General features: G+C 39.7%; 1 protein-coding gene across 1 annotated transcript; it reads right to left on the bottom strand.

Moving 5' to 3' along the window:
* Nucleotides 1-37,925: 37,925 nt before the first annotated feature.
* On the bottom strand, nucleotides 37,926-123,117 carry NR5A2 (nuclear receptor subfamily 5 group A member 2). The gene is made up of 8 exons (XM_062497457.1): nucleotides 123,054-123,117; nucleotides 113,185-113,322; nucleotides 110,690-110,808; nucleotides 109,331-109,472; nucleotides 105,979-106,625; nucleotides 73,249-73,368; nucleotides 62,582-62,729; nucleotides 37,926-38,173 (listed from the first exon to the last, which is right to left on the bottom strand). The coding sequence occupies exons 1-8, from the start codon at nucleotides 123,115-123,117 to the stop codon at nucleotides 37,926-37,928; spliced, it is 1,626 nt and encodes a 541-aa protein (XP_062353441.1).
* Nucleotides 123,118-144,179: the final 21,062 nt, after the last annotated feature.

The raw sequence follows: 144,179 nt of genomic DNA, 5'->3' as shown, positions 1-144,179 counted from the left end.
TTTTGCCCTTAATTGTGCAATATTCTGATGAACTGGGAGTTATAATAGGAACATCTCTTGTATCCTGTGCTGTTTTCCTCCCCTCCTCCCCTTGCAAATTAAAGAACCTGAGGCCTACTGTTTCCATTTAGCAGAAATTGTTTTAAATTAGCCTGAAGGTGTGGTTACTCCTGTAATCCAGTGCTTGTAAACATCTGATCCTGCCAATAGAACTGCATAAGGTATTTTAAGCTGATACAAAGTGGACCTATGCCAAGAATTTTTTTTGTAGGAATAATTAAGTCTATTTTTCAATGTCATGGTTTGCTCTATTCAGCCTCAGTTATAAAATAGTCCTGAAAACAATCCCGAACCTTCTGTGGCAAGATAAGTTGAAAGTGTTGAAAATTACGCTACAGCAAACACATCAAGCCTCTTTTCCCTGTTACTGGAAATTTCCTTTAATTTACATATACGAAATCTGAAATTACTGGAAATTAATTGGTGCAAGGCTAATATTGCCACCACTTCCCTTTTGCATTTTATTACACCTTGTATCTTTTCAGGAACAGTTTGCACTTATCAGTGGAGCTTTAAATACTGCCCTAGTGAATAAACATTTCATTTCAGTAAACAATCCCCAGAAATAGATTTTTTTACCGCAAGTAGTTTGTTTTTAATAACACATGCACCCTCTTGGAGTTACATTCCTAAAGGAACTGTAAAATGAATTTCTATCAGAGCATCTGACTTCCCTTCTTTGTCAACCTCCTCACAGATGTGTTGGTTCCCTGTAGTTACAGGTCAGGTTCTGTTTATTAAAAACTAAATAAAAACAAACCAAAAGAAAGAAAAAACAAAAAACCCAGTGGAGTGGGGAGATAGAAAAGAAGTGCACATATACTGAGATAAGTATTTAGATCCAAAATCAAAAACTTTGGGTCCAAAGCAATTTTTTTCAAGTTAAAAGGACTGATTCTTAGAATACCAAATTCAAATTCTTGAGTGTGGTATGAAGATTGCTATTAGGAAGTCAGCTTTATGATTTTTTGTGGTCCCTGTTTTAGTCAGAGTTTTCACTGTTGTTTTGAGGTTGCCAGCATTTTACAAAGTAAATCTAATTTCTGAGGAGCTGATTTTGAGGTTTTTGAATCTCTTTTAAAGTAGTGTAAGCAAAGCAAGATTTGCTTGTGCAAAGCACTGTAGAAGCAATGACCAAATATTCAAATCAGGTTCTGCAGCAGAAAGCTCTCCTACAACTTGTACTTTTTACATATGGTGTTTGGAAAACACCTTGGTCTGTCATCAATTTCCAGGAAAAAAAATCAACTGTGAGATTTTTGTGGACCAGAGAAAAAAAAATCAATCCCTTGTGGATTCATAGTGCTTGTATATGAGGATTAGGCTAATGCAGATTCACAGGCAAAAATCAATATAGATTTCAGAAATCCCTTCTGCTAACGATGGAACTGATCATGCAGTTCACAGGCTTAATTATGTATCTTCTTTATGAGACAACAGTAATATCTCTCCACGTGGGCATACAAGTTGAATTTAACCTTCACCTACACTAATATTTTTCTTAGTGGAAAAGTATAAGCAAAGTGCTAAATATTACTTGCTTGATCAAAGAGTAATAAAAAAATGATAGACCATTGTATAATTTGTTCAGAATAACCATACTCTAAGGAATAGATTAACTTCTCCCATCTGTCCAGCAAAACATCAAATATAGAGACTATTTACAAAGTAATATTGTCTACAGAAGTTGCAGCATTAGGCAGAGGTTTATGATAATTAATGTAGCTATCACACAGATTTTATGATTTTATGGAGTAATACTGCAGAGACCTTGTAATCTGAGGGTAACAACATTTCTCAAGGGGAATAAAGGACCCATTCCTTTTAAAGGGATGCATGTTTCATGTGAAATCTCCCAGCTTGTTCTGAGAGCTATTGAAGAGCTGAAACACAGTGAAACTACTCGCGATTTTTTTTTTTTTTTTTGCCTAGGGATTGCAGAACAGTGTTCCAGGATGGAGTTGTGTGAAGGCATGGAGGATGCAGGGATGGTTCACAGCCCAGGAAAATTTACATTCACCATAAGCACCTTGGTGGCTGTAACAGGAGGGGCAGGTCCTGGGATTTCTTGCACCGCCTGCCATGCTACATTTTGAGACATGCCAGCCTTGCTGGTGTTAGGCAGAATGCTTTCCCCAAAAAGGGTTTGCCTTCCTTCTCTCCTTTTCTCAGAGTCATCTATCCTGGCTTTCACTGCACTGTTAAATATCAAATAACATATTAAGCCACATCTTCTGCCTTCTGACCCCTTTGATCTGCCTCACTTCTCTCTGCCATCCACCCATCACAGGTACAATTACTTCAGTTGGTTCTGCAGTGCTATGGGATTCAGCATTAAGGTGAAACTCTTCCTGTGGTCTTGAACAAGGAGGATATATTTGAAACCACTGTGTCTTGTGATGTTTACAGAATAAGCTGAGAGTTTATGTTACCATCCTTTGTGCTTTGATGTATGTGGAAAGCATAGAAATAATTTTATTTGGTGCTCCCTAAGGTACAAGTAAAGTTCCCAACAAGCATACATAAAGGAAAAATATTTGCCATCTATTAATTACATTTTTGGGTATATTTTGGATTTAAAAAAGTGAAAACAAATTAACTTGGGTTAATATGATGTGTTGCTGAGCTTGAGATGCATCCATTGTTTGTTGCTTCTAGAATAATGCAGCATATGGTGGTTATTGCTGGATTAAAGAAGAGGCCCAACTTTAATTCCAGTGATAATCACGTGCTTTTTTTGTGACTTACAAAGGCTGATGAGAAATGGATTTAGAATATGGGATTTGAATTTTATTACCTTGATATTCTCTTAAAAGGGAGCTTTAAATTGTCAGTTCTTTATAGATGTGGGTGTGCTGGAGCTGTAATGTTAATGGCAGCTGGGCACAGCTGGGGTTGGTTAGGATCATCTTCTTGAGGAGACTCCACCATGTGACTGCAGAACAGAGAGCAGTGTAATTTGTTAGATGTTTAGAATAGTTGAAATTAATCAATTAGGCCTGAGAGGTAACTTTGAGATGTAATGTATTTCTAACATAAAATGTATAAAAGATGTTGTAGTTTATCATTAAGAACTAAAATGAGGAGGGAAACCCCAGAGGTGGTGATAATTAAGCTCAAATTGAAGAAATTTGTCTAGATGGGAGAAATAGAGACCTCTACAACATTTTCAGAAGTGTAGTTTGAGTTTGCCTTGTATCCTGCCATAAAGTGGCTGAAGACTCAGTGTTCAGGGGAGATTTTGGTGTTTTCTAAGATTTTGTTATTTCCAGTGTTATGCTAAAGTAATTTAGGAGGGGATTTACAAGGAGAATAAAATTCATGGATGGGAATTTCCATGCTCTTTCAAGTATAATTGGGGTTTTCCAAAAGAATTAAATCTCTTGACCTCATGAATGCTTACAGATACTTTTCCTCTTTCCTTCTGACACCATTTCAAACATAAACAAGCCTCTTCTGTACTTGACTTTGCTTCTCCTCTTGGTAATTTTTCCATGGTTAATAGTCAGATTCTCTCTTCACCACCATCACCGTTTTCTTGAATAAAGTCAATAACAGGTTCCTCAAAGCAAAATCTGCTTGGTCTGTTGAGTTTTTTGTTTGTTTGTTTGTTTTGTTTTTTGTTTGTTGTGGTTTTTGTTTTTGTTTTTTAATTTACTTTTTGGTTTTTTCTTAAATACAAGAAATAGTCTCTCTTTTTAAACTTTCATCCTTGGGCTTCCAGGTTTCAGTCAATATTTTTCTATTGTTCTTTGCAAATTTTTACTGTTATGTGTTCTGTTCAGTCTTCTCTGCAATAATTCTTCCAAGTTCTCACCCTTTCTTCCTGTGCTTTCTCTGTGACTGCTTTCTGCGTTTGAAGATTTGAATTGTATTTTCACGTTGATGACATCTAAATTTCCTTTGAAATCTTTTCCTATTTCTCTTGCCTTTTCTTTCCTTGTTCTGGTTACCTCTAGCTCAGTTCCAGTCATTGTTATCTTCCCCAGCTATGTTGCCATTCTCTGGACACGTTCCAGCCCCTCAGTATCTTTCTTGTCAGGAGCGGCCCAAAGCAGGATTTGAGGTGTCACTCACCAGTGCTGAATACAGAGGTGCAATCACTGCCCTGGTCCTGCTGGCCACACATTGCTGATACAGGCCAGGGTGTTGTTGGTCTTCATGGACAATGTCCACTAGCTCACACCCCAAGCCACCTACAGTCACTGCCTTGACTGCAATCTCTTATCTGCTCTAGTAATAGCTCACTTGCTGCTACTTCTCATGGAGTACAGGGGAGAGAAAGAAAGTGAAAACAGCAGCATCTTCCCTGTTCAGCCTCTTTGCTTATGGTGAAATATGGAAGGTAGGAGGTTGTGCTCTAAAAAATGTAAAGGGGAAGCAAATCTGTTCTTTCCATGGCCTTGTTGAAAGAAGAAAGGAAAAGAGAGTGGAAAAATGCAGGTACTTGAGAAGCTCTGCCCTGAAGAGCTTGGTGAGAAGGGCATGATGGCACCTGTCTGCCCAAAGAGACATTGAGTGGTGCTATAGCAGGACTTCCACTTTCCAGCATTGCCTGTATCACTGATGCTGATAGTGTGAGCAATAGCTGTGTCTATCAGGATCATGCACCACCTCTTGCTTGACAGTCATGCCAAGCACAATGTTTTTGGCTGTAGCCTAATGAGAGAATTGTCTGACCTGAGAAGGTAGTGCAGATCAGAGCCAAGCCCTCCACTACTGGACAGCTGTCGAGGCCGAGAGAGATCAGTTCGTATTACTGAGCATATGAACTGTAAGAGGAAAACTAAAGCAGCCACCTATACAGTCATCTTATAGATAGCTTGCAATTAAAAGTTAATTTACTCTTGGAGTCCTGTAAAATGATGCATGCAAAATGCTGATGTATAGATTTGTGTTGTGGGATGACAGGCAGCACACAAAGTGAGTCACAGCCATCTCATGCTGCCTCTCCCCTGCTCATTTTATGTAGCAGTCATGAGAATGTGGATTAAAAGGGAGCAGTAAAAAAATTATGCAGTAGTTTGTTAAAACAGTATTGAAGGAGCTGTTAAACTTGCTTAAATCCATCTCACTAACTGTTCTGTATCCTTTGGGTCTATCTGGTGCCACCTAGTTTATACAATATTTCTATTGCAGTCATAAATAATTTCAGACACTGCTTTAGCTGTTTCTAAGCTCAGATTCAAAGTGTACATGGCACATAGTGCCTTCCTGAAATCCTGCATACTCTGCAGTAGATATTTCTTTCCTATATTTACTCAAATAGAAGCAAATAGAGTGCTTTCTTCTCAAATTTTTGGTCTGACTCCTGTGACTCTGACTCCAGTAAGTAATGCCAGTAGCATGGGTAGACAGATCTGACAGGGCTGAAAACTAACAGCATGTCAGACGCTTTTCTCCAATGAAGGCTATAGATCAGAGCTAGGAATCTGCTGCAGCCGGAGAGGGTGACAGGGGAATAACATCCCTTTCTCTTCCATCGACAGGGGTAATAACTCCTGGCTCCCTAGGGACAGATTGTAAAAGCCAATAGCCAGAAGCTGTGAAGCAGGGAGGGTAGAAGAATTGAAAATTAAAGAGGGAGTGAAAATTTTGTGTAAGGCTGTAGTGAGATGTTGGAATAAACCATCAAGTGTCATTCTTTTAATTGCCTTATTGTTGACAGGGTTTTTGCAATGTTGGGTTTTATTAGTTTATGAAGTTAAAATACTAGTAAAATACTAGTTAAAATTATTGAGATATACCATTCTTGCATTTATATGCAGCTAGGCATTGTGTATTCTATGCCGTTGTTATTGGAAGTATGTGGAAAAAATGTTTTGCAAATATCACTTTAAAATTAATAAAACAATTTTGTTAATATCACTACTATACATAAGCATATTTTGAGCATGGTGATGCTGTACACTGTATAGAAATCTGATCATTAATTTAAATGACTGTGTGATTTATGGGTGTTATCTCCATGTATAAAATTTCATGTTGTTGAATCTTTCATAGTTCATAAGTGTTTAAACTTCGGCTGCCTTTGTGTCCAGGAGGAGTGTTCCAGTCCTGATAGATTTTATTAATGTTATGATACTTTCATTATGCCGTGGGTCTTTAATTCATTTCTTTGTGAAGAAGTAGCTTTTAACAGGTTAATGACAAACACTTGAAGAAGCAGGACCATAGTAAAAAGGCACAGCTCCTGCACTTTTAAGAAATAGAAGTGCTTAAAAGTGTTATTTTTTATGAGTTGTTCTTGCTTAGTTTTTAAAGTGTGACTGGTGTTTAGTTAAATCTTTTACAGACTCAGTTCACTGAAGGTGACAGAAGTACTCACTTGAGCTCAATGAAAAGTAGACATGACAGTAAATTTTTCAGTCAGAGACAGGAGATCTTGTTATAGGAGTCAGTATGGGGGTCAGGGCAGAGCCTGTTGATGATTGAGGAAAAGAGAAGTAAATTCATTCTGCTTCATGCACTTTGTCAAGTGCCAGTAGCTTACCATTGAGAACTAGTCACCCGTTCTAGTCTTACGGCCCTAGAGGTCACTCATTTGATATAAATCATAGCACTGCATAGGCTCAGCAACCTATTGCCATTCCAGATGAAATAAAAAGAGAGGAATGCTTCATTCTGAATTAAAATGGCTGTGAATATCCCACCACATGTTGCTGTTCAATGCAATATGTGGTTAGATATTGATCTTCAAAATCAAGTCATTAAAATGTGCAGTTTTTGTTTATTGGAATGAAGCAATTAAATGGTTCAGTTATGCCAGACCTTACCTTTTCTGATGAAAACTATTGATTTCTTGCCACAGCTTTATAAGCGACAATGTTTTTGATTACTCTTGACAAACCTCCTTGGAGTGTTAATTAAAATTGTACCAGATGAGCAGGTGTGGGAGATCATTAGATCGCCCGGATCACACACTGTACTTCATATTCTGCAGCCTTGCATAATGAATAGGGCACAAGAGGGGAAAAACAATATCTTCATCAGCAGAATTAGCATCTTCTCTCTCTTTTCTTTTTTAACTAGGTGACATTACATTTTACAGTACATCCATTTATCATTTATTGAATAACTTCTTCTGAATCTGATTAAATTAAATTTCTTTTGAAATATTACATTGCTACAAAAATACAAAAAATTAAATACTCAAGTAGTTTGTGTGTGAATGCTGATAAAATTGCAATACCCACTGCATTCTTTCAAAAACAAAGCAGAAACTTTGACATTTTCTGAGATAAGACATTTTAATAATGTCTGTATTTTTCTTTTGCTTAACTGCATGATTGTATAAAGCAGCATGAGAATTATTGATTATATTAGTTTTCAAAGAGCATATTATTTAATGATTTATTAGTTTACCATAGATTTCTTGTCTGATATAGTAATAATTGGCTGATAATTTTTTTAGACCTTAATATTATGCTAAGAAAAAAATAAGTGGGTTGTGTTGTACAGTACAAGGATGGCCTGTGATACTGATTATGAAGCCTGTGCAGAGCTGTTCCATTGACAAGCCAGTGTAAGGGAAAAAAATAGGAGTAAAAAGAACTAAGAAAAGGATGTAATGTAAATAAGGATGGGATGTATGTTTGGAACAATAGAGGGAAATGGGCAGAATATGTGATCATAAACTTCTTGGCCTGTAAATAATTAACTGCCATTAACATCACAGGTGAGTTGCAGTTGTCACTAGCTGGAAGCTTGTGTGATGTGTTTGTAGCTCAGGCCAGGTCTTAGTGAACTGTCAGTTTGGGCCTTAGGGGCTTTGAACTAAAAAAAACCAGGGATATGGAAGAAAAGAAACACTTGACATAATACTTGGGAAAAGGTAGTGCATGGGCAGTGTCTGGGATAGGTGTTCTCTGGAAGGGAGCCAGGTAGACATCATACACCCTTTGACTAAATTGCCTTCTCTGTGCCTTTCTGGAAATTAGTTAAAACTTACTGTTTTGCAGTTGCAGTTCTTAGTATTTCAGCACTTATTTAATGTTAACAAAATTATCTGAAGTTTTAGCATAACTGCAAATTTAAATCACAAAGAGATAGGCATTTCTTAATGATTAATTAGCTGTTCATTATGCTTTTGAAAATCTGTCCAAAACGGAAATAATACTGAAAACAGGCAATCCTGTGTTAACTGGTCCTATTGTAGTATTATAAAATCTAGCACATTGCAACAATGGAAGAGAAGGTTCAGAAGTTACCTACACATTGCAAATGTGGGTGTACTGTTGTCTTCTAGGGGAAATCCAGCTGGATGAGTTGAGTTGTCCCATTGATTTAGGTGAGCAATATAAATGAGCTGGATATTATTAACTCCAGCTGTAGTGACTCCTTTGCAGTAGTAGTGGCCTATATTTGAATGTTGTCATTTGATCATATTTTTGAACTTGAATGCAGAATGTGTTGATCATGTATATTTTTGACCTGATTCTGGAAGGTGTGGATATTTTTGAAGTTCTGTAAAGCATTCTTTAAATAATGAATCTGTTACTTACTGACTTCATTCACAGACATTGCTTCTTTTTGTTACATGTGAAAAGGCTGACATTAATGCTAACGCATATAATTTGCATGACAATTTTCTGTAGATTTCAAATATAATTTGGAGGGTTTCTCAGTAATCTTTATAGAAGAATGTATTTCTGTTCCTACTACTATGATTTCTTTTGGGTTAGACTGAAGGAAAGGGAAGAGGATGTTATTTGCAAAGCGACAGAAATTGCCATGCACACAGCATTTGCTTGGTAGCTTCAAAGTGGCTGAAACAAGATTCATCCTTGCAGGATGGTTTGACATGGATACCTCTAACAGCCAGTGTTGCTTGGTACCCTTTGGAATAGCCTTCAGAAGGCTGTTAAAGCAGAATGGAAACTAATCTGTGCTTTCAGCCCCTGTCAGAGCTGAGGTGTAATGTGGAAACCTTGCAGTGTTGCTGCTTGTGTGTTGCCTTTCTGGTGGATGAATAGCATACTGCAGCAGCTTGTAAGATTCAAACGTGGAACAGCTAAACTTTGCAGGAATAAGCCAGGGATGAAAAAGATGACATAATGTAACAGCATAAGTGAAAGAGAAAGAAGATCAAATCCTATGAGCATTTAGGGTGGGTTTTTTCTCATCTTTTTCAATATGTTTGTGCCTGTTGATTGAGATTTAAAAATCAAATTATATTTTAACTGGTATTCCAAATGTCTTATGTGATTTAGTAAATAATACTTCTACAGGTGGAAGACCAGTACTGCACTATATGATCAGCACTGTAAGAAAAGCCTGAGTGCAACAATTTCAGTTTTTTACCCAAGATTTAAAAATACTTTTTTGGCATGTGAATGTATCCAAATAAGCTTTCAGATTCCTGCCTTTTCTGCTTTCCAAAAGTATTAGTTGTGTAAAACTGAACTGGAGGAGTGTTTAGGTAAAGATGCAGAACAGTAGTAAAAATAATATCAACAATAATAAAAATAATTTCTACTTTACATAGTTCCTTTAATTTCAGGAGTCAAAGTATTTCACAATCACAATTTCATCACAATCAGTGATTAAATGTGAAATGGCCAGAGTACCAGAAATACATCTTTGATTGACAGCTATCCAAAATGTAGGCAGCATACAATGTAGTATATGACTGGATAGGCATGGGAAAATCTCCACACTTCTAACTGTTGATTTCCTATCATTTTTTCAGAAAAACTACATCAGTGCCTTTATAAGTATTTTTTTTGTTTTTTTTTGTGGCATTCCCATGGCTGTTAGCCACATTGCATGTAAAATGAGTGAAACCTGGAATCTCTCAGGATTAGTGGTTCTCTTTATTCTTTGCTCCATATTGAAAATCATTCCTGCCAGCTGGTGCTCTCCAAGCTGCCTGGAAGAACTTTGGCATAGTTTTCCTAACCTTTCAAACAGTAAAAGCAAAACCTTGCTTTGATTAAAAAAAAAAAAAAAAGGAGAAAAAAGAAAAGGGGGGAAAAAAAAGCCAGAGGACATTGGCCCCGAGCCATTAAGGATGCAGGCAACTGCGCTGGGGGCTGACAGTGTATTCCACAAACCCTACAAAGTTCTCCTCGGGGTCCCTGGAGTGGCTGAGGCACTTTGCTTGCACTTAACATACATCAACTGTCACCCCACGGCAGTCGGTGCTGCACTGAACACAATGGAACATCCAGATGGTCTAAACAAAGCCAACAAATGTTCACTGCTATTAAAAGCTGTTTACATCAACTTCCAGTATTTCATGTGCTGAAGTTTATATTGTGTCACTACTGGGGTGCTTAGCTCCATCCTCAGTTCAGAGCAGGGATTTCTAAACTATTGTTGCTTATGTGTTAAAATAACATTCTGAATATGCCTTAAATACATGCCACTGAACTTTTTTTTCCCCTTTTAAATAGGAAATTGGTCATTGTATGCTAATCGCACACTTTCAAATATTGTAACTGATTGTCCCATCTAATTTCCCCTTGCTTTTCCCCCAGTAGCCTCCTTCCAGCGCCTCCCCCTGCACATGCCTGTCCCAGCCGTGCTGCCCTAGCTGGTGGCACACAGCTGGTGGCTGCCAGGCTGGGCTGTGTCCCTGCCTCAGCACAGCGTGTCCCCGCTGCTCCCTGGCCAGCTGATGGAGGTGCTGGTGCGGGCTGTGCTTTGCTTTCATCCCTGAAAGATCTCCTGCTGTCCTATTAGTAATTAACACGTGGAGGTGACAAACGGACATTTTACACCTCCTTCCTCTGACCCTTGTTCCTGGTGTCCGCTTTACTGGAAGTCCGCATCCCTCCCTGCCTTCCACTTGCTGAAATAAATTAATTGGTGGGACACAAGCTTAGCTCAGTCTATTGTTTTTCATGAGGCTGCAATAAAATTCTTAGGGAGACTGCGAAGGAGGAGATCATTCCAAAACAGTGCTATATTTTGCAAGTGTGATTTCTGATTCCTAAGATACTGTTCTTGAAAAAATGACCAAAAAATGCTTAAAGCACTAAAAATATCCCTTAACTGTAGTGATTCAAAGAATTGAGAGATACAATATTCTTCCAAATATACGAGTGAAAGATCACATGCAAGCTGTTATCCATCTGTGGAGTGTTTGTTTGCAAAATTAAAAACTGTTTTTTCAATTAATTTTAATTTAATGAAACCTGAGTAGCCTTCCCTCCTCCCCACAAGAACCAGATTAAGGCTCTAATTAGAGAAGAACAAATTCAATCCCTAGCCTTTCCAGGTAAGAACTTTTTCTTTGGTTTGCACCTTGTACATCTAACTGTTACTGGTCATCATGCTAAAAATAATAAAATAGAAAAAAAAAGAAACCTGAACAACATTTTTAGACCACAAGACTCTAATATTGGCATTCACTACCTGCTTATAATATCTATGGAGTTTATCCCATCATGCATCATTCACCTGCATGTTAGTTGTAACACTAACCTTCACTAAATGGACAAAAGCATGCTTACTTCTGAGAGATAAATCCCATCACACTTCATGGGTTTTAAATAAATAGAGCTCTGCAGCACCATAACAGGGCAACTGCCAGCATGTTCTGAAAGTCTGTATGGGATATGCTAGCAATATTCTTTCTAAGATGTTTATAGTTTGGAGAAGATTTTTGAAGATGTAAATGTATGAATGAACAACTGAAACTGTCAAATCTTGTATTTTTTTTTTAAATCTTACAAAACAGGTAATTCTAATAGCATGTAATGTATTACAGAAGTATTTTCCTTTCTGACAACAGTATGTGGCCGTAGTGTAAGTAAAAATCTTTAAATTTTACTATCTGTTTTCATTATTATTTGCAAAGGGGATATGGTAAATAGTGCATTTTCCTGGTGTTCTAGCTGATACCTTACTAATTCATGTTTTCAGAAGCTTTGAATGTGAGATTCCCAGATTCAAATTTTGCAGAACTTTTTCAAGTTAGGTCCATTTCATTCTGAGCTTTATTGAATATTTAACTTAAGGCTATTTATTTGAAAATCTTGTTTGTAGGATTTTCCCCCACACTCTTCTAAGTGTTGCAGAGATCCAGAACAAACTCCCCTGTTTTTCACATTCCTCTCATTATTCTTTTGCTGCAAAGCTAGATCTTTCTGTACCCTGTTGCACAAAGACCAAATCCTTGTCTTGGCTATCCTTAGGAATAAAGTTACTGCTGTTACTGAATTTCCTTTAAGTTCCACAATGCTCGTGTTTCCAGAGATGAAGTGACTCCTTGCAGACGTCACCATCTGGAATGTAATGGAAGGGGCCCGATACATCTCTGTCATGAAAAGTTTGTGATTCACCTTATTGTTCTGGGTGTTTTTTTGGTTGTTTTGCTCTTCTGGTAGGTGAACAGCGCTCTCTGCATGGAGATCAGCTTCTGGCATTATGGTGGGCTTTGTGTGCTCTGGAAACACCAGGGTAAAGGTTTTGCATAATGAGGTTGCACAGTGTTCAATTCCTATGGGGTCAGTGCATCAGAAATGTGAAATACACAGAAGTAGGGTTAAGTCCTAGTGAAACTGAAGGCATAGCATTTGAGATTTCTTTTCTGGAAAGTCAGGCTAGTTCCTATGTTGTGTTGGAATATGACAATAAAAGAACTGAATATTCTTCTGCATTACAAAATGATTAATCTCTGATGTTTCCATCCCAGGGAGTTTATTGCCAAAACTGTAGGAAGTGGATGCATAAGGAAATGTTTTACAATAAAGATGATGTCATTAATCTTCAGTATTTCTCTAAGCAAGACCTTTCCTGAACATGCAGAATGAGAAAGAAATATTTTACTTTCTATAAGGGAACCCTGAGAGGTACTGGGACAGAAAACTCTTCCAAAGCCATGGGTTTTCATGTTTGACAGGGGTCAAGCTTTGTGCCCGGTGTAGATGAGCCGTTTGGAGCCAGATTGTCAATCCAAATGCAAGCTGCTCCGTTTCCTGTTTATGCCTGTGCAGAGTTACACATCCTGACTCGCTTGCCTTCAGCTGCAGGTTTTTCCGCACTCCCTAGGAGATTTCTTCCTTAAAATGGTTTGTTATTTATCATTTAAGTAAGCCATTGGAATTTTGTTAATTCCTGTTTTATTTAACACATGCAGGACGGTATCATTAGCTAAAGGAAGATAATGTTGAGGTAGTAAGAGTAACTGATACTACTAACTAAATGACCTTTGCAAAACAAAATCTGATCAACCTATGCCTAAATGTAGAGAACTCATGCCAAGTTTACTGCTTCACAGAGGCCTGGCCTATTGTATATCTGACCTGAGGTTATCAGCAATTGAAACCTGGTCTAGTAATTTAAAAATAAGCTTTTTGTATAGTACACATTTCCATTTTTCCATCTGTCATAAGATTAAACGTGCTTCAGCATAAAGGGACATTCTTATAAAAGCAGTTTGCTTGTTATGTTTATGAAGCTTCTCCACTGACAGAGACTGTAAGAATTTTTTATTGTTCAGCAGTATAGGTCCTAAATAGTATTTTTTTTCTTTTTTAATTCCCCAATCCTAGAAAGTGGACTGAAAACCAAAGAGATCTAACAGTTCATGATGCTTTGTCCTTACTCTTTAAATTGGAGTACAACGAGAAAAAATTTTGATTATAGCAAGGTAAGGGCTGTCAGAGTTGTTTCGCATTGGCTAAATCATGCTTTTCTTTAAAGGCAAAGTTTTACTAAATTTAATGAGCTTTCTAATAGGTACCAAAGATCTTTTGTTAATGGCCTCACTAACATTTTGGTAATGTATGCCTTGCTTAAAAGCTAAAGAAGGGCTAGTTACTGAGGAACAAGATTGCTGATTAGGCCTTACCTCCAAGCAAATGTGGATGCTATTTGATAAAATGACTGACAGTGAACTACGCATTCTTCCCTCCACCTTTTTTGTTGCTTTACTGTAGCTAGAAGTTAGATCTTTAACACATGCTACACTGATTGATGTAAAAGGACCATATTGAAGTTGGAAAGGATTTTATTAGTTTAACAGTGGACTTTGCCATAAAATAATTAATATATGGCATTTGCAGAGTGAGTGTGCAATAAAAAGTCATAGTATGTTAAACCAGCATAATTGCAAGGAAAAGAGAGCATTTTGCAGCTTTTCTGAAAATTTGACAGAATTAGGAGGAGCCATATTTTCACTGTACTCAGTAGGAGCAGAATTGTTCATGATCTTCAGCTGGAGTCAGTTGGCCTAATTTCAAAGTTGATGGTCCTTTTGGCCTTTTTACTATCAAATAATATAACTTGTGATATACTGATAAAGACTGGCAAAAATAGCAGCTGTGATGAAAATGAAGAATTTCTTTCTTTGATCACTTTTCCCTAATTTGTGCATAACTCAGTTTAACTTGGTAGGGCTACCTATGCTTATTAAGATGGTTTCTATTGGTATAGTATCTAAATACTTCCCAAGGATTAATGGGTTTTAATTTAGTGATACCACTATGAGGCACAAAAATCTCATTGTTCCTATTTTAGGAGACTAAAACTAAGCAACTTTATGCACTGGTTTGTGTAATTAAGATGTCTTAGAGGCATCTTAATTCCTTGGTGTTACCACTCCCCGCTCTGAGATGGGCTCAACTACTCCTCCTAGAAACCTAAGTACCAAAGATTCACACCTGAAATCTTCATTCTAAACTTTGTGCCCATTCATATGCACAACTGGATGAATTCCTTTTCTCTCAAAGCTTGATTATATTGAATGATAAAGTAGAGCTGAGGTTTAGAAATTCGGTTTTAATAGATGTTGAACTAATCATTAAATGCAATCAGGTTTGTTTCCTATTGTTGTTTGAAGTCAAAAAGGTAGTCAGAGGCTCTTCCAGACATTCTCTGTTGTCTTGATAAATTTTCTTAAATAACAGCTGATGAGAATACTTATATCTTGAGTAATGTCAGTATTGTTTGACTATCTTTTTCTATTTTTATCATCATTTATTGTTTGCTACTTACATTATAGATGTACCTGATGTAAATTGCAGAAAGTAGCATTTAAAATGCTTTTCCTCAATTGTCTTCTAAGTACCTGTAAGATCATGAAAACACCCTACAGTTCCCAAGTTAACTTTAGAAGGGTTAAGCAGCAATTCCCTTGGTGACCATGTTCACATTGTGAGATGCATCAGCACACATGTTTTGTCTATCAAGCCAAAAGAATATCCCATTTAGGGCTTTTCCCCACAGTAATCAAGGGTGAAGGCAGCAAAACAGCATCCCCTTCAGAGGATGCAGCAACAACGTGAACTGAACCTTTGTTAAAGACTAAGCTCTGCTACCAGTTCCTTTTACAAGATATTGTAGTGTGACTTAGTTTCCTACAATGAAGGCAGCCAAGGTAAAAAATGCATGACTACAAAATAATGTAACAAAAACGTGCTGCTCTGCATAAAACTCCTGAGTTTCAGACTTGCTGCTGGTCAAAGCTGGCCTATTGACCCCTGTCCACTAGCTGAGTGAACCTGCAGGTCTTTGCTAAGGTATGTTTGCAGCAGGAAAGGTCTTGGGCTCTAATTAAATGCAGAAGGCATGCAAACAGGGTTTCCAGATGTTTTAGTTAATCAATTAATATAAATCTGACCCTAATTCCTTCTTTTATTTTGGAGGTGAAAGCAGTGTTGAGAAATACTTTAATCTTTGAAAATTGTATTGAAACATGGTATTTGTTTTTCTCTATTGTTTTGCACTATTTTTTTTCCTTTTACTTAAAACACAATAAATTTTTGCCTACAGGAAGCATTTTGGCTGCCTCTTTCTGGGAAAAAAATTGGCTGGCATAAAGAGCCTGTGGATTTGGCAAGGCGATAAACACAAAGATTTCTCTTCCATTTTCAGTAGAATATTGCATTATGAGAAACATGAATAGTAATCTCACTTTTATGCACTTTGGGATGGCTTGCTGGAGACCACTCAATTTTACTTCAAAAACCAACCAAATAAAACTAAGGCAAACAAAACAAAGTATGTTCACAGCTTTATCTTAAAATGTCTTAGGCATATTTTTACTAAGGACACAGTTTTGACAGCCTCTTCTTTGTAGAATTCTCATCTGCTCTGATCATTTGATAAAGGCTAATTTTTCCAGGTTGCTTTGCTTTTGTTTAGTTTATTTCTTTTTCTTCGGAATTCTTAACCTTTTCATACTTTCAGTGTATTTTTAAATTATTGCAAAAATTCCCCTTCCTTCTCCTGTGGCTAAGCAGGAAGCCAGCAGGATACCAATACTGCTTACTCACGGAAATTAAAAACAAAACAATAGGTAAGAAAAATAAAGAAATAGAACAAACAAGAGACACTATCTTTTCTGGTAAAGCTTTTTGTGTTGTGCACTGGGTATTCAACATACTGGAGTTTAAAGTATGGGAACTTCTGCAGGAGAGTTTCTGCAGAATTTGGCTCTTAGTTGTTTATTTCAGTGTCTGCATCTGAAACATGGAGTTGAACTACTAGTCTGTCTGTGTGCCCGAACCCCAGGGAGAAAAAGCAGTAAGGCAGCAATGGTAGCCTTGCAGTCCAGAGTCCAAGTTAAGGGGTGACAAGTTTTGGAGAGGCATTCTGTTTATTGGTTAACTTTTGTCATAGCCCTGCAGATGCTGGTGTTTATGGGACTCGCTGGGCAGGGACAGGTGATGTCAGGATGTCTGGATATGTGTGTTACTCCTACCCTCAATGTGTGAGGTGTCTCACTCTTGAAGAGTCTTTCCTGAGGTGCCTGGACTCCTCTTCCCAAGCAGAACTGCAGTGTGTGCCAGGAGAGCTCTGTCCTATGACCGAGCCAGCCCAGACAAGAGCACAAACATGTCCCCTGCTTGTGCAGTTTAGGATTACCTTAGGGAGAAAGAAAAGGGGAAAGAATGCTTCCATCTTCTTTCCCCTTTCTTCCAGTGATCTGGTGATGTCACCAAGTTGCCTATTTCCTCTTGAATCAAAATACATCTCATTAGGGCGGCTATTTGAAACATCTTCTAATGCAATTATTTTATTTCATTTAGGTAACTTGTAACTCCTTCAAAAACACTGATTCCAAATTTTCAGTCTCCTGTTTTTCTCCAATGTTGTCTATCTTTTATTCTCTTAAATTTTCTTTTGTAAGTTTGTATGAATGGAAACTTGTATCTAATTCAACATCTTCTCTCTAGACTTTGGGATATATAGACTACTCTATTTGCCACTGATATTTGTGTGGAGAACAGCTCATAACATGATTGAACTCCATTGATTTTTCATAAAAGCTTAATAAGCTGATACAGGTCAAAAGCATTGCAAAGTTTGTTATAAATTCCTGTGGTGATCTGAACAAGACAGTGGGGAGAGCTGGCACCAGATACACATTGAATTACATGGAGGATAAATACATGCATAAATACATTTTGAATTAAGTGGAGGATTACAAGGACTTGAAACTTTTTGGTTAATTATTTTGACTATTGTGTTTCAGATTATGAGATTTATAACATTGCATGGCTCTTCTTGTTTATGTTTTATATTTGTTTTCAGGTGATTTGCTCATAACTGCTTTAGTAGGAAATGGATCTTGGAAAAAATACTTTAATTGCTTCCCAAAAAGAAAACCTTAGATTTACATGTGAGCTCACTGAAATAGTTGACTAACATTGGATGAATCCATTCAAATCAGGGGAGGTTCCAATTGTGCTACAATTTTTAATCAAGTCTGGGCAGAATTGTCTGATAAGTTCCCTGAGCTGGTTGCAGTATGAGTTAGGTCATGTTTGAAAATTGCCTGCACAAAACACAGAGCCAGTGGTACACCAGTTACAGATGTCCTTCGGGCTTACAATACAGAAAATACCTATGCAGAAAACCTCATTAGCTTCTCTAGGAGCTTGGAGATTTCCCGCAGCCCCCTCCCCTTCTCTGTGCTGGTCTGGGCCTGTGACCATGGTGGGGGAAGCCTTGCATGACCCACTGCTGCTGCTGAGCTTGTGGCCACAGGCCAGAGTTGTGATCTGACCACTGGCCACGTCAGTCTGGTGTGTCATCCCTCAGGACATGAATCTTTCATGAGCAGCAAACCCTTTTTATGGCTTAACTTTGTTCCTTGAGTGTGCAGACTGCAGAGGAACAGGATGTTTATTGTATGTACAATGGCTATTCCCTCTGAAGAGGGGCTGCCTTTAGGGTGGGCACTGCTGCTCTGCGGGAAGCACCTCCTGTACCTTGGCACAGTGGTGTAGGTGTGGGTCCTGAGGACCTCTAGTGTGTGCTGTGTTCCTCCCAAATGCACCAAGAATAGAATTTATTACAAATAAGGCACCATGTTTAACGTAGTCTTCAGGTCAGCATGGTCAGATGAGGTCTCACAGGATATGGCAAAATTCTTATCACTAGGTAATGTTTTTGTGTCATATGTGCCATATAGATGGTTTCATGAAAAGGTGTAGAATTTTCTTTGAGATTCAAAATCACAAAATACAGCTTGTTAAGAACATTAGGAAGTTTTGGCCACAGGTTTTGAGGCATGGTGCAAGCATCCTTTTAAAATAACCAAGAATGCCAACTTTCATATGGATCTAACAGACTGGAAAGTGAGTCTTGTGCTCCCTTGCTAGCTGGCCAGTGTAAGAGGGGATAATTTAGTGCATGAATCCAAAAGCTTCTGGAAAGCATTTTTTTATAGCTCCAATGAAGTCCTCTAGCTAGTTCAGTGTTTGCTATTGACACCAAAGACACCTGAATATTCCTTAATGTACTGGAAGTCCCAGAGGGTCACTAGTAAGAATTGTGCATTTTCTGGTATGGCATACAGTTTCTAAAGGTTCCTCTCTATTATCATCTTCATTGCTGTCCTACAGATGAGAAAACAGGCAATTTCCTCTTTGCTTTATGCGCTGCCTCCATGCTATGGCCATGTTCCAGCGTGATGCACTCAAAGTGTCAACTATGAACCCAAAACTGGGGGGAGGATTCTGCAAGAGCTATAAATCCCCTCTTTTCCAGAGGTTATTTCTGCACTCACCCTTGATGTACAGAACTTATTTCTGTGCTTGGGTTAATGTTTAGGTTTTCTTTATAGGTCATCTTTTATTCTAAAGACTAAAGAAATCCTTCTGTTCATCTATTAAATTTGTGGGTTCTGTGTACTATACAATATGTTTAAGGGAGGGGGATATTCTTTTTTGAATTATAGTTCTTCAAGTGAATTGGTTATTTTCTCTATAACCTTTCCTGTCAGCGCTTTCAGAAAGGCAGTCCAGCAATCACTTAGGTGTTTATATTTTCTGGTTAGTATCTTATAACTGAAGTATCTTACAGTTAAAATATGTTTTCATATAATTTTAATTTTTCCAGTGTATATGTCAGGCTCAAGATCTTTGCACAGTGTCTGTTGCTCCTAAGACACAGTAATTTGTTAGTAGCTCAGCATCTGTCTGTTCCATGTTTCCTTCACACAAATGGGTCTTGAGTATGTTGCCATTAGTATTTATGCTGATAGAAAGTGCTTATAGCACGACTGGGACCTGCAGATGGTTAGCAGGTTTCAAAAGTCAGTGGAGAAGTGATCTTTTAGCCAAGGTGGCTCACCAAGGATAAACCATCTTCTGAGCTGAGGACGGACCCAGGAAAAAGGTCTAGGGGACAGGACTTGGTTGCCCACTGCTGGGTGGATGGCACAGGTCTTGACTGCAGCCTCCTGCCTTTGCTCCAGCTCTGCTCTCAGGTGTAGCTGGAAGGGTGGGGTCCTATGGATCACCTAGTCTTGTGATTTATAAATCACTTGAATGTCCAGCTGAATGCTGGACAAGGTAGGATACAGAAGCAGTTTGTTTTCCATTTCTGTTCTGCAATGCCCAAATTACTCTGAAATGTTCCTGAAAGTAAGTCAAGTTGGACAAGTTTTGTATGTTGTATGTCCCCCTGCCTTAGCTGTAAACAGGATTCACCCAGGTGAAATATGTTTTGGACCTACTGGGAAAAGAGACTGTATTTATGTGAAACTGTTTTGTTGTTTTTCTTTTCTTTCTTTTTTTTTCTGTTATGTGGTCATTTATTTTAGACATGAGAAAAGTTATTTTTATGAATCCTTTCCTGCCCCTTGAATATTGAGCACCTTTTTACTGTTGTCTTGATTATATTTTCTTATGAATCTCTTCTTAATCTGCTAATGTGTGTTCTTTTTTTCCTTCTCTGCAAAAACTTGTGACTTTTCAAATGCATGTGAGTAGCATTTATTCCCCTCCCTTCCAGTAATGTTTTGACTACTTATGTTTTATGCCTCTGAAGGATTCAGCACTGTGGGAAAACATAGAATGCTGTGTAGAAAAGAAATCAAAGAATATTAATGGATTCAAATGAAAGAAAATGAAAATTGAATCCAGACTCACATTTGCCTGTAAATTATTAGAATGAGCACAAGTATAATTTAATAGTAAGTAACTTAACTGTAGCTTAGTAATGCTGTACTTTATCCTGCATGTGAATAATAAAAAATGTGGTGTGCTAGGCAGGGAAGAGAGCGTTTCTTGCAGTTTGCATAAGACCATTGGAAAACAGTAATGTAAGGAATCTTAGTGATAAATCCATAAAATCCAAGTTGACATTCATAAAATTGGCTTAATTATGTATAAATGATACCAGAGCTGCAGTTAACTCCAAATGCCCAGGAAACTTTAAACACGGATTTCTGTCTGAGGCCTCTGAATTTTCTTCTTGTCTCCTTCTTGTCTTCTCTGCCCTCTCTGCCATGTTCCCCTTGTTTTCACCTCCCTACTTGGCAGTTCCTGCTCCCCTGGGAGCAGTTTCTACTGGGCAGTTCCTGCTCAGCTGCCCAGGGAGGTGGTCGCTAATGCCAGCATATGGTATCTGAAGGCAGGGACATTCCAGGAGCTTCTAAGTTGAGGACTGCCAACACATGCTGGGCTCTTGCCATTCTCACAGTGCCTTTGTGGCTATGTGTAACCTTCACTGCTCTAAGCAGGGATGAAGGACACCCAGAGGGGCTGCAAGAGATCCCAGCACATGAGCATACACCACATGGGCTGTGGCAATAACCATAGAGAGCTGTGGTAGAGCAGCGACCTGTGTGCCACACGCAGCCACCTCTCACAGCAGGAGCTGCAGGAGCACGGAGAGCCTGGAGCTTATGGAAAGCAGGGGCTATGGAGGAACGGGCTGTGTCTTCTCTAGTGGGACAAATGTGCTGCCTCGGACATGCTACAGTGCTGAGCGGGTGGGGGGAAGCTCCCTGAGGATGGCCTTGCCTCAGCTGTGGGGATGCTCATGGGAACTTGAGCCAAGTGCTTTAAAATTAAATGTATGCTCGTTTCCTGTATGGGAAGAGCTGTGCCGTGAGGAAATGGGCAGTGCTTTGAAAGCAGAGGGCTGGTGTCTAAGTTAACTTTTCTGGTGCCAGAAAAGGAGCAGCGTGGGACTGAGGAAGGGGAATGAAGCTGAAGGATTTGTGTATCTTACTATTGGTTTTGGCAATAATTGTCTTTGAAGTACTTTAAGTTAAATAATTGAAAAAATGTATGAATAAATAATAGGAGAGAAGATTTACATTTTTGGCCATAAAAATATTTTTGGACTAAGCTTTTAAGCTTTCACCTTAGTCTGTTAGGCTCTGTAATCCCGAACAACAACTAAGTAGCTGCCATTAATTTTTATTTCCCTTTTACCATGTAATTTTCATGGTTTGTTGGGGTTTGGGGCAGTAGTCTGTGAAGCGATGGGCACCTTTTCTCATGCAACCCGTGTGCAGAATTCGCTTCTGCCCCCAGGCTCTGAGCCTGGGTGACAAGAGCTCTTGGTCTTCTGCTCTGCTGCCTCCTGTGACAGTCTCGATGTCTTGCAAGGTCTGTTAAGAGAGAGGGAGAAAAACTTTGTCCCTCAAAACAGAGGCAAGCAAATACCAAAATGCTTGAAAGCTTATAAGACTTTATGTGAAAAAGGGAGTGCAACATTCAGTGTTCCTGATGTGTCTGAGAGCCACTATCCACACTCTGGTTTCTGCTTTTGTTTATGCTAGAATAGTGACAACAACAGAATCACAGGGGCTGATGTTTTCCTTTGTGGATCTTGCTTGGGTTCAGTTTCACTGAAAGGTTTTTGAAGAAGGCACTTAGTTCTTGTTTTTCTTCAGTTTATTTGTCAGGTGTTTTTTCTTTTCTCTCTCTCTTTTCCTTCCACCCCCCTCCCCACCCCTTTTAAAAAAAAACTTTCTGTTTTCTTCTCAGGTTATAATTCTGTTTTCTCCTTTCTGTCTTGATTTTACTGCAGACACTTTGTTTTAAATTTTTATACTTTCTCTTCCATTATGTTCCAGTGTGTAGGCTGGTTTTGACCTTGAACTTTTGCAAAATATCCCTTCCCAAAACACACATGCCTTCATAACCTGCTTTATTTTGTAGATATATAAATTCATTGATCATACTGGTTTTGGTGTGGTTTTGACAATCATGCCGGTAAATAGCAAGAGCAGAATTACCTATTCTATGTGAACAGTGAAATGCAACTGTACTATACCAGAGATTATTAGAGAGTGGTTTATCTGTACCCATATTACCTGTATTGCCAGGTGATTGGTGTTGCTGTCTGTGCTGACTAAAGCCTCTAAATCTCATAGAAATACACAATACAGATGATCAGTTTTAAGTTTTTTTTTTTAAAGGGATTTGAAATGGGGTGGAAGTCCTCTCTTTTTAAGAGGTTCCCCCCATCTTTCTGTCAATAGTCTCTATTAGTAATATAACATGTACATCACTAGTATGGTCAATGTTCTATGTCATGAAATGAGTAACAAAAAAAGATGAAATTTTCATTTTGTGAAGTTTCTCCAGGTTCCAGGCAGAGGAGGGAGATTGGTGGGTAGTTCTGGGTGTGTCAGTGATGAGTGCACACCTCACTGTTTTGGTGGACTTTTGATACAACACTAAAAACATGAGCACAGATTGAAATTAGTGGATTCCTTTAAAATTAATTCCACCCCTTTTCTGACAATACTTATTTGAGTAAGATTCTCTGTAAGAAACCCTTCATTTTTCAGAGCTATTGCTGGTGGCTTTAAGGAGGAGCTGGTTGTTGGCAGCATTTGGATGTGACTGCAGAAGGGTGATGCCCCAGTACTGTGTGCAAGGGCTCAGGGCAGCACTCCCCTCCTCCCCAGCTATGTGTACCCTGGCACAATGATCCACACTGTGGGTTAGGCTGTATTAGGTAGTGGACTGTGAAATAGGTTCTTAGCTATATCAATATTTACATTATGACCTTCTGTCCCTAGTGAATCCTTATAGCTGAGAAATAATAAAAAAAAAAGAAACAAACAACTCCCCTCCCCCCCAAACAACAAAAACCCCACCCAAACTCATACAATGTAAATAAGCTGAAAACCCCCCAAAACTTCCATTGGGAGCTTTCTGGCTGTTGCTATGTTTTGGAGTAATGCCTTGTCTGAGATACAGCACTGTTATGATGTATTAGACTAATATATCATAAGAGTGTCATGGCTTTGATGATGTATTAATGGAATACATCATTAAGGTGCCATAGCTCTTATGGTGCATGACTCCAAACATGACCAGGTGGGTGGGTTAGCATACAGGTATGTGTGTGTATGAAAGTAGTGTTTCTCTACCTAAAAGTTCATGTGCAAGAAAAGTTAGGAAGACCTGAAAGTCAGGAGCTTCTGAAGAGAGGGGTTGAGCTGGGTGGGACCAAACTGAGGCTGGAGCTGTGTGCTTGCAAAATCTTTGAATGTACAGAAAACATGGGGAGGGAAGAAGAGTTTGCCTTTACTGAAGCGATGATGAATTTTCATTCCCTTTTAAAGAGTACAGTGCTGTATTACATGAACAAGTTCAGCATTTTTCAAAAATGTTGAAATGTCTTGACAAGTTTTTTTCTGGGTATTTTTTTCAATTTGCTATCATATTTTCTGGGAAAATTAGATTTAATAGGTTTTATGCAGCTATAAACACTTCTGTCATAGCTGTTATTCATAATTTTTTTATTGTATATGCCAGCTACTTCTGGTTTTAGAAAAGAAAGTAAGGTAAATTCTGGTAAGCAGTCTTTTAACAAAGTTTTTTTTTTTACCACATTTCCAGACATAGCTGGCTTTGGACAAGCTTTAGATAACTGATAAACTGATAAATCTCCCTCACCCTGAAAGTGATATCAAACTTGAACAAAAGGCATTATAAAGCACATTAGATACTGATGATGATACTTACCTTCTCATTCCCTAGCTAAAAGACTTCATGTGTTGTGTCTGTTTATACATACATAATGTCAATCTCTTGCCTTTTTTAAATGCCCTGTATTGTGACATTATGGATGTTATTGACTGCATGTATGTCCTTGAATAGAGTCTATTTATTGTCTGGTTTTGTTAAAAATCCAGCTCACAGTTGCTTTGGTCTTGCAATGATACACATTTACTAAATTTGAATATTGCTCTTTAATCTAATTCATCTCTCTGAGGTTTTTTTGCCATTTATAGAGCTGGGTGCAATATTTGCCCGTTACTGATTTTTTCCCCCCCTGCCATGCTTGGAAAGAGAAGGATGCAGAGGCAGATGTAAAATACCACTTTCTGCTGAATCAATAGAGAGGAAAGTGTGGGAACATTTCCAGATACTGAAAATCAACCTTTCCAGTATAAATTGCTCTTTTGCTCTTTATGATGAGAGGCATAAAGTATCCAGTGAAAAAAACTTGACTTTTCAGTTTTCATGGCATGCAATATTTGCATAACTTTGCCCACTTTTTCCATCACAGTACACTAGAATGGCATTGGCATTGTTAATCTAAGTGGGGAGGAGATGGAGGATACTCAAACCTCCTCCCTTCAGTGGTCCCCATCTTTCTTCCTGCCTTTCAAGAAGTCAAATCAGACAAGAAAATTCTCAAGTTCCCAGAGTTAGGACTATACCAAGTGCTTAATTTTCAGGTAACCTTCACTGACTGCTGCATGGTCAGTGCAGAAATGACCCAACCTACATACCAGATTCCTGCTACTGTGTGCCTTTGCACTGACTGTGCAGAGCTGAGGTGGCACCTGCAGCAACCCCAGACATAACCAGTGGAAGACAACCTGCATGGTGGACTTTCCAGCTACTGTGTTATGATGCATTCAATTCACAGTGATTAGCAGACTGCAGTTTGTCTTGGCTGGGGTATTGATTTTTATTTTTTATTTTTTTTTTTTTTTTTTGTATTCTGGTACACTCTGCAATATTTACTGCAGTGGTTAATTTCTTCTGATCCTGTCACCACTCTTGCCCATAAGTACAGGAAATTATTATGTTAGTGAGTATTCTAGATATCTCTCATTAGAAGCAATTAACTAGGGATGTTAAAAGCAAGCTGCATATATAGATTTGTATCTTTTTCAGGCCAGCAGAACAGTATTTTGCAGCATGAAAGCTGATACTATAAAGTCATGTTGTTGTCCTTTAATAGTGCTGGTATGACATTGTCTTTGTGTTCCATTTTGTTATAGTCTTATTTATGAAATCCTAGATGCAGAGCTTGAAGAAAATCTTGGGAAGTTGGTTGTGAGAAGTAATTTCTCTGTGTTGTTTCTGATTCTAAGCATGGTATGAACTGGTATTAAGTGACTAAGTCTGAGATTAGATGGCATCCCTGCATGATATGGGAATTTGGCATCCCCTCAGTGATGCCCTATACCTTTTTTAAAGGTCTGTTCTGACCCAAACCATTCTATGATGATAGAAGTTTAATTCTATTGACAGAACCTGTTTCTTCAGGCATGGCTGTGTAAAAAAGGGCTGTGAATGCCATTTGTGCTTGGTGATATCACTGGATAAGATCAGTAGTAGATCCATAATTCCCTTCCTTAAGAAATGTGCTGTTTAAAACTCTCTGGGTGCGTTCCATCCCTTAAATTTGCATTATTTGTGGACTTTATATATCATAAGTAGCAAAGGAATTGTTTGAGAAGCAATGCTTTGTTCCTACAATATAGCAGTGTCTTTTATACAAGTTGCTGCAATCTTTGACTGGGGAGTCATGTATAACCTAGTATTAGAAGCAATTATTTTAATGACAGTTTACTGACATGTTGCCAGACTTGGAGCAGATGGGTAAATGGATTCCCAGAAAACTGTGCTTTTTGTTCTATAATTGTTATCTAGTTTTTGCTGATTAAAATTACGACAGGAGGTAGGAAAATAATGATAGTAGTAGAGCCTGAAAAACTGAGTCAAGGAAGCGACTGAACTGTTTCATAAGGGTAGTAGTGAAGTATGAAAGCGGTGCTGTCTCTTGCCTGCTATTCCTTTATTAAGCATAAAACCTTTTCAAATGCCTGTTGTGGTAGTAGCTAGGGACTCAGCCCCAGGTCAGGGCTTTGTCATGCTCATGGTTAACACAACTTCTTGCAATGGATGAAAATAGGTTTTTGTTTTCTTTAATTAGGGTTAGGGTTTTTTTTATACTATCATGGAGGTAATATCAGTGATATTATTAGAGAGAAGTACCTTTCAGTGGTAGAAATGCTGTATTTCAACGTCTCTCAACACAAAAAATACTCACTACTAAGGCAAGCTGATAGAAAAACTCGCTCATTCTTAACATGCTTCCTACGTGTTGCATCAGCCAGAGCAGGAGTGTGAACACACTGTTCTGTATTTGGAATGCACTTTTTGGAAGAGCTGTAATAGCTGTGCTCTGTGGCTTTACCTTTTACAAATCATATGCCACCAGTCACATGGTCCTGTGGTCAATCTAGTCCTTATGGTGTGTTTGAAATATTAAATGTCCTTCTGGAACAGAGGTTCCTCTCTGAGGAAGCTGTGAACCTGCAGCACGTGGGCACCCTCCCCAGCAGTTCTGTAAGTTGAAACCTTGGCAGGGACAAAGAAGAATTTATTTGGGAGATTTATTCTTACCTGTTTTTGAACTAGGAGCTCCAAAGCAGAATTTTCTGAGGGATGTATTTCCTGATTTGTCTCTTTTCTTCAAGGAAACTTGAAATTTGTGTTCCAGGACCCTGTCTCCTCTTTTGCAGGTGAATTTAGTTACTACATTGTTGACACATTTGCTTTAATACTGTAAAATAATCCATTACTTTTTACTCTGTTTTCACAGGCTTAATGCTTCTAAAATGGTAACTTCCTCCCATGGGGAAGGCCAGCTGGGCTCAGTCCTGCTCTGCTTGCTGTCCTGACCAGCTCTGGCAAGGACAACCAGGCAGTCTCCTGAGGGGACATTTCAAAGCAGAGGAGGTGGGGCAGGGAGAAGAGTCTGATGGCCTCTGTGGCTACTGCTTTGGAGATGTACCTTAGCAATGAAGGACAAACTTTTAGGAACTTTTAAGGGATATTGTCTTGCTTTTGGAAATGGAACCTTTCAATGCCTGGCTGTACTGCAAGGTTGCAATGGATTGCAGAGTAAATTCTTAACAATGAGTGGAACTCTTGGAACTTTCATCATAACAGTATGATGTGGGATCCCAGCAAGTGTTATAGCATAATTTATTAATATCAGAGCTGGCTATGCATGCAAATGTGATCTTCCTGAAAATGTACATTTCTAGAAACTGCCATGTGTATCTCTTTGACAAGAGAGGCTGGTTTGGGAAATCAAAACAGAGTTCTATCTGTTGGCTTCGCAAGAAGTTCCTTGTAACTGTAACCACTGGCCCAATGAGCCAAGTCCCCTCATCAACTCTTGCACTTAATGATGTCTTTTATTACAGTTCAGCAGCCCAGTTGAGTGAGTAGCTGTATGGTGAACTAAGTGCCTCTCAAAGCTCAGCAGTAAAATTTTTGCACATCAAGTGCTGTGAAAGTGTTCTTCCATGGCTTGAGTAGGCATTTTTTAGTTTAGGAGAAATGTGGTTTAGAAGAAATTACACAGTAGCAAAACAAATCAGGAGAATCAGTAGCCATCAACCTACAACTAATGATCAAAGATCAGTGTGGTTGGAAGAGATTTTACAGTGTGTTGATATCACCAAAGAGATCTCTGTGGTCAGAACTTCAACAGCAAATACAGAATGAGACCCAGTCCTATCCCATTTATTTTTTTATTTATTTAAACAACCTCATGCAATCCTGCTTCCTGACTTTCTGCAGAAAAGTGCACTCCTGTGTGGATTAGCTTGTGAAGCTTCCAGTTTGCCGTGTGTCAAGGAACAGAAAGCAAATAAACTCTGTTATGTGAATGGGCTGTGGAAATAAACTTTGGTATAATAAAGTGAATTGTCTGCCCTGACTCATTCTCAGCTTCTTGATCGGCTCTAATTGGTTTGCTTTAATTAATTACATTGTTTGCATTTCTGTTGTGATTTTTCACAGCTTGGTTTCTCATTAAGCCTTGTCTTTTATCTTTTTCAGTCTTACAACAGGTGTGCTAACTACCTTTTAGCATCCTGGCTGTAAAACAGGAAAGATTTCCATCAGCAATGTCGTGGTGGTTGTACCCATTCTCCACATGCCATGTAAGTGCTGCTTGTAAACAGCCTGGGCTGGGGCACAGAGATCCTTTTGGAGTTCCACAGGTAGATGGTGCCTAGGGAATGAGGCATGGCAAGGGTCTGAAACTCAAGGGTTTTGTTTCTGGGGAAGTTCACATCCTTAATATCAGTTCTGTAATGCAAGCTCAGTTTCTTGGAAAAGGCCCTGCTTAGTTTTACGTTAATAAAAGATGTGTATTTGGCTTCATGTCAGAAACAGGAATTCAGAGACTTTGAAAAACCTTTGAAGACTGTTACAGCTGTAATTGGTGTGTTTTGTCTTGGGTGGAGAATTTGAAAGGTTTATTTCGAGAATGTACACTCTTATGGGCAGGAACTGTTACTCATCTGTGTTTGGAAAGCAGCTCCAACACAGTCTGGATAACAATGATACTACAGAAGGTTGAAAGAACAATTAAAGAGTGGAAATAATGACCTAAGGGAGGAACACTTAACTTAGCATGCCGACGACTGCACATCATGTGTTTGGAGAAATCTGAGGTGGGGGTGGGGGGGGGAGAGAGAGAGAGGGAGAGACTTGTCAGAGAGACTAATACTCTCAGAAGAAATATGTTGAAATCTCTGCTTACATTTCATAGAAATGATATCAAATAACTTGAAGAAAAATCCTTTGAAACGGAAAGAGGGAATTTCTCCTCATTTGTGTTTTCTCCCAGGAGAGCTTGCCTTGTTTTCTGGTTCTTTCTCTTTTCTTTCTGAGTACCTTGGGACAGGGGGAGTCTGTCAATAAAGCAGCATCTCCAAAGCCACGCTTTATTGTGTGCAGGGAGATGCACAGAAAAACTGCCAGGTAAATCCAGTTTTGCAAGGCTGGTATTCCAGAGCCAGCCAGCGTCCCTCCAGGTGGATACACCAGAGGTGTCACATCCTGACACCACTTAGCAGCTATTTTTTGTGTTTCTTGCAGGTTTGAAATGTTACTGAGACAGTGTTTCTGGAGCAATGCAGGACGTAGGTCAGCCTTGCCTGTGTCCTACAGGTGAGAGGATCAAGGCAACGCGTGCTGGGCATTTTCAGGGATTACAGACAAGTTTGTGACTGAAGAGAATGAAGAATTCCTGGTTTGTGTGCTCTGGATCTCCATAAAACAACTCTTATACAGGCTGAACTACATTCCTGTGCTTTGAATACCTCATGATTGACAAACCTATTGAAACAGGTTGAGTTTTGAAATAGAATTGAATTATATATATATATATATATATGTACAATAATTTTATATATACAGAATCATAATAATGATAATAAATAAAAATAAGAATAAGAATTTTTTAAAGGGAGAGGATTTTTGCTCCATTATCCATCTTCTGGAACACATCAATTATGTCTGTATATACACTTTTTTTCTAAAATAGTTTGTTAAACTACAAAGAAATTATCCTTTTCTTCCTGGCTATATTGGTTTATATTGTATTACTCACAGCTTTCATGAGAAGGTGTTAAAACAAAGCAGAACAACAATAAAGTAACTACCAGGAAGAAAACGGGGCCTTTCTTGTATTCTTGGCCTTGATTTTATCATCTTGAAGTGATCACTTCCTTTCTGGAGCTTTTTTCTCATTTCATGTATATTATTTCTGTGTGTAGTTGGCCGCATGAAGTCAACCTCCTAACACAGCCAAAATGTTAATTTAAAAAAATTTGGTGAGAAGCGAAGCTCACAGCATCAATAAAGTGATCCTTTAACAAATCAATTATAGTCTAAATATCTGAAAATACCTGTTATTAAAATTCTGTTGTTTTCTTCACAGCTCCCATGGGCAATAAATAAACAGTGATTCTGTGTTCTTAATTACTTCCAAGTATATAAATGGGGAAACCCAGTTCTAGAGCTGCAGATAATGTCTCTAAATCTCCCTCCTGTCTGTGTTTCCAGGCTGGCAGCTGCTGACACCAGTGCGTTGTGCTGTTGCACAGGCTCTGCAGTGTTTGCTTCCAGTGAGTGCCCCATTGTCTCCTTGGAGTTGCTGCTCCATCCTGAACAAAACATTACAGAGACACCGTTGATGCTGCTCTGCAGATTGTTCTCAGCACTCTGGCACACCAGGTGAGGTACCAGCCAGCTTTTCTGACAGCAAGGAAAAGTGTCTTCAATGTTTCACTACAGAAAGTACAGTGGGCTTTCTTTTTTAATTTTTTTTTTCTCTGCCAGATGCCCAAGGGGCAAAGTTGGGTCAAAGTTTGATAAATAATAATTAAAAAACCCCCAAAACAAAAAACCCAAACAAAAGCAGAAAAAAACACAACAACAACAAAAAATATTTATTCCCTTTCCTCTGTTTGCCAATGGCTATTTTCTTGGTTATGTTGAATATTGCTAAGCATATTATTAACGGGAAAAAGGCTGTCTTCAAATAATTCAATCCCAACCCAGATGCCACTGCTCTGTTTAGATTCATCTATTAATATTTCTGTGAAGTTCTTTAACTAAAATTCTGGGATGTTTCCTCTTTCCTCTCTCAAAACAATGTTTGGTAAGGACTGGAGATTGTTTAGGTCTGTGGAGCTGGTCATTGTAAACCAAGACACAGAGGGCTGATTGGTGACCTTGTCTTGCTTTTGGCTGGAGCTTCTTCAGCTTGGTGTGACCAGACCCAGCAGTCGCTTTCCTGTTTTGACACTGGTGGTCACTCTGCTGCTTCAGACATGTAGAAAATATTATGTCCTTGACTTTCCCTGCTGCTCCACGTATAAAAAACTCTCCTGAAAATCCTGGTATGTTGGTAAAGTTTACTTATGGGTTTTGGTTTTGATACAAAGAAAAGGAAAATTAAAGTAGAAATGGGGCAGAGGGAGCCTGAGTGGTACAGAAGGAGTGGGAATGCAACAGGAGGGTCCCGTGAAGAACGAGGGGTTTCACTGGGAGGCAGTGGGGAACATCAGCTGGGTTTTCAGTAACAGTGAGCAAGGGAGGGACACTGACACAAAGAAACAAAAATTGTGAGATGGGTCCCTGCCCCACCTTCTCAGGTTCAGCACCACGGAGCTTCAGTATCTGAGGTTCTGTATGCAAAAGCATGCAGGACTTGGGGGGAGGTTGCAACTGCAAATCCAGGTATTGTGGGACTCATAGGAAAGTGGTCTTAGGAAGAGTAGAACATTGTTGTGGAATACTTAATTAAATTTGTGAATTTAAAAAACAATTTGACACAGTTTGTTAAGCAGCTGTAATGTTTGATTCTAAATAAATGCATACTCCAATAAGAAGCTTTTGTTTTCACAGCATGAGTTGAAAGAATTGTTTAAATAAATTCAGTCAATTATTCCATGTCATGTTTTTTTATCTGAAATTTCCATACAATAAAAAATAAAACACAGTTTATTAAATTAAAATTAAAACCAATATGGCTTACTGTGGCAGGTCCCTAAAATACATACATGATAATTTCTTCATTGTTCATACTTCAAAGCAATTATAATAATCTATCATAATTTAATTAATTTTTTCTTTTAGATTAAAAGTGAATCAAAGTTAAATATTTATGAAACATAAATATCCTCGTGTCTCCTCCATGTCCGTATGCTTCCTTTTTTTTATTTTACTTTTGGAGCTTTTCCTCCCCCATTATCTCTTTTGCTTTCTACTGTAGTTTATGGACTGATCATAATAGACATTTACAATACTCTGTATTTTTTACTGTTGAGTTCAAACACAGGCAGTCCTAAAGACCTTCTCTTAATGTACAGTTGTAGTGTGCTGCCTTGGTATAGGAAGCAGAGCTCTTTGCAGAACTTCCCTTCTTTGATACATGTTGATCAAGATCAAGTTGTAAGGAGCAGGACAGCTGTCCTGATGTAGTGCAAGGTATAAACACCAGGGGATTGATTGAAATGCCTGTCTCACTTCTCTGCTGTTCTGCACCAGCACTCTTCTGCTTATATGAGTGGCAGGACACCAGTGCAAAGCAGGAATGGAGCTGTGGGTATGGCTGACACTCGGTGTCCCTCAGGGAGCTGTGCCTCATAAAATATTCTGTACAGGAGCAGAAGTACTGGATGTCTGAGAGTGCTTCAGGAATTCCCAGAGGTGGCATTGTGGGGTGTGTGCACACGTCTGTGGGCATGCCAGCAGCTACTGAATGGCCGTCAGCATTTCCTGTTGTACAAACAGGAGCTGGTTTGGGGTCCTTCCCACAAACACACTTTATTCCCTCTGCTGCAGAATCCCTGTTTTGTCTGATAATTGCAACTGACAGGCTGGATTGGTGCTATCCAGCAAATGTTCAGCAGCATCAGTGACAGGGTGATTGACGTGAACACTGCACAGGGAGGCTCTTGCTCTGTGAAAGTTCTGGTCTGCAGCAGCATGATAAGCAATCGGTGCTCCTGGAAGCATCTGACATGCTGCACCTCAGCCTGAGAGGCATTTCACCTATTTACACCCTGATCCTGAAGACAGGGAGGGCAAGATGTCAATAGACACAACTGTGACTCCAGTGCTGTTTGTTCTGGCTTCTGATTTATTAGCAGCTAATGGTAAGCCCTGCAGTCCTTGCTGAGGCAGGGCAGTAGTGGTCTAGGCCCCTATGAATACCGACAGCATCAGGAGGTTGTGCTTCAGCACCTTGCTTTACCTCAAGTCTGAATTATCCCCTGGGGCACGCACAGGACAGTTCACAGCAGTTATTGTAGGACTTCGAGAAGTTACAGTGAAATGGAAATCGGTAAGAACCTTCCTGGGGCTATGGTGAAAACTCACCTAGTATTGCAAGTCCAAGTTGGTGTGCCAGACTTCGAAAGTGTCAGTAAAATAGAGAGCATTTTGTTATGTATTGGAGCAAACCCAAAGGTTTGCAAAGTGTGTTTGATGCAGAGAATCTACATCTTGTCCCACCAACGTGTGCCAGACCAGACTGTAACTATCAAGTAGCTTCTAGTGCTGCTGCCTTCTGCTGAGATCCACTGGCATGAGCGGAGACATCAGCTCCATACTCCATCTGAGGGTCAGGTCCCCTTTTGCCTTTATTATTTAGGAAAAGTTTTTCTGTTGACAAGTTGCCCTTAGAAAATGAATCTTTTTTTTTCTGCTCAAGGGCAACTGAATCTGCTTGACTGTCACAGAAATATTTGGGCTCATGCCAGTATCATAGTGTAATATGTCTCTAGGTTCTGCCCCTAGGAGTTTATCTGCAACTTTCTTGGTTTGCTGTTAGCTTAATGCTGTTTGCCATTCCAAATTCTGACAGATGTAACTATATAGAATTTCCCTGGAAAAACAGTAACTCTGTCAGAGAAGGTAAAAATATTGTTAAAGCTCTCATGATGTATTTAGACTATGGGCTTCAATGTAGGGGTTAATAGAGTGTTATTCAGTATTCCAGGAAATTGTCAAGATCACCAAGTATTGTACTGACTTGACCTGTGTTACATTGAACTCACTCTTTCCATGCTTCCAATAAAAACATACAGCAGATTGTTCCAGAAGCAGTGTCAAACTCAGTTAAAAATAAATCCCCTCATACTTTAAACATGTAGTGTGTATACTAAATATATCGTACCAAAATATATCTCTTGTAAGGAAAACTATCTAAAATATCAACCTGAAATCTCCCCTGGGTCTTCTGCAAAACTGTGAGTTTCAGTTATCATTCCTAGAAGTTAAAATAATTCTTCCTCATTTGTGAGCCACCAAATCCTCTGTGTTTTACTCTGCTTTTATTGCAACACTAAACCAGCTTTGTTTCATTCAAGTGCAGGATTTGTAAATAACTAATTATAGCCCTGTTTTTTTTTCCCTTGAAGCATTAACATTTGGCTCCTGAGAGAACAGCCCTGTTTCAACTACCAGACAGTTCAGGGGAAGCACTGGACTCGATCTCAAAACAGTAGGGTACAGCTGACAAGCTCTCTTGGACCACTTCACCTCCTGCTCTCAGAACAGCAATCAAATGAGCCAGAGGGCAACTTTAGGAAAATATTTTATTCTAGTAGCAGTAACATCTGTCTCCTTGGCAGCCTGCACTGGCAGTTGTGTTGGAAGCTGTGGATTTGCCCCTGGCCCTGCCATGTATTTACATTGCTGAGAGGTTATCCTGAGCTCTGCTGGATCCTGTTACCTGATTTTCTTTTGTTCTGTCGTTTTCCCTCCCTGATGATTTGGCTGCTTAACTCTTTATGGGTACATGTAAAGTGAAAATTACATGTGCGGTATGAGATCATGGGTATTAATCTGAAAGTATTAAGAGGTAAATTTCTTTCTGATTAGAAATTCAGCTTTTCTAAACTGTTTTAGCTGTATTTACTTGGCTTCAGCCTAGGCAATGTCACCATTGCTGTCTGAGCTTTTGAAGGTGCTCATCTCCAAACTTGTGTCTTCCACTTGTATCAAATTCTCTTTGGTGCTCATATTTCTCCTGCATTTTACCCTCCTCTTCTGAGTAACTGATTTTTGACTGATGCTTCATTTCATTGGAATGATGGTATTATAAAGACAATTATAAAGTAATCAGCACGGGCATATCAATATTTATTGAAATACTGAAAAAAAATTCCATTGGTGATGAGAAACTCTGGCAAGAACTGACATGACAATATGTATTTCACTGATACAGTAAGAGAACTTCAACTTCAACAAGTAACTCACTGCACATTCTAAGAGTTGCATGGATTTAAATCCAAGGCAGCTGCAGAACATCTGTAATACAAATAGTCAGACTTTACAGATTGTCTGTTTACAAACACAGAACAACTATAATAAACCAGCCAAAGCCAAACCTTTTGAATTTTAGTCTGCTTTTACTAATATATCCTGTAATCAATAAGGCAGTCAGAAGAAAATGCTTGGTTACAAAGTAGTTAACAATTAACATGAGCGGGTTCTTTTTGTGGTTTGTTTTGCTTTGTTCATGTACTTCGGGCAATACCATGGGATTCTTGGAACCCCGGATGTGGGCAAATATATGTTTGATTATCTGGAACCATTTCCATTAACCTAAATTGTTCCTTTCTTCTACATTCTTATTTTAATTCTTCTGTCCTGTGTGTGGGTAATGGTGCTGTGAATAGTTTGCCATATTTTTTCTGCTTTTTCCCTAGTATTCAGTGAGGTTCACTGTAGCATTTCAACAGGAAAAAAAAAAGGAGAAAATACAGAATGCAAACACTTTAATTAATGCTTTGTTTTTCTTTCGAAAAGGAAAGAATAACCACACTAATCTTGTTCGTGCATTTCACAGCCACCTGCATTTTACTGTTAATTTTGTTTGTTTGAGGGAGAATGCTGGTATTTAAATAATGCTTCTGTCTGCCCTGGGAGATGCTGAGGTGCTGTGCTCGTTTGCTCGAGGTCTGGAGCACTGTACGTTTGTGCTGTGTGTGCTGTGCTACAAGACAGGCATGTAGGAGTTGCAGACACTTGACTTGGCTGTGTTGGTACCCTATGCATGGACAGAATACTAGAGCTGATTAATACAGGCAATTAAAATAGTGTGCTTCGTACTAATGCAGATGTAATAACTGATGTCTTTGGTATACAATGGATGAATGGTTGGACAAAAATGAGAGAAATGCACCTTTTCAAGTTCACAGAAACAGAAAAAGTTGTAACTCACATAATTTACAATAGATTTAAATAAACTACATTTAGGATTATGAAGATTTACAGACATTTAATCAAGTGAATGATTTTAATTTGTAAAGACCCTTCTGTGTCCCTGAACTATGTTCCACTAAGTTGAAGACATGCTACAGTAAACACATATATTTGGCTTCTTCATTCTGGCTATATCTTATATAAAGATGAAACCAAAGAACAATAAATTAGCATCATAATTGTCTACAGTGAAAACTATCATATACAATATAAATAAACTATTCAAAAGCCAGCAATCTTCATGAAAAAAATTTAAGTATTAGGATTTTATACAGTTTCTACAAGTGATTGTGCAGCCGATAATCTCAAAAATTAAAGTCAAAATGAAATACCCCTATTGATTTTAGTGTCTCACGACATACAGTAATTAAGTACTGGTAAAATAATTACCAATTTAAAAGAAATAATAAGGAAATCACTGCTCTGCAATTTTATCACAGTTTTTTTCCCCACAGGACCTAAAGAATGTAAACACTATGTTTTTGTTAATGTTAGAGATTAATACTTTATTTTGAAATATATGTTGTTCTACACAGCGCAGTTCTGCGCAGTTACCTTTAATGGTAATGAAATAAGGCAAGACTTATAAATGTGGCACTACATGTTAATACTGATATCTTCATTTGGACAGAGAGAGAAGTGTTTGTTCTTTTCTAATATTTGTTCTGCAGCAGACTTTGGCCTACATAGACACAGCAGTATCACTCTTCTTTCTTTGTGTAAAATAGGTGTATTGCCTAACTTTAAAAACAGGAAGTTTCATTAGATATTGGATGTTTGAGTTGAAATTTAGTTCCCAAATTACTGGAAATTTTAAGATAATTTCTTACTAAGCTCCATGGCATCATCCAGTCGTACAATTCACTTGTCGCTTCTTTTATTACAAAATTCTTTTAAAAATTTGTTTTTAGTTTTTTTAACATCTCTCTTTGGTTTCCTAATTTCTGGTTTTTTTTCAAAATAAAGTGTTGTTTGGGATGGCTAAAATATCTCTATTTCCTTTATTTGGAAACAGCCATGAATATATAGTGGAGCCATCTTTTAGCTGCTGCCCTGATTGAGTATGCAGTTGAATTGGTTGATTTACTTTGGAATTTTTTCCTTAGCTACTTAACTGATAAAAGCAGTAGAAGAGGGATACTGCCTGGTAGAACAACATGAACACATGACAAAACAACTCAGAACACAGTTAAGAATGCCAAGCTCACTGGTTACCAGACCCTTCCTAGGAGCAGTTTGCAGGCAGGCCTGGCCTCTGAGGGTTTGGTGGCCACAGAACACAGCACGTGGCCGAGGCCAGCTCTCTCTTACAGCTTGTTCAATGGATGCCACATCATTCAGCACAGCAGAAGTAAGTGTTGGGTCCTTGTAAGGATGACAGAAGATGCTGTAGATGCAGTTTTGCATCTGTTGTAACTGTTTCACGAGTCCTTCTATGCAGTGAAGGAATTTAGTGCACTCAAATTCCCCACCGTCTTAGCTCAATAATACAATCAGTTTTTTTTCACCTAGGTTTCTTCATGCTGCCAATCAGCAGAGTTAAATATACAATGATCATTCTGTCCTTTTTCACGTTGACATTGGTGATGGTATCCACTTGGTAAGTTCACTCCAGTATAAAGTCCTACATAGATTCCTTTGGGGATGTGTAGCATATGATTCACAGTTTGCAATACAAATACCCTGATACATCACTTATTTACTATTAGTATTTGATTATTATACCATTTTGCAAAGTCTTAAAACCACGTTTTAATTAGTGTTGCTTGGAGCAGTTCAGAATAATTTCTTTTCCTTGAAAGCAGAAGCTCTAATGGGTATAATTTATGCTCTCTTTGCATGCAGCATCTCAATGAGAAGGTTATTACATGGCACATCCCCGTTCAGGTGTTTGTAATAGAGGTATTCTTCGGCCTGCATACTGATGGCCCGGATTTCTGGTAGTCTCAGGAGAAGCTGCCCAAATTTGTCTGTTTGCTGTGGGTAATTACACATTGTGTAGTCCAGCAGAGCAGCATTCACTTGTTCCTGAACACCTTCTACAAGCTGGAAGTTCTCGAGATTTTTGACATCTGAATGATAATAGAAAAAAAAAGGTAACAATTCAGTTGCATTTTAATTCCTGTTTGTGAAGTCAGTGTCTCACTAAATGGATGCATTTTTTTTGCCTCCTGACAAAAGCATACTTTACAAGCTGCTGAATATTCAGTGAACCCTTTTGCCAACTTTCCTGGGAAAATGATCACAAAAGAGCTTTAGTGGAGTGTCTTGTTGAAATTCCGCATATACCTCAAATCAATTAGACACCAATGGAGTCTGAGCAAGGTCAGCTCTTTTCATAGTTAACAAAAGAAAGGTTGAGGATTCCTAAAGTAGAAGACCATAATATATTGCTAGCAAATGAGTCCCAAGAGGAAGCCCTATCTTTAACCTACTATGTTACACAATTCATATAATTCTGTATTAATTTTTCTGACCCAAGGTGAAATCTGTGTCCAGGGTATGATGTAGTTAATTCTAATAAAAAGTGACAGTGTTCTTGTTTCTGTTTGACATTTTCTAAATGATTCTGAAAGCCTTTGACTTGTCTAGCCTATGTTAATGAACCATCTGGTACACTCCAGTGACTGCCAAAATAATATTCCCTACTAGAAACTCTCTAAAATATATATTTCACTGACTAATGATCTTTATAAAATGAAATCATTGTCCTTTGGGTGGAATACTAGATAAGAATGGTGCCCTTTAACCTGCATATGGTTTCCGAAATCCAGCACTGATTTTTTTTTTTCTGGTATTGGACAACGGGGCATTTACATCAGCAAGGCAGGTACAGTTTGTTCACTCTGCCTCTGTTTGATTATCTTCTGTTCTTATACAGCAAGTTCAAGCTCTGGAAATGCTGGTCAGAGATAAATGCCAGTATATTATCTCCTCATTGTTTGCTCCCGTGTAAAAACCACTTGGATGGAATTGTCTTTTAACATGTCTGGTGAATGCAGAAGTTATTCTAAAGCTTGCAAATTAGAGTGCTGCTCTAATGCAGGAAGAGGGAACTGATTAAAGAGCACTTGCTGGGAGAGCTTGTTTTGGTTGTGTTTGATCATTTTTACCATCAGTAGAGTACCGTAGCACTTTCTTGTAAGGCTAAGGCATGGTGCTACTAGGCACAACTATGCTGCTAATTCACTTTGTATAAAGTCAAATCTGTTCATCTCTGGATATTCTTGGGGCCCAGGAGATGGAGAATTTGGCAGAATTTGATTCATTGTAAATGCCAGCCTTTGATTGTGGGGAAATGAGTGTTTTCCTTTGCAAAACAGGAACACACGTTGGTCACCCCATCCATCAGGAGCCTGGGAAGTTGTGTAAATTGGGTCTCACTGCAGCTCTTCCTAGAAGTGCTTTAAACAGAGAAAATGCTGGTTCCTGCACATTGTGCTGGAATGTGAAGGAAGTCGTTGGAGGAGGCAAACATTGTCTTTAGAGCAAGAGGATAGGGAAGATGCCAAGGGTCCTGGTGGCAGCGTGCACAGCCTCCCGAGTCTGAGTGCCAGCCTTTGAGCAGGAGCCCCTCTGGAATGTGCTGGCTGCCAGCTGCACCTTGGGTTCCCTCTTGCATGAGCCAGGGCCAGTGCTTCCTGCTGGGGTTGTTATTGCCTGCCTCTTTCCTGTCCCAGTTTCATGGTGGAAATGAAGCGAGTGACTCCTGGATTTGGGCTGCTTGTTTGGGAACTGGGGACATAACATCCACCAGAATTTTGCTAGTTGACTTAAGGAACTCTCTAGTAATACCTAAATTGTGTTGGCTGTCCAAGAATCATCTAAACTTTACATTATCCCAAGTGAAGAAGACTGGAAACTTCAAAGCTGCTATGCCTGGTCCCTTAGCTATTCAAGCTCATTTATCCGAAGTCTTTTTGCCAGTGTCTCTGGAGATCTTTGGATAATCATGTTTTCCTGTATTACACTGGACATGTTCTCACACAAAATATAGCTGTTTATTATGTACTACAGAAAACTCCCAAGGTATTTTGTAGCTAGTGTAACCTGGTTTAAAAATTGGGTGTTCTAAGCATATTTTTATAAAGTTAAGAAAGAAACAGTATCAGCTATCACAATTAATTTAAATAGGTTGTTTCAGATGCAAAATATAATCATGAATGAATTGCTAGAACATAAAAACTCTCACAGAAAACAGGAACTATGCTGGAGATTAAACTGTCAAACAGCGAGGTAAAATGTATGATGATTTCAGAATCAGTATTTGGAACTTTTTTCCTTTGTAAAAGTACCTCTAAAAGTCAGGAACTTTTGCAAACTGTTAGCTGATTCAACCCCCTTTAAATTCAAAGGGCATCTTTCTGTTGCTCTCTGTCTGTTTTGAACAATACTGTATATGAGATTGTGCTGGCTTCTTGGAAAACTAGGTTCATTATTATTTTTACCCCTTGTTTAAAATGTTATGGCATAGATTAGGTATTTATTGAAAAATCCCATGATAAATTGTTACAGAGATTAAGAAGAAACAAAATCTGAGAATTGCAAATTTTAATTATTTTTCTACAAAAGTGGTGAATTTAATATGTGTTTAGAGACACATATTCTGTTTTTAGCTGTATTGATGCCATACTCCAAGTCAAGAGGAGGCATAATATTTTCTGTATTCTGTATTACCCCCAAGCACAGGACCAGTGGCTTCTGGCAGTGTGCACCAGTGCAGTGTGAGGTGCCCCTGTACTCCATCAGCTTTGTGGCCCCAGTGAGTCCCATGGGCATTGCAGAACTGCAGGGGAAGGTCTGTGCTGTTTCCTTTTCTCATCTCAGTGGGCAGTTCCTTCGTTACTCACATGTGGCAACACAAGCACTACAGCCAAGATGTAAAAACAAGTTCAGTTGATACTAACAGTAAACAAAAAGTAGTTCTGGGCTCCTATGCCACATTTGGCCTGGGGAAATACTTTTAATGTCTTTCCTCTAAACAAATTCTTGCTATTTGTGGTGAGGCTTAGTGCTTGTAAACAAGATGTTACTAGTTAACCAGTGAAAATATGTAGATTTTTCCTTACTTTCTATACTGAATCAGAGACAGTCCAACTAATCACAGTTTAGGACATCACTACACAATTCGTCTGTGTGTAGGTCTCTCCAGGACTGCAATTACAACAGTAGGGACTCAGAGGCAACCTGATTTAGGGCAGGTCTCCATCAAGTGACCAAAATCTCTGAATAAGATTTCATATGTGTTCTTATCTCATATACATTAACAGCAAATGTTGCAGTAAAGCAGATGAGAATCTGAACGGAGAGAAGTCAAAGGATATGTGCTGAGAGCACTGCATAAAGCTCCACTGTCATCTCTCAAGCTCTCCTAGGATATTTATGTATTGCCAAAAATAGGTTTGCTGAACCTAAATAATTTTTATTGCAATTGTGTTTTGGTTGTTTTTCTTTTCTTTTTCTTTTTTTTTTTTTTTTTTTGGAGAGAGAATCATGAAGTTTAGCACTGCTAAGGATGAGTAATAACAAAGGAAAACGTGTGAATATTAAGTTTTTTCAGTAACTTGCAGTTATGCAGGTAGAAAAAGAAATGATACAGTTTTCACTGGTGGTACATAGTGTTAGTTGGTAGTTTTACGAATGAGATTAAATAATAACTTTGGGGTTTAAGCAGACGGTTTTCCTATGGTTTGAGTTTGGTTTTGTGCTTGGTATTTATTATATAACTCTGGCTAAACAGATCTCGTTTTACAAGTATTTCCTTTGATTGCTAAGGAGTTCACTTGGTGAGACACCAAGCAATGCTGGTGTAACTGCTGAAGGCAGTTGTGTACAATGAGCATGAAATATGCTACTGATGTGTACAGCACGACAGTCCTTATGCTTACACATCACTCCTCATTCCTGTTATTTTTTTTTTAACTGGAATGTCTCTTATCAATCCTTACATCGGTTAGTAACAATTTAAAGTACACATGTTTAAGCTTAATGCAAGAAATAATTTTCTGAAGTTTAGATGCTTGTAAATTAAATGAGTAGGAGTAGATCCCCCCCTCCCACCCACACACCCTTTAAATCCTAGCAGCTAGAAAAAGTGTTTTGTGTTGCTACAGTAAGTATCAGTCTCTTAGCTCTTCTACTTTATTCACTCAGGGACTAATTACCAACTTTTTACATGAAACAGCCTTACTGTGAGCTCACAGTGGGGCGCACATCTTTTCCTATCCTTACTGAAAAGTAAACCCTTAGGTCTTCTGGAATATATTATATGTTTTACAAGAAATACCAATTGCTTTTCTGTCAAACAAAGAATTTTTGTTCTCCATAGCTTACTTTTGACGATTAAGACAAAAACAGTATTCTAGTGTGTCAGGATCTGCTCTGCAGTCACAGCAAAGATCTGCAAGTATTCCCAGATATCCCCCGTTTTGATTATTTTTTACATCTGCTATAAAACCGTGCATTAAGCTGAAACTGCATACAGCATTCAGCCCAAGGAGAACACTTTTGCATATTTTCCCCCAAAATGGGTCTGGTCTTTAGAGGGGAAAAATATTTAGGTTTTAGATTTTCTCCCTCTCATATTCCAAACATGAAATACTGAAAATTTGGGGATGTACTAATCTATGGAGAGTTTCCTTTGGTCTGGGAATTTTGAAAAGAAAAATGAAACAGAATGAGAGATTTAACTTTGAAAAATAGCAATTCCTTGGGAGCACTAAATATTTCCCAGAGAAAGCTGGTTAAATTTTACTGCTCGTGTCTTTTATTTGATGCTGTTTCTTCATGAAGCAATGAAGAGGTGTGAACACAGCTCAGCTGCCTCTCTGTGTTTTGCACCATTGCAAAGACAAAATAAGATTTTGGGCCTCTCCATGGGAAAGAGGATTTCTCCCTTTCACAAGGTTTCTTCCAGTCTCAGGGATGCTCCAGGCACTAGGTCTTGTTACCAGCCCTGGCTTGAGCTTCCTCAGCCCGAGGGGGTTGATGAGCCCCATCATTTAAGGACTTTTTTGAAGCCCAATGCCTCTAACACTTAGCAGCTCTTTGGAACACTCATAGATAAATTGTTAAGTCTTCCAAACTCTGCTGAGGATGGTTTTGGCCAGGATGGCCCTCATTGCCTCTGCCTAGAAACTTTCTGTTTTATCAGGGAAGTGACAACATGCGTCTTCCCATGGCTGAGGTTCTCATCAGGGTCTTCAGTGTGAGCCAATTCCCATTTAAGCTTGAAGATGGAATATGTTAGTTCTGATGAAGGTTTTCACCCCAAAATAGTTCAAAGAAGGGGAATTAACCAGCACTGAGGTGTTGTTACCAAACCTCCCTCCATTTGAACAGTTTTGTACTATTTTTTTCTACTTTCTGCTAACGCTGCAAAATCTGTGCATTACAGGACTTAAAACACAGGTAGATTTTTGACATGTGCTAAAATTTTTTTTGAAGGCAAGTGTAATAATGGTTGATAAAGTGCCGGTCTCTGAAAATTCCCCACATTTCTCCTTTATTGAAACGAAGGGCAACAGCAGCAGTTCCATATAGCACATCTGTCATGAAGGCAGATGCATGCCATTCTATAGCTAAGGCTTCTTGACAGACAAAACGCTATAATGAAGGAAGATTTATGGTAAAGATAAGCTCCTTACTGCAAAATTCCCCTCAATTTTATTACAGCAGGACTGTGCTGAATATTATTCACTTAGAAGTCATGGGAAACAATTCCTGATAGATGTTTGTTAATCAGTGATAAGCTGCATATATTTAGCACTTTCCAAACCTTGAAAAACCTCAAGAACAAAAAGCACTTTTCTTTTTTCAAGTCCAAATGGAATGTGTAGAAAATTTTTTCTGTCTTTAGGATTCTTTTTTGGCAGTGGCTAAGCTGTCTGTAACAGTGCAACAGTCGATCTCTGACTATTTATTAGGGTCATAAAGTAATTTTCATTTTCAGTTGAATGTAACATCTGATAAAGGGCACATTGTTTTGAAAATCTTAATTAAATTCTTCTATAGCAGAATGTTTCATTCATGCCCAAGTACTGGGCAAGACTATATAAAGTGAGAAAAAGATACTTATGAGAACAAGCTGTAGTTCTTAGTCTGGATCCTATTTTACTCCCTCAGTTTTTAATCTTGATGGACTTTTGGTTTCTTTCAGAACAACTCAGACTCAACTAAGACATTTTCATATTGCTTTATAGTGGCAGGTTTCTTTCTAATGCTATTTAAAATAGTGAAGCCTATTTTTCTGTTCTAAAATGACTGTAAAATGATGGATTCTTACTGAGAAGCTCCAGATATCGGTTAAAAACCATGCTTATTAATACTGTGAGAAATTTTATACTTGCCTTTACCAGTTTTAGCTCTGCAATGGGAAGAGAGACATGGGGAAATAAGGTGGATTCCTCTCCCTGTCCGGCTGTGGAAGTAGGTTACTGCATTTCAGTTGTTTCTTTTTTTACAGTCCCAGGAAAGACAAAGGGCAAAGCTTAACTTGATTTTTTGAATCTTTATGACTGGTGTGATTACTGAGTCATCATTCAGGAAAATAAAACAGCTTGACTTTCAGCAGCTCAGGCTGCGTTTACTCTCTTGGAAGTTAAACAAACAAAATCTCCACTGACTTCTTGTCCTGACACCCCAGGAACCAACATCCTTATTGCTTGCACATGAGGCATACGTGAAATGGTGGTCATTGAAACACAATAAAACAAGTTCCTGCCAGGCCTCTGATGGAAGAGCTGCTCACAGATCCTGTCCCAAAGTCCACAGCCAGCTACACCCTTAAACACAAAGTCCAGCATTTCTCCCTACAGCTTGGGAGGGAAAAATACATCCAGGTACAGCCACAAAGCCAGGGGTGGTAAATCCACAGAGCCAGGGGTATGGGGAACCACTGGGGATGAAACTATGGCCCAGCCCAGAAGATGTGGGGACGGACCACAGCCCCAAGCAGTGGTTCCACAGCTGGCACTTCATCTTTGCCATGCTTAAACTCCACAACCACCCCATTTTCTTTCACTTTCTAAAGCTCCCTCCCTGCCTGCAGCTGTGCCCCTGCTGAAGTCCCAGGCTGGCTCCTGCCCTGTGGGTCAGCAGTGAGATGTCTCACTTGTCTCTTGCTCATCTGGGGCTGAGGGCAGCCTATCCATGGCCCAAAGGTTTATTCTGTAGATATTTGAATCCATGCTTAAGCATTCACTGTTAGGATTATGTTCCGCATAAAAGAGTAGCTGGTGTTTTCTTTGAAGACATGACAGAGGAACAGGAGTTTTGAGAACAGTTGTTCTGTTGGGTCTTCAAGGAAATTCCCCAGATCCTGGGGTCTCTCACCATGCCATTGGGTAGTCTCTGCTATTGCTTGCTACAGGCTGTTTTCAGGAAAACTGTGCTCCAGTCTTCAGGTTGAAGCTCTGCTGGTGCATTGAAAAAATTAACCTTATCTGATTAAGCCCAAATTTACTGCCTGCCTTTGCAGGCTGGTGGAAAGGGATCCTACTGGGCTGATGTGGCTTTCTGGTTCCTGCTACTAGGCTTGTTTGTGTATTTGATCTAGTGACCACTTAAGGTAAATGACAGATCAATCCTAGGAAAAAATGTCTCAATCTAAGTCTCTCTTTTCTAGAAAAAAAAAAAAGTGTAACCACTGTCTTGTGGAGGCATGTTTATATTTGTATCTGAGCACACGTTGGGAAAGTAGGGCAGAAATGATTTAGCGAAGGTCTTGCAGATACACTGAGAAAGAAAGTAAGTCAAAATTCTTTATTTTTTGAACTCCTCACCTCACCCCAGGGTCATATTATATGTTTGGGCTATAAATCTTTGAATATTCAGGTAGAATGAGCATTGATAACAAAACTGCTATGCTTATTATCATGCTATCACCAAGATTTTATATATCATATATAATATTTATATATATATATATATATATACACACACACATTTTATATATATATATATATATATATATATATATATATATATATTTACTGCAGGCAAATCTACACCCAGGGCAGTAGTATCACAGTATCAAATTTCATAAAAGCAGAAATTGGGCTTCTGATAAGTTAAAAAATGAGACTAAATAGGAAATTTATTGAACAAAAGAGTTTCCCCAGTTAATTTCTGCAACATCATTTTAATCTTCAATAGCACACCAGAGTTGTTGGTTTTTTAAGGGAATTATCTGTCAATGCCTGCAATTTGTGGGGTGTGAATAGTTTAAGGTGTCATAAATATTTATGAAATTCCTGGGAATGGTGATAGGACATCATACAAAGTCCTTGAAGTTACGAACTGAGGCAGAAAGGGTGTTATATGCAAATTGCAATAATAGTGTAGTATACTTTTTAAGAGGAGCAAAATAATCTATTATTTAGGTGAGAAGCTGAATATTTAGAAAATAAGTAATGAAAAATTTTGAGAGATTTGCTTTTACCTAGAAAAATTTTGCTCTGCTTTTGCCTAGACATTTGTAGCTTTTCTGAATGTTTGCCTTTATTGCTCTCATGAGAAGCTTGCACATTATCTATCCTTTCCCTTTCTAACCCTCTCTTGCTACTCAAGTACTGTTTAAAGAAGGAATAATGGAACAGATAAATCTCAGAGGTATTTCTACTGCTGCCACTGGGACTTGACCAAAGGGTGATACCATCCAAAAAGAAATACAAATATTTTCTGGAAAAATATAGGATATAATTGTCTACTGAGGTTAAAACACAGAAATGCAGCTGCCACTGAAACGCTTTTGAGTATCAGGCTCTATCCTTTTATAAAGCCCATCTGTCTCTGTGGAGTTTAAAAAATGCATGATCATAAAAAGCAGTACTCCTTAGGGGAAAAATCTCACTGTACCAATCTTGTAGTCACTTCACAAAACAGTTTTTAATCCCAAATTTGCATTTGATTTTCAGTCAGGAACTTTTGTGATTTTTGCAAAGTTTTCTTATTCCATTAGAATAAGATATGAGGTACAGTTTGTTCAGGTGGCAAGTCCAGACTATGAATAAACCAACGTTATCATATGAAAGAGAATTAAACAGGCAGATCCAAGTGGGGATATATTAAGCCAAATTTAAGCTCCAGTAGTTGAATTTAGCCTGTACTAGATGTCTGGTTTGCCTGAGGATATATTCAGCTTTCCAGCTAATCGACTGAAGAAAACTGCCTCAGGTATGATAAAATTTACAAGAGAGCTCAGTCGAATAGCTCTTGTTATAAATACTAGCTTAAAGGCATTCTTCTGGTCTTTGGGATCAGAACAGTATTTGCATTTAATTATTATATTCCAAACTTTTTCCACTTGGTTAAAAATATTAGACCAGCCAGTTTGGATTATATCATTATAGTGCTTTCCAGATAATGGTTGAATTTCATCCCAGAGTTTTATTACCAGGTGAATAATGTTTGGCTTTATTCTTTTGTTTAGATCCAAATTCCCCCAGGAGCAAATATTATTATAATATATTCTCATTGAGAGAAGGAGAATTAAGCAAAGGTGTTTTAGTGATGTGCCAATCTAAGAGGTACAGCATTCTACTATGAATTTCCATCAACATAATTGACAAATAATTCAGAGTTTTAAGCCTCTTGCACTATTTTCAGACAAGGCTTAGTGTGAGAACTAATTGTCTTTTAGTCATTGATTTAAAAAATCTTGTTTTACCCTTTTCTGAGACTTTTCAAGACATGGTTTTACTAGTTCTATGTGCCAATATTTGCACTAACAGTTTGGAGGGCTTTTTTCCTTGAACCAAGTTGCATCAGTGGAAACTGATTCTAGCTTAGAAAGAACATGAAAAAGACAATCACCTCTGCCTGTGTAAGATATGAGAAGTGGAAATCAGTAACAGAACTATTTTCTTATGTAATTGTGCTGAAATAACAGAAAATGAAATGCTTTCATTTATTTGCTCAGTACTGAAAGCACTACAGTAGAAACAAATACATGATGCCTGTTATCCAAACATTTGAATTCTACTATTATTAAGAGGTAGGCTCTACTTTGGGCAGTTACAATTATTTTCTATGTAAGTGTACCTCAGACAGCTCACAAGACATTGATGGTACACTGAAGCTGGTGCTGTTTCAATCCCCTATCAAATTGGCACTGACAAAAAAGCCATGCTGGCTTCGATGAAAAGAGCCAACAAGTTTGGTAATGTCATATACAGGAGTGTACCAGTCACCAAATCACTACCACATCTGTCAGCAGCAGCCCATGAATTTGCTTAAATGTGCAAAGGAGTACTGCCAGTATTGCCTTCATGGGCAATAAACACAAGAAAGGGAGATAATTTTCTGCTGCAGTATTTCAGAGCATATTGTTTCTGACATTTGATCTGAGTGGAAGTTGCAAATTTCACTTTTTACTGTCCCAGATGTCTGAGCTAAGTGGAAATGGTTTGGCAAATAGGATGGCAGAAGCCCAAATAGGGACACCTGCAACTACACTGCAAGTGTCAGTGCTGCCAGTAGGAAACACTGGAGGGGCAGCCAGTGTGTATCAAAAGAACCTTTGGACTATTTTTTCAAAGACTTGGATGTGTTCTTCATCCTTATTCCTTATACTTTTAAACATACAGGTATGAAAGCTAAAGAAAAGTCTACCTGAAATTCTGGCAACAAGGTTACTCATCAATCAAACAGGGTAGAGAAGTGAGGAATAGAGCAAACAGTTTTACACCTACATTTCAAACATGCAGCTCTTAGGAGAGAGTTTTATTTTTCAGCTACCTCTGATTTCTTGACAGGAAGTCCTGATCAGGAAGGACTGGACACTCTCTGTAAGGCACTGCCTCAGCACATTTTTAACATTTCAATTCCTCAGTAAGGAACAGCAGCAGGAAAACTCCAGATTTGTGCTCACTGCTCAGCTCAGACTGAAATGTTTTTGTCAGATGTGGATGAGATGCTTCCATAGACAACACAGTCACAGGCTTAACAGGAGGAGCATGAATTATGGGGCTCCAAATCTCCACTAGCCAAGAAAATGTGTTTTCCTGTAGCCTTGGAGCCACGGCAGACAGTGGGATATGCATTTGGCAGGACACAATTAATGTGCATACACATGTGTATCCTCATGCTTTAGTTTCATGGAAATCCACAGACTTTCAAATCTAAGGTATTGAGCATCAACCACTGCATTTACAACCGTAAATCACCACAGTCTCAAAATGCCAAAGTTACCACTAACTCCTGCAGCAGAGCTGCCCACCTGCCCTGCAGGGACTGCTGCCCAGTTGCTGGGGAAATGACCTGAAACACTAAATAGCCTGGGCTCCTTCAAGGCAATGCACTCAAATGCTTACTGTTCTTGCCTTTCTTCATTTACATTCACTAATTGGAAATTAATTTGTTCCCAGAGGCAGGCACATATTTTTAAACCAAAAATTACACTATTTTTTCCAACCCTTGTGTTGAAAAGCAGCTCAGTGTTTTTCCTAGTGCACAGTCCTGGGAGCACTTCTGAGTGTGTGGTAACATCATGCTGCCTCTTTCAAATCTATCCTACTTGTGTTTAACACAGAGATTATTGGTCTGTTCACCAGTCAGCTTGCTTTGGCTAATAACATAGACTAGTTCAACAAAGATTAACACAATTCTTACCACTTCTATCCAACCAAGTTAGGCACAGCCCAGCAATTTATTTTGCTATTAATTTCCTCTGTCAGCCTTATATTAAAAAAATACACAGATAACAGCACAGAAAGTACAAATCAAGCCTGACACTCTGGGAAAAAAAAAAATCACATACTGGAAAACTTGACATAGAATCCAGTGGTGTCAAAAGTCTTAGATATTTGTTGTTTCCAATTCAGACATTCTTCATTTAGACCAAAATAATAGGCATCCATAGTGTACCTTACTGGTGGTGACTATTTAAGAGCTAGGTGCTCTCACAGCATGGCACTCTTTATGTGCACAATAATGAAAGTTCACTATTGATTTTTCTGTAGCTGCTTGTAACTATTATAGTTGATACATCAATAGAAAAGGAAAGCACAATGTTTCACAGGAGGCAGAAAATCAGAGAATACATGATGCTGTGACAGTAAATCATGGCATAATCTCAAGAATTGATAGATGGTTACTGCTAACTTGAAACCCATGGCTTTCTCTGAAAAGACTAACCTATAATCGTCCAATATGTTCTAACAGACTGACTGCCCATAATAGTGGTAAAGGACACAACACAATGTTTCATTTCCAGAATAATGGTTTCCACAAACCAGGTTGTTGTGGTGGAATTCGTTCTGTGTGTTACCACAAAGGAGGGAGAAAGAGTGGTGGGGATGCCATTTAATTACAGGTTGTAGGAAAAAGATTTTTTTTTTTCCAGAAAAGAGCACAGAAGGGTTTTGTTTAAAAAATAAAAAGAGGAAGAGAAGTTTTCATTAATTTTTAACTTGCAAAAGTCTGCAGTTAGTTGAAAAAGAAATGCAAAAGAGCTGATTATTCTTGAGATCAAAATATTGGAGGTGCTTTGTCAAGAAAGGCAAATGCAGAGAAAATACATTTACTGTAGCTGTTTCCAGTTCCACAGCATCCTGAAAGGGAGCCAAAGGCACGTAAGTAATAAAAGTTCTTTTAAGTGTCTGCTTGTCTCTGCTGCATTTTTGAGGGACACAACAATCTCTGAATTTTACAGTATGCTTAGTGAATTTTTAACAGGAATGTTCTTAATTGCTCTGTTCCCCCTTTACTCCCTGTCTCATCTCTGGTAGCTTCATCTGTGGTTTTAATTAATTGTGAGGGTCTTTTTTCCCCCGTCTCAAAACAGAAATGGAGGAAGTACTGCTGGTAAGAGGTGGCCAGCTGGAGCACAGTGTGCAGTCTGCATGACACTGCTCCCACTCCTCTCACAATGTTCCTCTCTGCAAGATATTTCCATTGTGCAGCGTTTTTTTCCAGCACTTCTTTAGGGCATGTGGGTTTGATACCTGCCCTTTTCAACTGTGCTGGTGACCCCATTCTCTAAAGACAAATGTGTCCCAAACAGGAGAGTCCTAGACAAGAGGAAAGGACTTTCTTAAGTCCTTTCAGCCATCCAACCTGCCTCAACCAGGCTTGAAGAATATTTGCTTAGGCTGTAAGTTTTCACCTGGTGAAAGACTGGATAGTGTTGTCTATCTTGTCCCAAGCAAGATCTTGCTGATCTCTGTTACAGCTTTTGGTACTGGGGAGGGAAGATGCTTTTGTAGTCTCCTTCCCTATTCTGATGTTCAAATCTTTCTCTTTGCTGAGATGAGACTTTCCTTCACTTGGCAAGCAGAGGTTTTATGTAATATGTTTATAATACACATCAAACCCTCCCAGTACTGAAGATGATATTAAATGTAAGATTTTCCTAAATAATCTTTGAATAACCTTCTAAAGAAGACTCCTAAACTGCCCTTAAGATGATGTGAAAATCAATTTTTTGCAAGCCACATGGACTGTTTTGGGGTTTACACTTTCAGTTTGTCCCATGCTAAATGGGTCTGCACAGGACCAGGGCAATACTAGAAACTCCTGCTCTGAAAGGTTAATCTAATCTTCGTAGCAGCACTGCCAGAACCTAAGGAATTGCAATTTTCATACCCCACCCCTTTCCTGCCAGCAGAAATCATTTGGGACACACTCCAAGCCACAAGCTTGGGAAAGGGTGTTTCTGCACAGTCCCCTTCTGTCTCCTAATTCAAGATTCCAGCTGTGTTCAAGGCTGGGCCATAAAGTTTGTTTCTGAATTTTCCTTCATTGTTTCATTCCTGTTTGCTTCTGTTTCCTCCCTTTCCACCTCTGTCTTGGCTTTGATTACAGTTCCATGGTTTCTCTTTCCTTCCTGGCCTTTCCCCCCTATTTTCATGACTCCTATCTCAAGCCTTCTAGTCTCTCTCTGTTCCTCTGATCCACACCACTGCTGTCCCTCGTTTTCATCAATCACTCCTGGTTCCTGATCTGCCCAGATATCCTCTTCTCTGCACTCTTCTCTCATCCCTCTTGCAGATCCTTTTTTTTCACCTGTGATTTCTTTTCATTATTCCTTTACAGCATTTCCCCTCTCTATTTTAATTCTCCTGTTCCTTTAGAGTATTTCCCCTCTCTATTTTAATTCTCCTGTTCCTTTAGAGTATTTCACCTCTCTATTTTAATTCCCTCAGAGACAGACATTGTTTTTGCTTTTCATTCAGTGCTCAATCTTGCACAAGCAGCAAAGAAGTACAAGAAAGAGAGAAATTTGCTATGGTCTACAGTGCATCTCCAGTAAATGGCCAACATTACCTATGTATAAACTTTCAGGTAAGAGCCTCTGCAATGTGTTTTTTTAACTAGAAATACACGAGGCAGTTTTCAATCTATGTATTCTGGTTTTAAAAGTATTTAATAAGTTGTTGTTACTACTGCAAAATTAATCTCATTCAGTGAAACATTTAAGAATATGTTTAAATTAAGACTATAGGGTAGTATTACTGGCTCCAAGATTTAGGATATTTATTCACTTATCTGTATTTGAATATGTAACAGTTTATTCCCATGTTATGCTGAGTACTTGACTAAAAGAAGTAGTCACTGATGTTAAAGATTTCTGCCAACAGCGGCTAAAAAGATTCTACGTAATACTCTATTTCCTTTGTTACCTATGTAATACTTTTGAACTTGCAACTTAAGCATCTAAAAATGGTAAGGAATTGTAAAAGTATTCCAAAAGTAGAGACACCTATAAATGTGGGTTATGTGCAGGTAATTTTTCCCCCTTACAGGAGGTGCTTAAAAAAAACCATTCTTACTAGTATTCTCTAAACATAATAGGGGAAAAGTGCAGAGCACGCTGATTGGGTTATTCTGAAATCCCCACTGTCTCCACACAAAGGCAACAGTACAGAATACAAATATTGCTTGATACCCATGTTTCTAATTACTTGCAAGATTTGTATCTAACAAATATATGACCTAATTTTCTCTCAAGCATCTAATCCTATTGTTATTTCAAAACCTTGTTAAATATGCATTTTAGAAAAAAAGAACATGAAAAGGAAAAGTACTTGCTGAAGATGGTTAATCTTTTTTCCATGGCTTGCAGCTGTCAGACAAGCAGACAACATAACCAAGTAATGAACAGATTGAATCAAATTCACGCCTCGAATAATGCCATTGTACTCAACAGTTACATGAGGTATGAATTTGCAGCATTCATTGCATTTAATGAAATAAAATCAGGACAAATCAACAGCAATTATTAACTTTCCTCTATAATTTAGTGTAGTTTATTCACAAAACTCAATCAGCCATGAAACAGAAGGCTTTCTCTGGGATTCCTGGAAGAATTTTATCATTCATTACTCCTACATGCAGTGCTGAGATGAATGATTAAAATGATATTTATTTTAAAATATTGGTTTAATTCTGAATCGTTCCTCATAACCCCAGCATTTGTATTTCATTCCTTTTATATTACATGCCTTTTTTCCAAAAATCATTGGTTGTAGATTTCATTAAGACACCTACCTGGAAGATAGACACTGTCCTAATTTCTTTCATACTGTCTGCACTTGTGTGCAACCTACATAGCAGGATGGACTAAAACCTGTCAGCTCACTGAAATAGTGTTCTCAGGAGCAAAACATTGCTTATCAAAGTCATCACTCTAGATATCATTTAGCATTTATAAGAAAAGTAAGGACTGAATTTTAATTGTTTGGCTTTGCTATGGGTTTTGACAGGTAAGAGAAATTAATATGTCTTTGTTTTTGATTTTCCATAAAAAAATAAAAGCCAGGGCATAAAAGAAAAAAAAACCACAAAACACCCACTCTTTCCTGCATGTGCTAAACACACTTCTTAAATAGTCCTTCAAAAGATGAATTGTCAAGTTTTTCTGCAAAGTTTTAGACCCTGAAAATGCAACAAGGAACTACTTTCATGCTAAGTGATTTATAAAGGAAAGGATCAAATTTTCTCAAAATTTAATCAAGATATTTTAAATCAGATTCATTTTAAACCGGTGTTTGTTATAAAATCTGGAGAGATTTCAAACAGTGTTGTTCCAATCTGCCTCTACTCTACAAAGTATCTTTAATATTCTGGATTTCATAACTGTGTACAAAGATAGATAACTATTGCTTTTGTTTACTAGATTGCATTGTTGAGATATTATTTTAGAGACTTCAAAGTAATGGAGTGAGAAGCAGAATTAGAGACAAAAGGATTGATTTCTCTGTTGAGCAATGCTGCATCCATGAAAGGAGAACGTCCCTCATGAGATTATTCTGAAATGAGGTTTTGTCCATATTCATTTGCTTTACTTTCCCAGAGGGTTAAAGTAGGAAAGTTGAATAGCTCTTCTAGTGGCACAGTGGAGTAGCCTGGCTGCTTTGCCTGAGATCCAGGGAAGGGTTAAATGTTCCAGGAGCAGACTGGCTGTTTTAGTGTTCTGCTGGCCCTCATCATCTCTAGTAAGAAATGGATCCCTGGTTTCCAAGGCAGTGTGGAACACGCAGCAGTGAGGGACTATGTAAGATTGCTGATAACTGTTCACATTAAAAGTTACCAAATTTGAATTTTTCAAATGCAGAAATGTTTGTAAAACCTGAAATTAGAAGGCATGACAAATTTCAGCTTCTTACTACTTAGGGACATCACTGTTACCTCTTTCAGTCTTCTGCTCACTGCAAGCCGTAAGTTTCCATCCAGGGTTGGGCATCAAGTCTGTAACTTATGACTGAGCTCTATCATAATAATTAGAGAAGCGCCATCTTCTCTTCAGGTTTAAAGAAGCAGAGCTTTCATTATATCCAGAGGGGAGATCTTCCAAGAGACAGTGATTCTCATTTTTAAATTTGTGTATTTCTAATACAATTTATGCCAAACTGATGTTACAGACCTAATCCTGCAAAGGTATTCTTGCTGACTTCCATGGGATGTGCACAGGGAACACTGTTTAGCTGATGAAATTTTAATAGATACCACGTTCCTTCAGCATATCACATCTCAGTGACCGCATTTCATCCTTTGGCAGAGGCAAGCAGTGCTGCCAAGGTACCCTTCCTGTCTCATTGCTTCCCTGCCTTGGCAACTTTCCTTTCCCTGCTACGTTCACTTCCAAGGCCTTGTGGCTGTTCCTGCCTTACCTGTCATTGGTCATTCAGTGTCACAATGTCATCTCCTGCCCCAGACTTGCCCAGAATGCCATCTCTATTTCCCACCCACCACCTTTCCAGACCAAGTTATTTTCCACTTTCTCCTTTCTGCCTCCCACGCTTAATATGCCAGATCTATTTATCCACCTTCTTCATTCTCTTTCAAAACTTTTTGTAGGGACATCTGATGGAAGCCTGGGCTGGGTGTGCTGGGACTGTGCCTGTGATCTCTGCAATGTCTGCCGGCTGACATTTGTTCATCAGCACATATGGAGACTTAAAGGAGCATTTAAAAATGTCACCTGCCATTAAGGATTCCTCATAATAAAATTAGGAAATGTTCCTATTGATAAGTTTGTCACAGTGAAAGGATCATCCTAACTAGATGTCTCATTCTCCATTTTTTGGGTTCACTCCCAGGCACTCCGTATATGAGACAGAAATTTCAAAAAGTCTATTTGAAATGCTGCAAAAAGCCAATCAAGAATCCAAGGGAGCAATTTTTTTGTCAGAAATTGGTATGTGGAAAAAAGTACTTAAATAAATCTTGATTTTATCTATTAGTTAGCTGTCAGCTAATAGTAAATTATATTTAGTTCCTCCCTTGTTATAAATACATATTGATTAGTTTTAAACTCTGAACTTCAGAATGAGTTATGTCTGGTCATTGCTAAACTGCTCTCTTCACTAAGAAAAATATCCCCAACACCTATTATACTGCACTTAATTAAGACAAGCATCAGCTTTATGTACCTTTATTTGCTTCTGCCAAGTCTCTCTGGTATAAATATTGAGTAGTTGTGTCTCTGGAATACTAATTGATCCTTCCTGAATTCCAGATGATTACATAAAGTTTAGGAAGTGTTTCTTTGCCAGTATTAGCGTCCAGTGCATACTCTGGTTGAACATTAGGGTTGAGACAACCTGAATCAGACAGGTATGCAGTAACTGTTTTTCTAAATCCACATGTAATGTGGGGAAGCCTAAAAGCTGTGCCAGGGTGCTCTCCAGAACCACTCGACTGCTGGTTTATTGGTGTTTGCCAGATGCAATTGTACAGATATCCTTGGCTAGCAGGATGGATGAATCTAAGAAAACTGCCAGTGGTTAAAACCACCTCGTTATGACAGCCCAGCTAAACACATGTACTATAAATAACACATGTATAAAAAGACCTATAAAAATAGTTGTATATTTACAAACTCCCAAAAGTGAAAACAGCTAGAGTGAGCACTTTGAAGAAGGCATTAAACCCTAAGTACTGTTTGTCCCTGTGAGTGAGAAGTGGACACATTTGTAATGACAAGTCCATGCCTGGATAAGCTCTCCATTAGTGATTCACTGGCTTGCTGAGGAAGACTGTCATGTAATACTTCTCACTTCAAATTCACAGCACCTGCTTCATCTTTATCTGCAATCAAGATCTACATGCAAAATTTGCTAGGTTGTATCTTTATATCTGTAGTACACTTAGTTACCTATAATCCTGCATGAATTGTTTCTTACCTAATTTTCTGGTCTTCTTTCCTGTTTTCCATTTGGCTTGATAAAACCTTGTGTCTCACTAATTCCTTAATTTCCTTCTCCTATATTATTTGTTTGTGTGCTCTTAACTATCATAATTAGTACAAAAATTAAGGCAACATTCCCTGTTATATTACCTCCAGCTGATGCTTATACTCTTATTTTCCTGTCTGCATACCTATGATATTAGAAAGTTATGGAAGTGAAAGTATTTACAGCCTCATGTTTCGTCATAATTTGCTGCTGCATTTTTAAAATCTTTTCTGTGTATTTAGACTGCAAGCTCCCCGAGGCAGAGATTCTGCTGGTCTGTAAATCTAATAGAACAATGACTAGAAAAACAATGTTATATGAAGTGCATGGAAAAGTGCAATAGCTGGGTTTTTTTCAGTTGCAGATTGTTGTGTAACTGCATTGATTTGAGTTACTGTGAAACAGTAACAGGTGAAACAGAGCCCAGGGAGGTTTTATGCTGCTGCTCCCTGAGTGCATGTTTGAAAGGAACACCTTTTAGTCTTGTGAGTGCTGGGGGTAGAATCTGCCTTGAATATGATTCTGCCCTGAATTCATTTCAGCCTTTTTCATTGGCATTAGGATCTTAACAGGCGTATTTATTTTCCATATGTGCAAATGGTGGACTAGGACTACAAATACCTTCTCTCATACCACAGTTCTGACATTTATGGAGACTAAAAGCAAGGAAAGATTCCTTTTCTACTATTCCTCTTTACTTGCTAATATTCCTTGCATTTTACCAGAAATGAGAATGGAGTGTTGCAGATCTAGATGAATTTCTGCTGAATTTTCTCCTTAAGTAAGACTGTGGTTTGTTTAAAAACTGAGTTCTTATTTTCTAGGGTTATTTTCTGTTGCTTAAGCAAGAGCCTGTTGTTTGATGCCCGCCACAATTAAATGTTTATTAATTTTACTGGACTCTCTTGTCTCATGTTAAGTGGAATGTGAGATCAATAGTGGCTCTGCAATTATTTGTCCATTGATAAAACCTTCATTTCTCCAATGAAGTACATTTGTCTGTGTCCTGACAGTGATAACACAGTACCAGTCAGCTGCTGCCTAGTCCAGCGTTTAGCTCCACAGCCCACAAGTGCCTGGACATGGGTCAAATGATGTCTAACTTTTTCCTACTGGCATTTCACTTTACAAACTGCTCTCATGGGAATTTGAAAAATCATCCTTGCTGAGTTCACATAATAAAAACTTGAAGGACAAATAGGAAGTTTTTGTAAAGAGAAAGCAATGGCTGATTTCAGGTTAAGCAAACAGCCTGTAACTGGATGGTAAAATGAAGAAGACAGAAAATTTCCCATTTAAGGCATTCATTTGGTTCTTCAAGCATAATTTAAATGTAGTCATTTGTCAAATTTAAGTGATGAAAATTTCATTTATTTTGGATTTTGTTTTGCAATAGGAACCAAATTTTGACTAAAATATAAAAAGGAGTGAAATTATCTTGGCTTTATTGAGCTCAAAATTGCATCTCCCAGTGGAGCATATGAATCTATTTTGGCCCCAGAATGAGACAAATCAGCAGCACATGTGGGGTGATTTGTTTGCTTTTGTTTATTTGTTTAATTTGTAAATCTGATTTATGACAAGGAGAGAAAGAAGTTTCCAAACTAATGTCAGATGTGGTAATGAAAATTCAGGGAGCTTGATAAACTGACACATCTGCTTTTTCTATTTGTAATGTTTCCTGACTCAAGACAGCAGCTATTAATGACAAATAATTTGTGTTTCAGTTTTGGCTTACTTTGGTATAATGTGCACTGTGGGCTGTATTGGTTATATGCTGTAGAAAAATCAGGTGTATTTTTACTCTGGGATTAGGGTAAAGAATTCACATTATCCTCAGTTTAGCCAATTTTCAGAAAGCCAGAAATGTTTATTGAATTTGGTGGTAAATCTGATAAACAGCTACAGAACTGTATGATCAGCATCTTTCTCAGATATTCACATTCCATGTGTTGGACAGGAGCTCATGCAATAGCGTTAAAAGTAAGTTTAACACTCAAGTCAAAGATTTCTTTATTCTTTCCCATTTTTGCAATTTGTCCCTGACCACTAACTTTCCATCAGTGGTGTGACTACAGTTGCTGCATTATTCTATCCATGTTGGTACTTCTTCATTGGAGGAAACCTGTCAAATGCAACTAAGAAATCAAGAAATCCATACTTGCATTTCTCTTGAGCTGCTGGAGGTCTTTTATTATCCACCTATCTTTAGATCGGAAAAAGAATTGGCTGACATACCTGAGTTAAATTGTGGTTTGACATATTGATTATCTTCACTCCCTGAGGTGGAATTAAGGGGAGAATATCTCTATATGTGAAATCACAGAAACGATGCCCCAGAAAATACACATGCTTTGGGGTTTGCAAATATAATGTAAACATCAGGCAAAGAAAGGTTGGCAGGGGGAACTGCAATGAAAGACTTTTATGTACAGAGAGGTAAGAACTACCTACCTGCAAAGACATTTGCTTTTTTCAACTGAGGGAATCTAAAAATTATTTTTAAAATTATTACATATATAGTTACATATTTAAATATTCTATAACACTGAACTAAAGGGACATCACACTTAAGAGACTATGTGCTAAACTATTCTGGCTTATTGAATAACTGCTGAGTCAAGTGTACCATTATGTAGCTGGCAGTATTGGTCAGAGGGTCCCTGGAGAAAGGACCTCAGCCCCTGTGCCTGGGGTCCCACTCGCCGAGGTGGGGCCCTGCAGCCTGACTGCAGGAGGAGTTGTGCACTACCAGCCACGACAGCTACACTTAACATGCATCTGCCTAAGCCTCAGCAGCATCTTCTTCAATACTGCCAAAATCAAAAAGATTTTCCTGTATAAACCCTTTGGAACTTCTCACAAGCAGATAACAAACAATTACCTCTTTCATTAAAAATCTAGCAAGCAAAATGGGTAGAATTTAATTCTATTTTGAAAAATTATTCAAAGTGCTTTGTGTTTTGAACATGGTTTTCCTGTTAGTTTACTAAGATAATCACTTGTGAAATGTCAAGAAAAAGGCAGAGACCAAATTCTTTGCCCTAGAGGAGATTGCTGTCTGTGGAGAGACAAACAGGATGGTACAGCCATGAATAACAAACAGCTTTACAAGGCAGTCTCATATCTATACAGTTATAAAAAACCAAACAACTTCTTCTCAATAAATTAATTCTGTGGATTATTGACTTCATGTTGCCTTTGAGAGGTTTTATAGTAAACATTTATTTTTCAATCAAGCACTGGACTAATGAACAATATTTAAAGGTTTAATTGGCTTGTTTAACACTCATATGAACATCCTCAGAAATGTAAAAAGGCTATGTCTTGAAGCACTTTTTATTCTATTAAACATCACAGGGCCAGGTTGTCAACAGCTGAGGTTTTTGAAATATTTTTTTTTTAATTAAGTGATACATTATAGGCATTAGGACCGGTTTTCTGTAGAGATGCCTAAGAGATGTAGATATGTGCTAAATGCACCTAGATACTTAGGCACAATAATTGCTCCCAGTTATTTATGTAGAATTTGATGCTTAGCTAGTTCTGACAGCCCTGCTGAATGCCTACCAGCTTTGTTAGACACTTCAATGTCTTCTAAATCTGACTTGCTCTTAGGCTGTGAGGTGTCTTATTAATTTCAGCTACATGATTCATTTGTTCTTTTGGGCACAAACTTAAGTGCTTAGCTGGAAAGGGTATCTGTGTTTTTCATTTCAATCTTGTCATCATTCTCGCTGAATATTTGCCTCTGTCCTTTGGGTCAAGTGGTAACATTTTACATTTTACTCTTTTCAGAGTAACATCTAGCTCTGACTATGAGCAAATGGAATTCTGCAGAATGCTAAATAAGGAACTAATTGATTTCAAAGGTGTCGGACCTGTCTTAGCTACATCACTTTTACACACAAGTGATGTGACTACAAGGTTCCTATTAGCAGCAGAATTAGCTCATTTTATAGTAGCATAAATGAGAGAAAAACTGGGTACAAACTTGGTACATGTTTGCAGGTTATTCCTGCTCCAGCGCTTCACAAGTTGGGCACAGTACCTGGCAGCATTAGAAGAGCTAGAGGTGTGAGAATGATTCCTAAATCAGTGCAAAATACCAGAAAAGCTGATGAAAATCTTTAAATAAAAAGCCACCTAAATATGAAATTTTTCCAAATGCACTTCATTTATTCAGCTAATTTAAAATGTTTCTGAACTGACATGAATTCTCTAAATATTTTATCAGAAGAAAGCTACAGGCTTTATTTGTGCCACTGTATAATGACTGAAGAACCTACTTATTAGGAACTGGGAAATATGAATTCTTGTTATCCATCAGATTAATTCATAAAAGATAATTTCTGCAACAGATGGTTTGCTTTCACTTCTCTGAATCTAAGATATTCAAGCAATGAAGCCCTGAATACAAAGTATTAATAGTTACCAAGGAAATCCATCTCTTCCTAGGATTCAAAATGGACATATCTCAGAATGATCCATTCCGTTAGCATCATTCTAATTTCAATCTAATTTGTAAGATATTTATTTTTACCTTCTGCATGTTCTGTCCCCTGTACCTCTGAAGTATTGGTCTTTTATGCTCCCTGCATTTAAAGGGAGCTTTATCTAAAATTTTCCCAAGCAGTTAAAATTCTGTAACACCTAGGAGGGACATATTTAAGACTGTAATTGAGATCTACAGTGTGATCAGAAGTGTCTGTTTTAGTCTACTTGCAGTTGTATTGCGATAATTTATTTCTAGAATTTCATTCCTTTACAGATTTTTTTTTAATTGTAAATGAAAGGAAAACATTACTAAATGTCACCACTGCTGGTATCTTTCATTATGTCCTTGGCTCACCTGCTCACTCTGTAGACAAAAATACCTTTTCAGTAAAACAGGAGGTTTTGCTACGGAGGTATGTCTGGGTCTGACCTTATTTAAGTCTCTCCTTTCAACTGTCTACCAGAAAAAAAGCATTCACTTGGGCAAAGTTCATTTAGACCATCTTTACAACAAAGTGCAAACCTGAAACAGAGGACAGGCAGAAAAATCTCTTCCCATGAAGTCAATAGGAATCCATCTCCCTAAGATCTTTTTATTCTTGGCACCAGTGATTTTTTCTCAACTGATTTATTGGAGGGCACTGGTTTAACTAATTTGTCTTGCATAGGTATCTTTCCCATTCTGTCCTCTCCACTAGTACAAAACAATCTTCCCTGTAAAGGTTATTTCCTACCCAGGTCTGTCCTAAAGCTATTATCATTAATTTGCACTTTAGGAGTTCCTTTCACTTTTAAAAAACTATGAGATACATTCCTGATTTATGGGTTACAGTGTGACAGCCATCATATGTAAAGAAGATTGTTTATACTTACCACAGATGCCTTTGAATAAGAGAGAAATTTCAACCATATCCCCATTCCATATGCTTTACATAACTGTATTCAGTATCATAGAAGAACATGGCAATCTGTATTTTCCACTTTTCTCCAGCCTGTCTAATAGAATTTTGTCCTTGTTCTGGAAAATTGAGTTCACATACCAAAATACAGAAGGTTTATAATACTCCATTAAATTAAATTCCGTAGGTTTTAGGAGTAATTTTCATGGAAACACACTTTTAATCCTTACACATAATTTCCCTGCAACTGAGAATTTAAAAATTACCCTCAGATAACTGTGAACCTCATTAAACATATTTCAAAATCATGTGTTTCACGAAAAATTGAAGAAAAGCAAAATATTTTTCATTTAATTTCATTTCATTTTAGAAAAAACAATATTTATGAAGATGAGAGTTTACCTACCTAAACTAAACAGCACCAGGAATTTGAGACAGACAAATTCTCGTAGGTCAAACTGCAGCGAACGAAGCTTTGCTACCAGTTCTTGTGCATGGCTCATAAGATTGTTGAGGGTGGCTCCAGCTTGGGATGCTATTATGGAATAATCAACCTGCAAAAGAGAATTGTATTCCTATCTGGTTGTCACGCCCACACTTTAGGAAGTTTCAAGCAATAATATACAATTTAATTTAATGATGCTATCAAGATGATTTTATATGCAAAGCAATTTTAACGCAGTGGTATACATTGAAAATAGCATTAAACCCTATATCTTAATGGTATGTGACATCACTGTGAGTGCTGGCTTGTCTGTATTAGCTTTTGTAGCTGCTTTAAATATGAGAGCTGCTTGTGACACTGGTAGCTGTCCACATCTCAGTTGTTTTGTTCATTTAGTGTCTCCTCATTTTAATCCTATGATCCTGCAAAGAATGACTGATGGAGTGAGCTTGTGCCTACCCTGGCTGTATTGCTCCAGAAGGACAGAACAATGTTCATGGGAAACACTCCTGTGTTCAGAGCTTGGCCAGAAACATCTATTCAGGCTCAGAAATGTTGGTGTATTCCCACAGGAAACAGAGGTATTGTGTGGGTGGTTGCTGCTCTCCTCAGCTACACAAAATCTCTGTATTTGTTGGAGTTGATTGGAACTCCCTTGTTCTGGCAAGTGCTGTCCTGCATGGGAAGGAGGGGTGGCAGGTGTGACAGCCCAGCACTGTCCCAGCAGTGACTGCAGTGCACAGAGCTCCTTCCCCCGGGCTAGGGACACAAGTAGTGCTGCTCTGGACTCTGCTGCCCTGGCCATGCTGCCCCTTGCTCTTGGGGCAGGCTGACCTGCCTGGGAGCTTCCCTTGTACGCAGACATCCAATGGAAAGCTGGAGTTAATTCACTTACTAAAAAAGGGGACGTCCACAAGCACGGGATACTTCAGGCCTGCCATTGCTGACTCATCCTTGGATGATCCTTGACCCTTGGGCAATCTCCCCGAGCCCAGCATGCTGAAACTGTTCTGGCTGATGCCGGTCCCATTGTGGGGACGTTGCCATGCAGGAGCCTGCCCCAGCCACTGTGAAGGTGTGCCTGCTTTGTCACAGGATGGTGACCAGTGGGGAAGGGCACAGCCTGTGGGAATGCTGTGATGGGAAGGTGAAGCGAGGGCTGGCTCCAGGACAGGGCTATGGCTTGGTGTGGAGCAGGGTGAAACTACTGTATCAGGTCTGGGGTGACCTGATCAGAAGCTTCAGATTCAGTGCTCAGTCCACTTTTCACCAGAGGCCACCACATCCCCTGCAAGTGCCACTGTCCCTTGGAAATGGCCCGGCGTGCTGCTTGCTCCCCAAAGAACCACTCCTGGCCAACTGGACTAAATGGGTCTGCGACACATTTCCAAAATGCTCTGGTATTACCAACACCTTTCTCTTGTGGGAGCTTGCAGAACAACAGGGAAATTGCTAATTGTACTTCATCTAAGAGAAGTCTGGCTGTAAATGGAGACTAAGCACAATGGCAAGTGCTCTCTTTGGGTTAGTCATTTGTTTAATGGTGTCAGTGCTCTCAGCCCATCTCTAAAGTTTCCCACAATAAAGTAGTTAATAAAGAATGGAGAGGTATCACCACAGGAAACAAACCAATACTGCAAAATTTTGTTTTTCCAGGCTCTGATCCCTTAAAATCTGTGGGGTTTTTAAAATTATTTTGTTTTAAAAGTATTGAATTGATTTTGCTCAAGTATCAACAGCAGTAAAACAAGGGGGAAAAAACCCCAAAACCTTGAAATACTTTTAACGTGACAAAATTTCAGCAAGGAAAGATAGAAAGATGACTAAAAGAAACTAAGTTTTCCTGGTAATGGGCTTAATATAACCAACAAGTTACTGACTTCTAATAAGAGATTTCATTTATATGTAGTCTTATTGCTCCCTATAAACTGACTGGACGCAACTGCACAAGAAAAATGAGGTTACGTTTTTGAATGAAGGTTAAGAATAACAGTACTTGGTAGTGTTGGAGCAGTTAGAGTTGAGTTCAGTGCTTGAATTAGATCAATGGGTTGTGCTGAAGTATCCTGTGAGGTAGGTTTTATTGCTCTCTTTTACACCTGGGGAAACTTGAAATAATGACATTCAATTGCTTACTCAGGGCCAAAGAAATCTGTGGCAAAACTACAATCTGATCTTTGGAAACCCCAGCCTATCCATCTTTCAAAAACTACTTTCTAGTTCATCTCTTATTTATCACTCTTTCTACAGATGCATTTATGCATATTTCTTTATGTATATACACTTAAATAATACAAAAAATAAAGTAACATTCCTCAAATAATTTTTACTTGAAGTTCAGTTTAATGTAGTGACATGGTTCAACTACTTTGTATTGAGAAACTGGTCACATATAAGTATGAAATTTCATAACTTAATTTCTCTTTTGTAATTGTTAAGAGGGGGGAAAAAAAAGCTCAAAATCCCTTACTGAGCTTCCAGTTTGTGGGGAAAATATGCTACTCACTTCATAATAAGAAGTTAAGATGTCTGAATGTCAAGAATATCAGTGGCCTTAGTGCAGCGATTATGGCATAATGGAAAAACCCAGTAGATGCCTGGATCTCCCAGCATCCCTCTACTGGAGAGCTCTCAGGCAACCTGCTCCTCTTTCAGGTGCATTTAATATTTGCAGCACCAGCAAATTTGTCTGGGAGGCAAGTCCTCATCTGCCACTCACCAGGAACAGGCTGTATTAAATTTTTATATTTATTGACATTTCATTACCATAATTGACTGCAGTTGGTTCTCTAGTAGAAGGCACAGGGCTGCCTCCTAAGCAGGAGAATTGGTCCCTTGAGTAGGATTTGCAATTAAAAACAACGCAGAATGGATTTTTTTTTTAATTGTGTAAATATGATGAGTTGAATTTTCAGCTTTAACTAGAGAATAGTAGGTGTGCAGAAGGCTTTTTTTCAAGAGTGAGCAAAATTATGAGTCAGTGGAAAGACGACCCCCAAAGGTGTCAATCAGTTTATACAAAAGCAACTGTGCATGAAAAAGCCTCAGTTAATGTCTGTTCTGAAAAAGTGGTCACATTAAGACTACACTGTTCTGCTTGCTTGGTCCTTTATGCAGAAATTGATACTAAAATGTGTATTAATTCTTTTACCTTCCAATTCATGATTAAAAGCACTTTAAAAAGACAAATATTAAACCAACTTGGATGGTTGTGCAAAATGCTTAATTTAATAGTGAAGTCTTAGCATTTACTTTGTATTGTACATTTTACTTCATATTGTATATTGATTTCATCTAGTCAAATCAAATCCATGACTAAATTATTTTTGCATCCCAATTAATACTATTACATTTTACATTGATTTTGATGTTGAGGATGTTGTCTGGCATTTTTGAAAACAGCAGCTTTGACAGAGCTTCCAAATAACCTAATTTGGAAGTAAAACAATGGGCTGAAGTTATGGCTACACAAACAGAAGTGTCAATTCCTCCTGTACCTTGGGCTAAATAACTGCTGTGGCTGAAGGCCAAAAATAAAGGGAGCACCTGTGCTTTTTTTGTTTTGCAAATGATGTTTCATGAAGACAAATCCCTGGTTTTACTGGGCTCAGATAGTAATTTTTCTGGTGGGATCAGTTGATGGCTTCTGGTATTCGCTTCTCTCTATGCTCACAAAACAGAGCAACACTCACTGGTGTAATTAAGTTCCTTTTTTCTTCTAAAATTAAGGAGTGCTTGATTTCTAGAATAAAAATATAGTATCATGGGGAAATATTGTGTGGAACTGCACCATCCCTTTCAATGCTTCAGCAAGCTTGAAATAGTCTCCAGAATACGATTAGAGGGATTTTACTTGTTGATGGCATTGCCAGGTACTTACTATCCCTGAATGCCATTCCTTTCAGCCAGACAGGAATTGCACAAGGAAGGAATAAAGCCCCTGCTGTGGCTCTATTCAGTGTAATCTAGCAGACTAAGGCAGTTCAAGATGATAAAAGATTGATTTCATGTTGGATTTAGTAGATTAGACTACTGTGACTTTGGGGTCTGAAGGCAGAGGCGGTGGGTGCCCAGGTGTAGCAAAGGCAGCGTCCTGCTCCTCCTGCTCTACGGGGTGCAGCCCTGGCCAGCACCTCTGGCTGCTGGGGAGCTGCTCCCCCTGCACCCCTTCCTTGGCTACAAACAGCTCTGAAAGCCTGGGCTGGCCCACACTGACCTGCCCTGGGTCTCTGAGTCCTGACCCTGCTCGAGTGGATGCTCAGTGGGCAGATGAGTCTCATCTGAGAAGCATGCATTCAGTACATAGCAAACAAGCTCTTTTGCTATTGCAGCCTTCCCCCTGTATCCTGAGATACAGGTTTCAGTGGAAACTGCAGTGGTTATTAAACTCATTTTGAGCTTTTCATATAATTCTTTCATTTAAAACAACATTTCTGTTAAATTTCTAAGCAAATAAATATGGAAAAAACTTTCAAGAGTTGGCAACATACAAAAATTGAGGAGGTTTCAGAATGGACAAGCCCACAGATATACTTGTATCTGCTGGTTATCAGATTTGGATATATTAATTAAAATTGTGTTGATTCACACAGCATAAGATGCTTGTCATTTTAATGTGAGACGCAATAATAGAAGATAATGAATTAAGTTGCCAGTGGCCCTTTCCCCTAGGACCATGTTATGGTGCTTGATAATTGACTATAATATGCAAATAGTAACACTCCAAACTACTGCAGCGTACTTAGAATCCATTTTTTTTACCAAAGTGTTACAATGTACTTTAGTGGGGGTTTTTTTAATATATATATATATGTTGGTATGAAATTATATTAAATCACTGCTGAGTTTGATATTCAGTAAAGTTCATCAGAAGACAGAGAATCACCGTAAATTTTTTTGGTGAATGTCTGGGTAGCATCTCACAAGGCTGTGCTAGCTCAGACTGCTTCTTCAGGAACTTTCAACCATGTAAGTTCATTTCCCCCAAGACCCTCTTATTTTACACAAATTTCTGCTCTATTGTTTAAAATCCTTTCCCAGCAAGGCCTGGATGTGCTCACCTTGGATCCCATCACTATCACTACTCCAACAGGTAGCTGGGACAGACTCATGTGGTGCTTTCTTCTAACTGAGTTTCTGAACAACTTGTCTTTCATGCTGGGCAAGCTTACAATCTTCTGCAGGATTTTACATGAGTTTATGCTGACAGATTAGTTCACTAGCATGGGACTGGTTTGGAGGACTAACAGGCTTGAAAAAATGCTGCCAGACATATGAATTGGGATCAGGTTGTTCATAGGTATGTCCATAGCTACTTGAAAGGCTCAAAATATATAACAAATATTTGGATAAACCCGAATTCAGGGCACTTCATGGTTATAACTGAGTTTTGATTTGTTTTACCCAGTTTAACTGAGCACATCTAGTTCATCCCCAAGGAACAGCCAGCATAATATCTTCATATCTTCATAAGACATGAGGTTCCTTTTAACAACTAACACAACCTTAATTTGTGCAGAGTAACTGTGCTAAAAAGCAAACACTATACTGCATAGTGAAATAATGATTGCTTGACCTCATTTGTATCTACCTTGAATCAAATCCTGTGTTTATTTTCTGATGTAAGGACTTCTAGATTTGGCCCTCAAATGCCAATACCTCTGTTGTGCCCACTACAACTATGAAGCCTCACTGACTGCAATACAAATCTAATGGGAAAAAGATACTAATTTCCAAAAACATAAAAAGTAATAGGTTTCCACTAGATATCCATGAGCTTTCTATACCTGTGGCTCCTGGATGTCCTTTGCAGTCACTCCTCTAACACTTTTGTACTTTTGTACTTCAGTGATACTTCTGCAAGGGTGATCTTTCTTGAGACCATCACCATCTTGTACTCTTTCTCTGGTGCTATGCTTTAGAATACAAACCCAGGTGTAAATATGCATTTGTGTGATGACTTTAGTTAAATCAATAGTTTCAACAATCTTAAAAAAAATCTGAGATTTAAACATATTTTTGGATGGCCTTTTTAATTGGAAAGGCTTTGGCCAAACTCAGCAGAGGGAATATTTGGCAACAATGAGTGGAGTGTAGGTATGAACAAAAGGAGCAGGTGAGGCTACAATTCACATATTGTGCATTGATGGCTGCAGGAAAAAGCACAAACAACAGTATTCTGTGCAGAGCTCTAGCATCTACTTTATGTGTGCTGGTCTTGGAAGCTGGCAGCGTATTGCTCATGTAGAAGATACATGAGGAAAGTGCTCAGGTTGGAAGAATTAAAACTCTATAATTAGAAATGGTCTGTTAAAATTACATGCCACATGGCAAGCCTACGAAACTCAGCATGTAGAGAGCATATTGGCAATGATTTACAATTAACCACCACATTGCAAATCACTCCTTAGCTGTTTTCTATTATGAAATTTTGAGAGTTGTAAAATGCATTTGTGCTACTTTATTTCCTTTTGAAATGGTAATTGCTACTGCTGAGGGGCAGTACTTAGTGCAGAAAATGAAGTGTGCAGCACAGGGAAGAACTTGTTTCTGAGGAACTGCTGAGGAATTGTAATGATCTGAAAAAAGTGCTTTCTTGAAACACATACACACAAAAGAGCTTCATTTATGAAACCCCAAATAAATAACAAAATAAAATAAAACACAGTCTCTTTTTGTACAAGGGCCAAAGCTTACTAGTTTGCTGCTGACTGCACTTTTTCCCCATCAAAGTGGGAACAGTGGATTGACACTGAGTAAAACCTATAAGCCGGTGGCTTGAGGGAAATGCAGATATATGGAAATGTGATAGGAATGCCCTAAAGTAATGGGTTTTAAGCCAGTGTGTTTGAAAATTATCAAGTGCTCTTCTAACTACTAGCCCATTTTAGATACCTAGTACAGAACTGACAGTGTTACTGCCCTGGGGACCTGGATAAAGTTTGGCTTTTGTGTCTGAGGAACAGAGGCTGTGCAGTCTAAGCGGAGAGAGCAGGTATGCTCTAATTAAGTGATGGCAAGTTCCCTGCTTACAGCTTCCATCTTGATGGTGATTTGTAAAAAGGACTGTGTTTATGAGTAGCTTTTATGGAGGGATATATTAAGGAAAGTAAGGAGTGAGGCTTCTCAGGTCTTAAATTTGTTAACTTGCGACAATAAGCTTGATCTCTCAGGTAATAAAGTTGGCAGTCTAGCTCAGGTCCTCAGTTTAAAGTTATTATCTTTGAAAGCCAGATGATTGACTGTAATTTCACTCATAGTGCTTTGTTGGTAGCAGAAATAAAAACATCTACAGCACTTTTCATCAGAAGTGTCAGAGTGCTTTCCACACCTTAATCAACTAATTTTTATGAAATGGTGGCAGGGTTTTTCCCTGTCTCTTCTGTGGGAACTGAAAGGATTAGGAGAGTAATCAGAAAGTATGCAGGAATGGTGCACTAGCAAAGACTCATAATGCCCTGATCTAGAAGTGTGGCTACCTAGAATTATTTTACAGTTTTTACAGAGGATACAGACACAGTCATAATTGTCCTTTCATAAATACATTTGAACAGATGTGTCTAAGAGTGCAGCAGTCTGAGTCAATGGTCCATGTTGACAGGAAAAGAGACAGCTGTATTGGATCAACTTGTCTAAAAAACCAACTCATTGCTGAGCAGGGATGTGCAAAAGCAGTGCACAGCAGCTGAAGCCAGGGATGGCTCAGGATGGGTAATGTAGAAGTACCATCCATGTCCACGTCCACTGTCATGGAGTGATAATGTTAAAAAAGGGTTCAGCTGTAGTTGAAATTTGCAAGGAAGTCGAATTGCTAATCTGGGATAAACCAGGAAAACATGGGACTGCAGCTGTATTCAGGCAGTGGCTTTGTGTCAGCAAGCACAGACCAGGCTGAGGTTCTCAGTGCCACCTTTGCCTCAGTCTTTCCTAACAAGGTCTCCTGGGCTCTGTGCATTGCATCAGGGCTCAAGGAGGAGGAGAGTGATGAGCACTGGATGTAAATTGGGGGACAAAAAAGTTCATAGGAGAACTAAGGAAAAACTTTCTCTCCATGGAGTTTGTCAGGCAGTGTTACTGGCTGCACATGGATGTTTTCAAAACCCGACTGGACAAAGCCCTGAGAAAGCTGGTTTGAGGAGGGGGTTGGACTGGTTACTCCTTAAAATTCCTTCCAGCCTGGATTATGCTGTGATTTTAAGAGTTGTAGCTGTGGCAATTCCAGATATTTTAAAACTTCTGCTTAGCTCACCCAGCCTTGTCCATCTAGATAAAAAAGTTTCTTCAAGGAATGAATTTTACCCATGAAAAGAGTTTTAAAAGATGCTGGTTTAAAGTAAATGCTTTTGATGCAGAAATTGCATATAAGTCATGCAGTGGCACAACACTGGCACTGCTGCAACACCCCGACTACAAGCAGCCCTTGTGTGAAACGTGTGCCATGCACAGCCCAGCAGGGGAAGGCGCCTGCTCCTGGAAGCAATCTGGCTTTTCACCGAGGATCCAGTGGGGCCAGAGCTGAGTGAAACTGGGACAAAACAGGGGCATTCCAGGGAGATTTCAGAAAGCAGCCAGACACTCTGTAATTCAGGTCTAGTGTCTCCCTGTTTCTCAAAGAGAATCTGTGATACATCCATGGGAGTATGTTCTGTGGCTGTTAGGAACTGTGAAAAGAGAAAAGGACTGACTGTAGAGTGCTTGTTGCTGTTGTAGTGATGTTGCTCCTGCTCTCAGCCTAAGTGCAAAGAGGAAAATGAAGAAGGTGATGGGACACTCTGGGAGTGCTTGTACCAACTCCAAAATGAGAAATTTTGGCATAGGAAAGCAAACTTGGATTTAAAGAAGGATGTATTAAAACTAGTTTACAAACATAGGCAAAAACGAATGCAATAATTCCAATATAGCCAGGTTTTAACCTAGTTGGAGACTGCCTGGAAATGCACAGCTTCCCAGTCCAGCTGCTGATTTGCAAGCAGTACATTTAATAAACATCCTGCTACCTGTTGTCCAACAGTGAAGAAATGCTCTGCTTTGCCATGAGATCATGTACAGCTGGGGTTTTTATTTTCAAGAAAAGATAAAAGTGGCTAATGAGGTAAAAATTATTACTGTGAGAAAATGGGGACAATGGCTAGAATTTAAGGGTAGTTAGATGCCTCTAATGATTTCAGTGGGACTTAGGCACTCAGTACCTTTAAAACAGTGCTAATCACATAACAAAAGAGACGCTAATTTAGCAGCTCTCTCAGGAACGGAAACCTGTCAATATACTTATGACTTTATAAACAAGCATCCTGTGGTAAATGAAATAATTTCCAGTAAAATTGTCTGTCTTGCAGAGCATGAAATGGAAAAGGAAGAAGTCATTTTCTCAACAACACCAATATAAATGAAGAGTAACTTTTGCTAATATAATTAGGGAGTACAATGATATCTGAGATAGGTTAATGACTTTCCTTTAAGTGCAGGAGTCAGTTCCACAACTAGAATTTGAGTTTTCCCAATTCCTTTCTTGAACAAGTCAATCATTTCTCCCTTCTACTGTAGACTCTTAATCATAAATGCAAACATAAAAATCAGAATCAGAATCCAAACATTTGTTCTGAGTGTTAAGAAATGGCTGCAGCTTTAAAATTATAGCTAAAGCTGTAAGCAGATTCCACAACATGCAGACACAACTGGTGGAGTGCAGGAAAAGGGGCTCTTTCCCAGGTGCGTATAAATTGTAGCAGTTCAGTTTGTAGCTACTTAAATACCAAAGAGCCATCATTTGTTTTCCCTTCAAGTCAGAAACATAATGTAAAGGCACAGTTTGCTTTCCTTTGATACTCTTTTTTTTTCCTTTTAAAAGCAGGATAACAATCTTAGGAACAAGGTTCTGATTTTACTGTCAAGATCACTGTGCCTTGGAAAGTATAATGGAGACAAAACTTTCTATTTCTTTTGTGTTTTCTCACAGTTTTCCTAATATTTACTACATTTTATCTGTTGCATTTTGGGGCATCCATGTATCTGACACATGAAGAAAATTACCCCTGGATAGCTGTGCAGAAACTGCAGAGTGCATACCCTGAGACAGTTTCTGAGACAGTATTTGCTTTTATAACCTATGGACAGAATACTTTTCCTGTGATTAGATGTCTCAGCCGCCCAGTTTCTAACACATGTGCAAAAGTCTCTAAAAACAAGGTATTTCTGAGGTAGCAAGCAGCAGGTTCTCTAGATTTCTGACCCAGACAGTGCTTCTTTTCAGTAAATCACAATTCTGAAGGGAAGAAAACTCTACTTGCTTAAACCTAAAGCATTAGATTTGGGAGTGCTGTTGTCAGAAACCATTTTAGCCCCAAGCAAATACTACTTCTTGAGAAACATTTCTCATCTGCTACTTTTCAATTACAGTGTTTGAAAAGTGTTTGAAGTGTTTGAAAAGCAAAGTGCTTATGATTATATCTGCTTTTTTAGGTCTATCTGTAATCAGCAGACTAGAAACAGAGTGCACAAGTGATTTTACCTACAGTACTTATGGAGGATCTCTGAGAGCACAGTATGCTTCTGACCTAGTTAAACTCCTGATATTTTGAAAATTATTATAAAAACAAGACATGACTATTTCTCTCAGACCACATACTCACTTGTTGTCCAGTAACCAGAAGGATGGAGCCTTCTTTCCCATGTACCACTTGCCGGTAAATGTGATCTAGAATTAAGAGTTCACTCCAGCAGTTCTGAAGCAACTTCATTTGGTCATCAACCTGTAAAGGAAGCACAGACATTGGTGGCATCACTCTGGGAGTAAGTCTGACATCACACTAGGGTGGCAGTCCTCCTTCACACAGCTGGCTGACATCAGAACAGAGATACTGTCCAGAATTATTCATGCCCAAAATTGCTGTTTGCAGTTGAATAAACAGAACACTGCTGTAACCTTACCTGTAAAATGTATACAATATTTACTCTTGATTAGATTCTAGGAAAGCAGAAGTATGGGATTGCTATGCAAAGTAGTAATAATTGTATATTTATGGCTGTGGGATTTTATTTTTTACCCGAACAAGAAGAGCAGGAAATGATGATGTGAACTTTCTCCCATTCCCCATCTTAGAACCTTAGCTTCTGGAAATAATAAGGAATCTGCAAATTCACAAGCATTATTGCTTCAACAGGCCCAAGTCAGAGACAGGTCCCTTGCAAATTAAAAAGTGAAGATAGCTTTAAAAACTCTCTAAAAATAGCTGTGGTTCTATGAAAAGAGAACACTTCTTAATGAAGAGAAACTGAGCAGCTTTGGGTGTCACTGGTAGGGCAAGAAGGGGCAATGCACAAGTCAGTGGTGAGCAATGACACATATCCCTGAGTGGATTTGGGAACAGAAGGAACACAATGGGCATCCAGCACAAGGAACTACATTAAGATTTTCTGACGTTATTTGGGATCTATGTCTTAGAGGACAATTAAATTTATCCCTAAACTGACTCTAAATGCAACTGGATTGCATTCAGTCTTCTTCACTTAAAGACAGGGAAAAAATAGGATTTCTATGGAAATGTAAAAAAAAAAAAATCACAAATCAGTGGAAGGTAAACTATGAAATTAAATCATGGTAAGCATCAATAGCCTGTGAACCTATTCTTACTGAGCTTCCTGATTTATTTTTTAAAGCAAGTCTGACTATAAATGGGTGTCCCGAATGAGCTGAGAGGTACATACATTAGCCTTTCTATAATTCAGAATGGTAACATCACCTATGTAATTGAAAGGACTCTAAGAGTCTGCATAGATAGCAATTGCTGAGCAGATTAAAAATGCTATAAATGCTATGAATCTAGTTTAAATTGCTTTAGAACTAGATTTTGTCATACATAGGAAACCACACTGCAAGGAGTAATCCTGCATGAGCTGAATTAGATAATGAAGCAGATGTTTTCAAGTTTTATCAAATACGACCTAATGAACTTTATTTTTTCAGGCTGGTTTTCTAGTTATGTAGTAGAGAAGGATGTAACATTTCTTATTAACAGATTTTTGTAATGTCATCTGTGAAAGTTACCTACTATTGTCTCCCTCTTTCCAGTCACTTCCCACATAGCTCAGACTTTAATATCTGAAACACTGAAATCTTTGCTTCTTCCATTTGTCTTAACTTCCCTTCACCTTTCAAAGGCACAAGAGGCTGTGTGCAGCTGTTCATGTTTTCCCACACGGATACAGAGCAAGGCTGATTTGGTATTAAAAATCTCTTCCTCTGCCCACGATATGTATTTGACTCCAAAACTATTTCAACCAAGTGATTTTTTGGCTCAAGAGAGGTCACATTGATGCACTTCAGCCAGGTTTAAATTAGTTATTTGAAAAAAATATTTGGAATTCACAGATTCTGTTACTCTTGCATTTTATGTGAAGCTATTCTTTGATCATTTTCTCCTCTGAACAAAAAGGGGTTGAAGAAAATCACGAATATCAAAAACATCATGCTAACATGATAATGTAATTGAAATTACCATTTCACACAAAGCTATCACAGTTTACATCTGAAGAAAACAAATTTTGAGTGAGCTTAAACCTTCAACATCCATGTCATAACTCCTAATACCTGAATAAGAGGTACTTTACTGTACTATATATTTCCAGTGTAAGCCAGATGTCTCAGCCACAGGCTTTTGAAAACAAACCACATTTTATAGGTCTGGCTTTTTGAAGATCCCAACAGCAGCTAGTCCACAATCAAAGCTTACCTCCCAAGCTTTATCCTATCATTACCAAGTCAGTGCTGTGAGAACAGTGCGAGATGGCAAAATCACAAAAAATTGTTTTGCATATAGTCTGTTCCTGCTGTTTTACAAGACTCACAAAACTAGCACAGCGAACATCTGCTAGTGGTTCACAAAATCTACTCCTCTGAATTCACTGTAATTTAACCAGTGAAAGCCCATAAAATGGATAGCATAACCAGCTCTATAAACATCTCAAACACTGTGTTGCCTGCAGAAGACTATTAGATCCAGCTGCTTTTGCCATTTTAAGAAAGATAGTGGGGCAGCAGATGCCTCCCAGTTTGCACTGGAAAGAAATAAACATGACTTTAATGAGGATTGTGTATTACTAAAAGGTAGGACAAATGACCAGCTCCAGCCTACTTCTGAAAGATATGTAGATGAGGAAAAGCTTTTAGATCACACTGAACAAAACCAGTAATGCACCCCTTGTTATGTTAGAAGGAGCTGGTAAAGTTTATGACATTTGTAAGTGCAGCCAGAACACAAACACCATTATGTTTCCGTGGTATGCTGATAAATGAGTTGCAGAAGCACGTTGTCTGTCAAAATAAGAAAATAATCCTTGGACCAAAACAATTAGGTGCCTTAAACTGAATGTGCCTGAAACTGATCCTGAAGGCAGAGACTCAAGTTTCATTCTGAAGAGGAAGGTCCTCTGCAGGAAAATCCTCTTGTGGACTTCAGTCTTCTGCCTCCAAAGCTGGAGAAGGCTGCTTTGCCATTAACAGTGTAAGCGGGAGAAAACGTAAGATTCTGTCACCTAGATACTTAGGTCTAGTACATAATCAACATTTTCAGTTGTGATATACAGTGAATTAAAACAAGCTCACAAGCTTTTACTGCTGGCAAAATTTTGAGGGTCTTTTCGGGTTTGTGGAGATCTTTAAGAGTATTATCAATGTTTTAACAAAAAAAAAAAAAAGCTCCTGTTGTCCTAACTACTAGGAATGCTTATAAATAAAACTTAAGCATCATGTGGCCCACACCTGCCTGCTGCAGGAACATTCCCCAAATCTGCAGCTGCTCCTGCCATAACAGAACACTGACACGAGCATAATGTAACATGGGTCTTACCTAAGCAGGTTGTCAAATGAAATGCCCATATGACAGCTATTGAGCCTCAAGCAAAAGTGTGGGTGAATATTGTGCCCAGATGGTTAAATTTAGGCCCTCTCTGGCCACTGGCATTCAGATTAAGACACACCATTGGGGGACAGTATAACTGGAAATTGTTGCTGAAAAAATGGCTTTTGAAGAAAGATGTGGGAAAAGGTAATGAAAGGTGTGTGACTCAGAAGTAGGAGGAGATAATTTCCAGCAGGCAGGATGGCATGAAAGAGGAATGTTACAAGTATGAAATGAGTAAAACATCACACATGTAAAACTGCCCTTAAATGACAAGGGAAGCAAAAGGAGTGCTTGGGAGGCTGTTTTAAAGGAGAGAAGGTTGTGGGAGAACACAAAAGGGGAGCTGGATAGTGGGTAAAACCTCAAAGATGAGGAGGATGAGATGCAGACTTAAAGGGTTTGTGTGACTGCAAGTGATGCTGCTGGGGCAGAGAAGAAGCAAGTACTATTTGTTAGAGAAGCAGAGAATGGTGGTTGACAACAGTACAGGTGTGATATTGTTCATCTGCACAGTGAACTTGATTCTGTCAAGTGTCTGAATACAGGTTTGAACACAGAATTCTCTGGTGGCATGTCTGAGTTCCTAGACTGCCAGCTGCACTTATAAGGTGACTTTAAATAATTTTTTTATGGGTTTTCCACTAACAAGGGCTGGAAAACAGGCATGCATGAGAACACATTTAGATGCATCTATTAGTTTGCATAATTTATCTTGCCAATATAATGCAAGCCACATAGAGTATTTCCAGGAGTGGAGGAAATGGATTCTCAATTTGAAGAGGAAAAGTCTAACCCTGAGCACTGTGGTGACACACTATTTCTTGGCAGGGGAAAAAAGTTGGAATGGTAGTGTCACATCTGCCTGCTAAACCCTGGCTTCCCCTCAGCTGGGCCCTGAGCTGTTGGTATGGGATTCAGTGGAGGTTTGTAAGTCTGGTAGAGGCCTCTATTGACACTGAAATACACAATCACACCTTATCAATTATAGTTAAAGGGAGGACTTATCTCAGAAATGCTGGTTACTCATCTGAAAAACTATTTGTGCTGATGTTATAGATGAGGAAGGTTAGTGTGACACAAAAGTAGTATTGTTGTAGAGTGTATGCTTCCCACAGCAAAGAACGTTAATCATTATAAACTTTTGTTTTCTCTGAAGAACAACACTGAAATTGCCAAACAGTAAAATGAAGAATAATGTGTATGCTTTGCTGAAATTCACCTTAATCTTATCAATACCACACTGAGTCTTTCTTTTAGGAAAGCGTTTCACAATATTTCGCACTGTAACCAACAACTGCAGATTTATTGCGTTTTTTCTTCTGAAGAGGTTATTTTCAGCCTGACACTTGATGAATTACCTGTTAAAAATGTCAGGGTCATGGTTTTTTTGTGTTGTACTTACTTAGTTAAATATTTTCCTTATAATTATTGCTGCCGATTCAGTTAAACAATGCGCTCACCTTTTACCCAGTTTACACCTCCTTTTCTCAGAAGCTGGAGAATCCTTTTTCATCTCTGCTCATTTACATCAACTTGCCACTGCAGCTTTGGGAGTTTCTGCTACTAAAAATTTAAAAGGGTATCTAATGATTAAAAAAAACCACAATAATTGAAATTTATGTGATAAAACTGTGCTGGATTCAGCTGAATTATTTTTACTTATGCTTCTAAGAGGGAATGCAAATATGGAATAACATGAAGCATTCATCTCATAGTGCCACTTTTAAATTCTACGGCCATTGAATAGCTATTTCCTAGTGAATATGAAGTGATTAAACATCTGTCTGAACAGTTCAGCCTGAAGCACATAGGTTCAAGGAATGGTTGAACTTTCTTTCAAATGCAGTTAGGAGATCACTCACAAGTCATTGCAGACATATAGTTTGAGTTGTTACTCCATTTTCTTATGCTATAGTGGTACAAATCACCCCAAATCAAAGTTTTATAAGACAAGTGCACTCCAGAGACTATTTTTTAAACCATGCATGGTTTCCAAATCATTATATAGGTAGGGAAGGATTTGGACTCTCCAGATGGGTTGCTGCTAACAGTGGGAAACCTCCTGTGCAAGGCTGCTGTCAAAAAGCAGCACGTAACAGCCAATGTGATTTTAGAAGTAAATGCACATAACTTTCAGAATCAGTGAATGCCCTAATAAAATGTGATTACTACCTATAATCTTGGTAATAAAATGCTACAAAGTTCAAGAAGAAATGATTTAATATTAACTATGATTGTTCCAGCTCTTTACTAGAAACCTGTGTGTTATAAAAATTGCTATGTGAAGGCAGGGAGTGATCTTTACAAGTCTGTGTTTGGTTAAATGGCTGTCCTGTTTCCATCTAGGTCTAGTGTGAAGGGAGTATAAATCTACCTCAGTTTGCTAGCACTTTACATTTGTATTGATTTAAAAATGAAAAGAAATACAAAAATACTTCAGTGTGTGCCTTTTCCTGCTCCTTTCCAGCCTGTACAGAGGCTGTTACACAAGTACAGTTGTACTTGGAATATGCCTCTGTGTGTATATGTAACTCTTTCTTTAGTGACTTCCAAATCCACCAGTCAGAGCCTGAATATTTCAACAGGAAGTTTTTCTATCCAAGATATTAAATTCCTATATGCTTTGTGTGAATGAGTGTCCACATAGAGGAAAGTAGCTGCTGAATACCATGCTGAAAGAAAGGTTAATGTGCTCATCCTTTATTCAACAGCAGGGAACTGAGAAAGACGAAGAGAGCAGGACTAAAATGCTTCATTAACTCGCTGCTTATGGAACCATTAGTATTTGGAATATCAAACTACTTTGGAATTTTTTAAAGGACACAGACAGGGAATTTATAACACAAAGCAACGTTTGAAAAGTCCCACACTTTTTTACCCTTCCAAACTGTGTAGGGGTGCGTGTGTGGTGCCCAGGCTCCGAAAGGCGTGCAGTGTCTCCTGCTCAGGAAACGCAGGCAGGGAGAGCGATGGCTTTGCCACAGCTTCTCCACTCACATGCCCCTGAACAGCTTCGTGTGAGACTGCTGGAAAGAGGGGGTCAAAGCAGCACTGCCCAGCCATTTCCCAGTTTCAGTGCTGATCTTCCAGAGAATCAAAATACTTTAACAAAGCAGCCTTGAGCATCAGCTCACATTCATCCTGTTTTCTTGCACGAATAGAACACAAGGTGTCTGAGTCTGGGGTCCTCAGATTGCAGAAGGAGAAAGGGCAGGCAGCAGATGGTGATTCTACTAAATAATAAGCTCTCTCTTATGGATTTTTGGACTCCATTTAGAAAGTATTCCCATCTATTAATGAGAAGGTAAATGACCAATCTTGTTTCTACAAACATCAGATGCAAGGGCTGTTACAATAAACTTTCTGTGTCTATAAATCTATTATATAGGGCATCAAATGCAACACATAGCACTCCCATTTCTTCTCCTTTTCATCACATTTATCTCTGTGCAAACTGCATGAAAATGTCTTGGTACTTCACAGTCAGCATTATTTCTGATGAATTATAAATGTGTTTTTCTTAGTTTCTTTTCTGGGTGGGTCTGTGTTTTTTATTTTATTTAACTGAAAATAAGAGAAGTATTTCATTTTAGTCCCAACTGAAAATTTTGCTTACAATGCAGTGTTTTTTGCCTCTCAAAGTGAAAAGAAAGATAAGGAAAAGGGAAAATTAATTATTCTTACCATCTGTTTCACAGAGTGAAGGAGGTACCTTCTTTAGCATTAGACCCACAGAATTTACCTTCAAAATCCTACTCCTGTGAGTATTTCTACAGATGTTAGTACAGCCTAAGCGTATACACAGTTGGGTCTAGAATTTTAAAAGGATTAGATAAAGCTATCTAGTTTATGTAGCAATTTTGTTACTAGAGCTGTGTTGATCCTTTGAATTTCTCTGGAAATACACCTGTTTTTTTCTGATGTCAGCAAACTAACTACAAAATTGTATTGGACCATATTCTTATCTTTTAACTTGCATGAATATCAGTCCTTTGACTTGCAATAACATCTGAATTAGTCCCACCTGATCTGCTTTTTAGGATGCACAATGATGTCCCTCAGGGAATCAGAAGACAAGACTGAGCCCAGTAAACTTCATGGTACTGCTGGTGAATTTATTCTTAATATATTCAATCAGCAGTTTCACTCTATTATTGAGCAGCCTGTGATTAAAGTCTCAGTTGTCTTTTCCAAGTCACATATATTTTAGCATTATCTGAAAAGATATCTAATGTTGATATAATGGTCTATATCTATTTTCTAAATTCTGTATAATGTTCCTTTCCTGTTTGGTGATTAATTGGATAAATTATGATTTCATTTTTTTCTTACAGATAGTGTATTGCTCCAGCTGAAACTTATTCTAAGAGTCTAGAAGTAAACTCCTACATTAGCTCTCATTTGTAGAATTTCTTAGATATCAGCCACATCAAATCACAACAGAGATCAATACAACATATGGGGTAGATTATTAACATTAAATACAAAGTTCTAGTATGAACTAAAGTTATTTTTGACAAAATAAATAAATAGTCTATTAAAACTCAATCAAGTAGGTATAATATGGAAAATATTTTAAACTTGTGGCAAAAGACGCAAGCCAATTTCAGAAAGCAATCTTTAATATGGTAACAGACAAGCAGGGTAACTTCTCAACACACCTAGGATCCCATTCTTTCAAGTGCTGCATGCCCCAGAACACTGTTTTTTTGCATGAGTTTTTAATAAGTTTAATAAGTTTTTAATAATAATTAATTTTTAATAAAAATTTTACTTAAATCAGCTCTTCTTTAAATTGCTCTATGTGGTTACTCTTCTGTTTAACAGGGTTAGTGTTTATTTCCAGTACAGCTGTTAAATGGGTGTGGAGTATGGGAAATGGCAAGTCATAGCTGAAGAATAATCTTACTCCCTTTTAACAGGTGACACCTACAAATGTTGGTTTGTGTACACAGTGTGGGACTGTATTCACTATTACGACAATGGGAATATGCAAATAATCCTCTGAAGTCATAACTAAAAAGAAGTTACTTTAATGTTAGAACACTCTAAATGAGAGAAGAATAATTTTCCAGGTGAGTATTAGTGACAGTCAGGATTGGACACTGACAAACCACACAAAGAATCCAATACATTAAATGTTTCATACCATTTGTAGTTATCAGCATATCAGTAGGGTTTTTTTATTTTAAATGTTTATCTTTCGATTGCATGGAACTGCAATATTTTTCAGGAATTAAAATATATTGGTTTATATTTTACTTGTCATAGTCCTCTTAAAATTTTGACAGACATCCAGCTATGGAAAGGCAAGTATTTCCTTCTGCCCATACTTGAATCAGGGAAACAGAAGGATGTAGAGTCTCCAGACTGAGGGCTGGACAGAGTCACCTGTAATACACTTTGGCAATAGAGGCTGGTGTTACTGTGGAACAGTGCACTTGCCATACAAATGTATTCCACTGTGTTTTCCTCTGATTTGTAGTAGAACAGCCAAAGAAGCCACAGCAAAAGCAGTAAGAAATCATGAGAAACAGTATCTTCAGTCAAGATGTGAAAGGAGATGGTATACTGATGAAGAAAAAATACAGAAATGTTGTCTTACACCCTGAGGGCTGCAGCAGTAACAGTAAGTCACTGGGGCAGAGATTAAATGAGAAAGAAGACCCAGTGTTAACGGAGAAAATGAAAGAGAAATCATCCTTATGAATGGGTGTTGTTGTGTATTAAACCAGCATTCATCTGACTTGATAGAAAAAATTGCTTAAAAACACCACCAAAGGAAGCTGAAGTCATACAAGAAGGTTGTAGAGGTGTAGTGATGCATGATCCAACAAGGTACACAGCAATGATCCGAAACACTTACTACTTCTCTTTTCATCTTGAAAGCATTGCAGGAGGCTCTCAGCATTGCAGCTACTACCATCTAGCTAAATCCTTTCAACTAGGAACACCATCTTCAAAAACATTGCCTCTTTTCCCAACAGAGCCAAGTGTGGAAGAGCAGACAGAGCCGTGTTATTGAAAATCACAGGAAGTCCTGATTGAATGAATGTTTAAGGAACGGGCAAGTGTGTATTAAAATGTTTTTTTACATTCATCCTTTCATTTGGCTTTGTTTCATTTATTCCTACTTCCTGTTTCCTGTAGTCTAATTTGGAAATCTCTGAAGTATCATTAAAATAAGGACCTCTGCTCAGGTCCCATATTGTCATTAGCTCTGCAATTAAGATTAATATTAATTTTTAAAGATATCTTTGCGGATATTGGTTTTATATGGGTTGTTTGGTATGTTGATGAGAGGAACTTTTGCAATACAGAACACAGAATGAGTAAGAACCTTCTAGGCAAAAATGACAGTAGACTGTGGCACAAATCAGTCAGCCTCTGACTTTCCCTGCTGTCACAGCTGGGCACTGGTATCCAAACTGAGTTTCCAAATTGGGTTCCTACATGTCTGCATGCAATAGAAGATTAGCTGTGTGTTCAAAAAAAATGGAGAGAATATGTACATTTAATTTAGTGGGTTTTTCTTAGCTTGTTTCTGAAAGACAGCACAGATGATGAACAACAAAATCAGGCTGCTCTAATTACTTCCTGTTCACCCACGAGTGCACCACACCACTACTGCAGGAGCTAAGTTGCAATCAGACTGGGAGAGGCTTGGTCGATGGGAAACAGCTAAGGTCTAAGAACCAGTTACTTTGGTTTGTAGTTAGGTTTAATATTAATTTTATTACTGAAGATTTGACATGACTAAAAGATTACTATAACACCCAAATGTAAGAAGTTTTGTTGTTTAATCCCAGTTTTATCCTGGTTTTACCAAAATAGAGTGCATGACGACTCTGCCTCTAGTAAGTTATTCTGAGTTGTATTAGAACTTTTTAAAATATGGCTACTTAAATCTGTATCAGGGCCATTTTCCTGATGCATAAAATAGCTTGAATGATTTAAGAGTATAAATGAGTACAAGATTATACAAATATTCAGCATTGTGTCACTGACAGGTAATGGACTGAATTCTCTGTTTGGCTAGTCTGCCTGAGGGTCTGTTTCTTTTAGAGTATAAGGTCTTTAGGGAAGGAACTGACTATTACTGTCTTTAGGCAGTATCTGTTTATGTTACCATAAATCAAATAGCAGAAAAGGGCTGCTTGACTGCATGGAGCATACATGGACACTTCTCTGTAAATAAAATTATCAGTCTTTCAATATAAACTGCCAGCTTGCAAAACAAACCCAGAATGTCCAGTTAAATAATACAGCAAGATGTTATTAGTGAATCTCACTGTCTTCTTACATAAATATGATCATCAGCTTAACAACACCACGAGAATGTTTTACTCAGTAATTTTGGCACTGTGGCATAATTATATAACCTGACATCCTATGTAACCATGAAACACCAATAGTTGTGGCATTATATAATATCCTGAGCTTGGATGGTGCACAAGAAATCCTTACATTATGAATCAGTCTTCATGACTGATTCTACAATTCATATGCAGACAGAAATACAAAAATGCCTGGTTTTCAACAAAAGGCTTCTCAAGGAACTGGTTCTTACTTTTATTGCTTTGTATCTGTAAAGCCTTTGATAATGCACACATTTTTAAAGTACACCCAAATATAAGCCAACTTCTAAATTCAGCTTCATGAGACAGCTCCTTTTATATTTCCTCTTGCATGAGCACACACTGAAACATAATCCAATATACTGTATCAAATATATGCATTTTGCAAATACATGACTATTTGATAAATGGAGCTGAATGTGGGGGGTTTTATGTTACTTTTAGCAAATGAGGAATGTGCATAGTTTAGTTTGTAGCTCACATGTTGCATTCAAATGGCCTCTCTCTACAGTGCAATGTGCATATGAAGTTCTCTGAGATGTCTGAACTAGATTCACTCTAAGTACTTATCCAGAATATGCAATTAAAATGTAATTAATTTCTAGATATCATCAATATTCTGTCATTGCATAAGGGGAATGGACTAGGTGACCCATGAAGTCTATTCCTACCCTCATATCTATTATGATTACTTTATATTAGTAAAATTGCTTTTTAAGGTCACTTATATGTCATGGTTCCCCTTACACAAATATTTGGTACATTTGGCCATTCATGTGTATTTTTCCAGTTCTGCTTAGAATGGTTTCAGTACAGGCAGAGCAGCAAATGAAGGAAAAAATGTGATATTTTGTTGTAAATAATTCATAAAACAACGTTATGACCCTTATTCCCCTTGAGGCACCCAGATAATGAGGCACCCCAATGAAGTAGTGAAAACATGCACTTCCCCTGCCATGGGTGTGCCCCTGACAGACTCCTCAGGGTCACAAACCCATCAATCTCTTTTCACACATGAGCTAATCAATTCAAAGAGGGAAGTGCCAATGAGCTATTAGATCAATATGGTGAAGTATGGAGATTGATCTTATCCTAGAGTGACTACATTAACAGACTCGTCAGTGCGACCTCTGCCCTGCGGCACACATTACACAGGATTGCAAGGCTGAGATCTGAATGAAGACCTCAGGTCATTGCTTTTAATAATCTGCTTTGCTGAAAGAATTAAAAGTAAATCTGTAAAGGGATGACTAATGAAAATATGAAGTGCTCTCTGCTCCTCTAGTCTTGGAATGCTTGCAGAAATCATGCCAGCTTTTCACAGCAGCCGGCAGCATCTCACACGGGCACCTGCTCAGCTGTGCCAGGCTAGCGGCGTTTGAGAGAACAGTTTAACACAGCCACTGAGAGACTGTGTGCTCTCCTACCACAAGAATTAATAAATGAAACCAAATACAACACGATAAGAAGTACTAGCTGTGTCAAAATCACTTAAAGTCTCAGCTGAACTACCAGACAGAGAGCTGGACTGGAGTCCATGTGGTCTGAATTATTTAACTGGTGTAAGTGGGATGGCAGGAGCTGCCACTGCTGTGGAAGTTGCTCCGAGTGCTGCCATGCACTGCGTGTTCGTTCACCAAGCAAAATGTTCCCAATACTTGCATTAACTCAAGGTCCAGCCCTGGGAGTCAGTCTGCTTTCAGTTAGGCCAGAGGCCAGTGACTTTGGGGAGAATTGATCTGATCAGAGGAGCCTGGTTCACAGAATTTACGAGCAATATGTGCATACATTCTATAATACTCTGCTGTCCCTCAGTCAACCTGTGCTGGCAAATGTCACCAACTCTGCAGGAAGTCTGTAATGAAGTGACCACATCTAATACTATAAGCAACCATTTTGGGCATCTCATTTTAAAGACTCATTCTTTTCATATGTTATTTCAGAGATGCTGACAAAAAAGTACACTCTTCTGTCTCAGAGCATGATATTAATATTGCTAATATTTTTAAACTCTGAATAATTTCATTGCAATGAAACATTTATGTATATAACACACTTTTAATACTGTATTTTTATTATACCGAACATTTTTATTGTTCACTGTATAATTGAATCAATGAATTAGGAAAAGGTTACTAAAAAAGGATTAATGCATTTTTAATGAAACTAAATGATATAACTTCTGTTAGTCACTGAGAATAATGGCAGATCTATCAGGTTTATACAGATAAGAGCTTTGTGAGTTTATCTGAAAACCCACATAATGGCCCTCATTTAGCTGTAACCTAGAAAAACAGCCCTAGCAATTCTATTCAGGATTTTAATTCATTGTTTATGTATATGATCTCTCTTCCGCCTTGTGATCAGAACACCTGTCTAATGATGCAAATATGAATCTTTTTAGCAGACACATCTATTTCCAGTTGTAAAACACTTACTGAAAACAATGCTCTTTCAAAGTCTAAATGGAAGAACCTAGCAATGCAATACCACTGGGAAATGTTTCTGAACTCAGGGTAACAGATAGGGAAACCAGTGAGAACTCAGCACATTAATAGTGAGAATGTGAACATTTCAATGCTCACACAGCTCAAATCCTTAATTGGCACACCAGCCTAAAATTATAAATGACTATAAATTAATTTTCAGGTAGAAACTACCATGCTTAAAGATATCCCAGTAAAAAATCCTCATATTGATATAACACTGATTGAAATGTTAACACTGTACAAATGTCATACAGAAAACTTTAACAGCAGTTGCAAACTTGGTTCTGAATCCGACTGAGTATTTGTATTCTTTGCAACCTAGAATTTAATTTTTGATTATTTTGGAATGGATGTAAGAATAGATAACAGAAGGTGATATTAGTACAGGATATACTGGGGAGGAGGAACTTTAAAACAACACCCTTGAAATGTATTTGCATTTTTTCAGTTGGAGGTATGTTACCAAACTTCAGGAGAATGATTCTAGTATTTTTCCTGCCTTCCAATAGAAACTAAGTATGCAGAACATGTCTGGTACACAAGATGCTGCAGTATTGTGCAAGAACTTGTCTGACTTCTGTGAGACCACGTAATTCATAGTGGTGAACCACAGTTAAATAAATCTTACCACCAAAATGGGCACACTTTCTACTGCCACTAAACTGTGTTTTTTACATCATGTCCTTTCCAAACAAACTAAGAGCTATTCTATAATAGAAAAGTTTTAGATCTAGAAGGGGTTTAAAATCCTGATATTGTATTTGTATCTTTCCACTTCTAAAGCAGGGAACCTTATACACATCCAACAGTACGGGTCTCAGAAGGACTTTGATTCAGGAAAGCTCACTAATGGGAAGCTGGTGTTTATATATTTTCACTAAAATGAGGGTGGTTCTCCTGAACAGGGCCACGGGAAAGTAAACATAGCATATACAGAACTAAAATACCTTTCCCAGAAATAATAATATCAACACTCTCTTTTTAAAATTCAGTGCCTCACACTCAACAAGTGCAAGAAGTAAATGCTGCCTCCCAATGGAAACATAAAGTTCGTTTCCCAATAAAACAAACCACAGAATTTTTAGTAGAGTTGTTTTAACATACTTCTAGTAAGAAAAGAACAATGTTCATTCTGGATTCCACAATCAAATGTTTTGGTTTATGAATTTAATACCAGTGGGCCCACAATGTACTTTTGGAGTAAGGTGGATATCTTTTCCCTTTAAAAACAACCACCTGAAAACTGGTCAGAAATACAAGGAAGCAAAACTGGAATAGCGGTAGAGTTCAAACAAGGTCATGAAGTTCATGAGAAATACAATTTATCTTACGATTCTACAATTTCCCATACAGCTTCACAACTCATAATTGCAATATCACTGTCACACATGTGTTATCAACAGATGCATCTGTCTGGTCACAGAATCTGTGGCTACACTGTGGTATCTGCAAGTGGCATCTATTTAGATGTTTGTTATGTATCTGAGTGCAAATAAATAATACAAATTATTTTATAGTCAGTAAGACATGTCACTAACTTCTTTGTAACACAGCAATGGATTTAAAAAAAAAACCCCAAACACTCCTATTTCCACTGTAAGCAAGAGCTTATAGGCAGAGAGCATTTCTGAAAATTTTCAGAACAGAAAAATAATCTTCTGGGAAAGTTACAATAGATTCAAAATACATGTCTAGATTCTAAATGCTTCCTCAGCCTCAACAGAATAAATAATGCTTTCTAGGTAAGTACTGCAGCTCTTTTGATAACATATATATTAATAAATTAAAAATGTCTGTAGATTGACAAGTGCTTTGTGGGCTTATACTGGAAAGCCAATACCTAATTATGAAAGCCTGACTTGACTAATCAATTATTCAGATGAACATTAGGTGCCTATTATATGCATAAACATGGGAGCTATATTTCCCCTAAGTAACTTTCTAAAATAACAAACCTAAAACATGTAAATTTGGAACAGATAGAAATGGCACTATTATGCCCTTATTGCACATGCTGAACTCCCACTGAATTATTCAGGGAACAGTGAATCGGGAGCCTCGGTCTTCTGACTCCGAGCAGCACAGCAATAGCAGCACATGCCATGTAGTATTTGTTATGCATGTAATATTGATTTAGCTCACTCTTGCTGGTCATGTTTCAAATTCATTTCATGTTTAGGAGATAGGGAAAAGGAGTAGTATCTCTGGACTGATATTTGAAATATATTTTTATGCCTGTTGAACAAAAGATTACCTGATAAATTAATAAGACTTGATTGCAGGAAGAACAAGCCTTTGAAAATGAGCCCCAGTGAGGTAATGAATTGAGTTTTGAAAAGGTTTATACTTGCTGCATTCCCCACCTCCTGTACGTAAAGACTGGGAGAGAGCTTGCATTACAGAATGGATTCACTTGCGTTTCTTTAAGGCACAAACCACGACAAAGTAGTGCATAATTGTCCTTTGCATTTAGAAAAGACTATGCTCTTAAACAGCATACAGCAACAGGGAAACCAGAAATAGATGTGACCAGACACCTGCTGACAAACAGTGACAAATCCCACTGACACTGCAGTGACCCCCAGTTAGTCAAGATTTAATTAAGGAGTATAATTAAGTCAGTGGAACAGAACACTAATGAGTGGTGTTTTTTATATGGGTAATTACACATAAGAATACAAAGTAAGCTAGACCCTTACATATATCATTTAAATGATCAGTATAGAATGACAACCAGGGATTAAATATTTTTGTTTTTTCTCTGCCATAATGCAGGTTGAAACACCCCATCTTGTCAAGCACGTGTAGCATGCTAACAAATGCTCCTGGCCCAGCCATGCATGTGTCTAAGCATGTTGGTAACATGACCTTGGTGGCGCAGTGCACATCACCATGGCTATGTGTGCACGGGTCTGCCAGGCTCTGCCTGTCACTGTGTTTGCCTGTGCTTGTACTAGGCAGGGGTCACTTGGGCTCCTTTTCTAACAAATGACATTCTGCTGCTATTCTCTTACAAGTAACACAGCCTCTGGATTTCATTTATCACAAGTGTTGATTACGAGAAAGACATAGGTTACAAATTGTTGCTATGGCTATCTTCACGTTGGGCACAATATACCTTTACAGTCAAATGACAGAGATTTCTTACAGCAGATCCAGATCCAGTTCTCTGGAATTTATTTTGGGAATCTTCAGGCAGTTGAATGAAACAGCTGAAATATCTCTGACTATGTGGCATTTGCTTATATTTGCTTATATTACAGACAGAAAAGTATTGTAGGGTAGATTTACTAGACCAACATTTTAAACTAGGGTGGAAAACATCATAATGAATAATGATGACAATGGTAAGGGAAAAACAACTTTCCTATGGTCTTGAAGACTTAGAAGAATGCCTGTGTAGTTTGGGGCCAACCCTCTGCTGGGATTACTCTATCTGCTCCCAGCTGGTAGCCTGCAGTTCATGACAGCCTTTTATCCGTTATCAAAGCAACAAGTGGAAAAGCAGATCCTCCTGCCTGCTAACACTCTGTTATGTTCCCTCTGTAGAATTTCTGCTTCTAAATCTTTCCTTTTAACAAGTCCTCAGATTTCCTTCCTATGGCTGCAGGAGACACTAAATATCTCTCAAGTTTCTAGCTCGCTTGTCTAACTTAAACTCTGCAGAACACTAAAGGAAGAAAGAATAACTGCACTGCGCCAGCAGATTTTCTACAGGAACTGACTGAAATGCAGAATGAGCCCAATCTTGCTCACACTGGAGTGCTGAGAGCTGAGCAACTGAGTTCAGTGACAGCAAAACAAAAACCTAATTACTCAAACAACATGGTACCAATATAATGCTTTTACAACTTATGTAAGTACAGGTTTTACTGTTGCAAAAACAAAGCAAACAAACTACATTGAAACTTACATCATATATCCTGCATTTACTTTGCTTTTTTTAGTAGCATAGGAAAAATAAAAACTAGAAATATTAAAAAATAAAGATAGAACTGGGAGATATTTAAGTATAACTAATGCAAATTCTTTCAAGCAAAATCTGTCCGCTGAAACAGGACTGTTATTTGTTATTAAAACAAATATAAATGAATATATCTTGTATAGTAAAATATATACATCTCACTTTCCTTAAAATCGTGCTGTCATGGAGTAATAGGTCTTAGATACACGATCCTGTAACAGTAACTATAATCAGGTAAAATCAAGAGAATTTAACAAGCTGTTATGTAGGCTACGTTAAACAAAAATATATGCTAAGATTTTGGTTTTTTTGTTAAACACTTCGGTCTTTAAACAGATTTTCCCACAATTTATGACAGTCACGCAGCGACAGAAGATGCCATGGGAATGCCATCGAGGCAGTGAATCTGGGACTTTCTCCCTCTCTGAACCAAGGCCTTTGCCCCCAGGCTCCTCTGTGCATGCCAAAGTGCCCCTCTGAGCCGGCCACAAGAGATGGGACAGGGCCAGGTCCCGCCAGCGCCGTGCCATGCCCACAGCACCGTCCTGCCACCCTGGGCAGAACCAGCCCTGGGGCCTCTGGTGCTCTGCTGAGGCATGGGCAGTAGCATCTCTTTCTCATGAGGTGCCTGAGGAAAACATTCTGGAGAAGGACACAAAAATTTCAAGACACAAAGTTTCTGTCTTAGTTTTTTTTCCCCCCCACATGCCGAAGCACATAAAAAAATCCTAACAGAACCTTAATACAATAAACCAAGGGAGGTCATAAAAAATATGCAAATTATTTCCCGATTTTCATTTATCTGCAGGCATGTGCCAGTATAAAACACGGGGTCAGCAGGAGCGACTTCTGCCTGGGCTGCAGGCACACGAGTGCATAATGGGTCCCTGACGTGTTCTGCCCCGCTTCCGTCCGCGCGAGGCTGCCCCTGCCCCTGCCCCGGCGCGTATGAATGAACACAAGTGCCTTTCATCCCCCACTGGCCTGGCGCTTCAAAAGGAACTACGAAAATAGCAGCGACAAAAATCCAGCCGCCTGCCAAAAGGCCCGCACACGTCCCATCCTCACAGGCATGCGAAAGGTTGGAGAGCTCAGCAAAATTTTTATGTACGGGAGCAGGCCCAAGGAAAACTCACACGCCATAACCAATTGTGGACAGAGGATCATCTATCAGCAGACAAATGCAGGAACTCCAGAATGTCTCTCCTCAAATGAAATAATATATCTTTGAAAGCCAATGCCCGTTTTAGGCCTGAGGCCCATATATCAAGCCTGAGAGGCTTGTGGATACGCTCCAGGGCCATTAACCTTCCACCTGTTTCCCCTTGTCCTTCAGGATGAGACCCTGCCCTTGATTTTACTCCCTTCCCCTGTTCATCTTCCGACAGAGTGTAAATGTAAAGCAGAGGGCCTGCGAAATAATTCAAAGGCAATGGACCAGGGACATGGTTACAAATCTCTGCCACTGGCACTGTGACTTATGCAGGCAGTTTGTCACACATGAGCCAGGTGACCTCTGTGACATAACAGAGAAAAATATCGCCCGAGATCAAAAGATGAGATTCAGAGCACTCTAAGTAACTCTGGTGTACACAGCCTCTCTATGTGGTGGCCAAGGGTTTCCTCTCCTCCCAGTGCTGCTTGCTAGCGGGCAAGACACACTCCTGGCTAATTTCTGTAATCTCTTCTTCTCTCATCTCTTTGGAAATCTTTCCTGTAACCTGAGCTTCAATTGTTGTCTCCTTTTGAAGACCCTCTTTTTGCAAAAAAGATAATTAAATTGACAAGGAGAGACAGCAAAGTGTCATTCAGCAGATAAAAAGGCATGAAAAGCAGCATGATTGAAAATGGTGGATTAGTCACTTTTGCAAACAGGTCTATTTTAATCAAGTAATTTTTGAAATGTTAAGTAGTATTAAAACTTTGTATGAGCAATGATGTCTCTAGTAATGCAATAAAATTGTTCAAAGTCTAAAACATTTATTGGGATTCAACTCTCATGATGGTAAAAATGAGAGTAGAGTTAATATTAAAAATGATGTGATAGACACAGATAACACACTTCTGTACCTATCTATTCATGTTTTACACAGAGATACATTACAGAATCAGAATAACAGTCACTTGAGATAAATCCAATCAGATTGATTTTTTTAAAAAAAATCCTGAATTCATTTTTTTCAAGCTGTGTGCTATATAGGAAGTTTCCCAGCTGTTTTGTACATTCAGGACTCTGCTGGGTGCAGACAAAAGAGTAAGGCCTAATGCAATGTTTCTTTTTCACTCCCTGCAACCTAATGGTATGTCTGGTATGGACATTTAATTTTGTCTATTTCATAAATTAAAGAAAACCCACAACTGTCACAGTATCCATGGCATGATGATGAAATGAGACATACAACTGTAGCTAGATCAGCCTAAATCCCATTCTAATCCTAAATCACTTTGGCACTTGCCAACATCTAGTTGATGAAAAACTCAGTTTGACCCATGAATGTATATAAAAATACACTTATACAGACACACACACAGAGAAATTCGGGACACTGGTTACAAATGGGCTAAGTGTTACCTTAGCAGCTATTTCATCCTGCTTCATCTCATGCCAGCTTGGAAAATTTTGCAATATTCAAGCTCTTACTCAAAATCACCTTGTGTTCCACTATGGAAATACATCTAAATTCACTAAATCTAAAAGCATAAAAAAGTTGGACAGTGGATAGGTCTTGAGGCTAAATCATGCAGCAGTTACAAAGAAAAGCACAGCTGAAAATCATTTCAGGTTTCCCATTGACTAAAACCTGACGGACAGCAGTAAACCACTCTGTTGCAGAATGCTGCAACAGTAAACACAGTAAATGCAAAATTAGTATTACAAAAAGATTCCTGTGAAGCGTTACCACATGCATTTGCAAAAATAAGACAGCTGTTTCATTTTATAGTGCTGAAATCTTTTGCTATTGTTTGGGATGCATGATTAAACGCATATTTTCCTCTTTTTAATATCTCTAAAGAAAGTCTGTCAGAGACACAACAATCAGCAATTACAGGTCAGTTTTGTCATCAGTTTCTCTGAACTCCAAGTCAAATCCCAGATGTCTCAATTTTTGAAAATACCTAGGGTTACTTTTTAGTGTAAAATGCAGGTGTTATAACCAAATTTTCTGGCAGTCAGATCTTTAACTCCTTTACACTCCTACTGAATATATTGATTTGTATTTAGTTCGGGTTTCACTTAGGCTTCCTGCATTTTTTAATGTATTTGATGTGTCCCTGAAAAAATTAATATTTAATTTAAAAAGTACCTAACCCAATCCATTGCCTTTTATAGTAAGTATGATCTAGTGCATCTGCTTTTGTAATATTCATGAAATCTGGAAATCAAGGCTAGGCATCATATGCTACCATCATATGCTAATAGAAGGTTTTGCTCATTTGAGTGTTTGATCAGTTCTGAATGCCCAAATGGCCTATTAGAATTTCCAAGACATAAACTACTGTAAATGTTATTATATGTATAAAAATGCTATTATATGGATATAATAAATTTTAATTTTCATAGATACACACTTAGATTCACATGAAATAATTTGTCTCATTTACCTCCTGCCATGTGCTTTTTGTGTAAATACTTACTGAGCTATTTTAAAAAACTGAAGGTTAAATTACCCTGATTCTAAAGAAGAACATTTGACTCTTGGTTATAATATAACAGAATATCTTGTCTTGAGGAAAAAAGCTTTAAATTAATTGGTTTACATAGTACACACATGCTACAGGCCCAGTTAATTTTATTTTTGAGTGAATGTGCCTCTCTGATTCAGGCATTTGAAACAAAATAAAACAGAGTATTTGACATTAACAGTAATTTAACAAATAATAATAATTTGGGGCATGAATCATTCCTTACATTCCTTTTCAGCTACAGACAATTTCTGTTGGGAAAAGTGCCATATAGTATCGACAGGGACAACAAATTGTATTGTCCTGTGAACATCTGTTTCCGACTCCCACACTGATATTGCAGGTTGGCTACTTCTGATTTAGTCTTCACAGGCTGCCCAACCACAGAGGAACTGGAAATTACTGGTACATTCAACTTTTATTATTGGAACACAGGAAAACTTTATCATCATGCTGGGAAGTTCTGTGTCTTTTGAAATATTGGAAGGAGGATTATGTGAGCACAGAAACGCACATGTAATGGTTCTTATGAAGAAGGAGAAAAGTGGCTCTTGTTCATTGTGTCTGTCCATACACATGGGTATGAAAGTCTGAAATTAAAATCTCAAAATGGAACAGTATTTCTGTTTTCAAGATGCGATGTTTGATGATGAGGGTTTGGTGGGGGTGTTTCTTCTCAATAAAACCAGCAGCATTGCAAAAAAGGACCAGATTCTCCCAGTCTTGCTCAATATGTAGTATAGTGTCCCTATACACAATACCTCTGGAATTCAAAGCAGTTTCTATGGGGCAGAGCAGACTGAGGTTTAGTTTGAATTGCAGGCTCTAGCCCCAGAGAACTGAGCTGTTCTAACTCGTGTTTACTGCACCAAGTTAGGATGATAGCAATTGAAACAGTAAGGCTGTGTTAACTAGCTGAAATTACTGCTGTTAAAAAAAATCAAAGACAATACTAGGCAATTTTTTGAAAACTAAGGGGAGCTTGCTAGAATGATCAATGTCATTTTCCTCATAGTTATACCACCATTGTTAGAAAAAGGTTAAGTTCCACTTTGATGGGAAAAAAAAGAAAAGATACATTGTTGATAGGTACTACGTACCAGTTTGATAAAGCTCCAACTCCCAATTTGTAAACTCTTTTACAGAGAAAGCAGAGCAAGAAACTCCACTGAACTCCTGTTAACACTAATTAGAGTTGCCAGCATGCAGCGGAATCAAAAGGCAAAACATGTGGAGCTCCCACTGAAGTCAAGAGGAGAAGGGTATGACTTAAAGGAGAGGCATGCAAATTAAAAATAAATGTGGTTCAACGTTACCAAATGAGCTACTAATGTAAATACTGGCTTTGAGGTCTAACCCTTCCTACTGGGAACACTCTCCCTGAAAGTTCATTCCTAGTCAGGAAACAGCATTGTCCTTGACCACACTTGCCAAATGAGAATTTATCTTGTGAACGATGGGTCCAAACCATGGACCATGTAAAGCAATTACCATGTGTTTCTTTCTACCTGAGGTTGTTAGTATTGTTCTGTTGTTGATATTCTTGTTTATTCACTGTATACTATAAGCAAGGACCATTATTTTCCAAGTCCTGCATCAGAAAGGAAGTGTTGCTCCTTACAGCGATTTTGGATTTCTCAAAGACTTGAAAGTCTAGGTAGAATCTTAGCAATAGGGCAAATATTCCAAGCAGTGTTAGGACAATCCACATCTTGGCCTTAGATGCAGAAAATTGCCTGCTCTTGCTTTTCATGGGTATGATATGTACTAACCCAAACAATACTCAGTAGTATTTGTTTGAGAGCAGCTGGCTTTCTGTGTCCTGCTCTTGTCTCCATGTGTAGATAAAAGGTACTTAAGTGACTGTAGAGTTGTCAAAAATGAAACTGAAACTATTTTATGCCACAGTGACCTGCGTAGGACCTACACATTAGTTTTTACTTCCAGTTGCACACTGCGTTATTTGCACCACGACTTAATTTAGTCTCATGTCTCCTAGCAGCCAGTCTACTACATCCCTACCATCTCCCACAATTCTAAGGACAGGATTGTTATTGCCCTAAACCAGTGCACAGACAAATGGGAACAGAAACAGCAACTTTGGGCAATTGTTACCTGCTATTCTTTCAACATATTTTTTGCTGTTACATGAAGGAAAGTTAATACTTAGGATTAAATAACTTTGTGGTTTTATTGTGATTTTTACTGAGCTCGAGAAACATCAGTATGGTGACTGCTGGCCTGTACGACCCCCCCCACACTGAATCTTTTCCTTAAATATTTCCACCTTTTCCAAAAAAGGGTGCATGAAGACTTTGAGGGCTTGTCACTGAAACCACTGACTGATTGAAGGAAAAGGTCAGTGGAGCCCAAAGCCACAAATAATTGCTATTACTGCTGACTATGTAGCAGCTGTGGCACTAGCACAATTCACAAAAAAGAGAAAGGAAAGGAAGATAAAGTAGATAACAAATAAGGCATTTAGAAGTAACGTAGCAAATGAAACTTAAATATTTGACACAGGCAACTTTACAGAAAAGAAACCCAGAAAACTGGCAAATGCTATGAGTGAAAATGGAATTACAGTATTCAAGGTCTTAACTTGGTCAAGGTTGATTTTTTTCAGCTTTCTGTTTAGGAGAGCAAGCAGTTATAGGTACATATTTATTTCCTTGCACAGCAAATTCTGGTCATAGCATGGAGACAAGGAAGGTTCCTGTCACTGTTAGTCTTTTCTGCCCATACCTTGAAGAGGGATGAAACAGATCAACATGCTACTAGACAGCCCAGTCTCTTCCTCCCCTAAAGTGCTGGATCATCCCTCAGACTAATCAGTTGCCTAAGAGGTGCAGAAAGCTGCTTCTTGAGTGGTGAGGGATTATGACTCAGCACCACCACTGTGCTCATTACTCAGGACAAGCCAGGAGACTGCAGTAAGTACTCCCCAATAAATACCAAAAGGTATCCAGATGAAACAAAGAGATGGTGTTGACCGTAACACCAGGATGAAGAGACAATTCTTCCTCACATTCAGTGTCACTTAGTCAGGGTGATATTTCCTGTACTCAGCAAACACACCAGTAAAAGAATTTCCTTGGCATAGAGACAACATGGAAATGTCCTTTTAAAATCAGTTAATACCAACAGAACTCATGAGCTAGCTGGAACCATTTCCTATGCTATGGAAAGAACACTCAAATAAGGTTAACCAAGACATTTCACCCTCCAGCCTCTCCCCCCTCCCCATCTATTTCTGGATGTCTTCTTTTGTTCACCCTTTGCTAATTATAGTGGCCTTGCTTAGGTGATATTTATAGTCTTAAAAGAGTTGCCTGACTTTTAGAACACTTTATTCATGTATATTTCCTGTGTTTATTGTTGCCTTAACTAATTTTTTAAAATTAATTTTACTTGATCCAAGATTTTATTTAGCAACAAATATCAAAGTAACTTTTCTTTCAACAAATGCAAGAGCTGTATTTAGATGTAAAAAGCATTTTTCTATTTCTGACTTTCCGAAAACAGATTTTAGTTTCTTTCCCTCTCCAAGTGATGAGTATGACAGAAAAGTCCAGAATCAGACAAAATGAAATTTCTTTTTTCACTGCAGTATGGTTACTTGGTACTTTATTTTACAATTTTATCCTTTTCTGACAGTAATGTTTGCTTTAATGAGTGGGGTGTTTCCAAGACACAGTGTTAATTTTTTTTCCCCCAGACTACCCTGATGATCTCCTGACCACCTATAACTGAAGCTCCACAGGTTATAGAAGTGTAAAAAAGACACTTGAGAACATCTACATAAAATTACATCTTCACTTTTCCACCTGCACTGTATTCCATCGCTTTCTTAGTTTTTCTTCATTCCTTCTTAAATCTGCCCTTTTGTTTCTTCTGCGGTTGCACCGAAAATGTGCCTTTAGTGCTGCCAGTAGCAACAACTTTCAGTCCCTATTTCAAAATAACAAACAGGGAACATTTTAGGGGAAAAAAAAATAGTGGGCGCCTTTCAACTTTATAGAAAGCAGATGGATTTGGGGAAATATTAGAGCAAAACTGTCTGGTGATTCGCCTTCCAGAAAGGTTCACCTTCCTCCGTCCCTGGGCACTCCGGCGGTCAGGCTGAGGTAAGGGCGGCTCCCGGCGCGGAGTCCCGGGCTGTGACACCTGTCCCTGTCCCCGTGGCACACAGCAGCCCCGGCTGGGCTGCCCAAGAGCACGCAGCCAGCCGCAGCCACTCGGGGGGGACGCGGGGCAGGGAGCGGTCCCTTGCCCTGAGAGGGCCTCTGGAGTCCCTCAGCCCCTCGAGGCTGGGCCCGGACCCACCACACGCTCTGCCCTGCCCTGCCCTGTCCTGTCCTGCCTTGCCCTGCCCTGCCTTGCCCTGTCCTGCCCTGCCCTGCTCTATTCTGCCCTGCCCTGCCCTGCCCTGCCCTGCCCTGCCCTCTCCTGTCCTGCCCTGCCCTGCCCTGCCCTGCCCTGCCCTGTCCTGGAGCCCTCAGCTGTGGCCGGACCTCAGGCCACCTGCCCTGACCCCTGCACTGAGCCCAGAGGCAGCCTCAGAGGAGCAGAGCCATGCCTCGAGTTAGCCGCTTCTTTCAGCTTTTCTGCCATGTTATGTGTGATGGGCACTGCCCCTCACCTCACCTGCCAGCCCCAACACCCCTCACGGCCCCACCTGGGCCTCACCCCCTGCGCCATTCACACTCCAGCTGAGGCCCTGTGCTCCCTCACGGCCGGTACGTGTCCTTGTCTCGTCCCTTCCGATCCTGCCATGTCCCTGGGGCTCCCAAGGCTCTCTGGGAGGAAGGTGGAGTGGGATAGTCTTGGGGGGATGGCGGCCTCTGCCCCTCCGTGAGGCTGAGGCGATGGTGCTGCGGTTTCTGTGGCACGTGGAAAGCAAATGTTTAAATCCATTTTGGAACGGGCTAAGATGGTGTGATGTGATTTAGCTGACATTAGCTCTGAATAAAACTGTGCTGGAATGGAAAGTACTTGAGTCCTTTAGGATGTTCCTGTGCTAATAAAGCTGTGTAAGTGCATGTCCAACCTGTTCTGAGTGATCCTATGGTTTGTAGCACAGCTTGAAAGCTCTCAGCTTTAGGTCTTCTCTCTAAGAATGAGTATGATGACTGAGTGTTGTGGAAAACATATTTGTGGTGCTACTAGAGGCAGCACCAGTAACATTCATGGTGAGGAGGTACACAGTTTCTCACTCTTCTTTCTGTGTTTTGTTCAGATGTTGTACTTCTACAAGGCTTTCATATGGCAGTATAGAAAAACATCCATTTATATAATGCAGCTTCAGCAGGGCTTAATAGGAAGTCTGTAAGTGACTTCAGTATGGCTGGGATTTCATCCTTACATCAGGTGATCCTAAAAGCCACAGGTTAACAGAAGAATGTCCTTAAACCTGACCACCCTTGATAAATGTATAGAAGCAAACTTCCAGTGTAACTGGGAGCCATCCCATAGAACAGAAATATGATACAGGTGCTGTATATAAGTGCTGGTTCTGAGTCATACCGGCAATATACAAAAACTCTGGATCAGAATGAAACAAGTTCTCTTCCTGCAGTAAGATTTACAGCCTGGTTATACAAAATGTCATAATTTGCAGATGGAAAAACAGTTCTTTTGGGGATTTTTTTGGGGGGGGCAAAAACTTGGAAAGACTGGAGATCTTTGCAAGTGAAGATATGTCATTCTGACAATAAAAATGTGACTTTACTTAGTGAAATCAGGCAATGTATCTGATGTTTCCAAGAGACTGGAGTTGTTTTAATTTTCAGTGTGTAAAGCTCTCCATCATTTGGCAAAATGACCGGACCTTCACAGCAGAAAGTAACTACTAAAAATTGTCTAAAAATACAACAGACTGTCAACATGGCTAAGCAGTCCCTGTTCAGTTTCTTAGTACAGCAGTTATTGTTGGAGTTAACTTTAACATCCCTTTGGACTACTCAGGATGCAAGATCTAAAGAGTGCTGGTTTTTCATCTCGCCCTACAGCAATGTGATATACATTTGCTAACACACCCAAGTAATCTTTCTTTGTCACTGCTGGCAACTGTCAAACTTATATTGGAAGCTTATGTTTTGAAGGAAAACAATTAAACTGTAATATTAAACTTCTGTTTTGTGTAACCAATACCTCAAATTCGTATTAACTCAGTGTCTGCTTCAGGACTTGTAGCAGGAGTGGCTGTAGCTATGTAATTCCTTGCATCCATAAGTCAGGCTCATCTCTAGGGCCTGGCAGCTTTTTGAATTGTTACTGGCTCAAATTTTCTCTCAAAGTAACAAAATTTTGTTACTGCACCAGGGCTGTTCAGGGCAACCTGGGCAACTTTGCTGGTGAACTGCTGGGGACAGGTGCACTGAGGTGCAGAAGTGGAAGTGCTTCCAAAAAACACCAACGTGGAACATGGTTCTTAGTCACAGCACAATGCTTAACTGGGTATTAGACAGAAAGTTACTAAATCCAGAGAGACTAAACTCAGTCTCCTGCTATCAGGGGTGATAACATCCTACACCAGAATGAAACTAGAGTACCAGCCCTGACATGGAAGAGCACAAGAGAATGACATCTTTCTCTTTATGCCTAAACAACATGACAGCACGAATCAAACCGTTTAGAAAAAGCTGCAAAATCCCATGCCTGTATGCTGTATAAAATGTTTATTCACTGTTTAGTCCAGAGAAGAGCCAAAAGATCATCACGAAGTTTATTCTAACAATGTGTTCCTCCACATTTTTAAATGTTTGGGGAATATTTTTCTTAGATCCAGATACACTGAAGCCAGACTAAAAATCAGCAGTTACGCATGACAACATATTAACTAATCTGATTACTGATACCAAGTGTAGACCTGCTCCTCAGTTTCTGGCAGCTTCCCTGACTGAAAGAGCACTGCACAAATTTTATTTCATCAGCTATGTGATTTGCATTTCCTGTCCTGATAAACACACACTACAAAGTCCAAAAGCACTTCAAGTTATCAAATTGCACTTGATTATTTAAGTCTTAATAATATATCAACCTTTCATCATCCTGAAAATTTTTAAGGCATTTCACTGCTGATCTTTTTTTTCTCAAAAAAAAAAAAAAAAAAAGCAAAACCCAAAACTATTTTTTTGCTGTTCTGTGCTAATCCCATGTAATATCTGGACTTCTTTACTGTAATTCCTTATTTTCAATGTTTTTCTTGATATTCAACTACATGTGGACTGAAATTTGAAATTAAAGCTGATATATAGAGTATTACATTATTACATCTATCTGAATTGATCTCACAAACAAAATTAAGAGCCTCCAGGAGTTCTATTAATCCTATTCACATTAAGTTCACACTTACAGAAATAAGTTGAAACTCTGACAATATAGTTGCACTTCTGGGGAATATGTAATGAAAAGCTAGGCCTTTGTTAGTTTATGAGCTGCCAAAATATCTGTGATGCCATGTACAATGCAAGTTCTATAGACAGGGCCCTTTGGAGATAGCTGATTAGACCACAGTTTCTTTGAAGGCCACAGCTAATGCTAATGTAAGTATGAGCAAATTTATACTTACAGCAAGAAATCTGGCTTGGGACTGATACAGCCCGACATCAATGAATGGTCTAAATTTGCAAACTCAGTGAATAATTGTAGGATGAGCTTCTTTACCATGAAGTGCACTAGTTCTTCCTGCAATCATTCACTACAAGGTTTATGCTCACATGGTACTTTGACCTATGACATCCCCACTAAAATAGACAAATAAGGAAAGGTAGGTTTTTTTTGTGAGTCACCATTCTTTTAGTGCCTTTTTTGTAACTGTTACCATTTAGTTGATTTTTTTCTGATCCTCAGCCAGAAGAAAGTATCCTGAGGACTGTTCTACAATGCAGGTCCTGTATTCTCCTGCTCCAGGCAGAGACAGCTTTCTTTTATGGGTTCAGGAATAGTTAGCTCTGGAAGCAGTCTTTGAATTATACTGATGTGGGCTGATGAGGAAAGTCCAGTCCAGAGAAGCTCCCTGCATCCTTCCCTGGGGCCAGGCAGCCTTTGGACTCTAGAAGCTCTTGCAATATTTTCTTTTTAGCTTTTTACAATGACCTTTCACCTGACTAAGATAGCTGGCAACAAATCTAGCATCCCCAGGGCATTCCTGAGTTTTCTTAGCTGAGGATAAGATGGATATATCTTACTTTTATATTTACTGAGCTTTCAACAACTCCAGAATAGCAAACAAAGGTCTTTACTATTACTATTACTATTACTATTACTATTACTATTACTATTACTATTACTATTAATTACTATTAATTATCCTGAGTCTCTTAGGATGTTGCCTCTGTATTATTTCATCTGTGTATAAAGAACCAAAGAGAAAAATATCTCATTATGAATAGAAAAATAATATGTAACATCAGCCCCCAGAATTTATGGCTTAATTATTCCTTACAAAGTATTCTGACTCCACAAGACATATAGGGAGTATTTGAGATTTTAGCAGGTGTTAAATTCAAATTTCCTGGATTGCAATTGGCTGCTTTGGATCTTACTCTGACATTATTATTAAACCTGACTGGTTGGCTTCTTTAATTTTTTCGTTAGTTTCTGATATCCTACATGAAAATGAGAGGATCTGCTCCTCAGCAAGTGCAAAAACTGCCCTTAAATGACATACCCAAATCCATACACAGTTCATATTCAAATGCAGTGCATGCTGTGGTTAATTCTATGCAATCAATAATTTTCCCTTTTACGTAGTTAAATGTGCAACGTATTCCAAAACAGGTGATGAAAATTTGTAGAACAACAAGTGAGAAGACTGTGATAAGCTTAAACTGGTAAAAGCTTCAGAAAAATGGAGTTTTAAAACAGTTCCCCCCCCCCCCCCCCCATTTGAGATTTCTTTAAAAAAAACCAAATCTGCAGTCAAAAGGAAAGAAATAAGGGAAACTTAAAAGCTGTAGCTCAGTGGTGGGTTTTTGTTATTAACTCTCCAGTAAATGCGGCCTAAACCACTGATGGATTGGGACAGCACTTTTTATCTTATCTTCCCCCTGAATTCTGCTAACTACAAATCTCTACATTTAGCAGAAAGGAAAATGATTGCTCCTTTATATTAATTAAAATATGAGAGCGTAAGACAAAATTTAGAATGAAGTGAAAAGATACAGCAAGTAATTGCAAATATGCTGTCTAGTAACTTACAGCCAGTTGTGCAAGGCATTGTTCACCATGACAAAGCCAAGATAATTGCATACAAACCAAATTTATAATTTTGTACTGTTTAATTATTAGACTAATTTAAAATTTTAGTTCCAGAGATCTGCTAATGCACCTGCCTTATCTGAAATACATCTCAATATTCAGTTGTTTAGACAGGTAAGAATAAGAATAAAATATCTTTTTGAGCAAATACATACTTCTCAGGTGTGGATAGGGAACTAAGTTAGCTGTTCTGAAAATCTAATTGCATCTTTATCACAATTACCTCCCCTTCCTCTGAATTTAAAATATGCCATATTCTTAAGTAGCTTTTTTTTTTTACACTCTTCCACAGCTATTCTTGTCCTGTGGAGCAATTTTTAATAGCTGCTTCTGCTACCTTGATCAGAAGAACCTGAAATTGTGGATGGATAGAAGAGAGCTGCATTAAGGAAAGGTTTGGAAATCTTTTGTTTAATATTGTTCTTGTCCTCTCAACTGAAAAGAGAGTTGTTGTTACGCAGTACTGTTAAAAAGTAGGATCTAAACCTGCTCTTGAAATTGAAAAGCTTTAAGTTCTTAGCATTGTGTATAATCTGGTCCCTAAATTTTGGATGTCGATGGATTTCTGAATGAGTTGTTATGGTTGATGAATGCTGTGCAATTTTGTTGATCTTGTCCAGCTGAAAAAAAATAGTCTGGGCATGTCAGAAGCTGTGAAACTGTCTGATCTCAAAGCTTCCAGGATACAAAGGGTACAAACACTAAGGTGAAAGCAATGCCTTCTACAAATGTGTGAAAATCAGTTTGTGAGCCAAAGACTATGTAGCAAATTTTTGGAATATGTGTATTTCCAGAAGCCTGTGTATACATGGTAATGTGTAATACATCTAGGACCAGGAGAAGTTGGTCAGCATTTTCATAAACAAATTTCTGCATCTTTTGTGTCCATACTTGTAAACATAGGCTGGTTGAAGAATATAATCCAGGCTGAAGTTGGAGGTGAAGGCCATCTTTAAAGCTGTTCCCAGTGTAGCATGTTAAATACTTATAAAATTTGTCACTTTAATCATAAATGGAATTTTAGGGCAGATTGTAACTTAAAAATTTGTACACTGAAACATATATGCAAGACAGTGATTTTTAACTCTAGAGTACTTTAGACTAAAGTACTCCCCAGTGTATGGATAGAAAGATCTGGTCTCAGACATTTGCCACATAGTCTATTGGAAATACAACATGTTCTCAATCTCAATTTTTAAATTATTTAAAATAAGTAGTGCGGCTTTATAGCTGACTACAAAATTGTATACAACTGAGATAGCAAACATGTGACAGTCTTTTCCTCTCTTTAATGCATTTTGGTTTTCCTCTCTGAGTAAACTTCCTCTCTTCTTTCTCTTTGAATAGACTGGGCTTTCAATGATTCCTGCAATCATTCTCACAAAAAAAAAAAAAAAAAGAGAAAATCTGGAGTTGCAGATTCAGCATATCCAGCTTTTCTTGTAATCTGGCTTTATGTCATGTGTCCATGTCCTTATGGTCATGAGAGACACACTGTTGTGGCAAACTCTCTGAGTGGAACTTTTCAATGGATCTCCCTTTTGTGCTCCTAACTCATGTAGATTCAATTCTCAGTGAAATCCTACAGTAATTGTTATGTTTGGAAGCTGAGTTATTTTCTTTATCTTGAAAGTCGTCAGAAATTACAGGCAGTCACAGAAAACTTTACAGATTTCTGTAGCAAATACTCATGGAAAAAACATCTCTCTGTAGCAGACACACACAGTAACTTAAAAATTTAGCAGGGAATTGAACAGGGAAATTCAGATGTGAGTTGAGTTCACCATCCTGAGGATTTTTTGGAGACTGAAGATTATTCTTTCCAGAGCTGATTTCTATGTCAAGACAGGGGTTAAAAAGTGTAGTTTATATATATTGTCTGATCTCAAATTTCTGGCTTAAAATTTCAGACTTGAAATTTCAGACCTGCTCATAACAGACCACAAAGCTGCTTTAACAATAAATCTGAAAAATATAAATAGGGGAATTTCTGTCCACTGGAAAGCTGTGCATGAGGATTTCCTGGGTGCTCCAGCAAAAATAAGAGCCTAGAAGTCATAGTAGCAGCCCAGACTAAAAGAATCCCTCATGTATCAGTGGTGATGAGAACCAAAGAAGTCCTTGAGATATCTACTTCTTCCTTGCTTTCTGTTCCATATATATCCTGCTTAGATTTCAGCCTGCACAGTTAATTAGACATGCAGGAATGCATAAAATAATATCCCATTGAGAAACTGAATATTCCAAATATGGACTAAAGTGTGAATGGAGATGGACAGAAATGGCATTCCTCCATATGTTAAATGAGGTAATGAAATAATTACATAAATGAATGTGGAATGGTGTCACAGGTGTGCTTACAACCCTGAGTACAAGCTGGACAGTGAGCAATGCTGACAGGTAAGGAGTGGAATTATGTGAGGCCCTATAGATTTCAAGAATAGTTGTGATAGATACTGAAGTACAGAAAAGCTGAGCTGAACGTTGAATCTCTTTGCTACAGCTAATTACAGACTCAGGTGGAAGCAGCAAGTTTCTCCTTTTAATAGTCTGCCTACTTAAAGCCAAATAAATAAAGGATGAGATGCTTGGGGTGGGGGAAGAAAACAAAACCCACACTTTCCTGCTTGAAGTACAGGATTTTAAGAAATAGTATTTTTTTCTTGACTGAATGACAATATAATATAAAATTGTTACCTACCTTAAGTTCTCTAAAGAAGATGCTACTCCTAGCCCACTCAACAATGGAGAAGAGGGTTTGGTCAGCCATTTTACACATAAGCCCAAATGTGTTGAGCTTCTCATGTTTGCTTCTGTTGGCTTGCTCTTGCTGCAGATATGCCATGATTTTAGCTTGGACTTGCGGCTCATCAGGCTCACATTTCAGGAGTTCCAATATCAGATGTGGGATACTTGCTGGTGAGCTTGTTTGATAAGTATCCATGTATGAGTAGCCCATTATTGACTCTGGTGAGCTAGTGTAAGGGTCAGGGTACTCGGACTTGATAGCACGGCTTGGAAAGTGGCCATAGGTTTGGTAGCCTTGCAAACTGCCATGGGGTGGCATTGTCATGCTGATGGGAGAGGTCACAAAGGGACTCCTGTCATAGTCTGTAGGAGGCAAGGCAGTATGGTTCAGAGGTAGGCCTTTAGAAGCTGAATGGATGTTCTGGATTGCAGAAGATATTGTCAGGTCGGTTGGCATTGCTTGGATCACCTGAGTCATGGCTTCCAGTTTCAGTCCATTTGCTCGGATAAGAGCTTTCTTCTGCTGCTTCAATGCCCTGTCTCTCTTGTACATTGGTCCAAACTTGTTTCGACCGCCACGCATTCGGTCAGCTCGCACAGCTGTCAGGGGAAAGGAGGAAGTAAATCATTACTAACACTTGGAATTGACATTCTTAATTAAACACATATTAGGAAAGAGCAGAAATGTAAGAATGTAACTTTTATTTTTCCAAATTCAGAATTGCACTTTTATTCCTAAGGAAAAGGATTTATTTTGACTTAGCAAATGTCACTTTTTCCTAGTGATTTAAATGCCACATGCATATATTACTAACAAAGAAGGACTTCTCTGTACACTGATTAGGACACAGGGACAAACACAATGGATGGCTACAGGAATTTCACACCTGCTATGGGATCATGTGGAAATCTCAATGTACATTTGGGTTTATATCAAGCTACTATGTCATTAAGAAACAAGGGCTGAAGTCCAGAATTTGTCTGAGACGTATCCAGCAGACCACATTGTCTCATTATAATCATTCCATTACTGCCTTCCACCGCAGCAAAACATCTGAAATGTAAATTGTGAAATGTTCAGTAGTCACAAAGAGGAATACATTTCTCTTGGCAAAAAGGAAGCATTTCCTTTTGATGATTCTGTCCAGGTTGGTGTAAAACTGAGATTTCTAGTTAGCTGAGCTCTATGGAAATGTTTAGCTGCAGTCGGAATGTGCAGAGAGAAAGCTGTCAGCTTGCTGTCTTCTACGTGGAAGATAGAAGTGAAACAGAAACTATTGACATTGTTCTGGCTTATAATATCTCTGGAATTAGAAATAATTAAAACAAATCCTACTCAACAGCTGCCTTGGGAGTCATACTGGTGGTCTCTGTCACCGCAGCGTCTGTCACCATGGGATATATGTAATGGACTAGTGAGGAGCTTTCACCAAGCCCACCTTGCCCAACGGCAATTAGATTGAAAGAGGAACCTTTGACAGCCTGGTGACACATTGAGGCTGCTGAGATTGCTGGAGGTTAAGTTCTTGAGCTTTTTATCTTAGGGATTAGTAGCACATTAAAAATTTATTATGAATGCTAGATACGCATAATACTGTACCTTATCATAAGGACTTTAACGTTTAATGATTTTTTTGGTCCATGGTAATTTATGAACTAGACTTTTAAGGCTATATATATCACTATCAGGGAAACACACATATAAATGTCACAAGTATTTACAATTAAGAGAATACATGTTCTATCAATTTTTCTAAACAAGGGAAAAGAAGTTTGTATGGATGTGTACATAAGGAAGCCAAAGTACATTTTCTGCAGTACCTTTAAAACTACAGGTGTTTTGCTTGAATTTGGAGGAAAAATGAGATGCCAATATTACTGCCAAAGGTTGACTTTAAGCAAAATGCATGAAATTAATTATATCACTAGTAAATGTATTTAATTTTAAACCTGTATACACAGTATCCTCACAGGTACTCTGCAATTAAAAACTGTGAGCCAAATTGGATTAGCCAGTGCTTTTGTATAAACCCTACTTGAATTTAAGGTGAGTTTTGTGTAATGACAGAAGACAAAATTTGGTCTTGTATCACTGTCAGCAAGGGAGAAGAGTTAAAAGTAGGAGTAGACAAATGTATTTTATCCTTCTTAATGCCAACAATGAAAGAAAGGATTCCACATGTCTTGTAATTGTACTATTTGAATTTGGAAGCGCATGCAATGACTCAGGATGTTTAGTGCAGTGTGTCAGTGCTAGCTCAGTCTTGTGGGCAAATACTACTCTATTGAATCAATCAAACTGCAGGAGGCTGACTTTTCTGTTTATCTTCAGTTATACCAACAGCTTCCCTTTGCCAGAGCCTGGTGACCGGCTCTTATCCTTTCTGGTTCCCTTTGTGGCTTATGGTTTTCCTCTTTGGCCTGATTTTTTCTGGTAGAGCATCTTGGGTAAATGTCATTTCATACAGTGGTAACAATAAGGAATTTAGGAGCTTCTCCTTGGTGAAGGAAACATGTCATCTGCTCTGAAATCTGAATTTTAATATTTTATATATCAAAGTTAGAATGAACCATGTATGATTCACAAATTCAAATTGATGATGTTTTTGAATTCTGTTATCTCAAAGGGTATTGTACACGTTTCATTGTTCTCTATAGATGAGAAGGTGAAATGAGTCAAAAAGTGTACTTCAAAATGCCTTATCCTCTTTCGATAACAATAGCCTCGCAGGTGTAGCAACACAAAAAATATAGGGCACAACTTTAGAGATTATTTGGTTCCTTAATCTCAAAGGCAAGACAGTGTGAGAAAAACTCTTATTTTATCTGTTTCATGTTCTGCCTTGCTGTCAGAAGAACATATGTAAAAAAACCAAGACAACCTGACCCTAGATAAAATACAAATAAAATCAGACCACTCTCCACAGCAAATTAATAATTTTTTTTCTACTCCGGACACTTGTTATAAATTTTATGTTTAATCTAAATTAATTATTTTTAAAAGCTTCGAAACTCTTCAATCTGCATCCATAATTCATAAACTTTAAAAACCTGAAATATCAAACTATATACTCATACGACAAAATGGATTATGGTTTTGACTAAACAGTTCCCAAATGGTAGTGATCTACCATTTACTTACTAGATATTTTTTATAAAGCAAAAATTTCACTGTCCATACAAAGCAACCTTTTATTATAATTTCAAAGCCATAACTATATGACTTTTAAATATAAAATACAATGCATTAACATCTTATAATTTCATAGTATAGTTGAAGACATCAGCAAGACTATAGCTCTTACCTTCCAATTTCATTCCAACACTTAGACATTTTTGAAATCGACAGTAAGGACATCGTTTTCGCTGTGTTTTGTCAATCTGGCAATTCTGATTTTCTATACATGTGTACCTTTTGTTATTCTGGACTGTTCGTTTAAAGAACCCCTGTATGATAGACACAAAAATTAGCCTGTATTACTTGAACATGTGTTTCATTCAGCATGTTATGGAAATCATTGTAAGATAATTTTCAGATGCCCTTCAAGCACTTACAAAGTTACATAGTTTACTTTAAATTAATCAGCTGAACCCAGGAGAAAGCCACCAGATTCCAGAGGAGATTTTCTTGTGTTAGTGCTATGTTTTATAGACTTCATGTCAAAGCTTGGAGAGATTTTAAGGAGCCTGTAGCCTTCTGTGCTTCTAGCACCGGTGGCAGGAATAGTGACACTGACCGCTTTCTTTTGTATTCTTTAATCATTGCAGAATTACTAAAGTCTCCTTTTTAAAGTAGTTTTATGTTAAATAAGTAGGAACACTGTTGCAAAGATAAGAGAAGTACAGAGTACCTCTGGCTATTTTACATCCCAGTGGGGCATGCTGGAGGCATAGTAAGTGCTTATCATTCACTTCTCATTGATTATTTTTTAAATGAAAATATAGTAAGCTAAGTTAATTTTCCCATGCAACTGTTTTAAATGGCATTATCTGGCAAAGGAGCTTCACTTACAGTGCACTGGTTAAATAATGGTAAAAAACCTTAAAAAATTTGCACGAAAAATCTGACCTGTCATAAATTCACAGTTATTTAAACCTTACAGCACAACAGACCAACACAGGTATATTCATCTTTCTATATGCTAATTGGTTACTTGACTTTGTCAAGTGAACTCTTACAGTTACAGTTTGCATGAAAAAAAGTGCATGATCATTATAATGGCAGAAAATTACATTGCAAGGATGAAAATAAAAATCTTAAGAAAGCTGCATTAGATTTTGCAAAGCTGATCTGCATTAAGGATAATCTTCCTCTTTTATCCTCCATAAGAACAAAAATAAATCAACTAAAACCAATATTTAGCACAGTTAGCAATGAAAGTTGCTCTAGTACTATATCACGACCGCAAAACACTAAAAAAAAATGACAAAACTACAATGCAAAACAGTCCAAGTTATTTGCATTTATTCAGATGCCTCTCAAAGAGACTTCTACATCCTAAAGCTTTTTGGAGATTAATTATTTTATGTGAATGTATTAAGAAATATATCAAAAATAACCCAAAATATCATACATCTGGTTTATTTAATTATCATTTTTTCCCTGCTTATATTTGAAACATTTTTGCTGTACTTGTGTTTTTATGGAGTAATTAGTACAGAACCTTGCAGCTTTCACAGGTGAGAAGTCCATAATGGTACCCAGACACTTTGTCTCCACAGACTGGACACAGCTCTTCAAGGTCTTCATCATAAGAGTAATTCACCATTTTAAACTGAGACACTGAGGGAAAGGAGAAATAGCATATTCAATTAGAATTTACATTACTAACTCAAATATTCTGCAACTTTCTCATCTAGAGAGAAAGCTTATTTAAACAAGCACACCACTGAAATAGAGAGAAAAAAAGGTTCATTTTAAAAAACAAATTGCATGGAGATATGCAACTTATCATCATCAGCAAATCTGCATGGTACTTAGCAAGTGTAACAAAACGCAACAGCTTCGAAGTTTTACGGTCTAAATATTTACACTTATAGAAGGCCTTTAGCCTAGTCCTTAATTTATCATAAACGGAAAGAATTCATTTAAATCTGAAAATGATCAGTGGCAAGATTTTAAAAAGCAGAACGAAAAGATTGTCACTTGTATATTGAAAGTAATTATTTTCCCTTAAAGTTTTCTTTTCAACATCAGCCCGCAAATTTTTACCTCGATTAAACCTGTATCTATCTCACAGACCCTGCACTTTTGCACCGTGTGAAATCCAAGTTAGTTACTCGTAAAGCCAGGTTAGAACCACCAGGTCCTCCGCTCCTCCCAAGCCCGTGGTCTCGGGGTGACCGCCACCCCTGCGGGCCAGGGCGAGCGCTGCGTGCCGGCACCGCCGGCTAGGGCAGACAGCAGGTCCGCAGCCACGGGGGAGACGCTTTTTAGCTGTCCACGTGTCGGCAGGGGGACCCGAGCCGGGACCGCCGTGCTCGGGGGATGCGCTCGGGATCTGCCCGGCCGGCAGAGCCGCCGTCCCCCGCTCCCCGGGGCTGGCGTGAAACCCGCGCGCCGGAGCCGCCTGAAGTTTCTGCCGCTCGGGGAAAAGGCGGGGAGGAGCCGAGGGTCAGGAGGGAACGGGGGGCTAAAATATGCGGAATGAAAGCACGGAGCGTGCCCACTCGAGCCGGGCTCCCCCCGCAAGGAGCCCAGTCAGCTTCTCCCGTTACTCCTAAGAAACCCTGCTGCTCACTCCAGGCCGGTTTCCTTCCCCTTCTCTGCCGCTAAACCTCCGACCTGTTCGGCAAGCACTGTGGCAGCGGCGGACTGCTGAACACGGCGAGAGGCGCCGAGCATCGCCGCTGGACTGCTTAGGACGTCGCTTCTTTGTCTTTAACTCTGCGGCTGTTCGGGGGCACCGGCGCGGTCAGACTCCGCCCGAAATCCCCGGCCCGGCCGCCCGGCTTGCCAAGACGAGGGGTTTCACCCCAGCGCTCGAGGGAGCTCCCGGGGAGAGAGGGAGCTTTATCCCTCCGCCACACTGCCGGCAAAACGCGTCCTGAGCCACCTCGGCACGGCCGGGGATCGCCGCCTGTCAGCGGCGTGGGGCGGACACGGGGCGGCCGCAGGCGGAGGAGGAGGAGGACCCGGCCCTCCCCTCTGCTCCCGCGGTTGCGGCTCCAGGGTCCGGCTTTGGGACGAAATTGCCCTTCTCGTAGGAAAAAGTGGGAATGTAGGGGTTTTCCGAGCGCCGCACCCTTGCACGGAGCCTCCTCCACGGGAGAGGAAAGCGGCTATGGAAGTCGGGTTGCGCCCCCAGCACCTCCGAAGCCTCCGGCCCACCCTGCCCCTACTGCCCAGCAGCTCCCGAGAGGAGCGGGGTTAGTTTCTGAAGAGCAGCCGGGACGGGACCTTCTGCCCCGGGAGATTCGCGCGGAGCGGGGCGGGCATACCGGGGTGCAGGGACCCTCGGCGGGGTCTGCGCCGCCTCCCTCCGCGCACCGCTCCTGCCCCGAGGAGGGCACGGAGAACAGCCCGTTCCCGCCGCTCCACACAGACATTTCTAGGGCCATCCCAGCTCGAGCATCCCTCTGCCTTCCTGAGTACCCTGCAAATCCACCACGGAGTCGGAGCTCTCTCCTGCGAAGTTTCGCGTCACCGCCGCTACCTTTGCACGGTAGCTGTGGGCGCCGCACCTGCGGGACAGAGCCCTCGAGTCTCGGTCCCGTTTCGGGACGGTGTGTGACACACGGGGTGCTTGCCAGAACTTCCACGCGTAACTCCACCTGCCATAAACTTCGAAGCAGTTTTGCGCGGAACGGGAATTAGACCGAGATCCCCTGGATCTGCAGCGGGGCCGGGCAGTGTCCGATATCTGCACCCCCGGGCGGGCTTGCACCGGCCGGATGCTTGGCTGCTCCTCGGCCCCGTTTACACCTTCTGAGCAGGGCCTTGTCGTCGCCTCGGCCCTGGCACCCCGGCCCCAGGTACCCGCTGAGCCACCCTGAAAGCCGGCCCGCGAAGGCAGGGGCTCGGCGGGGCGCGGAGCGGGCGGTGACGGGGCAGCTCGCAAGCAACTGCCGCAAACTTTTTTGGCAGGACGAAGGGGCGCTTTGCCGAGGGAAACCCGAGCGTGCGCGGAAGGGGAGCGCCCTGCGTTTGCCCCCTTACCTTGCATGTTTTCCGGCATCTGCCCCTGTTCCCCATTCGACCGGGCGAGTCCCAGGGCCTCCGTTTCCACTTTGGGTAGCATGACAAGGCGGCTGCGGGCCGGGCTGGGAGCTCCGTGTCCGTCCGCGACACCAGCACCTGGACACGGCAGCACAGATTTAGCTGGAGCAAGGGGCGCTCGGGGGCTGCTGCCTCTTCCCCCTCTTCCTGTTTTTCCCTCCCTCTGCTCCACGGCAGCCCTTGCCCAGCTGCAGCCGGAGCGCCGAGCGGCCCCGGCCGCCGGGAGGAGCCGCCGGGTGCCCGCGGCTAGGGGAGCGGCGGAGCGGTAGTCGGACTGCAGGCGGCGGGGGGCGGAGGAGACAGAAGGAGGAGGAGGAGAAAGACCGGGGGTGCCGGAGAGGAAGGAGGAACCCCGGGAGCCAGCAGCAGCTCCGCCCGGGGCTCAGCACGGCAACAGCCCGGCGCCCCGATCCATGCGGAGCGGCACAGAGCACAAGAGCACTCTGCCGCCGCTGGTGCTGCTGGACAGGGTTCCCACCCCCGTCCCCCTCCTCCCTTCCTCCCTCCTCCTCCTTCCCCTCCCCCTCCCCCTTTTCCCCCCGGTGCAAGTGCGGAGGTGCCGAGTCGGGACCTCTAGCCCCGGGCCCGCGGGGAGGCGCTCCCGGTGCCCGGGGGCTGCAGGGAGAGAGGTCTCCGGGGAAGGGGGGCCCCGACAACGCCGCTGCAGCCAATAAGGCAGAGGCGGGATGAGCAACACCCGCAGCTCACACACAGGCACAGAGCACACACAGTGGCCCAGTTCGGTCGCCCCCTACCCGGGTCTTAAACGGGGCTGCGGTGTGCGGGTCTGGGCTGTTGGCTCCCAGCCCCAGCGGAGCTCGACGGGCCACCAGCCTCGGCAAGCCGGGCTACTGCCTTCAGCGGCCGTGCCTCTTCGCCAGTGGGCGGCCACGCTCAATCTCTCTTGGGGCCGGTGGGGCAATGCAGCCGTCCGGCCAGCGGCGGCTGCGGAGACCCCGGCCCTCACCTTCCCTCCCGGCGGGCGGGGGTGGACAGAGGAAACCCCTGCCCTTGCGGCCACATTGCTGCCGCGCAGCCCTGGAGTCTGAAACAAGAAAGCGGGAGCCGCGTTGGAGCTCGCTGTACCTATTCAGGCTTTTTTGGGTTTCCCTTCCCTAAACTTCTTGCGAAATCGGTCTGTGCCGGTAGCATCTTTTGCAGAAAAGCCAAAGCCCCGGCACAGCCGTCGCTTGAGCCCCCCTTCCCCGGCTCACAGTGCGGCAAGTGGCACTATTTTCCAAGTTGTCCCAAAGAACTCGTTTCTCTCAAGTGTGTGCCTCAGCGGTGAGAGCCGAGCGGTCCCGCGGCGCGGCGTTGCGGGGGCTCCGGGGCCGACTGGGTGCCGACCGCCCGGCGAGCCGGGCCGGAGGTCTGCCTGCCCTCGTTGGCCTTTCCGCCCCTCTCTCCGGGCGGGTCCGGGGGTTCCGTGCCGCTCCTACCGCCCCGCACAAGTTTGATGGTGGGATGAGCGGTATTTGCACCTTGGAAAGCATCCGAGCCCCTCGTCCGAGCGCTCGGTTGCCCGTACTGTTCTGACTCTTTAATCTATATAAAGCGTTGTGTATATATTAAGAGCTGAAAATGTTTGGCCGTGAAAACTGCTTCCAATGGAAAGTGGGGCGCGGAAATGTCTCTATCGCGGAGTATGGCATTTCCCATCGGCTGGGAGAGCGACAGTGAAAACTGGCGTTTGTTGTAACTTAGTGAGCAAGCGCTGGTGATCGCAGGGTGAACCCTCCCTGGGACGAGAGCTCCACATGCAGAGAGCGGACTCGGCTGTGCTGTTAACTTTTGCATCCAGCAGCTGGGAGACCCTTGATAACTCAACGCAGATTCCTAGCCAACCCAACACCAGCACCACAGGAGTAGAAAAAGTCTTTTTTTCCCTTCTCTGTGCAGCGTTTGATATTTGGGGGATGGATCCAACGCTCAGAGAGGCCCGGACCTGTCTCCTTCCATTCTCACCTTTCACCATTCCCCTTCTGGCCGGAGCTCGAACGATACCACCACTTTATTTCTCAAGTTATAATTTCACAATTAAAAGGTCGTCTGCGAATAAGTTTTACAACAGCCATATGGCGAGATGCGGGAGCGAGCTAAGACGGGTCGGCCGAAAACCATCTAGAGAGAATGACCCCGTTTCTAGGCAGAAGTAGCTCGGGTTGAGACCCTGTCTTCGCCCTTGGGAAGTTATTCCCAGGTGCATTAGTTACAAACCCTCTGTCAAGCGCCACCGTGTAGCATCGCCTTGCGCTGAGCCCGAGCGGCTCAGCACTGGCGGCGACAACAGCACAGCGCCGATTCCGCTCCCTCCCGAGGCTCCCGCCGTGAGGCCGCGGTCGGGGCTCTCCGCGGGGCCGGGGCCCCCGGGCCTTCCGAGCCTGCGGCCGGGCCGCAGGAGGAGTCGTCGGAGCACTGCTCCGAGCGCATTTATAGCAGACCACCAGGCCACCTGCGGACCTGGGTCCTGCAGCCCGCTGGGCTCCATCGGGGACAACCTGTCCCCTCCTTGCCGCTCGCCGCCGGGTGGGTCACGGCGCTTGGCGACGCCCCGACGGGGCGCTCCGTGCTGCCGCTCTCGTTCCTGCTGCTCCGGGAAGGCAGCCGCGTTTTGGGGAAAAGCAAACACCGCATCCGGACCGGGCAGGCGAAACCAGTGCGAGTGCTGCCGGGGTCAGGCGGGCTGCGGCCCCCGCGGGCACCGCGGCCAGGTGCCCCATCAGGCGGGCGGCCCGGACAACACTCGCCGGGGCACGGCCCTAGCACCGGTCCCCGGGCTCTTCCCTCCTACTCGGGAGCTTAATGTCATTCTGCCAGGGAATTGTTTGGAGCGAGTTCCAACTGTGCGTGGCAAAGTCACTCTGTCAGCCATCGCTGTGGATGTAAACGCTTTGGAGTGGTTATTACACATCCACATTTCTCCGAAGTAACAGTTTAGGGCAGTACATATTATAAATGATACCTGATCCCTTGTGGCTACATTTAATTTAACATGGAGTTCTAGCTCACACGATTGCCTTGAGCAACCTTAATTACCCTTTCTTCTAATCTCTTCTCCATTCCTTACCAAGTTCTCCAAACTTTTTTTTTTTTAATGCGATTTCTCTCCTTTCTCTCCTGAGTTTGCCTGTCTTGTTCTGACTTTGCCTGAAGGTCTTGATTGACGCGTGTAATTATAATTATAAAAGATGATGGCTCGGGGACCTTCCAGCAGCCTTGATTAGTACAAGGAGCAAGACCTGGAATACTTTATACTTCTCTATTTAAATGTGTGTACATTTACATTAAAAACCCTCTGCTCTCTAGTGTTAAATAATCTGAAACTTTTCCACCTCTTTGTTTCTAAGGTAGAGGCTTCTGTGTGATGATATTTCAAGGCAAACTCCGATTGCTTACAGCTTTCCAAGAGGCCACAGAACCTGAGCAAATTTCAAAGTCTTTTTTCTCTAAGCAGAGACCATTCTAACTTGAAATAGTCTTCTCGATGAGAAGCAAATAGCATGCTCTCTTCGAGCTTTGTGTCGGGAGGTGTCCCGTAGAAGGTTTGATCTACCTTCCCAGCAAAGTAGCGAAAGTGAACGTTTATGGGGTGGGATGGGGCGGGGGGAGGGAAGGGGGGAGGTAGACATCCAGGAAAAACATCCCAGAAGCAAATTAAATAAATGGATAAGCGGAGGACTGAAACCCTTCCGCTGGGAAGTCTAAATAAAATTAAAAATAAAAATATAAAAAAGACTTAAAGGGAAGTATTTAAGGAGAGAAATCCGCATTCTGTCTCCCTTTCTCTCCCGCTGAACATTCGCGTTTGCCACCAGCTCAGAACCGCTCTGAGCCTTCACTCAGTGAAAACAGTGACTTCAGCCAGGCTCGGGGAGGGAGTCAGCATCACTCATCCTGTGCTCGGCACAGCAACGCAGCCTCGGACACAGGCTGTCACTGCCACGGGCACGCAGTGGCGCTGGCCCGGGAAGTGCCCGGGAGAAGGCAGCGTGCGGCAGGCACGGGATCCCTGTGCAGCTGGGAAAGTTCCGAACGCGATTTTGCTGCTTGACCTCACACACCTGTCACGCCCAACTTTACGAGACTGTTTACACCAGGAAAAGCATGGCCAATACAGTTCCTCTCCTCTCCTCTCCTCTCCTCTCCTCTCCTCTCCTCTCCTCTCCTCTCCTCTCCTCTCCTCTCCTCTCCTCTCCTCTCCTCTCCTCTCCTCTCCTCTCCTCTCCTCTCCTCTCCTCTCCTCTCCTCTCCTCTCCTCTCCTCTCCTCTCCTCTCCTCTCCTCTCCTCTCCTCTCCTCTCCTCTCCTCTCCTCTCCTCTCCTCTCCTCTCCTCTCCTCTCCTCTCCTCCGTCCTTGTCCTAATCAGATCACCCCTACAGTACAAGAGGCAGAGTACCCCAAAACCTTCTAAACCCCGTAGCCATCTCCTCTCATCACTTTTCCGAGGCAATATTGCATTCAGTTCCTAGGGATTCATTTAATGGAGATTGCTAGTGCCTCTAACTCAGGGATTGGGAAAGGAACTGTCCCCTCTAGAAAAAACCAGCAAAGAGCCCGGAATAAAAATTCCTAACTTACAAAATCAACCCATCCCAAACACAAAAATATGCTTCCCCCATTTTATCTTTCTTTTTCTTTTTCTTTTTCTTTTTCTTTTTCTTTTTCTTTTTCTTTTTCTTTTTCTTTTTCTTTCTTTTTCTTTTTTCTCTTTCTTTCTCCTTCTTCCTTTTCTTCTGGTTGTCTGTTGGATTGTTTTGTTTTTTTTTTTATCGACTGTCAGCAAAACAGAGCGGATGCCTCTGACTGAAATACTTTTGTAGTAAAACGCACACCACAGAGGATCACGTCGGTGCCTGTTGCCTTTTTTTTATGCAGCTAGTAATTCATTTTTACTTTACGGAGACATCGTCTGGTTCGGCATAGAAAGCCATTTCCAAACGGTCAATTATTGACCGAGAAGCTATTTTTCAAGCTCGGCCAAGCTCCTGCTGACCGCCGGAATGCACTGCTCTCCTATGAGCACTTGGCAGCAGCGTGATGCAGAATGACAGGAGACTCCGGAGAGAGGAGCGAGCAGGGCCAAGTGGGTGGTAAAACCTCGCTCTGATTGCCTTTCTTTTATTGGTGAGTCATCAGTGAGGTGTCGTAACACTTCACCGCGGCCGCCGCCGTCTGCTCCGTCCCGCCCGTGCCCCCGTGCCCATCGCCCGCTCGGGGTGCGCTCCCTCCGCCGCACGCGTGCGGGCAGGGACGGCCGGGCTCCTCTTGCCGCAAGGCAGCTTTGCGACCGACAGTCTGTGGAAGGGCTAAGGCATGCCCGGGCGCCCTTGGGGACGGGGTGAGCCGTGCCCAGAGCTGGCGGCAGGGCTTCCCTGGATCGATCCCATCAGCGGCAAACCGAAGCGTGTTTCACTCAACATTTAAAGAACCAGTTTTGCAAGCAGGGACTTTGTTAGAAATTCCCCTCTCCCCTTCCTGCCCCGAAATTACATGAATTCTGTATGGAAAACGCCTTCTGGTAGCGCATTGCCGGGACTCGATGCCGCTGATGGTGCGGGGGGAAAGGCGCTCGCTCCGATCGCTGCTGTGCGCCGCGGGGCCGGCGACTTCCCCGCAGCCGGCGGCGGGGAGGCGAATCCAGCAGCGGGGCTCCTTTCCGCACAGGAGCGGAGCCGCAGCCCCGCGGGCCGAGGGACTGCCCGGGCCATCCCCACCCCTCCGCCTCCATCCCATCGCCCCTTCCCAGCGCTGATGATTACTTTTCTGATCAGGCTCTTTTGTTTCCGTCTGCGCTGCCCTTTCGGAACCGAGTGCGGAACCTCTAGTTAAAAAGCTAGAGCTTAGTCTGGGAATAGAACTCCAAATATATTTGTATATACTGCAAGGCTCCTCTCAGGGCTGAGCGCCAGTCTCTGTATCATAAAAGATAATTGATTTATATCCTGCACAGACAGGCTTAAAAATAAAATTTCTTTGCTGAGGCAAATGGCCTCGATCTGCTGGTGGAAAAAAGAGATGGTTTAGGTCTGCTTCTTTCCTCCCCCTCCCCCCATTTTTAAGAGCTTGGAAAACTTTATTTAAAATAATTTTTATAGCTTATCTTTCTAATGAAAAAAGTTTAAGCTCATACATACCTATCTGTCCAAAGATTTATCCACACATAATGTAAAATCATAAAATATGAGAAGATAAACTAGGCATAGTTTACACTGAGAAGTATTGATAAGGACTGTGTACATATGCATGTCTGTTCATTGCACGTAAGAATGTATTAATATGTATTAATATGTAAGGTTGGATATCTATGTAATATATGTATGTACTCATGTAATATGTGCGTAAACTCTGGACATTAATAATGATCTGTAATGAGAAGTTTTCATGGGTTTCCCCACAAGACAGACACACACAACTCCTCCTGCAGACAATTCTTAGTTTTCACCCTATATATATAGGACAAGCTTGAGAGCTGACCTTTAAATTACCCACATGGACAAGCGGATCAAGGTATTTTGTCAGTAGTGGAGATCTCCATTGGAAGACCACAGGCATCATCTTTGCCTCATGTATTTGGTGTTTAAAACCAGACTAACAGAAAAAGATCGGATGTAAATATAAATACTGCCCCTTTTGTAGATAGCTCATTTGCAGTATAAGCAAAAGAGGACAGGACAAGTGGGAAGAAAATTTATAAAAGTAAAGAGTAACAGTAAAGTCCACTGTTATAAGAAAATAAGCTACAGCATATCCTACAGTCCTCATGCAGCTCAAACTGTTCACTTCTTTGAAAACTTTGCCTGCATAAATGCTGGGCAAAATCCTGATCCAAACTTTTAAAGATATGCTGTCTTTGTTAATCACATGAAAATGCTACTATTCCTCTTACTATTAAACATAAAAACTTACTTTGCCAAATTCATGAGCCCTAATTTTAATACCATTAATTGCCTGAGGACAGACATTAAAATTAAGATGGCAGTAAGTATTCTACAAACTGAAAAATGTCACAGTTGGAAACTACAAGTAGATTATTTTTCCTCTTACATAACCATATTTTTTTAGTAAATGAAACAGTTATTTCTGTTAAATAATCATAGCTAATGCTTATAAAAATTGCACAGTGTCCCTGATGACATTAAGACAAGAGGCTGATTAGAGGAGAAGTAAAACCAGTCAAATATCTTTGTATTGCTTCAAAATCCGATAGACGAAAAAAATAATGGCACTTCCATAAAAACATTTATAAGTCCATAAGGTGTTTGTTATCTGGAAGATAGGATGTACTATTAATATTTTGTGAATTCTTGTTGCCTCTTTGATCATATATGACTATAAACCTAAAAGCAGGTGTCAACAACCGGTAGTGCCCACTCACACTCCAGCTCCAGGCTGGTTGTGTTTGCTCTCCAAGGTAGAGATCCACTGCTATTTATATCAGTGTAGTCTGACTTGCACTCATGGGAGCTGGAAGATGCCCTCCTTGCTGGGAGGAAGCTGTGACATATCAGTGGTTTATAACAAAACTAATTTATCACCAGGTGGGGGAAGGCACAGAGTGCATCCAGCAAAGCAGGTACTCCCTGACAAGGGAAACTCATCCTCTATGGTGGGAAGCAGCCAGTCCCTGGCCTGAGGGGCTGGTGGGCTGAGGGTGCAGAGGCTGTGACAGCCTCTCACAAACCCATCTACTCTTCCTTGGTTAGAAAGGAAAAAGTGAAGGAGAGTGCCAGGAGGGACTGGACAAAACCAAAAGTCTAGGGATAGGATTTACTCTTATGAGCACGTGACCCTGCTGCTGATTGTACTTATACCCTGGGAAGGCAGCTTCTTCTCCTAAAGAATTACTCTCCAGTGCAAATAAGGACAGAATCTGGCTCCTTCCAATTTGGTTCCCCCAGCTCCAAGCAGGGGCCCTCAGGTTAGTGCGTGTTCCATTTAACTCTTACAGGTACATGGTGATCAGGTCACAAGGCTGAGTTAGGTCAGCTTTTCAGGGATGGACCATGGGTTCTGGCTGAGCAGTGTCATGGAAGGACAGAATCCTTCCCCTGACTCAGAGTACACAAGATTTTGGAAAGCTTCACAAGATTTCGGCCTGCTTATTTCTGGGCCATGCTTTGTGAATCTGTCCTGGTATATCTGTGACGCAGCACATGTATAGGTGCTATGGTGACAAGAGTCTCTCCCTGTAGCAATCTCTTTTCTCATAGCCACATGATTTTGGTAACCGACTTGCCAGTCTTCTGGAAACCATGGAAATGGCATTTAATTGATCTAAATATCATGAGTGAATGTCTTATTTTCCCTTCTCCTAGGGTTTTATTCTTTCACCTTAAGAAATGTTAACTGAGTGACCATTCTTCAGATACATGAGATGTATAATTCTTTTACTGTCCCTTGGGAGAGGGAACCAGAAGGTCCCTCTGTGACACCCAGAAAGAGCAAAAGTTAGAGAAAAGCCTAGAGGGGAAGCTGGACTTGTCACCTCTCCCGTGTATATCTGGGGCAGACCTGTGCAGGGGAGTACCCCACACCTGTAGGAAAGCACGGGGACTCTGAGGGGGCAACTGGTTGAAACACAAGATGGGAGCCCTTCCTTGGGGGAAGTAGCAGCTCCACCCAGAACATAAAGATCAGTTATGTTTGGGGCTATTTCCTGCAGCTGTTGCTGCACCCTCCGTCCCCATGGTACCAAAGCTTCCCTTGATGGCAAGGTGCCCGCATCACACCCAGCATCAGGGTGAACTCCTTGCCTGCCATGTGATAATGCACTTTGGGGCAAGTGGAGGAAAGCGTTCCCTGATTCCACTTGTGGGCCAGAGGTCCCTTCTTTCATCCCTTCCAGGAACTGCTGTGCTGAGGCACAACCTTGCAAAAGCCTGGGCTGTGGAACCTGCAGTGCTGCTGGGCTGGCTTGTGAAGCACCTTCTGCACCATGAAGGAGAGGTTTCCCCTGGTAAGCCTTCTGCAGCCCTGCATGGCCTCAGTTTCAGCCTGGGCACAGCCTGGTGGGACAGGGGATGTTGGCCCTGGCAAAGGAAAGACACCTTTCTTCAGGTGTGTGGTGAGAGACAGAATGGCCTGAGAGAGGAAATGAGTGGAGAAGGGCAGGGAGGTGGTGGGGACATGCACCCACTGGGGCTTGGCCACAGCCACCACAGCCTGGGACAGCCGGGACAGTCTGGGACAGCCTGGGACAGCCTGGGACAGATGGCTGTGCAATGCCCCTTGTGCCTGCAAGCCAGAGCAACCTGTGCCTGGTGGCTTTCTGACAGGGAGAGAGTGCTGTTTCCATATGCTACTGAAAGTATTCACTTTGCTGCTCTGAAGCCTTGACTGGCTTCTGTTATCTAGCCCACTCCCACTGAATGACATATCTTAATTTTCAGCTGTGAGAAAAAAATCTGCTTTTGACAGAAACTACAGTATTACTGAAAAGACAGAAAACCATTCCCAAGGTTTTCTTTAATATGAATTACCAGGCCAGAAGCAATTTAAATCTAATTTTTGCAAACATTTCTACATGCACACACACAATTTCACAGTTATTATCAATCATAATAGATAAAGATACTGTTAATTATCCAATTATATATATTTGATAATTGCATTACCTCTAGAGAAAATTGTTACTCTATGGATCATCTTTTGTTTTCTTATATTTTTACATGGTATTGTAAAATTCTCGCTAGCCTAAATATATGTGCAAATTAATCATGGGCTCACCCAACTGTAGTGATTTTTTGGATACCCAGAAATCTAATATATTTATGCAGAATCTTCAAAACAGTTAGAAAACTGTTACTTACCAGCTGATGTGTGTCCATGTTTTATAGATTCCTGTATGATGGCTGCGTGGGAACCAGAAGACATTATTAGGTGTAAATATACTGTACCCTTGGGTACAAGGGGTACAGCATTGAGTACAGGAGAGTTGCAGCCTGTAAACTTTTCTGGCCTTGAGACCCAGGCTATGATAGCCTTCAGTGAAAGTCGGCGTGATGAACAACAACAAAAAAAATTATCCAAGAATTCAGAAAGTAACAAGCATGTCTTTGAGTGGACTCTGTACTTTTTCCAGCATTAGTGACCTGCTGTAAACCATGTATCCCATTTCATGATAGTCCCTAATCAGAAGAATTGCGACTTGTGATAGGTTTGGCACCATCACGTGATTTAGTACAGCTTGATAAGAGACCCTGTTATAAAGTGACAGCAAAAGAGATAAGAACTGTTGGCAGATAATGGCAGAGAAATGATTAACCTGGAGTGGAGAGGTGCTATGAAGCCCAGAGAGGGGAAGGTTGTAAAGTTGTGGGGTCATAAGATCATACTGAGTGGATGAAAAGCCATACCAACATGAGCGTAATGTCTATAAACTCAGACTTGTGACCTGTCATCTTGATGTCATCACCTCTTTGCACAGTGGACAGCAAGCATGATTGTTTTGGCTTCTGTAAACACTCTTTGGATGGCAAAACAATCAAGCATTAATTCCTTAAGGGAGGCTTCTGAAAGTGCTGGGGATTCTGTGCTCTGACTAACAGCACCAACAAATCTCTGCTGATAGTTTGTCACACAAAACCATTTTATTGCCCCAGTCCTCAGACTGGAGAGTAGCTCCAGGTTGTAGCAATTTAGTTGAAAGCATATACTACTTTCTCACTAAAGAGCTTTACAACATAGTTAAACATTGATATCCCAGGATTATGATACATAGAGTATTGCACTCACCTCTAAGGCTGTGAGGCACAAACCCTACCCACAGCGTGTCAAATGGCTGTCAAGTGTTTGGCTTTAAATAATTTTTATGAAAGTGGGCAGCTGTGCAGACGACTGGGTGATGTTTCAGCTCAGCTGTGAGTGGGTCAGGTTCTGCTTTCACCCTGTCCAGAGGTAGGGTAGGGGTATGCCAGCTCCCAGCCTGAGCAGTGTGCCTTGCTCTGCAGTGCCACCGACAGCCTCTGCAGCTCCAGCCCAGTAGATTAAGTCTACATGCACTTTCTGAGATCAGACTCAAGCCTGAATAATCAGATGATATTTTATATTTTATCTCCCTTGAAAGATAGAGTGAAGCTGTTCCACTGTGGGCTAGATCTGAAGTTCTTGAAGTCAGTGAGAATTTTTTTCTCTTTAAACTTGCAGAAGGCTGTAAAGCAGCACATGCATTTTTATATATTTTGTCATGATGGCTAGATTGTGGCGGTACAGTGGCAACCAGATTAGTTCATGCACAAACTGAACTGCTTCTGTTAGCTAGGATGAGAGCTGGTCTGAAAATGGGGCTGGTGTGGCAAACCAAGCAGTGGCTGGGACTTAGAGCCAGGAACCCTAAATTATCGCTTGGTTTGTGCCGTTCTGCCCTCCTCTAGAGGCTATGCTGGTAAGGGAGGAGGACAGGCTGTAGATGGAAAGTTTGATTTTCCAAAGTAAGGAGGACAGGCTGTAGAGGGAAGGTCTGATTTCCCAAATTTTTATCTTCATATTTGTCACTGGAAAAAAAATAATTTACAAATCTGGTTAAACAGGCACTGTGAGTATTTTTTAAGGGTCATTGATATTTTTTATCTGTTTAGACTGAGTGAAAGCTGGGAGCCAGCTTTTAAAACAGATTTCATATAAACCTAAATAACTGGACTCTGTCTCTTTTAATTTGTTTGGTTATCGAATAGATTTTCAATTCTATTCATAAAAAGTGGAAAGGAACATTTATTCCATCAGAAAAGGCATGTCTTTGGGGACTGGGGACAAAATAAATGAAAAATGCTGCAAATGATACTGTGGTTAGAAACTTTCCATTGTATCATCAGAGACATTATTGGAGCATTGTTGGCCCATCTTCAAGAGCTTCCTTAAAGGGATCTGCTGTATGTGGGAGAGAGAGAGATATTAAATCACAGGAAATATAGAAAAACTTCATGCCTTTGGCTTCAAACACCGTAATTCCTTTCCTTTTTTGCATCAGTATCAAATGTCAGGGTCACTGAAAAATGTTCTATTTTTCCCTTTCTGATACTTTGTCTCCACGGACAGAGGAATGTATGCCAGGTGCATAACTAGACAGACTTTCTTTGCCTTTCTTTATACCTAGTCCAGTAGGGGAAAAGAAACTCCTAGGGAAACTCCAGGACAACCTATATCAGCCTGTGATCCAGCAGCTCGATGTGTTTAGCAGTGATCCATTTGGAGTCCAAGTGAAACAAATCCATAATGAGGCTTATGAGTTCCCTGGTAAGGCAGCCGCTGACCTCGCTCTGAACAGCTTTTCCTAACTGTGGTTGGAGCATCATAGACTCACCTTGTATTTCTGTTTTTCAGTACTCCCCTCTGCCTTTCTTTCCTTCCTTCCCATCTTTTCATCCTGAGAAGGTGAGATGAGTTAATTTTGTTACTTCAGACATGTTTTTCTGTCTCAGATCTTTCAGGAAGATAATTAATTGATAAACTTTTAGTTTCTTTTTTATTTAGCCAATTCTTCTGTGATGAAATTGTCCCTTGTTTGTCCCTCTGACAAATGTCCCTCAAAGAAACTGTTCCTGATTTCAAAAGCTTGGCAACAATCCCTCCTTTGACTTTTGCACATCAAATTATTTTGCAACCATTTACCACAAAAATGGAGTCAAAAGGAATTTCTCCTCTTGTGGGCATTTCCATAGGTGGCATTTCATTTGGCGCATAAGAATATTAAGAATGAAGCCTCAAAAATAGACTGGATGAAATTAAAAATTACCTTTTCAAAGAGCTTTAATCTCTGACTTGTATATCTGGTGTAAATTTAGTAAGCTCAGTCATGATTTTGTAATTTTCCTGTAACATTTTGGATATTGCTTATCTGAATTCAGCACATTCCTTGTCATTTTCCTATGCCATCTCGATGTATTGTTGTTTTTATTATCCATACAGCTCAGAAAAGCTATGTGCTCAGCACAGCACACATCCAATGAGGGACATGATCCTCATTCTACTGAAACTTCAGGGCAAACGTGGCATTGATCTTGGCATGGTGCCCTCCAGGCATGAGCTCTCTGGTCCTGAGAGTAGTCCAGTTGGTTTCAGCTGGAGCTTTGCAGAGGTGGAAAGAGATTTGCAAACTCTGTTCTTTGATCTAGAAATCACTCTTTTAAAACTTTTCTCTATTTCAGTCATCCCAGCATTCCTCCTGATCTATCACAGACATTTAAAATTCTTTTGAATGCCTCAGTGTATTTTCTCCACCTTCATGAATTTTATTTCTCATATGCAAACCCAAGTCATTAAAATACAGTTTTATGCCTTTTCCCTAGTAGTTCTGTAAAAGAAATTGGGAGAATCTGATATATCTGATGATCTTTACCTTTTAGGTTTTTCAGTGACTACAGTACTGAAAATAAAGGTTTGATTTATTAAGCAATTTCCATCAGTTGATCCTTAATTCCTGTTTGGTCTTATGGTACGACTGCACTATTAAAATTTCTTGTTAGTTTTGGTTTTCTACTTGTATGTATTTTACACATTATGTTTATCATCTCAGTAGAATACAATGGCTTTAAAATACATTTCAGTGTCTGCTACTCTTTTACTCAGGATTTTCAGCATACTGGAAAGGAACTCTGGAGAGCAGAAGCTTCTGCATGGTGCCTTCTTTATGGGTGTCAAAATATGAACTGTTTTCTTTGATTACATTTATCAGAATATATTAGTCTCTCATGTTTCTGTTATCTGTTTGGATGAATACAATTTAATATAAACCATATTTGGAGATGAATCATGAACTGAATTAAAAAATTGCTTCCTGGTGACTTTTCCTTAATAATGACAAAAATTATTTCAATTAATATTTCTGCTGATAAATTAATGTCTAGAGGAGGAGGTAAGTGCAGACATTTGTAAACACTTATTTTTAGGTTAAATGAACAATCAGGTAACCTCCGGGACTGCTTAAAAGGAAAACTCAGTTGTCTACAGATGGAAACATGCAGTTGTGGATCACAAAAGTTCTCTTTTAGCCTTAATTAAAGGAATAACATGAGCTTTGCTGGGACCCACATTTAGTGCTAGGTCTCTGCACCGAAGAGATAAGTTTTTCATGGCATGAGGAGTTTTATCTGCTGGTTTGTCTATCTGTGTAAGTAGCTTCAATTTAAATTTCTTGTACACCTTCTTTTTTCCCCCCCACTAATCTATCTTATTGGTGTACAAAGAGAAAGTTATTGAATAGTTATGGACCTTTCCAAAGCTTATCTAGGAGATATTTACTGGTAATGGGAGCAGAGTGTTTGACTTTGTGAGAAAAGAACAGATTTCAGTGAAACAGGCAGGGTGAAATTACTTGCACATATGTAACAGTAACAGGTGTTGTGAACTCATCCATCATCTCACACAGTACTTGGGAACAGACAGCAGTTTCTTCCTAGAACACTGTTGACAAAATATCAGGAATTTACAGGATGTAGGGATGACTCTTTTTCTACCCGTCCCCCACCAAAGAAACCTCTCAAAATCTTATTTGGAGGCAGGATGGGAATGCTGAGTCTTATCTCAGGAAACTAATTTGTGAAAGATCCTGAGTGCTCTGATGAGTTTGATTAACTTCTACTTCTGAAGGAAGCTGCATGTGTGCTATACCACACAGAGTGGCTTTGCTTGAGACCATGGAGTGAGTGCAAGTTGAATGCTAATGGAAGGTGAAAGACTGGCAGAAGAAAGAAGTTCGGAGGGGCATTTCATGTCTAAGGGATCTCCTTACTGAAACTCATTTATTGCACCAGGAACAGAAGGATGTCAGGAGGCTGATGAACTGCAGAACCATATGTAACAGGCCACATTCCAGCTGGAGAGAGGAGAAATCAAGGCTTAGTGCTCCACTAGCTGCTCAGATCTGGTGTGGAGGAGCGCTCCCATTTTTTTTTGTCTTCCCAGTGAGCACGTGCAGAATTTGTTCCAATTTCCAAGCTGACTTTCTTCAGGAAGGACACTGGGCAGGAGAGAAAAGTAGGGTAAAGGGTATTCAGAAATAAAGATTTCTGATCATTTTATTAATAACTGTGAGAAATGTAGCAACTGGCAGGAGAGATAAGTGGATTTTCCTAAGCTCTATTATAGGCAGGTAAATATTGTTCTCGTTTATGGCACTAATAATTAAACAGAACACTAGTCTGTCTCTTGGCAATTTGAAACTTAAGGTGGTTGGTTTCTGGAGGCATGTGCTGAAATCTGGACAAAAACTACATTACATGTAGACTTCATAATAAAAGGCTGTATATATTCTGCCCAGTGGATATATTTCAGGAGCATATATTGCACTGAAATAACACATTTTCTTCATTGTCTTCCATTGTCTTCATTGTCATCTAGGCACCACTTTTGGTAAATATTGCAGTTCTTAGAGAACAGACCAAGTGGACTTAACATCTGAGAAATACTAATTCCTTCAAGAACATTGTCTCCCTAGTGCAGTTATATGATTAGCATAATATTAATTAATATTTTTGTATCTTTTATACAATGTACCCACAGTTTGTTAGTCAGTATGCTTATTTCATGTGCTTAGATCACAGTAAAAAAAATGCAGATGTCCCTGGAATTGGAGTACTTATAATTCTGGAGAAAGCAATAGCACCTGGGGCTTCTGAGAAGTCCTGACTTTCAGAAACCAGCTCTAAATTAGACTGTTAATGCATTTGCAATAGCATGCAAATCTTGCTTGTATAGAGCCTAAACCAAATTCTGTTCCTCAGACTTGGGCTTCTGGGTATTTCTACCTCAGAAGGGAATACAAAGAGATGTTCAGGTATCCTTATTGTTGACTACAAACTTATATTATTCTCATCCTAAAATTGTTACTCTTCCCTCTAGTCATGCCAACAATCCAATTAGACTGAAATGCTATTCAGTAGCCCAGACAACAGTGTGTACAGCTAAGAAGGAGAGCTGCTCACCACCTCTGGAAAATACTGTTTTACAAAGATGCACATGTACTTGAGAGATCGTTACTGAAGTTACAGTAATGTGATAAAAATAGGGAAGCTTTTGTTAGAGCCCCAGGTCACTTATGGGCTTTAATGGCCCTGATCACTTTTACCTGGTCCCACTCACAGCTTCTGCCCATAGAACCACCTGCTCATTTAAGCTCTAGCTGGGAACACAGCTCCTTCCCTGAGCTGTGCTGCCTGGGGGCATATTCTCAAAATTATTCTGGCATGACTTCAGACCTTGGTTACTTTTATTGCTTCTGCACAATTACCCAGGGAACATCCATAGAACTTGGTGCTGCTCTGCTTGGCTGGCTCTTCGGCTGTGCTCCCTTGGTGAGTTCCCTACTCACTCTATGTTCTTGCTTCCCTTAGCTCTCAGTTTGCCTTCTCTCACGGTGCAATTGCCTCTTGCTTTCCCCTGAAGCTTTTTGTAGCTGCTCTCCTCATCTCTTCCTACGAACTGGCAATAACTACTCCTATAAGTCCCTATAACAGGGACTTGTTAGGGGCTTGAAGTGCTTTTCAGTTGGAATGCTGAGGCTTTTCAGAGCTGTCTGATTGTCTTAGGCATCTTCCTATAGATATATAGTTGTGTGGGCTTTTTTCTGTTTAGTTTTTGTTCTTCTTTTCTAAGGGGGGAGGATTTTGCTCCTACAGCTCCCAATGAGAGGCAGTTTAGAAGACTGTGCTCTTTCCCTCTGGTGAGGCCTGGACAGGACACTTACTGACCCTACAAGATCTTGCTTATGCAAAGCTTGCGCTAGGTCCAAGCCAGGTGGTTGCTGTGTGGATGCATAGCCCGTCCTAGCTGCTCACTAGTGTCCCAAGAGGAGACAGAGCACTTGAGAGGTGAGAAGCTAGGGCCAGGACATTGGTAATGTGCAGCTCAATCGTGCCTGTGAAAAGCAACCTCTGTGCCTTGTTTTACCATTAACCCGCTGCCATGTCTGACGCTCGGGCATCAATTGATGGGAGATAGTGGCTGAACAATAGCTATTGATTTTTCATTTCATATTAACGGCATGGCAAGCTCTGAGTCTGATAGTGAGGGTAGGATGCTAGTGTAGACATTCCTGTTTGGCTGGGAAAAGTCTCCTTGCCTTCCCTGGACCCTTACCTTGTATAGGATTCTGTCATTAAGGCATCAAACTATACTCTATATGTATGTTTCTGATGTGTTTTTTTTTTTTTTTGCCTTAGAGAAGGCACCTGTTGAGCTTAAAAGTAATAAATGTTTATCAATTATTTAACCAAAGCGCACTGAGGGAAGTGGCAAACAATGAATAACAGAAGAGGGATGGAATAGACTGGAAGTTCTGATTTGAGATCAGTGTTTAGGCAAGTACAGAGAGACACTGGCTTAATTTGGTGGAGAGTTCATCAAGCTCTGTGATTTTCTTTTCAAGAAATATTGACCTAGAATCCTTTTCTAACTTGTCCTGGTAAGATCTGTTTTTGTCAAGTCACTGGCACTATACTTGTATAAAAAGTTGAGAAGAGACAAGGTGTTTGGAAATTTCAAAAGTTTGCAAAATTTTTGTAATATTGCAACAGCTCCTAGGATTTTGGAAGCAAGTTAAGTGGAATATTTGTACCATTTCTTCTGTAGTATCAGCAGACTTCAGAAACTAGCAGAATTCAAGGGAAATAGTTTTAGCTAATAATGTTGCCACAGCATGAATAAAAGCACAGATTGTTACTTCAAGCACAAACATTTAAATATTTTTCCTTTTTGAAATTTTTTTTATTCATTCTGTTGCTGTTTGATTTTGTTTCCCCTCCCTTTTGGCTGTAGATTTTGTTTTTCTCTCTTTGTCTGGCCTGTCACCATCTCCACTTGCTCCACAGCTTTGCTCTGACTGCTGCTTCCCATACACACCTGAACCTGCACAGAGAACCTTCTGCTATACAGGTGTTGAAGATGTTTCTAGGTTAGACTTTTTTGCTGCTTGCAGTAATAGCACTGTTGCTGTTACTAGAAATGATTATCTAAAAAAGAGTACAGTAAATAGTCTATGCATGACTACAATAGGCAGTGCTAGCAGTCTAAGTCTGAGCTCTTGCAATGTAGTCTGGAAAAGGATTGTTTTTAATCTTTAAATTTATAGTATATTCCTTTACCTCCTGTTATAGTGCTTGCCTTCATTGTAGTATGACATTTGATTCTGCAAGTTCTGTTGGAAAGTTGAAATCCACAATGTTTTGGTTTCCAAGTCCCTCTGACTATTCTGAATGCTGAGGATATTGGCACCCCATTCCTGGTCTGGGCTATTTGAGCAGGACAGGTTGTGAAGCTACAGCCCGAGTGGCTTGCAATGTAGAAAGGCCTTCTCCTGCTTTAGAGAAACCTCAGCAATAAGAACTAACAACTTTTTTGGTTGGTAAAAACCTGAAGCTTCACAGCAATGCTCAAAAGCTTTAGTTCTGGGGCTTTGTAATAGATTGTTATGGGATTTGAAACTAATCCCGATCCTTTAGCAAAAGTTTGTTGAGAAAGTCTTCAACTCAGACAGCCACATCAATATGTCTAATGGCTTGTATTGCAGCTTGAGCAACCTGTGCAAAATCTAAGCATCCCAGAAATACCACAGCTATTTTTTGATTCTGCCAAATCATCTTTGAGATGAGCTAATTAGGAAATGCAAGTTACACATGTTGCTGTAAAACCTCCAAGAAAACCGAGTCTTCCATGCAAGACCTCAGCAAATGCAAGGAAACTCTGAGACCTGGCAGAGTTTTACAGGCTGGACCTGAAAGCCTGCAGGTTTGTACTTGTGGGAGGCAAAAAGAGCCATCCTTAAAGCAGACAGACCCAGGTGGCTGGCTAGTGAAGGAGGTGATCCTCACTTTATCTTATTTGATTTCATTGCTCACAATGTTGAAAGCCATCTGCAGTGTGTGGTACTTTGTGCTTCTCCTTAAGCCTCAAATGGTTTTATGCCATTGTTCTTAAAAGCCGTTTAATTGTTCTGAGAAGCCATTTAGAGAATTTTGAACCACTGTGATGACATGATTCAGTTCTAGAGTAACTCTGAAGCACACAGGCTCTATTGTCCTGTTATGTTACTGAAGTGTTGTAAAGGAGAGCTTGCTGCTCGGAGTTTTGGAATGGTTTCTTGTGTTTCAAGCATGCCAGGGAAGAGGAGAATCCTTACTAAACTGTATAACTTTGAGAGTAAACCTCCCCGGGACCCTCCGCACACAGCGTGCACGTGCCTTTGGGTAAGGCCCCACCAGTACAAGCTGCATTCCCCACCAGTACAAGCTGCATTCCTTCACAGCCTAGCGTCTCATTTCCAGGGCTGCCCACTGGCTTCATAAGTGGATGTGCTCACCAATTAGGAACTAGGTTTTGTTAAATGGCTTTATTAGGGTTTAATGGTCTTCAGAATTTAGCACCAGTTTCACAAAAGTGTGGTGTTAAATTAGGGCTGTAGTGTAGTCTTATTTCCCCATTTTAAATGGAATAAAATGTTAGCTGAAATTCAGCAGATATATACTTAGGATGAAGTTGTGGTAGTGTGTGGGAGAAGATATAGCCCCTCCCTTCTTCCCGTAGGAATCTGAACATCAGCAGGGCAGAACTGCCTCATGCTTCCTGGCTGACTGGGCAGAGATCCCTTGAGTACTTAAGGAAGTACCCACATTCCTACTGTGTCATGTGTTTTTACAGGCAATTACATCACATTCTCTGGACTCTTACATTTCTTATCCTTAACTTTCTGTGGGCTTTTTTTCCACCTTACATTACTTTATTTTGCCTTTTTAAATAATTGCCAAATTAATTCTATCAAGTCTCTATTGATATTCAGGAAAGATAATAGTGTGAGGCAGTGGTGTTTTCATTAATATAAACAATTTCTATACAGAAAGGATTCAGCTCTGTTAATAGGAACTATTCTGTAGCAGAGTTTCCTGTACATCTGTGCTAAAGTGGAGCACATCTCATCCCACTGAGGGAAGTGCAACATATGAAGCTATTAGAGAGAACCTATAATATGGAAAGATGGCCAGATGAAAGCATAAAAATCCCTTTATCATGCTGGAATTTGTGTTGAAGCAAACACTTTTACAACTTGGGCTGCCCTACCAGCATGAAGACAATGAGAAGGCAGAGTAGTTTGTTGGTCTGTCTTTTTTATATTGTGTGTATATATAAAATGCAGTGGAGTTAATTTAAAAAGTGCCAAAAGTGCATTTTTAACTGTGTGACATGATTTGATTTAATGGAAAACACTCCAGATGAGACATATATAATAGTCTATAAAATCCACAAAGTTGTTAAATAATTCTGGTGAACTTTAATCAGTTTTGAAATTCTAAGAATTTTAAAACTTCAAAAGTTAAAAAGTTTTAAAATTGCAATTCAACAGGATATTTTTATCTCATAAAATATTTGTAACCTCATGCCCGAGTTCTGTTGCTTTAATGTCACGCTATCGTGACATGTCCTTTCTGTGTTTACAGGATGGTGCAACATCAGTTAATCACTCTATATTGATTTAATATTGTTTGATTTAAACTATATTATAGTTTGATATTGTGTGATTTAAAACAGTTTTATTAAAGTCAGTATTGAGCCATGGTGATTCACACTTACCAAAGATGTATTCTAAAGTTCATAAAGTATGTTGAAACAGGGGAGAGCAGGTATCACAAAACTGAAAAGTATTCTATCAGTGAGATAAATGGAAGAAAATTGTCTTCAATTTTTAACAGTGGGAAACACAGAAGTCTGAAAGAAAATGCTATGTACATTATCAGTATGCAATGACTTCTTTTTGTCTGATATCAGTTCTATGATTTGTTATACACAGTAAATTATCCTGCTTAAATTTAATCTGGTTCCTCTCACCCTAGATTAACAATAGACAAACTTGTCCTCTTGGAATTACAGTTGCTAGATTTTGGGCATGAATAGAGGTTTTAAAAATCCTTTTGCCTCAGTCTAATCATTAGAAGTATTTCAGTTGAAAAGTGAGAAACTGTTTGAAATGTTACTTGTACTTTCCAAATGTTTGGTCAGAAAAGCTGTTTTTTTCATGAATGGTTTTTCTGGGGGAAATCAACCTCCTATTGTAAATTGAATTGATCCCTCTATATACTGTCATGACAGTAATCATTGAGAAGAGGGAGGTGTCTCAGTGCCACAGGTGGTGAGTTCTGTCAGTCTTGAAATTTGGCTATTCTGTTTGCTTTTCCTCCAGTGAAGTACCCGGGAATTTAATTTGGGAACCTTGGCCAGGGGTCTTAGGGCTCAAATCAGAAATGTCTATTTAAACTGGCAGAGAGTGAATGACTGATGTTGAGCATAAGTAATCCATGTTGTGAAACTTTAAGGTGCCATTAGTTTTGAAACAGTTCTTACTGTCAATATTGCTGAAATACAAACTTTTTGAAATATAGAGGTCTGTCCTTTTGAATATTCTTGAATAAAGCATAAGGTAATCCCTCTTGTAGGCATTATGCATGTGCATCCTAGGGTGAAAAATGCATGTCCTTGGGTCTAGTGGGACAAATTCTTCCCTTAGTTACCTGAGAGAGAATGCAGAGTAAAGTCATAGCTATTGCTGATTTCTCCAGTACTCGGTGATGCAAATGAGGGCTGAATTCATTCCACTGCCTGTATCTGTTATTTTGCATAGAAGTGCTCACTGTGCTGAAACATACTCACATTTGCAAGAATGTGTCTGTGTAGTTTACATTTCCAGTTTTAATTTTTGAGCCATGTGTAAGAGACTCCAGGGAACAGTGTGTACTGTCAGCAGAAGTTATCTTTTTGATGAATCAGGCACATTGTTTGTAACTGTGCATTTGATAGACATGTTGTAATAAGGTCCTGAACTGCTTACTGTGTCTTTATGTACCTTCCCCCTCAGCAGTTGTAACTATTGTGCTGCTTGACCTATATTAATGGTACTACAAACAACAAGTTTAACCATTAACTTGTGGGCCCTGTTTAAATGGATTTTACCAAGAGATGAGAACTGAAGATTTAAGGGGGTAAAAATTCAAAAAAGGCTACCCAATGTGATGTTTTCTAGTTCTTACTGATCTGATGTACAGAGTGGAAAGGAGTTCAAAGGCCCAGGAATAAAGACTAACATTATATTATTCTGGTCTGAATGACTAATGCCATTAAAGATATGGACAAGGCTTCCTTAGATGTTTTGTTAATTAAATAACTTGTGAATTATCTGTGTGGTTATTCCAATTAGGTTTTCTTGCTGTGTTTTCTATGTCTATACACACTGGAGCAAGAAGAGAGTGAGAGGATTGCACTGACAAGGGGTAAATATTGCCTGCTTGTGCTCCCTGGGAAAAGGAAAACTGGCTTTTGAGTGTGAGGAGACAGTGAAAGCTAGAAAGAGTCCAAGTGGAAGGAGCTAGTGTCAGAATAATACTTTAGGTATGGAAAGAGCTGAGCTATTTTGCTTGATTTATGTGGACTGCATCTCAGGAGCTTAAGTTCACTGTGCAGAGCTCGTCTTTAAGACCATTAAATGAAAGTCAAAACTCTGATTTCTGACATATCTGACTCCATAACCTCAGGAACAAGCAAACTGTAACAGCTGATCTATGGTAAGTGCCTCATGTGTGCACAAAGCCAACAGCAAACCTGTGGTGGTTCAATATCTGATGTGATTGGATGCTTCATGGAAAAGTGATTCTGTGTTTCTAAGTTTATTGACATCTGTGATCATTGACTGAGGTCCTTAAAGGGTAGGCATGCAGAAGTTAAATTAGGGGAATGAGGGGGTGGGAAGCACGGTGCTCTGGGATGTCCTGCCAAAACCTCAGTTTTTCCTCATAAAGCTGTCTCGTCATATGCAGGCAGGCATTTAAATGTGCTGCTGCTTCCATTGGGTAGTTATCTCTGTCTGCTGGGATTTCACCATTCTGGCTCCACAGGGCATGTGCAGGTGTCTTGTGCAATCCAAGTGTGTGTCCTGCTGGCTCCTGGTGATTGACAGTGGCAGAAATGTGTGCTCTAGCTAAAAGTAGCAGCTGATGTTCATAGGTGCAAATGTTTGTGGTTCATTACAACTGAGCTGTTGTTAGGTGTTGTTACTTGATTTGAAGCTGTTGCAGAAATGCAGAATTGCTCGTTTTACCCGAGGTGCGCGAAAACCTGCAGTTAAAAACATGCTCTGGAAATGTGTGGTATTTATGTATATGATCCTTATTTCAGTGTAGTCCAAGCAAGGTGAGTGGAAATGTACCTGTCTTGTCACTGATGCAGTTTTTTATTGAAACAGGCAAACTGAGAGAAGTACTTGTCAACCCTAACCACTAAGAGTTGTTGTTAACTGATATCTTTGGGCCTTGATTTGAAGATTTTAAACAGCTTGGTAAACACTAAATTAAATCACTAAACACTTTGCAATAGCAAGGGAAGCAGTGAACATGACTGTCAAACATTAAGTGATGTCTAAGACAAGTTAGGGAAGGAAGCCCATGATTTTAACTGCCAGACTTCTCTAACCAGGGACTTCCTTGTCTTTTTTGGATTCCTAAAGACAAAGAGGCACAAAGTCACCCTTACAAGGAAGTGATCTCAATTAGAGTCAAAGGGAAAAAAACAGAAATACTGGGTTAAACTTACTGTGAGCAAAAAAAATGCAACTGTGACAAAAGAATTTTTCTTGCCCCTAAATTTCTGTAGCTGCAGTTTTTTCTCATGCCAGTATTTCCCATGGTTTCTTTATAAGCAAGTTAAACTGGTAAAAGCCTGTGTATATGCAGTTTCTGGGGATTATTTCTGCTTGCAATAGTTATTCCTGAACTTCTACAGGAATAATTTTTAGCTGAGCAAAATCTGTTTTCAGGTTTGTTCATACATTTCATGGTATTAATTTCTTTAATCTGGATTAGCAGGCACAGTTTTGCTTTACCCAGAGAAAGGAAGGAGCAAGGCAGACCCCCATGGCTATTTTTGATTTTTTTTTTTTTTTCCTATCTGTCCCTTCAATTCAGAAAGGGCCATGTTCAGAATGAGGTCACAGCACGGTGATCTTGTTCTGAACATTAACTTTTGTTCTAGCAGCTGTGTTGGCTGGCACCCATGCAAGGAAATTTAGCATTTCCCAGTGTATTGGTGCAACAGTATGATTTTTTATTTTGCTCTAATGGGCACGTTCCAGCTCATAATCATGAGAGGGCCTGGCAGATGAGCTTTTGAGATGCTTGTGAACAACTAGAAGCTCCCCCAAGTTCTGTGTGTTTAAGCTAGCTTGCAAGTCTTAAGATTTTTCTCCTGATGACTCCAGGTGGGAAGGTTTGTTTACTTACCAGTTTAGAGCACCTTGTATACATTCACATGTTACCCTGATGAGAAGGAAGGGAAAAATCTAATAAACTGGTTGTTTTTGCCAGCTCTCAGGTATGAGGGGGAAAAAGAGAAATTTAGTCACAGAATGTGGCCTGCCCAAATATGGGCAAGACAGGTTAAACGAAAGCAGCAGTTTTAACTTTGTGTCTTGTTATAGCTTGCACAACAATTGTCTGCAGAGAAGAGTATTCTGTGACTCAGTGACAATAAACTGACACAACAGTGTCACAGTTCAGTTACTTTTTGCTCATTTAGTCAGTCTCCCTACCTTGTAGTAAGTTTCTCTATCCTTCAGCAGCTGTCATGGTAAGACTACATCTTTTAATGTCTTGATATTTCTGTGCTGAAAGTTTAGTGTGAGCTGCTTGAGAGAATTTTGTCATGTATCAGAGCTGTAAACCTTATCTCAGTAAATAGAATTAAGCTGGCTAATGATCACCAACGCTTTCAGGGGATTGGCTTGAAAAGGTAGTAATTTCTTTTGACAATGTAGAAAACTTCATAGAGAAAATAGTCTTCATTACATATCAGTAAAGATAAGCAGCCTTTTTCAGGCTATATTTTCCCATAAAGAGTTACAGGTATGGTGTGTGTAGCTCACTCGATGCTCTTGGTTCCTGAGAATCTGTCTCAAGTCATACTCTTACACAGAACTTAGGCTGGAAATCACTGGAAGTTTTGCACATCTTGGGACTGTGTGATTTTTTTTTACTCATTGTTATATATATTTTTAGTTTTTAATTGAAGACATCTCAGAGATTAACTAATCAGAACCATTGGGGGAAATAGAAATAACTTGTTTGATTTTGTGGCTCTTCTGAAATGGAGGGTTGCCAGCTGGAGGCAGCCATATGTATGTACAAGATTGCAGCTGGGAGTGCAGTCAAAATTCCTTAAAAAGCAACTATGTGGTGCTTGCATTTATTGCAAATTGTGTAAGGTAGAGCTCAAGAGCAAGGAAATGCACTGTGGAATGGCAAAAAAGAATCATGTTTGCAAACATCTTCATTAAAAGTATGTAGTAGGACAAAGCAATCATTACATTTGGATCTCATGAGACACCTTGGGATCCTCATGTGCATGTTAAGCATAGTTAGATAGAAAAAAGCCATTCAGAACCACCATGTCTCAACTAGTGCCCAAAATATTGAGGTATAATGTTAGTTATCCAGTGAAAACTGGGGCTTTCTCTAGCTCTGTGTATTTGGACTTTTAATGATGTCTGAATTGACACACAGAAGCAGGTCTTTTAGCCCAAGAAGCTTTTCTTTCTTAGTGCCACTTAATTGCTTTAGCTCTGGTCTTCTCAGTGCTTGCTCTTCTCCTTTTATCACTTGTTCTGTCAGAGTATCTTTTTATATAAGTTTCAGCTATGCTATTCATTCCAGTGACCTTATTTGGAGTTATTCTGAAGGATGTAGTGGTTTCAAAATGAAATAATTCTGCTTCATTTCTTTCCTTGTGCTCATATGTTACCTTATGAACTCTACAGTGCTACACACAGATTATCAAAAGTTGTTCTATTAAATTATGCATTAACCAGCACTATATGTTTACACTCTGCATGTTTAATGGCATATTACTACAAATACTGCATGGTATAAGGACAGCAGCTTTAGTAAAAAGTGCATTGTTATGAGGTGAAAGCCAGAACTAATCAGGAATTCAAACTGTGAAATGAGAAGTTTGGATAAACTAGCTCTGGGGGTTTACAGACTATAAAATGTACTCAGTGCAGACTGTTTCCCCCATCTCTATGGGGGGAAATATCTTGAGCTCAGCAGGAGCTTTATCAGTGTGAGGACTGTAGGACTGGAGCTCAACTGCAGAATTTTACCTGTGCCAAATTATGTCTTTTGGAGTGATTTGAACATTTTCATAACTGTTGATATTTGAAGAATATTTTGGTTCTTTTTGGAGCAAGCACCTCTACCAGCATCAAAATAAAGGAGTGCTGAAAGCAAATGATGACTCTTCTATGACTGAATGTTACAAACCTCTGAAAAATACAACTAAACTGTTCTTGATAACAGATTCATAAGAGAATAATGAATTTATTTGCAAGCTGCATCAGGAAATAGAGATGTATGTCTAGACAGAGTATATTTGCCCCTTGTGCCCTCTTTGTTGGTTTTCATTGCACAGGATTGGCATCCAGGCATGCAAGCCAATCTGTCCCTGTTCTGATGGCTATTAGTGTGTAAGGTGAATATTAGTATTTTCTGAGGTTTTTTGTGATCCTAGGACATAAAGGTAAAAGGAAAGGCTATATTGCTGTAGATTTTGTATCTAGATGAGGTACAAAGTAATTAAGTAATTTACCAAGACCAAATGAGATGGGAAGATGACTATTCTTTTGATTGTGGTTCTATGTTTTCATCTTCACAACCAAGAGCACACTGCTTTGTAGCTATTTTTTTGCCTTTTAAATAACAGTCTTGCTAGACAGCATAATTTTTGTCTCAAGCATTGGTTATTGTCACAGCTGGTCTACCTGGTGCCAAGCACATACGACCCAAACCTCCTAGTTTAGCCAATTATTGGCTTGCTTCCTGGCCATTCCTGTATTCCTATAAAATATATACCCCATAATATTCACGTAGAAAGACTGAGTGCTTTGAGAGTACAGATAAGAAATTAAATGCTGTCAGTGCGTTGGCTGCACTGTACACGGAGGACATTAGTGGATTCTGCATAAGAGTGGTGTGGATCCTGAATCTCTCTCGTATATTGGCAAATATAAGTTTGCTGATAGGCTCTGGTCAGGGTCTCTGGTCCAGGGCTGCTTGTGACTCTGTCCTTGAGTTGCCAGCTGTGCTAAGTGTCTTCCAGTGCAGTGTTCCTCAGCATGCAATGTGGGAAGGCACCAAACCTCGTGCAGTTCTTCTTTAGTGCTCCTTTCTTTCCTTCTTCTAGTCAAATTAAGTTTGCCATTCAGGTAACTGCGACTGGGCCAAAGTTTGGGGGACTGAGGGTTTTGATTTTTCTCATATCCAAAAGAGGTTTTAGTTTCTTTGATATTGCATGGGACTGGCATCTCGAGACCCTTGTGCTATCCAAATCCATTGGAAAAGTCTTCCTGGAGACACAGGAGAACTAGAAAGACAAATTTTACTGGATAATAATCCTGAGTTGCCCCTGTGGTCCGGATATTTGGGATGTGATAGGAATGCTTTTTAAACTCACTTTTTTTTTGGCAAATATAGTTTCACCACATCCATCCAAAAGACTTTAATCCACAGTCAGGCCAGCTACCCTTTCATGATCCTCACTAAAAACACAGTGGCATCTCTTATTATGAAAGACTTACTTGTGCTTTTAATAATTTAAAAAATATTTTATTTTTTGGAGAGGAGCCTGGACATGTTGCATATAATGAAATGAGCCAAATGGCTCTTCACAATAGCTGTGGTAAATGCACAAGTGATTTTGCTGCTTTAAAAACAGGAAAAAACCTCATGTTGCATCATTCTGGCTGGGAAGTGCTCGAAGTTATTGTGACAGGACTGTATTTTGAGCAATTGTTGGTGATTTGTTTTTTAGCACACAAAGAAAGTAATAAATCTGTCACCCTGAAAAATCAGGTTGTGACCTAAAGGAAGGAGAAAATTGTGGCTTTAGGTAAAAAAGAGTGACCTGTCTGTGAGGGTCATTTATCATTATAACAAAATTGCTGGTGCTCTCCTAGCTGACCAGGAAGAAAAGGCTGTGCTAAGCAGAATTGAGGGATGCAAGCATCCGAATATTTTTAACTGATCAATATTTTCAGGATTTACAAGCAGCCAAAAACCTGCCAGCATGCAGAGTAAGTTCACTGTGCTAAGAAAGCACAGTTTAAGTTCATCTGTTCTGAGAAAGGAAACAAAGGAGAAAGAGTTTATTTTGGCCATTAAAAATTAAATGTGTTTTAGATTCGGCATCAATAGTTCAATTCACAACTGTATATTAGTACAGATGCCTTTAGCAGCCTGTATGTCTTGTAGTGATGCAGAAAATAAGAATGAAACTTAACTCCCAAGCTGGTTGAAAGCAATAAATAACATAAATTTAGGGTGGGGTTAGCAGCACTAAGTGTCTCAGAACTTACTTGGGGTATGTGGTTTCATTGTTCTTCAAAAGTAACAGGACCAAAGTGGTTTTGATAAAAAAAAAGAAACAAAAAAACGAAAAAACACCAAAACAATCCCCAAACTTTCCTTCTTAGCTCACCTTCACTTATTCTGCATTATCCTATATGTAAATAGAGTTACATGTACCTTATTAGTAAAAGAGGCAATCTGAGTGCCACAGCTGAGGTTGGTAGAGACTGGATCCATTGCAAAGTGTATGTTCAATGAGTGTGACTTGCATGAACATGCTGAACATGTTTTGAAATACAAGACTGACAAGAAGAATTCTTTTTATGTCATTATTCTTAGGTATCAAAACTATCTCAAAATTTAAAGTACTTCTGGTTAATTCTGGAAAATGTTTTCCTGCTGTTCTGTCGGTCCTAGTTGTGAATTTTCACTTTAATGTGTTTTTATAGAGTTCACAAAGGCATAATGAGAGTGCAGGGAGAAAAAACCAACACAATTTATTGTGCAGTAATTTTCATGCCAATTGCTAATTTCCCCTGATTGCCTTAGTGTAGGAGTGTCTTATCAGACCAGAACATCCAATGCTAAAAAACAATTCTAACAGGTTTAGAAAAGCATTTATGATTCAGGCTATCACTTGTTGTTTGGCATTACCAGCATTATACTGTACTAGGAATGCTTTACAAACCTATTTTAATACAATCTATAAGGGCATTTTAGTGTATCAAAGCTGGTAAAGTACTGTACACTTTACGGGCATTTTGAAGGCATTAAGACAGAAATAATGTAGAAGGTAAAACAGGAATTCAAAATATGAACTTTTTAAATGCACATTGATAATGCCACTTTTGTTAAGGAAATTACTTTAGCACAATTAATTTTTGAATATTAATTCCATTGATTGATTCACTGTTGACTGCATGACAGTGTCAAACTCTGGTGTAATTTTGTACCAAAGTGCCCTGTCACATCTTACCGCTGTGGATGATGAAGCTGGACTAGAGGCACTTAACTGAACTCTCACCATTTTGTAACTGAAGTCTTCATGCTCTGAAAAGATTAGGCTCTTTTTTTAAACAGTTCTTCCACTTTCAGGTGTCAGCAAAACTACCCTGGAAACAAGGTTCCCTAAACTTGTCATGAGATAGCAACATTTTCATCTCACTCTTCCTGAGAATGTTGAAAGTGATCTTTGTGCTAATAGTATGGTTTCCCACCCCCCATACTTATAATTTTAAAAGAATGAGGAAGCTCTATTACCAGTATATCTCAGATATACTTTTTTCAAACTTGGCTTGAAAAGTGTGTAAAAAATTTTGTGAATCAGTGCTCAGAGATGTTTTTTGTTGTTATTTATATATATGTGTTTTTGTGTGTGTATATATATCTGTATGTTATTGACTGAGGTCAGACTTCCAGAAAAGCCTTTGCCTATTATTTACTAAATTTTATATTCTGGTTTGGGTTTTTTGCTTCCATCAGACCTATACTTAGAAGGTCATGTAGTGATAGGACAAGGGCGAATGAGAGTATGCACATCTTTGTTGTACAATCCAGGTTCAGAACGATTGAGACCCTGGATTATTATCAAATGTGTGGATAATCCTTGCTTTCCAATATATAGAGGTTGATACTATTAAGTATCTGTGAAACTTCCAGTCAGAGACTTTTACTTAGCAGATAAAATGAGGATGTGTTAAGCATTCTGATTTCTTAATCTCCTGTTAGTACAGAAACCATAAAATGATGTCTGTAACATCCCCGTTGTTGTTCTGCTCCTATTTATGACTCAAATTCTAAATTGCAACACATTTTCCTTGCATCTTTTGTTTTGCTCCTGATAGGAGTCATAGCTGTTGCTAGAGAGTTCTTTTTATCCTAATATTTTTGAAGAACTTCCTGATTCAGATGTGAAGTGTTATCAGGACAAAAGTGGCAGGTTTTATCTGGGCAAATTTTCTTGCTGTTTTTAGGAGCAAATGTGATTGTACTGGGTACCATAGATTGGCATTTAGATGAGGCTGGGGCAAGCAGCTAATCAATCATATCTGGATAATAGACATCAGTGATATTGCTTTGCAAGGTTTACCCTCTTTGATTTATACTAGGGAATTTTTTTTTTATGGGACTTTTAGAATATTTGTCACTGAATAATGTTTTCATGACCAAGCCACAAACACAAAACCAATATTTTTTTTAAAGCTGTCGATCAAGAGTTTGATTAAATTTGTACATATTTTGAGAGCATTCAGACTGGATGCCATCAAGTGCGATGAACAGAAGATGCTTCTAAAGCAATAGTGGTGCTCAGCCTGAATTGGTATTGACCATCACCTTGTAGAGCCATTTACAACAGAAGGATGTGAAAATACAACTAAGTCAAAATGCCAGCACTTTTCAGGCAGCCTGTACTCCCCTTTTTTTACTCTAAAGCTCTGCAGAAACATAAGCACCCTGGAGTCTTGAGCCATTGTCCATTAAGCATCAAGAAATATTCAGCTAAAACACTTTGACCTGTTTCATTGATTCTGAAGGGTTTAAAGTCTTTACTTATAACTCCATGCAAAGAAA

This window comes from Cinclus cinclus, chromosome 8 (assembly GCF_963662255.1).
Source record: "Cinclus cinclus chromosome 8, bCinCin1.1, whole genome shotgun sequence".
Classification (NCBI taxonomy): domain Eukaryota; kingdom Metazoa; phylum Chordata; class Aves; order Passeriformes; family Cinclidae; genus Cinclus; species Cinclus cinclus.
The sequence above is the reverse complement of the archived record's forward strand: the minus strand, read 5'-3'. Positions and strand labels throughout refer to the sequence as shown.

What these genes read in the sequence shown, in the direction of transcription:
- NR5A2 (XM_062497457.1), bottom strand. Translation starts at nt 123,117, where the DNA reads ATGTCTTCTGGTTCCCACGCAGCCATCATACAGGAATCTATAAAACAT. An exon ending in GATGCCGGAAAACATGCAAG is followed by an intron (nt 110,809 to 113,184) that starts GTAAGGGGGCAA and finishes CCTTTCCCTCAG; the next exon opens with TGTCTCAGTTTAAAATGGTG. An exon ending in CCTGGTGCTGTTTAGTTTAG is followed by an intron (nt 38,174 to 62,581) that starts GTAGGTAAACTC and finishes ATTATCATTCAG; the next exon opens with ATGTCAAAAATCTCGAGAAC.